This window comes from Bos mutus, chromosome 10 (assembly GCF_027580195.1).
Source record: "Bos mutus isolate GX-2022 chromosome 10, NWIPB_WYAK_1.1, whole genome shotgun sequence".
In the NCBI taxonomy this organism is placed as follows: Eukaryota; Metazoa; Chordata; class Mammalia; order Artiodactyla; family Bovidae; genus Bos; species Bos mutus.
This window is the reverse complement of record NC_091626.1, coordinates 43,619,985-43,759,254: the sequence shown is the minus strand read 5'-3', so window position 1 is coordinate 43,759,254 and position 139,270 is coordinate 43,619,985. Positions and strand designations below refer to the sequence as shown.

The 139,270-nt window shown below is 41.5% G+C and overlaps 3 protein-coding genes and 1 long non-coding RNA gene across 10 annotated transcripts; 1 reads left to right on the top strand and 3 right to left on the bottom strand.

The window, feature by feature from the left end:
- Positions 1–36,602: 36,602 nt before the first annotated feature.
- On the bottom strand, positions 36,603–40,361 carry C10H15orf48 (chromosome 10 C15orf48 homolog). Its single transcript, XM_005889379.3, has 5 exons — positions 40,212–40,361; positions 40,013–40,073; positions 39,773–39,858; positions 38,522–38,582; positions 36,603–36,971 (listed from the first exon to the last, which is right to left on the bottom strand). Exons 2-5 carry the CDS (start codon positions 40,046–40,048, stop codon positions 36,903–36,905), a joined length of 252 nt encoding a protein of 83 aa, XP_005889441.1. The 5' UTR covers positions 40,049–40,073; positions 40,212–40,361; the 3' UTR covers positions 36,603–36,902.
- Positions 40,362–49,158: 8,797 nt separating this feature from the next.
- Positions 49,159–69,570, bottom strand: AFG2B (AFG2 AAA ATPase homolog B). Of its 6 annotated transcripts, none has more exons than XM_070377845.1 (8): positions 68,395–69,569; positions 63,941–64,126; positions 59,126–59,284; positions 54,372–54,581; positions 53,317–53,509; positions 51,873–52,003; positions 51,011–51,136; positions 49,159–49,490 (listed from the first exon to the last, which is right to left on the bottom strand). In XM_070377845.1, exons 1-8 carry the CDS (start codon positions 69,487–69,489, stop codon positions 49,323–49,325), a joined length of 2,268 nt encoding a protein of 755 aa, XP_070233946.1. In that variant the 5' UTR covers positions 69,490–69,569; the 3' UTR covers positions 49,159–49,322. The 6 variants fall into 6 exon arrangements, 3 of the variants coding, with proteins under 3 accessions (XP_070233946.1, XP_005889442.2, XP_070233947.1); XM_005889380.3 differs by having other exon boundaries at positions 49,161–49,490; positions 51,873–52,007; positions 53,285–53,509; positions 68,395–69,568; XR_011465650.1 differs by lacking the exon at positions 49,159–49,490 and having other exon boundaries at positions 53,285–53,509; positions 68,395–69,570.
- Positions 69,571–69,783: 213 nt separating this feature from the next.
- LOC138989395 (uncharacterized) lies at positions 69,784–112,618 on the bottom strand. Of its 2 annotated transcripts, XR_011465647.1 has the most exons (4): positions 111,870–112,618; positions 90,562–90,717; positions 80,402–80,493; positions 69,784–70,263 (listed from the first exon to the last, which is right to left on the bottom strand). It is a non-coding gene; the product is annotated as an uncharacterized lncRNA (long non-coding RNA). The 2 variants fall into 2 exon arrangements; XR_011465648.1 differs by lacking the exon at positions 90,562–90,717.
- Positions 111,230–127,232, top strand: GATM (glycine amidinotransferase). Its single transcript, XM_005889381.3, has 9 exons — positions 111,230–111,392; positions 112,815–113,033; positions 118,565–118,760; positions 120,027–120,217; positions 121,329–121,466; positions 121,605–121,769; positions 122,978–123,041; positions 123,494–123,610; positions 126,190–127,232. Exons 1-9 carry the CDS (start codon positions 111,324–111,326, stop codon positions 126,300–126,302), a joined length of 1,272 nt encoding a protein of 423 aa, XP_005889443.2. The 5' UTR covers positions 111,230–111,323; the 3' UTR covers positions 126,303–127,232.
- The last annotated feature ends 12,038 nt before the right edge of the window (positions 127,233–139,270 follow it).

Sequence of the window (139,270 nt, the reverse complement as noted above, 5' to 3'; positions counted from 1 at the left end):
CTTGGAAGTTCCTGTGATTGGTTGGTCTGACAGCTAACTGAGTCACCAAAAGGTCTTCTCCTCCCTTTATCATTTTTCTTTTCTTTATCCCCCTTGGAGTCTGGGGCCAAAATATAGAGAAAGGGTAGCAAGATTTCAATTACCATGTTATACATAATGTTCAGCAGCAAAGCCATTTTCTACAGCACCATGATCACCAGCACCATTTAAGAATATTTTTCAGCATAAAGCTTATTCACCTGAATTTTTTAATTTTGCACATAAGTTATGACCAAAAAAAATGAATGAAATAAAAATATATACATGTTGAATACCTTCCATAGTTGGTGCCAACTGGGAGTTCGCAAACCAAAAGATAACATTTGATCTGCTAAGTGAATTGAAAATTGCTTATAAGGCTTTTAAAAGAGTATGTTCTTTAAAGTTTTTCAGGTACCCAGCTAGTAAAAGACAACTATTTTTGAAAATAATAATACAGTTTTAGATATATCAGTAAGCACTTACATGTTACATACTCTGTGACATACTCTTTGGTCTATTTCTATTTTTTTGATGTTTTATTTTGGGGGTTCATGTCATATATTAATCCTAATTTGGGGTACCGATCTTATAAACTTGTTTATGCTAAACTTTCAGCCTTACTTAATATATTAGAATAATATTTTGGGGTTATATTTCAGTTCCAACTATGATCTACTATAATTGCTATAAGCTGTGAAATAAATGAAGCATATATAAAAAGTATGAAGCCTATGACTAAATATCTCTTCAGGAATCATGGAGATAAGATGTTTAAACCTCCTAAAATTGTAAGGTTCAGTGAAGTATCACCAATGAGCTCATCATTTTCAAGCAGCATTCTGGTTTCAGGCTCTCATGTGACTTTTACAGGACATAAACTGTAAATTTGGCCTGTGCGTATTACCAAACATGAAGACGATACTTTGTAAGTTACCAAATAGCTTCCTTGTATCCTGTCCTGGACTTTTCAAAGACTTGTTCTGGTTTGACTTTTAAATTCCTATTGTCTATGTTTCACTTCCCAGTTTTTGCACATTGGTTTGTGGGTTGTGGTGGTGGTGGGTTTTTTTGTTTTGTTTTTTAATACTTTTGTTCATTTTAACAAAATGCTGAAAGTATGGAGAAGATGTGTATGGGTAGATTTTTCTCCAAAATATATTGAGGTATTTCTTGTTAAGAGTATAGGGGTTTTGTTGTTGTTGTTGTTTTTGAAAAAGAAAGAAAGTAGCTTTATTACTTTGCCAAGGAAAGGGGGAACACAGTAGGCTAGTTCCTCAACAACTGTGTTGCTGGGAATAGCTGGGATTTTTTTAAATAGGAAACTTTTACAGACCTCATGAAGCAAGGCTAGCCTTAGAGCAAGACTGTTCCCTTGACTTTCCTAGGACTGAGGAAAGTCAGTCTGTCTGCACCTTCGCCTGTCACCATTCCCCTATATCCTTTCCAGAAGAAACTTGCTAACAGCATAAAGGTAACAGGGATATATTTACCTCTGAACAGTGATTACATTGAATGTTTGGCCTTGAACTTCAAAACTGGGCTGAAGGTAAGAGTTTCCTGGACTTCCATTCACTAATCTATCATATTCAGCTGTGAAGGCTCCAAGGCAAATCCTAGTTCCAACAGGTTTTTTAATCAGTTACAGCTTGACCAAAGTTTCAGTATTTTCAGAACATAAGCATATTCCATCCTCTCTTTGCTTTTTTGTGTAAGAACATTTTCCAAAGCCCAGGTTATTATTTTTTTAATCCCTAAGACAAAGTATTACAGAATGTAGAGTGTTTTAATCATTGATATGTATTTTTGATCTTAGAAGCAGTCTTGAATTTAAGATTACATGGTACTGAAATCAGGACATCTCAAAAAGTTGGTTCTATTGGTTGGAAATTTTCTTTTTCTAGAATAGGTTGAGACTCCTTCCAGATACTGATTTTATAATCATTCAATTAAATATTGCTCTTTGAAGGCCACCTTCATACCACTGAACACGTTATGGAATAGAGCATGAAACTCCTATGTATTTTTAAAATTAAACAGGAAATTAAACTCTATTATGTTTTTGGAGAGCATGTTGGGTTATACTGTCACCCCTACAGATAGATCCCACTCCCACTAGAAGTGGCTTGAAAAACTGTAGGATGAAATCCATCCTTTGGGTAAAAACACAAAATCCTTCCAATTAGTGACTGCTTACTGCCATCCTACCTCCCCTACATCAGCCAAACTACAGTCAGCTCTTGGTTGATGGGGGAAGTAATGATTACTAACATGTACTGATCCATTACTGCCCTTCAGACACTGTACCATGCACTTTTTTATGTATTATTTAATCCTCATGATGGTCCTCTGAAGATAATTATAATCTTCATTTTGCAAGTGAAGAAACTGAGATCAGAAAAAATTAAGTGACTTGCCCAAAGTCCCATAGGTAGAGCAGTAATTCAGGAATAGAAATCACAGATGACTCCTGAATATAGTTATACACGTGTAGTACAAAAACATGTAAACATGTAATACAAAAGGGATGCAATATAAACTAATGCAGTTAAAATCACAACCAGGTTTTAGATAATAGGTGTATAAAGTAAGAGAAGTATAATAGTTTAGGGAACATTCAACCTTATATAATTACTTGCATGATTAGCAAGAAAGCAGCCAAAAGTTTACCATTTGTTAATTGAGTTCCTGTGTTCTGAGGTACCAGGATGGCACTGAATCGGGTCCCAGCACATCCCCTTCCCTGGCCCTTCCTCTCCTTATTCCTCAGCCCTCAAGGCCATGACTGGGAAGGGCTGGGATCCAGGCCACAGGCCTTGGACGCCTCCTGGCCTGCAGCCAGCCACTCCTTTTAAGGTCAGGACACTGCATTTCCCAGCCCAGAGTTGGTCTTGCTTGTGAGGCGGGAAGGGGAGGGAACTCCATGTTACAGTCAACATACCATGGCATCTATTGGTCACAGCAGCCCCCCCAAATCTTAATTCATGCATGGTTTGGGTGGGGGAGGAAGGGGTTAAATTAAGAAGGGGCTGTACCCACCAATTGGCCTTCACCAAGACGGGACAGAGACAAAGAAACAGCTCAGAAATGCTGCATAGAGAATGTGAACCCACAGGAAACAAAACAAAACACAAGCCTCTGGTAATTCATAGAAATTTTCAAGAAGAGAATGAACTTCCCACAAGTCATGGAATTATAAGCTAAAGTTGATCTCATCTTGCTTGGGAGTGGGTAAAATCTGGTTGTTATCCGAGTTAGTTACTGTTGCTGCTGCTGCTAAGTCGCTTCAGTGGTGTCTGACTCTGTGCAACCCCATAGACTCCCCCATCCCTGGGATAGTTACTAGGTAGCTCCAAACCAAACAGATGCTCTCATTGTGAGCTCGCACAGAGGCAAAGTCTCTCAAACGGTTTAGGTTACCATCCTGGTTCTCCAGAAGAATGGGGGAAAATCACTGAACTTCTGTGCCTCAGATTCCCCACCTGCAGAATGGGGATAATAAGTGTCTCTACTTAATGTGACTTTTACAAGAATTAAATGACCAACATAATCAAAGTCTTAAGAACACACAAAACTCGAATATCGGCTATCCTAACTACTGCAGGTTAATTTCTTCACAAATGCAGACTTAAAAAAAAAAGCTGAGCATTGCATCTTGCAAACCCAGAACAAGACAGACTTTCTTATCCTCTGCTCCTTTGTCTCCTTTATCTGGAAGACCTTTTCCTCAAGTTGTTTACCTCACAAAAATCAACTCATCCTTTAAGACTCCTCAGGCATTATCTCTTTCAAGAAGCTTTCCTTGCCTTCCCTATTAGGAGCCCCCTCTCTGGGCTTCTTTGGTGGCTCAGACAATAAAGAATTCGCTTGCAATACAAGAGACCTGGGTTTGATCTCTGGGTCAGGAAGATCCCCTGACAAAGGAAATGGCAACCCACTCCAGTATTCTTGCCTGGAGAATTCCATGGACAGAGGAGGCTGGCAGGCTACAGTCCATTCGATCGCACAAAGTCAGATATGACTGAGCAACTAACACACACACCTCTGTGCTCACCTCCCTCATTCTGTCGCCATCACCCTGGAAAGCCACCACTGTCTGATTACCCACAAGCCCCCTGGGTGAGACCTAGGTCTGCTCTTTCAATTTCCAGCATTAGAGACACCAGAGGGCTGCATAAATGTTCCCCCAGTTGGAAACTATACCATCATCAAATATCAATTTATACCCGGAAACTTTTTTAAGGCGCCCTAAAAATCCCCACCACCAATGTTTTAACCTCTTCTCTGTAATGTCACTGAAACCCACTCTTCTATAAAAATATTCCAGATCAGTTTTTGATACTTAGGATATGTGTAATTCTACTACAGCTATGCAAGTATTTATGGTTTTATCTTTTTAAGACTGCAACAGAAATTAGACACTTTTCTGAAACACCCAAGACAGTTATGCAATTAATTGCAACTAAACTGGTGCTCTTTGCATGCAAAGAGTTGATTCATTGGAAAAGACTCTGATGCTGGGAGGGATTGGGGGCAGAAGGAGAAGGGGACGACAGAGGATGAGATGGCTGGATGGCATCGCTGACTCAATGGACGTGAGTCTGAGTGAATTCCGGGAGTTGGTGATGGACAGGAAGGCCTGGCGTGCTGCGATTCATGGGGTTGCAAAGAGTCGGACACAACTAAGCAACTGAACTGAACTGAAACTGGGGCTAACAACCAGCAGTTTTTATCACTTTTATAGCCTGATAATCTCTCTTGGAGCCCAATGCAGTGGTAGAACTGAGCTGGTTCCTGTCAATTCTAGCCTTCTTGATGACTGTTTTTATAAAAGACTTTTAAAAAGATGAATAAAGTGATTATTTTCTGCATAGGGGAACAGCTCAGGCTACTTTCAGAGAATCGATGAATTTTAAATCAGTAATCTTGGTGTTAAAGCATGTAACCAAGTATACAAAGTACACTGGATTAAAAGGCAAAAGAACCAGTTCTGGTTCCAGCTTTTCCATTCATGTTTCATTTGACAAGTTACTCTGTTTTTCTATGCCTCAGTCTGGCCATCTGAATAATAATAATAGGGACCTCCCTGGCAGTTCAGTGTTTGGGACTCTGTGCTTCCACCCCCAGGGGCGCAGGTTTGGTCCCTGGTCTGAGAACTAAGACGCTACATGGTATGGCCAAAAACAATGATAATAATAATAATTGTTATTATTTTTAAAACACTGATTGAGTGCTTAGGACTGTATATACCAGGCCTTGCTCTAAAAGGTTCAAGTATTTATTTTTTCTTAATCCATTTCATGTAGAGACATGCTCATTTTCATTTGGGGTAGTTAACTGTTCTAAAAGCTTTTCAGGTTTTTGAGAATCCTACCAAACAAACCTATGAGTTATTATAATCGCATTTTTATGGGTGAGGAAGGTAAGGCAGGGAGAGGTTAAGAAACTTGCCTAAGGTTAGCTAGTAACCTTGAGCTGGGACTCAAATGCAGACGATCTGGCTCCAGTGTCCACTCTCTTACCCTTTATGATGTGATCAGCGCTGTGACTGGCCACACGGGTTACCAAGAGCAATGTTGTGTGGTGCTCTCAGAGGGTCAGGAGGGCTTGGGCTGACTGTCCTGGGCCACTGCAAGAACCCACCTACGTGGGTGGGATGGACACGGGAGAAGAGGGACCCAGCAGGACTGTGCCTGCTTCATCAGTGACTGTCCAACTGGATGGACAGGTTACCGTGACTCTGACCCCATGTCTCCCAGGACTGCCTGAGGCTCTCTAGCAGGTTTTGCAAATAAAGACCCCAAGGGGCTATGCTCTTCGTGCCTCTTCTCTCATACACTTTGTGGGTGAGACACTAAGGAGAGACAGCATGGTGCAGTGGAAAAGAGAGGGCTTCGATCCTGCCTGCAAGTCAGTTCAAATTCAGCTCTGTGAACTTAGGCCCAAAGTGGGGGCCTTAGTTCCTACAGAACAACTCAAGCCTATGTATCAGATTGGTACATGCAGCCCTTGAGGAGGAACCAGGACTCTGTTAAATTGCTGCACATTGTTTCTTGAAGGGCTTCTCAGGTGGCAAGTGGTAAAGAATCCACCTGCCAATGCAGGAGACATGGGTTGATCCCTGGGTCGGAAAGATCCCCTGGAGTAGGGAAATGGCAACCCACTCTAGTATTCTTGCCTGGAAAATTCCATGGACAGAGGAGCCTGATGGGCTACAGTCCATGGAGTCGCAAAGAATCTGGCACGACTGAATAAGCACACATATTGTTTTTTGACGGCTTTTCCTTTGTTTCTACATTCCCTCTCTTCCCTAATTAGGAAGTCCTTCAATCTGCCCTTTGAAACTCAAGAAGGTCTAGGAGGCTGAAGCCTTTTTCTACAAACAGTAAGGAGCTGGGTGGCATGGAGGAGACTATATCTGGGAGGGCTCCATAGGGTCCTGCTAGCTTTCAGTCTCCCCTTTTCTTTGAGACTCCTCAATCCTGAGGGGACAAATGTGGGACAAAAAAAGAGAATAAAGTTTTGGATGGAGAGGTTAATCATAAACTTGGCCAGGGTACTCAGTTTTAGGGGGACTCAGTTTCATATCATCTAGGAATATCATTTTAGTCATCTTTCATGCCAAATCAGAACTCTTTTGTCTAGCTGAGTTCTCACTGGATCTGCAAGTTTGGGGTTTAAGATTTTATTTTTTTTAGAGAAGTTTTAGGTTTATGGCAAAATTGAGAGGAAGGTAAGAGATTCCCCATTTATTTTCTGCCCCTACACAGGCAGAGTCTCCCCCACTGTCAACATCCCCTCACCTCAGAAAATAGCCTCTTACCAACTTTCATGCATTGGAGAAGGAAATGGCAACCCACTCCAGTGTTCTTGCCTGGAGAATCCCATGGACGGAGAAGCCTGGTAGGCTGCAGTCCACCGGGTCACACAGAGTCAGACACAACTGAAGCGACTTAGCAGCAGCAGCAGCAGCTTTGAAGGGACTACTTCAAAGAGTTAGGGGAAGAGCCAGTATATATGTGAATGTTTTGGCTGGGAAATACATGTATCCAGCATACATTGTGGTAAAAGATGACTGCTAATCACAAGGAACAAACATCTCCAGTTAATGATTTTCGTGCTTTTCTATGTATGCGAAGGTGCAAGAATATGGAATCATTGAGATTCTTCCTTAGATATGCATCTTAACTATCAGGGACTGGTGTGTCCAGAGTACAGAATGTGTCACCCTGTTTTTCCATCCTGACTGTCCCTCAGGGCGTTCCGTCAGCGAGTGATGACTTAACCCACATGACCAGATTGTGAGTGATGCTTTGTTCTTTCTGTTTGTTGTTGTTGTTCAGTCACTAAGTCATGTCTGACTCTCTGCGACCCCATGGACTGCAGCATGCCAGGCTTCTCTGTCCTTCACTATCTCCTGGAGTTTGCTCAAACTCATGTCCATTGAGTTACTGATTAACCTATATTCCTAATTTCCCTGGTGGTCCAGTGGTTAAGAATCTGCCTTCCAATGCAGAGGATGCGGGTTCCATCCCTGGTCCAGTAACTAAGATCCCACATGCTGCAGGGCAACCAGGCCTGTACATGCCACAACTAGAGAAGGCTACTCACTACATCAAAGAGCCTGCACACCAAAAAGGAAGACGCAGTGCAGCAAAAAAACAGAACAAAACAAAACAAAAATCCAACGACAATAAAAAAACACCTATATTGACACATCATTATCACCCAAAGTCCATACTTTAGGGTTCACTCTTGATGTACATTCTGTGGGTTTTGACAAATTTATAGTGGCACGTATTCACCATTAATCTGTGTTCCACCTATTCATCCTTCCTCTGACCCAACTCTAGACAAACACTGATTTTTTTTTTTTTTTACTGTCTCCATTGTTTTGATGTTTCCAGAATGTCATATGGTTGGAATCACATAGTACGTAACCTTTTCAAGTTGACTTCTTGGTGATATGCATTTAACTTTCCTCCATGTCTTCTTATGACTTGATAGCTCCTTTCTTTTTAGTTCTGAATAATGTGCCACTGTCTGGATGTACCACAGTTTATCCATTCACCTACTCAAGGACATCGTGATTGCTTCCAAGTTTTGACAGTTATGAATAAAACCGCTATAAACATCCAAGGGCAGGTTTTTTGTTTGAACATAGTTTTCAGCTCCTTTGGTTAGATTCTAAGGATTGTGATTTGCTGGATTATATGGTAAGAGTGAAAAGTATTAGTTGCTCAGTTGTGTTCAACTCTTTGGGACCCCATGGACTGTAGCCCACAAGGCTGTCCTGTCCATAGAATTCTCCAGGCAAGAATATTGGAATGGGTAGCCATTCCCTTCTCCAGGGGGTCTTCCTAACCCAGGGATCAAACCCAGTCTCCTGCATTATAGGCTGATTTTTTTGTTGTTGTTTTACCAAGAATAGATTGTAAGTTTTTACTGTTGACCAACCCATCCTGGGAACTCACCTCCTTCAGTCTGTGTGTATTCCCTCCTGGTTCTCCTTTCACTTCTCTGCTGTTTCCTCCAGCTTCCTTACTTTCTCCTTAAATATTCCTTATGTGCAAAGTGGCTTGCACATAGTAAGCACTCAGTAACTATCAATTTCCTGCTCTGACTCCAAATACTCCTGCTCCAGCCAGGGCCAGCCCTCCCGGTGGCTGAATGGGCTGAGGAGGCTCCAGAGACATTATACCCTCTGCTCTCAGGCTTCTTCTGAGAGATGCCCAGCTCTTGCTGGCAGATTCCTAGGGAAACTGCAGCTCAAGGGCACCATTTCATCTTAGCAACAATTAAAGGTGGGAAAAGTGAAAGTTCTTGTCCCTTTTAGGATACAGCTAGTTCCTTATTTTCATTGGAAAAGACCTGGTGCTGGGTAAGACTGAAGGCAGAAGAAGAAGAGGGCAACAGAGGATGACATGGTTGGATGGCATCACCGATTCCATGGACATGAACTTGGGCAAACTCCAGGAGATCGTGAGGGACAGGGAAGCCTGGTGTGCTGCAATCCATGAGGTCACAAAGAGTCGGACATGACTTGGTGACTGAATAACAATTCCTTCATTATCAACACACAGTTCAGAAATATGAACCAATGAAACAAACAACTCTGCCACAAATCCCCAAATTATGGAAAATGTATATTCAATGAATAGAAGACAACAAAACCACACAAAGAAGAATCACATTTAACAAATTCTGCTAAGGAATATGGATGAGTCTGTTAGGAAAAAATGAAAGCTGATTCATGTCTTTCACATTATGCTGCAAAAATTTCAGATCAGGATATTCTGTGGCATCATGTAAAAGATTAATGGGTGATATAAAAACTTTTTGCTCAAATGCATTAGAGAAAATTTGTCTACTGTGTACTTCACCTAGAAATACACAATATACATCTGACTCTTTGTTCACTAGTGCCTCATAGTTGGTGCTCAATATGTTCAATGAATAAACTACCATATTTATGATCTGATAAGTACTGTAATAAAGGAAGTTGTTTAGTTTTTGTCTAATTCATTGTTCTCCAATATTCTTTGACCATGGAACCCCTTCAGAAAATGCATTAACATTAAAAGAGATAAGAGGAAACTGATTTGGGAAACACTAATTAGAAGAAATACACATTTACCTTAATTTAGGAAGAAATATACATATGTTAGGTAGTCAGACATGAGCGGGTCCACGCCCTATCCTGAACTGGGTCATCTTTCTCTCCTCCACCTGGACTCTGGTGATGAGAACATGCCAAAGACCTTCTTTCTTGTGGCCAAGGACCCCTGCTAGGTATCTAGGCATATCATGACCAGGCAAGAAAAAACCACCAGCACACATTGGCACACAAGCACCAAGACCTAAAAGGTGACTCAAAGTAACCTGGGCTTCATTGCGCTGTATTTGTAATAAATTAGCACTGCAGTTTTGGACCGCCCTCCCCGCCCGCCCCCCACAGGTTTCCCCAGGAAAGCACCTGCACACTAGGAGAAAAGTTATATAACCTAAAGCTAACTAACTTGTCAGTCAAATGACACTGGGAGGCACCGCCACTCTTAACACGCCCAACCCTACCCCACACGGGGCTGCTTCTGGTTTCCAGACAGTGAACTCATTCTTTCTTGAGAGGGTACTTTCCCTTTTCCTTAAAATTCTTGCTACTCAAAATGTGGAAACAACATAACTGTCCATAAATAGATGAAAGAATAAAGCAAGTGTGGTATATACGTACAACAGACTGCCATTCAGCCTTTAAAAAGAAGAAAATTCTGCCGTACATGACAACATGGATGAACCTGAAGGCAATTATGCTAAGTGAAATAAGCCAGCCATAGAAAGACAAATACATGATGCCACCTATATCAACTATGGAAAATAGCCAAACCCATAGAAATAAACAGAATTGTGGCTTTCAGAAGTTGAGGAAAGGGGTAAATGGAGTGTTGATAATCAACAGTTGAAAAATTTCAGTTAGGCAAGATGGATAATCTGTAGAGATCTGCTGAACAATATTGTGCCTATGAATCATGATATTGTATTTTACACTTAAAATTTTATTAAGTGTTCTTAAGTTCTTATGTTAAATGTTAAGTGTTCTAACCATAATAAGTAATAAAAAAAAAAAAAAAAACCATCTTGCTGGCACCTTGATCTTGAACTACTGGCCTCCAAAATTCTGAGAAAATGAATTTGGTGTTTAAGTCAAACAAGTAAATAAACAAACAAACCTTTTGTTACTTAAAACTCCTCTATGTCCCTGAACTGAATCCTTTCCCTTGAGAAAACAATAATCAAGAAAACCACCATTCCTCTGGTGACATATATAGTATTACCATTAAAGTACTTTTTAAAAAAATAGATGAAAAAATGGAAAGGTATAACCACAGGGGCAGTCTAGTGTATTACAAAAGAAAATAATAAAAATTAAGATGGAAAAAAGTAACGATGAGAACTGGAGAAATTGTGATAATTGTGACAGATACAAATTTGCTAATAAAATATATAAATATCAAATACAGATCCATAGAGAAAACAAACTCCTAAATAGGCAGAAAAAACACTGACCAGCCAGTATGTGTAAGAGGGAATTAAGCATTTTAAAGGAAAATGTTTAGTTTCACTAATAACTAAGGAAATGTAAATTAGTCCACTTCCATACCATTTTGCCTATGTTAAATCCACAAACTCTTAAAACCCTGTTTTAGAAACACACACTTTGCAGCATTCTTGAGTTGCTATAGGTTAATACAGTCTTTCTGGAGGACAGTCTGACAGTTTATAAAACAAGACATTAAAATAGCCATACCCTTCGACCAAATTATTCTACTTGTGAAAATTTCCCCTATGGAAATACTTCAAGAGTCAAAAAAAAAACCAAAAACACCCAAACAAAATGTTTGCCTAGGGCAAGAATCTGAGAGAAGACAGAGAAGCAGACCCCCTAGTGGGAAGAATATGAATTACCTGGAACCTTTTTTGCAGCCAACACCTGTTCTCTCTTTTCCCGAGTTTCTGATAACTTCCTCCCACACTTTTGCCTATATTATCCTGGTTAGGAATTCCACTCTACCTTTCCACCTTTAACATTTTTATTTTTTAATTTTATAAATGAAGGGTTAAATTATTAACTTAGTTTAAAAGTGTTATTTTTTAAAGTGCTCAAATCAAAGATACATGATCACACTGTGAACACACCCATACAACCACCAGGTCAAGAAATAAAACATCATCAGCCCCAGCCCAGTCCTGACCTCTGCCTCCACCCTCCACACCATCATCCTGACATCCAACACTATAAAATGACTTGCCTCTTTGACTTATACAATCGTTACGACATAGTAGGCATTGTTTTATGTCCAATTTCTTTCAATATTACATTTGTAAAATTCACCTACGCTGTTGCTATGTGGCTGCACTTTGTTTGCTTTTGTTTGTTTTGCTGTTAGATATTCCACTGCATTAATATACTACAGTTTTTTTCTTTTTATCTAGCCTATTGTTTGTTTATGGACATTTGAATTGTTTCCACTTCTTGGCTATTACCAGTTATGCTGTTCAGTTCAGTTCAGTCGCTCAGTCATGTCCGACTCTTTGCAACTCCATGGATGGCAGCACACCAGTCTTCCCTGTCCATCACCAACTCCCAGAGCTTGCTCAAACTCATGTCCATTAAGTCAGTGATGTCATCCAACCATTTCATCCTCTGTCATCCCCTTCTCCCACCTCCAATCTTTCCCAGCATCAGGATCTTTTCAAATGAGTCAGTTCTTCACATCAGGTGGTCAAAGTATTGGAGTTTCAGCTTTAGCATCAGTCCTTCCAATGAATATTCAGGACTGATCTCCTTTAGAATGGACTGGTTAGATCTCCTTGCAGTCCAAGGGACTCTCAAGAGTCTTCTCCAACACCACAGTTCAAAAGCATCAATTCTTTGGTGCTCAGCTTTCTTTATAGTCCAACTCTCACATCTATACATGACTAGTGGAAAAACCATAGCTTTGACTAAACAGACCTTTGTTGGCAAAGTAATGTCTCTGCTTTTTAATATCCTGTCTAGGTTGGTCATAGCTTTTCTTCCAAGGAGCAAGCGTCTTTTAATTTCATGGCTGCAGTCACCAACTGCAGTGATTTTGGACATCCCCCAAAATAAAGTCTCTGTTTCCATTGTTTCCCCATCTATTTCCCATTAAGTGATGGGACCAGATGCCATGATCTTCGTTTTTGCATGTTGAGCTTTAAGCCAACTTTTTCACTCTCCTCTTTCACTTTCATCAAGAGGCTCTTTAGCTCTTCTTCACTTTCTGCCATAAGGGTGGTGTCATCTGTATATCTGAGGTTATTGATATTTCTCCCTGCAATCTTGATTCCAGCTTTGCTTCATTCATGCTGTTAAGAATGTGTATGCATCTTAGGGTACATGGGCATATATTTTTGTTGTATATACCAAAGAGTCAGGTTGCTATGTTACAGATTAAGCCATTTGTTCAACTTTTTTTTAGATAACACAGAACAACTCCCTGCAGCAGTGTATTTGAATACCCATAACCCCACATTTTTGCCAACTTGGCACTGACAGTCTTTTATTGTTAATTTTAACCATTCTGGAGGGTAAATGGTGACACTTAACTGTGGTTTCAATTTGCAGTTCCCTGTGGTTTTTCCAGTAGTAATGTATGGATGTGAGAGTTGGACTGTGAAGAAAGCTGAATGCCAAAGAATTGATGCTTTTGAACTGTGGTGTTGCAGAAGACTCTTGAGAGTCCCTTGGACTGCAAGGAGATCCAACCAGTCCATTCTAAGGGAGATAAGTCCTGGGTGTTCTTTGGAAGGAACGATGCTAAAGCTGAAACTCCAATACTTTGGCCACCTCATGCGAAGAGTTGACTCATTGGAAAAGTCTCTGATGCTGGGAGGGATTGGGGGCAGAAGGAGAAGGGGACGACAGAGGATGAGATGGCTGGATGGCATCACCGACTCGATGGACGTGAGTTTGAGTGAACTGCGGGAGTTGGTGATGGACAGGGAGGCCTGGAGTGCTGCAATTCATGGGGTCGCAAAGAGTCGCACACGACTGAGCGACTGAACCGAACTGAACCGAACTGATGCAACTTAAAGTCAAAGTCCTCCCCCTGGTGGATAAAATCTGAATTACTTGGAAGGTTGTTTTTTTGTTGTTTTTGTTGGTTTTTTGGTCTGAGGCCCTCCGTGTCACGTCTCTTCCTCCCCCAGGAGTCTCCAAGAATGAAAAGTCGACCATCTTTCATAAGTTCATCATGCATTGGATATCCTCTTTTATGAAGTATCCCTTTATGTCTCATGCATTTTTCTGAGCTCATTTTTCTATTGAGGTTTTTTATATTAACTTGTTATCTGAATATGTTGATGCACACTCACTTTCCATTTTAAGCTTTTAAATCAACTCATATTCAACACAACATTGTAAATCAACTGTACTTCACTTAAAAATCAACTCGTTTTCACCTACGCAAGAGGCTCAATGCAAGTTCAACTTTGTCATACTTAGGTGTATATTACCAGTAGATGGCGCCATAATCTTGCTCCTGTGCCTTTCCACTGGCTGTGCCTGAATTTCAGCTCAATTTCCGCAAATATTTCAAGTAAGCAATGTTAAACAATGAGAAATCAAAACTTTAAGCCATCATACAGCTAGATGGAATACAGCTAGAACTGCTTTTTTTTTTTTTTTTTTGGAGGGAGGGCGGAAAACAACACATTACTGTTTTTTGTCCCAAATAAAGGTATAAAAAGGTCTTTACCCCAAGGCAGGAAACACAGGTGAGGCTGTCCTGAGGTGGGCAAATCCATGGAAACACCCTCTTGGAGTAACCTGCAATCCAAAGAAAATGCGTAATTACCTCACCTAGCATTCAGACACTGTTTCACTATTTACAAAAGGCAAGTACACCCTGGTACAAGATCTGAAAGCAGAGAGAAACAGGGGTTTGGTCTCTGTTCCTGCCTCCCTCTGCCCTTCCTTCTGCCTCCACTCAGGGTGCAGCCTTCCCTGAGCTGCACCCCTACTTAGAGTTGGACAGACCTTTCCATCCTCCTGCCTCCTCCCCAGCCCCACTCCCCACTGAACAAAGGAATGAATGAATGTGTAAGTGACGAAGTCCTGGCCTTCCTGTGCTTAAATATCAGAGCACACAAACCCCACGCTCATAGGAAGACCCCATGAGAGAATGTGGAAATGCTCCAAATAGAGGTGCAGTTCTGAAAGTGAGCTTGAGGGGGCAGATGCGATGGGTTGGCTTGTGATGGGATGTGATTATGAGCGAGAAGACACCTTTAGTTATTAATACTTACGCAAAGCCATAAACCAGGGCCCAAGGCACATATAGGATGTGGTGACAAAGGGACCCCTTTTATCTAGCCTTCACAATGGTCATCAAGTCAGAGATTCAGCTATTTCCTGGAGTAGCCAAGACAAGCTTTCTACTATGTTAGGTCACCACCTCTGAGTCCCCAAGATCTAGTGCAAAGACTGGCACATTTAGAACAGGTCAAATTAGCTCACTGGTGCTTTTCATTCTCGATGTTCAGAAATGCCCACAGGTTGAGCTGCATGCCTGAAGTCATCTCCATCCCACATCCGTTCAGACCTAGCATGACCTGCTTTGCAGCCCACTGGTATAAACAGAAGCTTAGAAAGAGAGGCTTTGTCCTCTTCTGGTTTTTCATTGTGGGTAATTGGGCAAGCCTGCTTTCTGAGCAGTTATTTCACACTTTTTAGGGTAGAGGAAATTGCACCACTCAGACTTCCTCATTCTGGAGGCTACTCTGGTAGGTGTCCAGAGGCTGGGGCTTGGGTGGGCGCAGAGCCCACAGGCCCAGGCCAGAAAAGTCCATGTCTACAGGTGGGAGGAGTGCCCAGGGCCCAGCTTTGCTCCGCCTGGGCTGTGGAGGCTTGCTACCTGTCACCTGCCACCCACACAGCCTGGGCAGGGAGAGGCTGCAGGTGAGAACGCACTGTAGTTTGGGGCTTGGAGTCTCCACTTCTCCTCCTGGCCCATATGGCACCCAGTGCTTGGCTGAAGCCAGTCTGTACTGCTTGCAAGATCTAATTGTTAACTTTTAAGGAATTCTGCAAAGCTGTTGTTTTGGTTTTTGCAAAGCAATTGTTAAACAGCCATCATATTAACAATTATAAAATCTTATAAGACAATGTTATATTTTTAAAAAGCAACAAATACTCAAAACTTCCCATTTGACTACATTTTGTAATTATATTTGCTTTTGAGGCTGTCTACACCTGTTGTGTCTGCTTGCTAGAAACATTATGTGAGAGTGCATTGCTTCCCATCTGTCCCCAGTTCTGCATTCAGTAATATCTTGTTGGTAGCTTGAAATTGATGGTGATGGGAATATTTACACCATGGGAATCAAGAAATGCAACCAATCACGGCTTTCTGCCCCAAGTGCCACTTATTCGTCGACAGGTGCACCATTGCACCTGGCCCACATCTGGGGGACCTGGATGTGCAGTGGCTGGGAGGGCGGCCAGCCCTGTGTTTCCCCCCACTGCTGCCAGTGCTGGACCTTTGCTCAGGCAGATGAGGAGGGAAGAAAGGGGAGGACGTGGAGAAGAGCTGGGAAACACCCTTGGTTCCCCCCAGGACATTGCAGCAGGGAGCCTGGCTCACTAGGGAGGGGGCAGAACTATTTGGAAAAGCCAGGAGCACGAAAAAGGTGACAAGCAGAAATGAAATCAGTTGAGTGACTGAATGGAGGAAAGTATAATGTCCAGAAGGCAGGTCTTGTGAAGACAGAAGGCAATCACAGAATGTGGCACTGTGACCACAAAAGGAAGATGAGCCAAGAACACACAGAAGTTGAGGAGTTGGGCTTCACCAGAGGCTCTGCAGTGCCAGTTCCTGACAGGGCTGTTATGATGGGCTCATAATGAAGAGCCTGGAGGAAACAGAGGAAGTCACCAGCTCACAGTCCTGAGGCAGGAGCTCCTGGTGTTTCTCCATCCCGCCCTGACTCCCTGACTCACTCCTCCGCTCCTACTCAAAAGTTCTCCTCTCCAGGGAATTCCAGACACTTCCCCACATTCTGCCATACACTCACCCTGAAAGCTTCCTGAATCTTCTATTGCTGGAGACACCCCAGTCTTGAGCTGGATGTCCCATAGACACCCAAATGCCTCACCTAGTCCTCCAAACCTGCTGCTTCTCACCTCAGCCTCACATCTCAGACAGATTCCAAACCTGGAAGGCCTCATCAGTCCAGCAACTGTCACAGCTCTGAGGAGCCCGCTCTATCTCCCCACCCCCCTCCTCCTCCTCCATCCCACCTCTCAGAGCTCTGACACTGCTTCCCAAATGTAAATGACCTTTTCCTTCATGCTTCCCATGTTTTGAAAGTTGCCTATGACATCACATGCATTAAACATCACCACCTACCCTTAAAGTTGCATTTGCAACTTCCAATCAGAATTTCACCCATTAAACCCACAGAGCCTTTACCATGTGCCATGTGTGCTGGGCACAGGGATGTGAGGCGAACAGGCCTGGCCCTGGCCCTCCAGGGCTCATGGCCTACTGAGGGAGATCACACAAACAGATACTAAATCAAACAGTGCTCCTAGTTAAGGACAAAGTGTCTGCCACCTGGCTGGACTCTGTCTCCAGCCATTCCCCAGATCAAAGCCAAAAAGGGATACCTGGAACACAAAGCTGACCGAGTCATTCCCTTATTTAAAACTTTCATTGTTGTTCAGTATTTAAACCTTTAGTGGCTTCCTACTGCCCTAAGGATAACATTTACACTCCAGTTAGCTTGGCTTCCCAGCCCTTTCTGACCAAACCCACATTAACAGGAGAATTCTCATTTACTTGGTCAATTAACACCAATCTAACTGAATACTTACTGTATGCCAGTCATTGTACTGAAAACCAGGATCCTGAGGAACCATAAAATGTATACCATTTCCTCTCCTGGAGCTTGTAACCTACCAGGGCAGATACTGACAGATGCTTGTACAAATGATTATCAGTGTGATGAGTTCAGAAAAAGGAACATTTCCTCCTCAGTTCCCTGCTTGGCCACAACTCCTGGTGGTGCCCATCTGTTGGTCCTGCCTAGGTTGGCTCCTCTCCTGAGATGCCCTCTCTCCTTCATTGGCCAGATCTCTGTTAAGCCCCAGGTCTCAGGTCAAGGTTTCCTTCCAAGAGTCTTTCCTGAACCCTCCTTGTGGTCCTGTGGTGGCCCTCAGCCCTGTGAGGATGCTGAGTACAGGGCTGTCTCCCCCAGGCCCAACACAGAGCTCCTGAGAATGACAGCTAGGTCTTCTTGATCCACATCTGGGAACATGTGCATTTTTAATTTAAAAATTATTTACATCGATTTCACATATTTATGAAAGCTGGAGCTGACTGCTAATAAAGGAAACAGAAATTATTTTTAAAACAAGGATGCTTTTGCAGACCAGAGCTTTCAGGTAACTGAGTGAGTAAGGAGGGCCTAGAGGAGTTATCCCACATTGAAGGTCAGGAAGGGCTGCAGTGAGGAGATACTCCTCGTCCAAGGTAAGGAGCAGTAGCTGTGCTTTGCTGGAGGAGCCGTGAAGAGATACCCCATGCCCAAGGTAAGAGAAACCCAAGTAAGATGGTAGGTGTTGCAAGAGGGCATCAGAGGCAGACACACTGAAACCATACTCACAGAAAACTAGTCAATCTAATCACACTAGGACCACAGCCTTGTCTAACTCAATGAAACTAAGCCATGCCCGTGGGGCAACCCAAGGTGGGCAGGTCATGGTGGAGAGATCTGACAGAATGTGGTCCACTGGAAAAGGGAATGGCAAACCACTTCAGTATTCTTGCCTTGAGAACCCCATGAACAGAAAGAAAAGGCAAAATGATAGGATACTGAAAGAGGAACTCCCCAGGTCAGTAGGTGCCCAATATGCTCTGGAGATCAGTGGAGAAATACTCCAGAAAGAATGAAGGGATGGAGCCAAAGCAAAAAGAATACCCAGCTGTGGATGCGACTGGTGATAGAAGCAAGGTCTGATGCTGTAAAGAGCAGTATTGCATAGGAACCTGGAATGTCAGGTCCATGAATCAAGGCAAGTTGGAAGTGGTCAAACAAGAGATGGCAAGAGTGAATGTCGACATTCTAGGAATCAGTGAACTAAAATGGACTGGAATGGGTGAACTTAACTCAGATGACCATTATATCTACTAATGCGGGCAGGAATCCCTTAGAAGAAATGGAGTGGCCATCATGGTCAACAAAAGAGTCCGAAATGCAGTACTTGGATGCAATCTCAAAAACGACAGAATGATCTCTGTTAGTTTCCAAGGCAAACATTCAATATCACAGTAATCCAAGTCTATGCCCCAACCAGTAACGCTGAAGAAGCCAAAGTTGAACGGTTCTTTGAAGACCTACAAGATCTTTTAGAACTAACACCCAAAAAAGATGTCGTTTTCATTATAGGGGACTGGAATGCAAAAGTAGGAAGTCAAGAAACACCTGAAGTAACAGGCAAATTTGGCCTTGGAATACAGAATGAAGCAGGGCAAAGACTAATAGAGTTTTGCCGAGAAAATGCACTGGTCATAAAAAACACCCTCTTCCAACAACACAAGAGAAGACTCTATACATGGATATCACCAGATGGTCAACACTGAAATCAGATTGATTATATTCTTTGCACCCGAAGATGGAGAAGCTCTATACAGTCAGCAAAACAAGACCAGGAGCTGACTGTGGCTCAGATCATGAACTCCTTATTGCCAAATTCAGACTTAAATTGAAGAAAGTGGGGAAAACCACTAGACCATTCAGGTACGACCTAAATCAAATCCCTTATGACTATACAGTGGAAGTGAGAAACAGATTTAAGGGCCTAGATCTGATAGATAGGGTGCCTGATGAACTATGGACGGAGGTTCGTGACATTGTACAGGAGACAGAGATCAAGACCATCCCCAGAGAAAAGAAATGCAAAAAAGCAAAATGGCTGTCTGGGGACACCTTACAAATAGCTGTGAAAAGAAGAGAAGCGAAAAGCAAAGGAGAAAAGCAAAGATATAAGCATCTGAATGCAGAGTTCCAAAGAATAGCAAGAAGAGATAAGAAAGCCTTCCTCAGCCATCAATGCAAAGAAATAGAGGAAAACAACAGAATGGGAAAGACTAGAGATCTCTTTAAGAAAATTAGAGATACCAAGGGAACATTTCATGCAAAGATGGGCTTGATAAAGGACAGAAATGGTATGGACCTAATAGAAGCAAAAGATATCAAGAAGAGATGGCAAGAATACACAGAAGAACTGTACAAAAAAGATCTTCATGACCCAGATAATCACGATGGTGTGATCACTGACCTACAGCCAGACATCCTGGAATGTGAAGTCAAGTGGGCCTTAGAAAGCATCACTACGAACAAAGCTAGTGGAGGTGATGGCATTCCAGTGGAGCTATTCCAAATCCTGAAAGATGATGCTGTGAAAATGCTGCACTCAATAGGCCAGCAAATTTGGAAAACTCAGCAGTGGCCACAGGACTGGAAAAGGTCAGTTTTCATTCAATCCCAAAGAAAGGCAATGCCAAAGAATGCTCAAACTACCACACAATTGCACTCATCTCACAAGCTAGTAAAGTAATGCTCAAAATTCTCCAAGCCAGGCTTCAGCAATGTGAACCATGAACTTCCTGATGTTCAAGCTGGTTTTAGAAAAGGCAGAGGAACCAGAGATCAAATTGCCAACATCTGCTGGATCATGGAAAAAGCAAGAGAGTTCCAGAAACACATCTATTTCTGCTTTGTTGACTATGCCAAAGCCTTTGACTGTGTGGATCACAATCAACTGTGGAAAATTCTGAAAGAGATGGGAATACCAGACCACTTGATCTGCCTCTTGAGAAATTTGTATGCAGGTCAGGAAGCAACAGTTAGAACTGGACATGGAACAACAGACTGGTTCCAAATGGGAAAAGGAGTACGTCAAGGCTGCATATTGTCACCCTGCTTATTTAACTTATATGCAGAGTACATCATGAGAAACGCTGGACTGGAAGAAACACAAGCTGGAATCAAGATTGCCGGGAGAAATATCAATAACCTCAGATATGCAGATGACACCACCCTTATGGCAGAAAGTGAAGAGGAACTAAAAAGCCTCTTGATGAAAGAGGAGAGTGAAAGAGTTGGCTTAAAGCTCAACATTCAGAAAACAAAGATCATGGCATCCGGTCCCATCACTTCATGGGAAATAGATGGGGAAACAGTGGAAACAGTGTCAGACTTCATTTTTGTGGGCTCCAAAATCACTGCAGATGGTGTCTGCAGCCATGAAATTAAGATGCTTACTCCTTGGAAGAAAAGTTATGACCAACCTAGATAGCATATTCAAAAGCAGAGACATTACTTTGCCAACAAAGGTTTGTCTAGTCAAGGCTATGGTTTTTCCTGTGGTCATGTATGTATGTGAGAGTTGGACTGTGAAGAAGGCTGAGCACCGAAGAATTGATGCTTTTGAACTGTGGTGTTGGAGAAGACTCTTGAGAGTCCCTTGGACTGCAAAGAGATCCAACCAGTCCATTCTGAAGGAGATCAGCCCTGGCATTTCTTTGGAAGGAATGATGCTAAAGCTGAAACTCCAGTACTTTGGCCACCTCATGCGAAGAGCTGACTCATTGGAAAAGACTCTGATGCTGGGAGGGATTGGGGGCAGGAGGAGAAGGGGATGACAGAGGATGAGATGGCTGGATGGCATCGCTGACTCGATGGACGTGAGTCTGGGTGAACTCCGGGAGTTGGTGATGGACAGGGAGGCCTGGCGTGCTGCGATTCATGGGGTCTCAAAGAGTCGGACACGACTGAGCGACTAAACTGAACTGAAGGAGGGGTGGGCGGCGGAAGAGGTGGGGCTGCCTGATGGGAGTGGCTGGGGGATGACGAGCGCCGGCGGTCCGGCTGGCTCTCGGGGTGTCTCCATCCTTTCTGCGGGCTCTCCGCCCAGAGGCCCCTGCTGACTTCCTGCCGTCACCCACCACCCTGCCTGCGGGGGCCCGGTGTCTGCCCCTGGACTTAGCTCCTGTGGGCTCCTCATTGCCCCCGGGAGGCGGGGCGGGGAGAAGGACCCCGGGAAAGGAGGGTGAACCCCTAGGGACGGGAGCAGCTGACCCCTCCTGCGTCCCAGCGCTGTTCCCGGCGCAGCCCGGCCGAGCCGGCTGGTCTCTCATCTGCCGGGTCTGGAGGCGGACCTCCGCTCGCACCTCCGAGGTCCCGCGTCAGCCTGGGCCCGGCTACGGGCAGGTCCCGGAGCAACCGAGGTCCGGCACGGAGGCGAGCCTTGGAAAGCCTCCCGTCCCCCTAGAAGAGGCTTTGTCCTGCCGGGAAGTCCCCCACCTCCGGCAGCCTGTGCGGAGTCCCACGCTCCTCCCTTGGAATCGGGGTTGGGAGATGGCGTGGCCCGCCTCCTTCACTTCAAAGCCGAGGAAGCTGCTGTCCTGAGAGGGAATTCAGCGCCCACGGTACCACAGCCGGCGAAGTAATCGTGCTTTACAACAAAAAAGGCAGTTTCCTGGGCCTCCCTCCGCCCCGGGGCCCTTGGCTAACCCCTACCCCCAGCCCACCTGTTTAGGGTAGGCTGCCCCAGATTTTCCAGTTGGTTTGAACCCCAAAGTCAAGCGTCCAGTGAATGAAACTCAACGGAAAATATGGCCACCCCCGCCTGCACCTTCCTCCACACCCATCTCATTCATCTGCCCCTCTGACAGCAGGAAGCGGGGACAAAGCTTGACCCAACCTGACAGGCTCTCCCGGGCAGGGACCAGGAGGAAAGGCTGCTCAGTGACTCCGGGCAGGGCTCACCCGGGCGAGGAGTGGCTGCCTTAATGCCTTAAGGAAGGAAACCAAACACAGGCGTGCCCTGTTTGCCTTCCCGGCCCACAGACATGACGGGGGCCCTCTGTCCTTACAGGATAAAGCCCCAGCCTCTTCGCCCAGCCCCCAAGCCTTTCCCAGTTGGGCTTCAACCTGACTGCCCAGCCTCATCTCCCACCATGTGGACCCCATGCTCCTTCCTGCCTTGTCACACCACTCTCGAACATGGCGCGACACCCTCCAGGCCTCTCTGGCTTTGTCGGTGCCGTTCCCTCTGCCTCCAACACCCTTCTCTGCTTCTCCACCTGACAAGCTCCTTCCCATTGTTATGACCCACCTCAGCCAATGCAAGAGACTGGGAGTTCCATCCCTGGGTCAGGAGGATCCCCTGGAAGGGGAAATAGCAACCCACTCTCCTATTCTTGCTCGGAAATTGCCAGGGACAGAAGAGCCTGACGGACTACAGCCCATGGGGTCGTAAAGAGGCGACAGGACTGAGCAGGCACGTGCACGGGCACGTGCGCTCTCACGTGCGCACCGCGGAGCAACTCAGCCTCTGCGCTACCACTGAGTCTGCGCTCCGGAGCCCAAGAGCTGCTACTATTGAGCCCATGAGTTAGGACCCCTGAAGCCCAAGCACCTGGGGCTGGTGGCAGTGAGAAGCCCTTACACCACAACTGTGAGCTCCTGCTCGCAGCAACTAGAGAAAAACCCACACAGCAACCAAGACCCTGCACAGCCAAAACTAAATTAATAATAATAAAAAAAAAACCTTGAAAAAAAAACCCCTCAAAAGTCATCTCCCATTCTCTGTGTGAATACTTCCTTCCTCCTCTTCTCCTCCTCTACCTCCCCCTCCTCCTCACCCTCCTCTTGTTCCTCCTCCTGCACCTCGTCCTCGTCCTCTTGCCTGGGGTGCTTCTGTACTAACTTTATAGATGATAAAATGTGAGGTCATGAATCTGTGTCCCTGCCAGACTCAACTCCTCAGTGACAGCAATTGTGTCTTTATCTTCAAATACTTAGAGCCCAGCACATAGCGGAACTCAAAAAGGCTATAATTTGCTAAACAGAATCAGTATATGGACTCTGGATTTACTCCAGAGCTAAATTAGGAAACAAGTCTTAGCACTGCACAAGAATGACCTTCCAATTCCTTTATTTAACTCGTATTTATTGAGTATAGCGATGTGCAAAGCACAGTATAGACAAAGTATTGGGCACTCCAAGCTGGGCAGATGCAGGTTTCACATTTTTGAGGTACAGACAAGACAGAGTATGACTTATAAGGAAATAGGAGGGAGTGACCTGCGCTATTATAAGCAGATTGTCACATCTAATCCCACAAAGTAGACACTTACATTATTATTCTCATTTTAACAGATGAGGAGATTGAGGCTTCAAACTCGGAGAGAATTGTGAAGGCACAACTAATAAGTAGTGGGGGCAGGATGTGAACCTAGGCTGCCCCCAGGCCTCACACACCCAAACACAGAGATTTGGTTTAAGGGTTTTATTTTCCCAAGTAGTGACCCTCAACACCTTGTGCACACAGCAAACACCTGGAGGACTTAAAAAAGCGCAGGTAAACACTTTGGTCCCGCCCCAGAGATTCTGATGTACCTGGTCTTGGGTGCAGCCGGGGCTGAGAACTCCGGCTCTAGATGGGGGATTCTGGTGTCGGTGTGAAATGTGAGACCCGCCTGCAGCTGCGGTGCTCCCTGGTTGTGTCAGATTCCTGTCTGCGGAGACTCGGAGCTTTTCTGTCCTCTTGAGGGGCAGGGGGGCCAGTGTGGCCAGGGCTGGCGCTTCCTCCCTCACATTCTGTGTCTCACCAGCTATGACCTTCCTGTGGCCTTGGAGTTGCCAAAGACACCTTACTGGGGAAATTCCATGGCTTCCGTGTGAGGGGCCATGAGTTCTCCAGGATGCCAGCCAGCTTTCGGTATGAGTGAGCCAAGAGCCATGGGTCACAGTGAAGGTAGCTGATGTGAGCACCCTGGGTGGGCGGCTTGTGGGCGGCTGAACTGACACCAACAGAAGGGACTGGAAAAAAACACCACACACCTCACAGCTTCCCCAGAGGCAGGCTCTGTGGGACACAGGCAGCGAAGTGGAGAGAGGGCTCCTGACTCTACTGTCTGCCTGCTGTCCTCGGCAACTGCTGGACCCCAGGCATTAGCAGACCCTGAGGGACAGTAAGGATCTCCAGAACCAGTGGTGCCAAGAGCATGGCTGCAGCCAGCAAGGCTGGCTTTCCCCTTTTCAGGCCCAGGCAGTGACTCAGGGACAAGGATGGAGAGCAGACAGTGACCTCAGCTCCCTTGCCCACTGGGCAGCATGACCTTGCCCCAGAGAGCTGTCCAGAGCACAGAGAGCCTGGGGCCGATGGGAGGGAGGTTGGCAGTATGGCCCGTGTGTTTGGAGTGGGCAGGACCCTCCCCTCACTGGCCAGGTTCTTCACAGAAGTGTTGTGAGCATCATGTCATTGAATCCTCACCACAGCACTTGGGCCATTCTTTCCCAGCTTTTCAGATGCAGAGAGCTTGGGGCTCTCGGAACCTCGAGCACAGGTTGGTCTGTGTGTGGGGGTCCAGGGTGAGCAGACTTAATGGGCCATCCGTGAGATCTCCCCCATGTCCAACTTCCTATGCCTCTAATTCTAAATCTAGGTGGTTCATGGACTGTCTGACTATGCAAGGCTCCCACGTAGGATGGCGACATCTGTTTCTCTAACCGTGAGAGCTAGGATGTGCTCTCGATTACCCCCAACCATGACCAGGTATGAAACAGCTTCCTTCACAGGAAGAACAACAAGATAAGACACCAGAGCAGCCACAGCAGAGGGTGGGCCTTACCCCCAGCCTGTGCTTCTTTTCTTTTTTTTTCTTTTTTTGGCCCTGTGGCAAGTAGTATCTTTGTTCCCCAATCAGGGATTAAACTTGCACCCCCCACACTGGGAGTGTGGCATCTTAACCACTGGACCACCAGGGAAGTTCCACCTGTGCCCCTGTTATCTTTACCTTCATATAAGCCCTCTCACCGTATCACCTAGCACGGCACATGGCAGGTAGCAGATGCCCCTTAAGTGTTTTCTGGATGATTCAACCGTGATGAATCCTTTTGCAAAGACTCGTGCCATAATTGAACTTTGGCATACATTTAAGTATTCATTTATCCAACAAATAGATATGACGAGTGCCCATGACACACCAGGCTTACACCAGTGACTTAGTGATCCAATGACAAGTGGAAAATAGGTCCCCATGGCGCTCCAGATTTGTGGGGGAAGAAATGAGTTTCCCCAATGCACATAAAATGAGTCTGTGAAAAAGTTATTAAAGGAAAGGGTCACAGGACTGTGGAAGTGCGGGCAAGAGGATCTGCCTGGGCCTCAGCAAAGGCTCCTTTGAGGAAGAGGTCTGCACATGGATCCAGGCACCCAACAACCCGTCCATCATGGACCATGTTCTGAGCATACTGAACAAGGTGCCACCACCCGCTGACTGTGTGGGTCATTTCCCCAAAGGTCCTTCAGAGTAAGAGGAAACCCACATCTCCTGGCTCACCCAACAACACACTTAAGTTTTAGGTGTAAGTTTTCCAGTAAAGAGGAAAAAGAATTTTTTGTGTGTGCAAAGCAGCTGAAACTGAAACTGACCTCACCAAGGGCGCCCCAGTTTTGTTTTTGGTCAAGGGAATGAGCCAACTCTCCAGGAACCGCAGGGACACTCCCATATTGCCCAACACTGCAGGGCAATGCAACCTACCCCCAATCCCCTGTCTCTGCCAGCACCTTCCCCTCCTCAGCGCCAGCTCCTCCATAGTCAGAGGTCTGCAGGGAACCACCCCAGATGGAACCTTCCCCAGGGTCTGCTCAGGGCGAGGTCAAGGGCAGGCCTGAAGGAGTGACCCTCAGATCAATTGGACGAGACACTGACCAAACAGTCTACAATCAGGAGATGCAAGGTGACTGAGGCTCTGCCTCTGAACTGCCTGCACCCTTTCCAGGCCCTGAGCTCATAGCAATAATCCTAGTGACTCTGGACACGTGCAGCTGCCCACACCCCAGCCCCTTCCTCACTTTCTGCTCAGGTCCCCCCTCTCTCTCCTGATTGACTTCTTTCCATCCATACTCCTTCAATAACTTAGGGTGCAAGTGACACTATGATGTCCCTGACTTTCCTCCTGGCTGTCACTCTTGTCTCTTTAAGTTTCTGAGAGAGTCTGTCTGACACAATAAGCCATTTTCAAGCCAGGGCTTCACAGGACCACAGACATGGAGACAGAAAACCCTGCAGGTACTTCAAGATCTAATCTCAGCTCCTTCTCATCCTCTCTTCTTCCTGCTCATCAAACTGGTTTTCCTTTGGGATATACAGATGGCTACTATACCATCACAAAGTCTTCCAGATGCTGTGGCTTAGAACATAACCTCTGGGCTCAATTTCCCAAGGTTTGTCTGCCAAAGAAAAACCCTTTCTCTCCCAACTTGCCACAAATATGTGCCTACTGGCTTTGGGGCAGGCTATGGTGTCAGCTATGGATTTCGAAGCCTCTGTGTTTCTATTTATTTGTTCTAGACCAGAGCTTCTCAAACTTAAGCCATGCAGGACCCTGAAGAGGCTGTGTACTGAACCCAGAATCCTGGGCCTCCCTGCCAGAGACGTAGATTCAGGAGGTATGGGTGTGGACCCAGGTGATGAGGCTGTGCTGGGTCTTCACTGCAATGTGCAGGCTTCTCTAGTTGTGGTGTGCAGGCTCAGAAGTTGTGGCTGGGGGAGGAGGAAGGACTTACTTGCCCCACTGCCTGGGAAATCTCATGGACAGAGAAGCCTGGCAGGCTACAGTCCATGGGGTAGCAAAAGAGTCAGACACGACAGAGCATAGCGCATAGCATAGCGTAGCACATGTGGGATCTTAGTTCCTTTCATGCATATTTAGTCACTCAGTCGCGTCTGACTCTGGAACCCCATAGACTTTAGCCCACCGGGCTTCTCTATCCACAGGACTCTCCGAGAAAGAACACTGGAGAGGATTGCCACTTCTTCCTCCAGGAAACTGCCCTGACCCAGGGATTGAACCTGTGTCTCCTGTATTACAGGCAAATTCTTTAACCGCTGAGCCACCGGAAGAAGCTTAGTTCCCTGACCAGGGATCAAACCTGAGTCAGGGAATGCATCAGGGAATTGGTGAGGAAGGCAGATTCGTAACCACTTGACTACCAGGGAAGTTCCAGAGGAGGACTGTTTTTGCATCTCAGTCCTTACCCTGAGGCAAAAGGTGCTCTGACTGAACACTGGAGGGAAGAAGGGCAATGAGGAAATAGTGCAGATATAAGATATCTCAGTGAAGACATTTCTAAATATTAACCCATTGCACTGGCTTACCCTTGAGATGAATTCCATTTTGCAAAGCAATGTTCTGAGAAGTTAGGAAACCCACCCAGGTCACCCAGCTCTAGACTGGCAGAGCCTGGAGTCACATGCTGACCTGTCTGCTTGCTCCCTGCCCACTGTGCCCACCATGAAGCCAAATTCATGTCAGATTTGATTTTTACTGGTAGAATCACTGCCATCTGTCCTGACACAGGTGGTCAGTAGTGTCATCTCTGCAGAGAAACAAAGATGTCAAAAAGGCATCTGCATCTAACCCCACGGACACCTTCTAGACCCACCACTCCTCAGGTTAGGGTGCTGGGGTCAGTGTGACTGAGCAGGCAGCCTGGACTGGGGGAGGCATTAAAACCCCAAATACTTAGGTCCCACCTCAGAACCACTAAAGCAGAAGCTTTGCATTGGGAGCACAGCAATCCATGTTTTGGGCTTCCCAGTTGGCTCAGTGGTAAAGAACCAACCTGCCAATGCAGGAGACCCAGGTTCGATCTCTATGTCAGGAAGATACCCTGGAGAAGAAATAGTAACCCACTCCAGTGTTCATGGCAGGAGAATCCCCATGGACAGAGGAGCCTGGAAGGCTACAGTCCACGGGGTCGCAAAGCGTCAGATATGACTTATTGACTAAAACAACAGCAACAATCCACATTTTAACATGCTTTACACGAGAGTCTGGTGTTTGAGAACAGCTCAGGTTTGAAAACAGCTGTTTTTACTGAAAGTATGAGCCAGCTTCCTAGTGTGGTTTGGGAGGACTGGGTTTGGTGATATGGAAGGTTCCTTGCTCTCTGGGCAAGCTCTGACATACACCATAGAGGAGTTGGTGGAGAATACACTAATCCAGTTGTGAAGTCAACTGTGACTTCTCCTGCTCTGCCTGGTTACAGCCTTGTCCTGGAGAGGATTTATTTGCCGGGATAATCTAGTTGCTATAGTAACTCTTGTACTCTCCCTGGGCCCTTCCTCTGTGGGTGGTAATGTTTACATCATTTAGATATCAGGGCAACCCAGTGTCCGAACTCTGCTTCCGGGTCTATCCACACCGAGCCCAGGGAAGCCCGCTTGTTATCACTGCAGGGACAGCCTGAACTACACCCGGGCCTGGCCCAGGTGGTCTTGTTGGTGTGTTTCTTACAATCTGCAATAACTTCCAATTTTCTGTTTTCAGAAAAGAAAACAACCAAAATGTAATAGTATGTGGGGGCTGGGGGCCGACTACTACATACGATAGAAAAAGTTATGCCAACCTCTGTTATTTCTTGAGGTGAGACAGCAAGTAAATATAGAGCAGATTTTTTAAAAACATAATTCACATACCATAAAACTCACCCTTTTAAAGTGTACAGTTTGGTGGGTTTTAAAGTAAATTGTGCCACAAGAGAACTTTCTGGGGTGATAGAAATGTTAAATAGCTTGCTTTGCCTGATGGAGTTCCTTTGTGGCTCAGCTGGTAAAGAATCTGCCTGCAGTGTGGGAGACCTGGGTTCAATCCCTGGGTTGGGAAGATCCCCTGGAGAAGGGAAAGGCTACCCACTCTAATATTCTGGCCTGGAGAATTCCATGGACTATATAGTCCGGGGTTGCAGAGAGTGGGACATGACTGAGAGACTTTCACTTTCACTTGTTTTGCCTGATACTTCCATGGGTGCATATAATTTTCAAAACTCTTCTAACTGAACCATTATGTCCTGTTTATTTTATTCTGTCTAAACTATACTTCAATTTAAAAAGTAAACGGTGCGCTTTCCCAGTAAGTGGCCTGGAGGTGATCTCTGAAAATGGTTCATTATTCAATTGACCCAGAAAACCCCACAAAATTATGCAAACCAAGAAGTTCAAGTCTTTGTGCCCTGAAGGGTATGCACATCCGGAAAGCCTCAAAGTATCTAAAGGATGTCTAAATGTAAAAATAAATAAATGATGCTACTTTCAAAAATCTGAAACAAAATTTGAGAAATGTCCAGTGGTTGACTCAATGAACTTGTCCCCAAAATAACAAGCAGTCACATTTGCCTTGTGACATGAACCCATTCCTTGTTAATGTTGGTAAGGAAAATTGAGATAAACATAGGCATTATAAAATAATCAGGTTAACTTGCCTGAGGCAATGTAGCCTGAACAAACACCCAGGGAATAGAATGGTATCGACTTCATGATTACACACAGCTAAGTAAAGGAAAAATCACATGTATTACTTGGTGAAAATACAAAAAAGCAGAGTTTAATTTTTTAAATAGTATGCCCTCTCTCCAAATAAGCAATATTTTATTATATATGTATCATAAGTCACACCAGGTGAAAGAGCAATTTGTTTTTAGCATGTTAGCAAGAGTTATCAAATTGGGTTTTGGTTTTTTTCCTTAATTGTATTCTAATTTTCATTTTAAAGCTAAGTAGTAAGCACACAGGCAAATGATGTAGGAAAACACTTCCAAAACCAAAGCCTTAGTTTTTAGGGAGAAACTACATAAATACCTGAAAGTAACTTTCTAAGCATGGAGAAAAGATATTATAAGGAATAATTACCAGGAAAACTAACTAGATCCCTAGTGTTCTCTTACATACATATATTCAACTTCACCTCCCTTCCTTATTCATACAATTTTTTTGTTTGCCATTCTGCATGGCTTGTGGGATGTGGGATCTTAGTTCCTTAACCAGGGATTGAACCCAGGCTCTCTGCAGTAAAAGCATGGAGTGGAGGACTGCCAAGGAACTCCACATACCATCATTTTTGAACGTAAGAATATACGTCGTGTGTTTGTGGAATACAGTGATTACTAAAATATAAGTAGGTTGCTAGTGACACTTTTAACATTACCTACGTTGCTGTTGTTCAGTCTCTGAATTGTGTCTGACTCTTTGCAACCCTATGGACTGCAGCACACCAGGCTCCTCTGCCCTCCACTATCTCAGAATTTGCTCAAGTTCATGTCCATATATTATATATATATATAATTACTTTTGCTATTATGTATTTTCTAGATGTGCGCACACATGCAGAGGCTCTTATTTCTAGCTCGGTATCTGTGTAGGTAAGAGTAAAGGTGAGACGTGTTTATCTTTGGGTGTGTCTGTGCCCTGGCAAAGGTTTATAACTGGGGCGTTGTGAGCCAAAGGTGGACCAGTTACCAGAAGTCGACATGTGTGAATTTCAAACAGGCAATATTCTCACTCATGGAAGAATATAATTTTCAACACATTAAGAGCTTTCTCTTTTATAGTAATAATCATTCTTTAGAAAGCAAAAAGGACCATGATATGATGCTAGAGGTAAAGAATCTGCCTGCCAATGCAGGAGATACAGGAGACTCAGGTTCAATCCCTGGGTTGGGAAGATCCCCTGGAGAAGGGAATGGCAACACTCCAGTATTCTTGCCTGAACAATCTCATGAATAGAGGTGCCTGGTAGGCTGGTTGCAAAGAGTTGAACAAAACTGAGCGACTGAATACACACACACACACACACTCAGCAACTACTACATGTTAAGCACCAAATTAGGTATTTTTATCTCACGTAATCTTCACAACTAACCCAAGCAGGTACAGATTAACCCAAGTTCATAGACCAGGAATCTGAGTTACAAAACATAGGTAGAAAAGTGGCAGAGTGTTCTGATTTCAGAGCCTGTAGTTTCATTCTCCAAAGTCTCAACTAAAATGTGAGAAAATTTCCCCAAGAAAATAATGTTGAGTTAGTACATAATTAGACTTCACTCGTTTTTTAGTGATATGGACTTTAACCTTTTTATTCAGAAAGCTTAATTCCATATTTTCTTTTTATGTAAGAGAGAATTATGGGTGTCTGCTTAAGGCTCAAGGCCATTAGCTGAAGGACTCTGGGCTTTGGTTTAATTGCAAACTGGAACCAATGAGGGAAGAGTATTCCTTCTTCTTTGGGCTCCATGATGTATCCCCTGATTCTCCTTCCCCATATTTCTCAGTCCTTGTGCGTATGTGCTCAGTCACTTCAGTCATGTCTCTGTGGCCCCATGGATTGTAGCCCACCAGGCTCCTCTGTCCACGGGATTCTCCAGGTAAGAATACTTGAGTGCTTTGCCATATTGAACCCAGGGATTGAACCCTCTTGTGTCTCCTGCATTGCAGACAGATTCTTTATCCACTGAGTCACCTGGGAACCCTCTCTCAGTCCTCACCAGGGACCAAATCCTCTTTCCAGCCCATGTCCTTCATGATGACACTCCTCTCTGTCTGTTCAGGCTTCATGAAAGAAAGTGAAAGTGAAGTCACTCAGTCGTGTCCCACTCTTGGCGACCCCATGGACTGTAGCCCACCAGGCTCCTCCATCTATGGAATTTTCTAGGCAAGAGTACTGGAGTGAGTTGCCATTTCCTTCTCCAGGGGATCTTCCCAACCCGGGAATCCCACATTGCAGGCAGACGCTTTACCGTCTGAGCCACCTATAACTGCCCTCTGTAGGCAGTTTCATCCACACCCTGGCTTTTATCATTCTTTGAACTGTCTCCAACACACATCTCTGCAGTTCTTGAGAAATAATTTACCTAGATAGCTTACTGGGCTCTCCAATGAACAATTCCAAAACCTAACTCATTCCTTATCTACCCCTCCCTTGAACATCCCATTTTATTTCCCTCCTTATGCTCGGTCTTGGCACCACCACCCACCCAGCTACTGGGGTGAGAAATCCGAGGGCGCTTTTGGACATCTCCCAGCCATGCCTAATAAGCCTTGAGGTCTTCCCCACTTCAATCCTGCTCAAGTACATCCGCCTTTCCCCATTCCCGCTGCCATTTCCTTAGTTAGTCATGACTCACCACCTGGACCCAGGACCACTGGCAGCAGCTGGTCTCTGGCCTCCAACCAAAGTTTCCTCCAGTGCACATCACAAACCTCTAGTTGGTAACAGTCAACATTCCCTTAAGTAAACTGTATGATGTCCATCCTCATCTCATATATATAATAAAAATCTTCGTCTAGTTTCTTTGTGCTTGCAGGATAATAGCATAATATCCTATCCCACCTTACACTCCAATATTAAATTTCATGTACTAAACTACTCAAGTTTCTAAAGATATGCTATGTGAACCCTCTGTGGCTTGGTAAATATGTGTCTCTACTTCAATTGCCTTTCTGAATTTTAATTACTGGTTTTTAAAGAAACTAGGTTTTCAGGGATCCTTGTTCTTCGGGAAGGTTTCCTTTGTACCATGTGCTCGTTTCTACCCTTGCTTTACTGTCATCACATTGCTTGCATTTGTTCTTAAGTGTGTCTCCTTTTCCTGCCAGATCCTTGAGGTCAGCACAACACCCACCAGACAGTGAAGGCCCAATAACTGTGCAACTTCTTAAATATTTAGATCCCTTGAAAATGTCATTATGATGTCTCAAACTTTTAAATTTCAAAGCCCACAATCCAAGAGAATCTCATCCAGATCAAACTCTAGGAAAAGAAGTTCTATAAGCTCCTTGGGAGTCACCTCCATGACCACATAGCTGTCAGGTGTTCAGTACAACAGCCTAACAACCGAATGCAACAAGTGAAGCTTGGATAGGACTCTGAACTAAAAAATACAGTTATGGCCCTGGTGCTGGGAGGGATTGGGGGCGGGAGGGGAGAGGGGTGGCGGAGGACGGGATGGTTGGATGGCATCGCCAACTCGGTGGCCATGGGTTTGGGTAAACTCCAGGAGTTGGTGATGGACGGGGAGGCCTGGTATGCTGCGGTTCATGGGGTTGCAGAGAGTTGGACACGACTGAGCAACTGAACTGAACTGCATATATTAATTTTATGTACACAGTGTACCAATATATTCTCTCATGACTTGATAATTTTGTTATGATTAGAAAGGACTTCACTCTAAGAAAATAATGAAGGAAAGATTCATTTTTTTTCTTCTAAAAAAAAAAGACATTAAAATTAGAGGAAATGGAAATGGGTCATATGTTAGGTGATAGTATTGAATTAATGTTAATTTTCTTCGGTTCAGTTCAGTTCAGTCGCTCAGTTGTGTCTGACTCCTTGCGACCCCATGAACTGCAGCATGCCAGGCCTCCCTGTCCATCACCAACGCCCAGAGTTTACCCAAACTCATGTCCATCGAGTTGGTAATGCCATCCAACCATCTCATCCTCTGTCGTCCCCTTCTCCTCCTGCCCCCAATCCCTCCCAGCATCAGAGTCTTTTCCAATGAGTCAACTCTTCACATGAGGTGGCCAAAGTATTGGAGTTTCAGCTTCAGCATCAGTCCTTCCAAAGAACACCCAGGACTGATCTGCTTTAGGATGGACTGGTTGGATCTCCTTGCAGTCCAAGGGACACTCAAGAGTCTTCTCCAATACCACAGTTCAAAAGCATCAATTCTTCGGCACTCAGCTTTCTTCACAGTCCAACTCTCACATCCATACATGACCACTGGAAAAACCATAGCCTTGACTAGATGGACCTTTGTTGGCAAAGTAATGTCTCTGCTTTTGAATATGCTAAGTTGGTCATAACTTTCCTTCCAAGGAGTAAGTGTCTTTTAATTTCATGGCTACAGTCACGATCTGTAGTGATTTTGGAGCCCAGAAAAATAAAGTCTGACACTGTTTTCACTGTTTTCCCATCTATTTCCCATGAAGTGATGGGACCAGATGCCGTGACCTTAATTTTCTGAATGTTGAGCTTTAAGCCAACTTTTTCACTCTCTTCTTTCACTTTCATCAAGAGGCTTTTTAGTTCCTCTTCACTTTCTGCCATAAGGGTGGTGTCATCTGCATATCTGAGGTTATTGATATTTCTCCCGGCAATCTTGATTCCAGCTTGCACTTCTTCCAGCCCAGCGTTTCTCATGATGTAGGACTGATAATAGTGTAACAATGGCTAGAATATCCTTATTCTTAGGCATAAATAGCTTTACCTTGTAACTTAGTTTCAGAGTTCATTTTAAAAGAGCACAGTATGCAGAAAGATAGAGCAAATGTGGGAAAATGTCAACTGATAAAAAGTGTGTGTTCTTTGTACTAGTTTTTCAACTTCTCTGCATATTTGAAATTTTTTCAAAATAAAACATTTGGGGAAAATGCTGAGAATACTATCAAAAATAAAATCAAAAAATCTTTTGAAATGTACATTTCAATATTGCTGTTGGCCTTTTCCCCTCCCAAACCCACTGCATGGTACTTTCCACCACCTTGTTCATCTTGTAAAGCCACTGCATTTCAATCAGACTTGTGTTTTAAAGTTGAAAGGCACAGTCCCCCCTCCCAAACACTACTATTTGCTCTAATTGGCCAACCATCACAAGGGTGTTCGTTTTTATTTGCCTCTACAGTGCCACAATGCTCTTCAGAAGCTAAAGCAAATAAAATTATACTTCATAATTGGTACATGTAATTCCTTGAGATCAACAATCAGAGATTTTTATCTGGGAAAATTTGAGGTAATAAGGAAGTAGCAGAAGTTGCAAAAGTAGTCTTGCTTTAATCCTTTCAGAATTGCCAAGTATCTAGTAAGATCTAGCTAATTTTTATTGCCCTGAAGGTGGTTAGAATTTAGCCCTTCTCTTAAATTTCTATTACGTTCAGATGGAAATTAAGAAAAAGGGACTTATGATTTTTATGAGTCAATGAACCTGGGTATATACCCAAGAGAAATGAAAATATATGGCTACACAAAATCTTGCACATGGCTGTTCACAGCAGCATTCTTTGTAACAGCCAAAAGGTAGGAACAACCCAAATGTCTGTCAGCTGATGGATAAGCAAAATGTGGTATATCTACACAATGGAATATCAACCATAAAAAGGACCAAAGTACTGATTCATGGTACAACACAGAGGGATCCTGAAAACATTATGCTGTTAAGAGTTAAGCACCAAGGTCACATAAGGCGTGATCCTATTTATCTGAAGTGCAAAGAATAGGCAAATCCATAGGGACAAAGATTAGTGTTTGCCTGAGGTTGGGGACAGAGGGATCAGAAGTAGGTTCTTTTGGGGTGATGAAGATGTTCTGGAATTAGGTGCTGGAAATGTAAAACTTCATGAATTTACTAAAAAACCACCAAATTGTGAACTTTAAATACCATGCTCTGTGAATTATATCTCAATTTTTTTTAAAAGTTAATGAAAAGCTATTTTCTATTTGGTCTCTTTTTCAGGAACAGTCAAGGGGGAGCGCCAAGGGGCATGCTGGATTTGACTGCATCTTTGATCTCCCTGGACCAGTGACCAGAGTGAAGAGAAGCCCCAAACTTGTGGGGTGTCCTCCATCCTCCCCTCCCCACATGAGCACCACTGTCAGCCTTGACATTTGGAGGGCCAGTCTCACATACACCACATTCCCACCACCGCCAGAATCCCAGTACTTCCTCCAAGACGAATCCCAAAATCTCATACTCCATCTCGTCTTCACTTTCTTCATTGTACTTGCCAACTTTTAGTCCTCTCCCTCCAAAATTTGGTTTTGTTCATTGATTTATCTCGGCTGCACAAAACAGTGCGTGGCTAACAGCAGATATTCAACAGATCTCTGGTGAATGAATGAATTTGGAAAAATTATACAGAAATTTGCATGAGGTGTTATTTTTAAAAGATGAAGCTCCATGAAGGTACCCAGTGGCCTAGTGGTTAGGATTCAGAGCTTTCACTGGAGGCCCAGGATCAATCCCTGGTGGGAGAATGATCCCACATGACGTGTGGCATGACCAAAAAAATAAGTTAAAAAAAAGAAGAAGAAGATCTTTTAAAAATTAAAAATAAATAAAATTTAAAAGTGAATCTCCATGCTTCAAAATGTGTTTATCTCCCATAAAAAAAATCTTTCCCCTCCATTTAAATATGTACCTGATCTTTAAGAAATCTTGCACAAATTGTATTTTATTATAGACAATCAAATTTAACAAATCTTTATAGGCAAAAACATTTAGGCATTATAAACACAAAAATTTCAATACACAAAACAACACAGAATCTTATTTTGGGACTATGTGGTTATGCTGTGCTACCTTTATAATTCCTTATCCAGAGTCCAAAAACGTAGGCAGGCCCTAAAAATGTAGCAGAAGCATTTCCGCACACTGGTATCCATAATCTAGCCTGTGCAGAAGTGTTTCCACTAGATTCATAGAGTACTCTTTGGAAGAAAAAGGCGAGGACTGGTCACCTGGTTGCCCTTCGGACCTTCTGCAACTCTTCAATGGGCTTCCATTCTTGGTTGATTGTTACAAGCTTTAAAAAGTAAATAAAACAAAATTAAAATGTTTTGTTAGGATCTGTCCATCCTCAGGTCCCCTTTTCAGATCTGTACATAGTTCCCTCTGGAAAAAGTATCACCATAACATTTGCAGCCAAAGAATCACCTCTTCCCATCTCTAATTAAAACAGTAACATGTACTGGTTCTATCCCTCTAAATAAAGTCTTTGGGTTCCTGAGTGTTACAGGATTAGCGAGAAAGATTATATACATATACCCCATTTTCACTTAACAGGTTCTAGATTTTTTTATTTCCTATGATTTTATGTGGACTATAAAGTTCAAAAAGTGTATCTGTTCCATGTGAGTGGCTATATAATGTTCCTAGCACAGAGCTAGGCACTTAAAATTTCCTCACTATATTTACTCAACAAAGGTACAAATGATCCAAGTTACATAATAAGGGGAAAGACGGAGAGCTGAGGACAAGTCTTGACTTCTAAAGAACTCACATTCAGAGATTCTCATTTATTCGCACAGGTTTTCTATTCCCCCAGGAACAGGGAGATGTAGGTAACTTTAAAGATCCTAGACGCCCTTCTCTAAGTCAAGCTGTGTCATTAGAATGCTTTGTTTAAACACAAACACACACACACGTAACTTTTTGGAGACAATTTTAAGTCGTGTTCATTCCAACAGACTACATGTTTACTTCCAAAATATTTAAAATGTAAAAAAGTCTTTTCAATATTCTTAAAAATCTACTCATTTGGATGAGTGGATATTAGCTAATTTTGCTTACAGAGAATGCCACTGCTGTTTTTAGGAGTTCCTGTTACTTATCACAATAGACCTTATATTAACTTTTGATAAACAGTGGATAAAATGAGATTATGCATAAACAGACTCATAGATTTCAAAAACAAAATTATGGTTACCAAAGGGTAAAGAGGGGGAAAGGGCTAAACAGAAGTCTGGGACTGACATATATACACTTCTTTATATAAAATAGATAAACAACAAGGACCTATGTATGGCACGGGAAGTTCTACTCAGTATTCTGTAATAACCTATATGGGAAAAGAATTGGAAAAAGAATGGATATATGTATGTATGTGGATATATGTATTTATATAACTGAATTACTTTGCTGTACACCTGAAACTATTGTAATAGAACATTGGAAATCAACTATGCTCCAACATAAAATAAAAATTAAGTTAAAAAAGGAGATGATGTATCACAATAATGATAAAAGTTAATTATCTGAGTACTTACTATGGGCCAGACACCATGCTAAAGGGCTTTGTCTATTTTATCTTCTTTAAGCCTCTAATCTCTGAGGCAGGGCCTAATATTACTGTGCCCATTTTATAGATTCTGAGAACCTCAGAGAGACCAAGTTGTCTAAAATCACCTGTGAATAACAGAGCAAGGATGTGAACTAGATCTCCACAATCCTACAGCACTCTCTTTTAACACTACACTAAAAGGCACCCTAAACATGAAAGGTATTACATCTGTTCTGCAGACAAAGGTGCTAAGGTTTGGGCTAAGTATAAATCACATTTTAATGTAGCAATACCTTTGTAGGTACAGTAGGATCCACAGTTTCCCAAGGTTCTGGATTTCTTTTTCGATCAAGGCTAAAAGAAAAAGAAAGCTGATTAAACATTAAAGTGCATTTAAACCAACTCTGATATTGAGTTTATACTACTCTAGGGACAGACTCAGAGTGCATACTCAGGCATTCATTGCTAACTGAAATTGATGGAACAGTTCTTTAAAAAGCTTCACAGTTTGGCTCACACATTAAGGATCAATTCCTCTGCAGGGTAAAAGGTCTGTAGTGCCTTTATGGGGCTAGACTGGAAAATGTTTTCATAAGCTGAGAGCAATCAGAGCAGAAGTGCCAGGCTAAGAGCAAGCAAATTAAGCTCTTGCCCCAGTTTCTGGGAGGGGCAGAAGGGCTCAGCTTGAACCCTGTAGGTGGTAAACTGCCAGAACCTCCCATTACTGCCTGTGGAGCTCTGCACCGGGCCAAGACGAGTTTCAGTTTTTCTGTTCCTTATATTCCAGGACGGAGAACGCAATGGCACCCCACCCCAGTACTCTTGTCTGGAAAATCTCATGGACGGAGGAGCCTGGGAGGCTGCAGTCCATGGGGTCGCTTAGAGTAGGTGACTGAGCGACTTCACTTTCACTTTTCATTTTCATGCATTGGAGAAGGCAATGGCAACCCACTCCAGTGTTCTTGCCTGGAGAATCCTAGGGACCAGGGAGCCTGGTGGGCTGCCATCTATGGGGTGGCACAGAGTCAGACACGACTCAAGTGACTTAGCAGCAGCAGCAGTATATTCCAGGATACATGGTATTTTACCTTATATCCAGGGCTGAAATTAGGTTTATTGTAGACAACTGCATCAGTCAACTTTACCACATTAGGAAAGACCTTTCTAGTAAACTGACATTTTAAAATGTCATTAAAATGATGATTTAAGATTGATAATACATATCCCAAAAGACTATCCAAGAACTTTACATTTCAAAATGTATGTTTTAAAAAAAACAACTTTATTTTGCTGCAGGAGAAGAGGAGGATGAAAGGTTGAAATGGATGAAAGGATATTTAGATACAAGAAACAAACTTATTCCATCAATATCATCATTTAATAGCCTTCTGAAACCTGGATGCTTTCTGGCCCTGACTCCCAATTCACAATCGACATTCTTATTCTCTGGGAAAAACCAGGAAACTGATACCATGCATTTCATAAACTGAAGGTCAACCTAACACTACTAAAAACGTTTCAATAAATGATGAATGCTTACTTACATCACATCGGATTTTCGAAGGGAATACACAGCGAATGATGAAGCTCCAACCGCTGCCACGGTCATGAAAAACACCAAAGGAATAAGCTAACAGAGAATAAAATATTCTGATGTTTCAATGCGAAACACTTGAAATAGAATAGCTCTATATCATTTTATATTTTCTCCAAATCGGCACCATCTGTTCATTTTTAAAAGTTAATCTTTTTAGTCACAATTTTCAATTGCTTTAAAAACTTACTTCCTTCTTTTTCACCAGGAGTTGGAAAAAGCCCATGATGACTTAAGAGTAGAATCCAAATCTATAGTGGGGAAAAAATCCAAGATATTGATCAAAACTCAGGTATTAGGACTCAACCTGGTAGGCGCCAAACCGGCTAACGTATCCCAAAGCCAGCCTCGAGCCAGATGATCAGCGCCTTCAACCGAGGGAGGCTCACCTGGGGGATCCAGAGGGACCTCACGAGCGGACGATGCCAACGCCCAGAACCGAATCCTGACCTCAACCCCAGCGGCTTATATACCAACCCCGCCCGCTCCGGAAGGCCGGCCGGAGCGTTCTGATCACGCGGGACGCGCGGGGGCCGTGCGGGGCTTGACTTGCTTTCCCTGCCGGGTGCCCGGCAACTGGGCGCCCCCTGCAGGACTCCGTGTCCTCAGTCGCCGAGCAACCGGACGCGAGCGCCCCCTGCCGCCCGCCACGGTTCTCAACCTCCGCTCGGAGCGAGCCGAGGCTGACCGTTAGCGCCCCTGCAACTGAGAACCAGGAGAGCTCGGATAGCCAAAACTGGTGAAAAGCAGCCCCTCTAAAAGGAGATCTGGAAAAGGAGCCGCAGAAACGGGGGTCCCATGGGAGGCTCCTTGGTGCAGGCAAGTAAATTAGAATTAATCCAAGTCACATTAAAAGCTCCAAAAATGGGATGTGGCACACATGTAAACTGTAAAGTTCCTTTCAGAATAATTCCTCATTGTCTTGATTTTTTAACCATTAAAAAAAAAAAATCAGGATGTGAGGGAGAAGAAACAAAAAGAATCAACTGGAGAGATTTCCAAGAGAAGATTTCTTAGACGACCCTGGAGGCTGGCTTTGTCTTGTCCGGTTTTAACTCACCCCTAAGCTAGCAGACAAGCCTTGCACGGAACATGCAGGCGGCTGCAGAATCACGGGAATAATAATTAAATCATAATCTGTGTGCCAGACGCTGTACAAGAATCTTTTCGACATTTTCGCAAGTTTTTTAGGCTCAGAGATGCTCTAGTCATATAGCCAGTAAGTGGTGGAGATGCAATCAGAGCCCAGTTCTGTCTGACAATATCACTGTTGTTTCTGCACCCCACTCTTAGCAACTGAAATTAAGACAAGAGTGCAAGCTCAGTTATTTAAAAAGTTATTTTAAAAAAATTATTTTAAAACTGTTTGAAGTTCAAGCTATATATAAGTTAATGTAAAATCAAAAACAGTGTTCTGTGAAGGGCCAGATCCAGCTCTGTTACCTGGTTTTAGTTCTAGTCATGGACTTTGCATTCAAACTGACCTGAGTTCAGGTCAGTTGGCCACCCCTGCCACACTTTATTAGCTGACTGACTTCAAGGAAACTGCTTAGGCTTTATGGCTCTTATAAAATGGGGACAAACCTAGCTCAGCAGGGAATTGGAAAAAATGGTAGACTGTATGCCAAGAATATAGCATTCTGTTTTGCCTGAGGTAGGCGTTCAATCAATAGTAATTGTTATTTGCAAATAATTGTTTTATATATGGCAGAACATAAATATAACTTCTAACCCAGTTACTACCACCTAATTCTTCCTGTGTAATCCAAGTTGTAACTGGAGATGTGTGTTGATTACTTCAAAGAAAATTAAAACTTTTTTGTAGTTTGTATTCACAACAAACTATGGAAAATTCTTAAAGAGATGGGAATACCAGACCACCTGACCTGCCTCCTGAGAAATCTGCATGCATGTCAAGAAGCAAGTTAGAACTGGACATGCAACAACAGACTGGTTCCAAATCAGGAAAGGAGTACATCAAGGCTGTATATAGTCACCCTGCCTACTTAACTGACACAGTACATCAAGCAAAATGCCAGGCTGGATGAAGCACAAGTGGGAATCAAGATTGCCAGCAGAAATATCAATAACCTCAGATATGCAGATGACACCACCCCTATGGCAGAAAGTAAAGAACTAAAGAGCCTCTTGATGAAAGTGAAAGAGGACAGTAAAAAAGTTGGCTTAAAACTCAACATTCAGAAAAAGAAGCTCATGCCAGCCATCCAGTCCCATCACTTCATGGCAAATAGATGGGGAAACAATTGAAACAGTGAGACTTTCTTTTTTTTTTTTTTTTTTTTGGTTCCAAAATCATTGCAGCTGGTGACTGCAGCCATGAAATTAAAAGACACTTGCTCCTTGGAAGTAAAGCTATGACCAACCTAGACAGCACATTAAAAAGCAGAGACACTGCTTTACCAACAAAGGTCCATCTAGTCAAAGCTATGGTTTTTCCAGTAGTAACGTATGGATCTGAGAGTTGGACTATGAAGAAAGCTGGACGCTAAAAATTGATGCTTTTGAACTGTGGTGTTGGAGAAGACTCTTGAGAGTTCCTTGGACTGCAAGGAGATCCAACCAGTCCATCTGAAAAGAAATCAGTCCTGAATATTAATTGGAAGGACTGACGCCGGAGCTGAAACTCTAGTACTCTGGCCATCTGATGAGAATAACTGACTCCTTTGAAAAGACCCTGATGCTAGGAAAGATTGAAGGCAGGAGGAGAAGGGGACGACAGAGGATGAGATGGTTGGATGGCCTCACTGACTTGATGGACATGAGTTTGAACAAGCTCCAGGAATTGGTGATGAACAGGGAAGCCTGGTGTGCTGCAGTCCATGGGGTCACAAAGAGTCAGACACAACTAAGTGACTGAACTGAACAATTTGTATTGAACAGAATCAAAGAAGCCTTTTAATGCTCCTTCTTCAGAATTTCTAAAGCTTGTCAGAAGGTTCTAAGAAAAGTCTCATTATAATTAAAGATAAATTGTTTATAGGATGAAAGGAGGAGAAAAAGGAAATCCTATAGGAATCCATCATGACCCACAAGTTAAAATTAAAATGTGTAGCCCTTGGGAATTCCCTGGTGGCTCAGAGATTAAGACTCTGAGATTCCACTGCTGGGAACCTGGGTTTGATCCTTGGTTGGGGAACTAGGATCCCACAAGCTAAATTAAACTCAGAGCCCTGCTTTGCCAAAGTCGTTGCTTTTCAAAATGCAGTTTTGTGTAATAGTAGCCTAGGCACTATTCTGGGAATGGGGCATGGTAAATCACATTTCTTCCAATTTACTTTCCATGGGTAAGTAATTTCCATGTAATTCTTACGTGATTTGGTGCCAAAGACAGGTGATTAATTCTAAGGGGCTCTGAAAAATCTTACCAAAGGTGAGGATATTTATTTGAATATAAACAAACCAACTGTAAAAAGACAGTTTGGGAGCAATTAGAGAAACTTAAATACAGACCAGAGATGAAATATTAAAGGAGTATTGTTGATTTTCTCAGGTGTGATAATGGTATTATGGGCTTTTTTTAAAAGCACATTTTTAAAGAGATTAAGAAATATGATGTATGGGATTTACTGTAAAATACTTCAGTTAGAAAACAAATGAAGCAAATTTAGCAAAATACTATTTAATCTAGCTTATAGATATGTGGGAGTTTGTCATATTACTAAATGTTTGGAAATGTTTAGATTAAAATGTTTTAAAAATGTATAAATTGTATATAGTATTAAAAAATAAAATTCAACAGAGTCAATTTTAAGACCTAATTGACTTTATTCAATAGTTGATGAACTAGAAAGGTGTTCCAAGGGGTAGTACAAACAGAAAGCTTTTATAAAGACAGAAAGGTGGGGCAAGAAGGTATTAGCTGTAACCCAGACTTGCAGGGGCATGAAACCACAGCTACTTGGTTCCCACTCTAGGAATCTAACTTAGATTTTAGTCAGCCCAGCTTGGGCTTTGTAAGAAAAATCAAATATTTTTTCATTGAACATCTTCATTATTCCTTCATGCCCATCCTTCAGTGGCTGACTGTTACCAGGGTTAGCAAATACGGATTTGCTAAATTTCATACGGTCTGTTGTTGCTCAGTTGCACCGTCGTGTCCGACTCTGCAACTCCATGGACTACAGCAGGCCAGGCTTCCCTGTTCTTCACCATCTCCAGGAGGTTGCTCAAACTCATGTCTGCTGAGTCAATGAAGCCATCCAACTATCTCATCCTTTTTTGCCCCCTTCTCCTCTGCCCTCAATCTTTCCCAGCACCAAGGTCTCTTCTAATGAGTCGGCTCTCTGAATCAGGTGGCCACAAGATTGGAGTTTTAGCTTCAGTATCAGTCCTTCCAATGAATATTCAGGATTTCCTTTAGGATTGACTGGTTTGATCTCCTTACTGTCCAAGGGACTCTCAAGTGTCTTCTCCAGCACCACAACTCAAAAGCATCAGTTCTTTGGTGCTCAGCCTTCTTTATGGTCCAACTCTCACATCCGTACATATTGTTTAATGCTGTAATGTGGCTCAGAAAGGAGTTTGAGTTTAATGTAATGCCGTTCAAGAAATAGAGGGGAAAAATAGAATGGGAAAGACTAGAGATCTCTTCAAGAAAATTAGATACCAAGGGAACATTTCATGCAAAGCAATAAAGGACAGAAATGGTATGGACCTAAAAGAAGCAGAAGATATTAAGAAGAGGTGGCAAGAAAACACAGAGGAACTATACAAAAAAGATGTTTACAACCCAGACAATCACCATAGTGTGATCCCTCACCTAGAGCCAGACATCCTGGAATGCGAAGTGGGCCTTAGGAAGCATCACTAAAAACAAAGCTAGTGGATGTGATGGAATTCCAGTTGAACTCTATTTCAAGTCCTAAAAGATGATGCTGTGAAAATGCTGCACTCAAATATGCCAGCAAATTTGGAAACTCAGCAGTGGCCACAGGACTGGGAAAGGTCAGTTTTCATTTCAATCCCAAAGAAAGGCAATGCCAAAGAATGCTTAAACTACTGCACAGTTGCACTCATCTCACACACTAGTAAAGTAATGCTCACATTCTCCAAGCCAGGCTTCAACAGTCCATGAACTGTGAAATTCCAAATGTTCAAGCTGGATTTTGAAAAGGTAGAGGAACCAGAGATCAAATTGCCAACATGCCGTTGGATCATTGAAAAAGCAAGAGAGTTCCATAAAAACTTCTGCTTTATTGACTATGCCAAAGACTGTGACTATGTGGACCACAACAAACTCTATAAAATTCTTAAAGAGATGGGAATACCAGACCACCTGACCTGCCTCTTGAGAAATCTGTATGCAGGTCAGGAATCAACAGTTAGAACTGGACATGGAACAACAGACTGGTTCCAAATAGGGAAAGGAATATGTCAAGGCTGTATATTGTCACTGTGCTTATTTAACTTATATGCAGAATACATCATGAGAAACGCTGGGCTGGATGAAGCACAGCTGGAATAAAGATTGCTAGGAGAAATATCAATAACCTCAGATATGCAGATGACACCACCCTTATGGCAGAAAGTGAAGAGGAACTCAAAAGCCTCTTGATGAAAGTGAAAGAGAGTGAAAAAGTTGGCTTAAAGCTCAACATTCAGAAAACTAAGATCATGGCATCTGGTCCCATCACTACATGGCAAATAGGTGGGGAAATGGTGGAAACAGACTTTATTTTGGGGGGCTCCAAAATCACTGCAGATGGTGAATGTAGCCATGAAATTAAAAGACACTTGCTTCTTGGAAGAAAAGTTATGACCAACCTCAGTTCAGTTGCTCAGTCGTGGCCGACTCTTTGCGACCCCATGAACCACAGCACGCCAGGCCTCCTGTCCATCACCAACTCCCGGAGTTCACCCAGACTCACGTCCATCGAGTCAGTGATGCCATCCAGCCATCTCATCCTCTGTCGTCCCCTTCTCCTCCTGCCCCCAATCCCTCCCAGCATCAGTCTTTTCCAGTGAGTCAACTCTTCGCATGAGGTGGCCAAAGTACTGGAGTTTCAGCTTTAGCATCATTCCTTCCAAAGAAATCCCAGGGATGATCTCCTTCAGAATGGACTGGTTGGATCTTCTTGCAGTCCAAGGGACTCTCAAGAGTCTTCTGCAACACCACAGTTCAAAAGCATCAATTCTTCGGTGCTCAGCCTTCTTTACAGTCCAACTCTCACATCCATACGTGACCACAGGAAAAACCATAGCCTTGGCTAGATGGACCTTTGCTGGCAAAGTAATGTCTCTGCTTTTGAATATGCTATCTAGACATTACTTTGCCAACAAAGGTCCGTCTAGTCAAGGCTATGGTTTTTGCAAGAGTCATGTATGGATATGAGAGTTGGAATATAAAGAAAGCTGCCGAAGAATTGATGCTTTTGAACTGTGGTGTTGGAGAAGACTCTTGAGAGTCCCTTGGACTGCAAGGAGATCCAACCAGTCCATCCTAAAGGAAATCAGTCCTGAATATTCATTGGAAGGACTGATGCTGAAGCTGAAACTCCAATACTTTGGCCAACTGATGCAAAGAACTGGTTCATTAGAAAAGACCCTGATGCTGGGAAAGATTGAAGGCAGGAGAAAGGGATGATAGAGGATGAGATGGTTGGATGGTATCACCGACTCAATGGACATGAGTTTGAGTAAATTCCAGGATTTGACCTTGGACAGGGAAGCCTGGCCTGCTGAAGTCCATGGGGTTGCAAAGAGTCAGACACGACTGAGTGACTGAACTAAACTGTTCACACTTCCCAGGTACTTAGAAGCATAAGTGTTTTCTCACCAATTAAGAACACAGCTTTTGGAAGTTTCCCAGAGCAAACCTTCAATCACACTGAAACTGAGTCAAAGAACACCTTAATCTGACTTCATCATTTACATCAGTGAGAGAAGAAACATGGATTTTGTCTTCAAGAATTTTGAAGCTTCCAGAAATTCTCTTGAGAAGTTATAAAAAGACAATTTCAAAGCAAAACTCAAGCTTCTAACCAAAGTGTGTGTACCAAATTTCTAGGCTGACCACTGGAAACTTCCTCTAGGAAAAAACAAAAAGGGCCCGCAGCTAGAAGAGGTAAGGGGTTCAGGCTAGAGTGCCTTAGACCTAGAGATGGCAAAGGCCTAATAGCTGCCTTGTCCTATAAAATCAACAACTGACACAACATGAACGAAAATAATTAGAATTCTAATAAAGTTTCTAGGTATTTTCCCTACTACTCTAAAGCATGTCACTTTGTTAGAATAATTATAATTTTTTAAGTAATCTACTTTATCTATCCTAATATAGCAAAACAATGACATCAACATGTAATCAATGACAAATTAATAAATCACTTAACAGTTTTTTTCATGCTGAGTCTGAATTCTAGTGTACATTTTTACTTATGGAGCATTTTGATTTGGATGTTAAATTTTCATCAGAAACCTTTGACCTTCATTTTGTTGTTCAGTTGTTAAGTCATGTCCGACTCTTTGCGACCCCATGGACTGCAGCACGCCAGGCTTCCCTGTCCCTGTCCTTCCCTGTCCTCCCTATCTCCCAGTTTGCTCAAACTCATGTCCATTGAGTCAGTGATGCCATCCAACCATCTCATCCTCTGTCGCCCCCTTCTCCTCCTGCCTTCAATCTTTTCCAGCATCAGGACCTCTTCCAATGAGTCAGCTCTTTGCATCAGGTGGCCAAAGTATTGGAGCTTCAGCATCAGTCCTCCCAATGAATATTCAGTGTTGATTTCCTTTAGGACTGGTTTGATATTCTTGTATTTAAATTTTATAAAATTTATGGTTAAGAAAGTCAATTCATGTACTCAAGTTATTCCAAAGATACTTAAATGTTTCCCAATAACTGGATTGAGTGTGTGGTGTTTAGTTGCTAAGTCGTTTCTGACTCTTTTGTGACTGCCCCCACCCGCCACTGGACTGTAGCCCTACAGGCTCATCTGTCCATGGGATTCTCCAGGCAAGAATACTAGAGTGGGTTGCCATTTCCTCCTCCATGAATTACATTTTATACCTATAAATAAGATAGGCCTTTTTCTTAATTGCTCAATTGCTTAGTAATAATCAATTGTAATTATAGTAATAATCAAAAGTAATTGCTCCTTAATTGCTTAGTAATAATCCTGGCTCCAGTCAGAAATAGGAAACTTTTCCAACAACTGCTTCACATTTATGACTTTGTATAGTTCATGCACCATGCTCTGACTGTACATACACTTCTTTTGAAGTTCATCTGGTGCTTAATTCGCTGCATGATTTGTCTGAGGTCCCTGCTCCCAGCTGCCCTCTCCATGCCATGTCTGGCTCCTTCACTCACACTCTTCTCTGTATGACACCTTGTGGGTGAAGACGCAGTAAGATACTTAGCAGATATTGTCAGGTGAGAAAAAAACAAGAGCTACATAGTACCATGCCTTTTGGTTTTAAAAAGTCCCTTACACATCTGTATGTGTATAAGGGACTAGAAAGTTAAATACCCAAGTGTCTTCTTCACGTTTATCTGTATTCTCTAGCATTATTACCTTTTTAATAAAGGAAAATAAAAGCTTACATATAATCTAGCTCCTTAAAAAATACTCAGAATTACAAAAGGAAAACTAACAGCTGTACTGTGGAGATGGGGACGATATCAGAAACAAGTGATCAAAACTGACATCACCAATAATGTGCAGATGTCACGTGCCTCCAGCTGTGATCTGAGGACGTGACAGCAGGTATACTGCTGCACGACACGAATCCACCGTGACGCCCGGCAGACAGACACACAGCAGTACTGACGGTTCCACACAGTAGTCTGTACTCTCCGAAAGTGTCAAGGGTGCTCAGAAGGCTGAGGGGCTATTTCAGATTAAGAGGCAGAGAGCCTAAAGAGACACAACAACTAAGTGGAATGTGTGATCCTAGACTACATCTTCTAATGGAAAAACAATCACTACTGGAACAACGGATGACATTCATTAATCAGTAGATTAAAATGTTATCGATGTTAAATTTCTTGAATGAGATAACTGCATTGTAGTCATATAAGAAAATAACCTCATTTATACGAGATGTACAGTGGAGTATTAAAAGGATAAAGATGTGTGATGTGTAAAATCTACTTCTAAATAGTTCATAAAAAATACTGTGGAGGGGAGGAGAAAGAGGGAGAGAGAGGAGACAAGTGTGGCAAAATGGTAAAAACTGATGAATCTGGAGGAACTTCCAGTGGCCCAGTGGTTAAGAATCCGAGCTCCCCAGGTTCAATTCCTGGTCAGGGAACTAGATTCCACACGCCACAACTAAGACCCGGCACAGCCAAAAAAAAAAAAATGGTGAATCTGAGTTAAAAGTATATGAGTGCCTTATTCTTTTAACTTTTCTGTATGAAATCTTAGCCTATCAGGCACAAGTTTTTTTATTTATAGGAAATAATACACACAAAGTAAGTTGCAAATTACAGTGCATATTCACATTTCAATTAAGCCTTGAGCAGGTATGTAAAATAATTTTTAAATATCTTCTAAGATAGAAAATTCTTTTTTCTGAAATAAGTTTTTATATAAAGTCAAATCCTTATGACTTAAGGACGGTTTTACAGTCTTAAGTGATTCTAGAAAGTGCTCTTGTTTCACTGTGGTCACTTCCAGTCCATTTTCTTGCAAAGCCAGCAAGGCGGCCTATAAAAGACAAACAATAGGAAATAATAAATATGCTTCACTGTTATTTTATGATATACAGTAATACTTTAAAATCTGAACATAAAAATCTCAGTCTCACTTCACAGAATTTCAATATTCGTGGCAATAAAAACATTAAGCTAAAAAGTTAAAGTGATTAAGTCTTCTCAGTGGACCATCTTTCCTTCTACATTACATTCTAGCCTTAAATGCGGGGGCGGGGGGGTGTCAGGGGGGTGGAGCAGAGTGCAGAACCACTATATTGGAGTATAGATGAGATCAACTATACTCCAATAAAAAAAAAAAAATGATGAGTGACTGTATTCCTGATCTCAGAGTAGGAGTTTTTAAACAGGACACAGCACTGATCATAAAGAAACAGAAAATGAACAAACCACTGTTATACACAGGCTTCCCTGGTGGCTCAAACGATAAAAAATCTGCCTGCAGTGCAGGAGACCAGGGTTCACTCCCTGGGTCAGGAAAATCCCCTGGAGAAAAGAATAACCCACTCCAGTATTCTTGCCTAGAGAATTCCATGGACAGAGGAGCCTGGCGGGCTACAGTCTATGGGATCGTAAAGAGTTGGACATGACTGAACAATTAACACTTTCACTGTTACACACAAAAGCAAGAAAGAACTTCACAGACATAATCTTGAGTTAAAGAAGCAGACAGAAAAGCATACCATATGGTTCCATTAATATAAAGTGCAAAAGCAGCAAAAGTCATCTTCCCAGTGCTAGAAATCAGGACAGTGGTTCTTTTGTAATAGAGGGACGGGGAAGCTTGGTGGGCTGCCGTCTATGGGGTCGCACAGAGTCAGACACAACTGAAGCAACTCAGCAGCAGCAGCAGCAGGAAGGCCCACGGAAAGCTTCTAGCATGCTGATGACATTCTTCCTTGACCCAAGTGGTAGTTATACAAGTGTGTTCACTGTATGTTAATTCAGTGGGCAGTATCCTCTCATTTTCACAAGTTTTTGCTAAGGAAAAACCTACAGTGGCTGACCTTTTTTCTGCCCTCAAGATAAAGTTTAAATGCCTTAGAGTGCCTTACCAGGGACCTGTGTGAGCCGGCCACTGGCCACCCCTTCAGTAATGTCATCCCCTCACCTCCGATCATCTGCACGTTTTATTCCCTGTGCCTCAAACACTCCCCTTCTCTCCCACAGACTGGCTAACTCCCTAATCATCCTTCCACTTGCAATGTACACACACCTTCTCTCAGAAAGCCTTCTCTTATTTTCAAGTTTGAATTGTATTCTTCCTAGCACCCTAAACTTCCCTGACTCACTACATTTTTAAATTCAGTATCACCTCTCGGCACCACCCCCTGCCGCATCAACCTGTAAGCCCTGAAGAGAAGGCAAGGAACCAGAGCGGCTTGTTTCACCTCCCATGGTGCCTCCCTTTCAGTAAATACTGCCAAGTGAATGAAGAGCTGAATAAACCAAGTGAATGAAGATCTGAATAAATGCAGAAATGTGTACATTTTCTTCACTAATTCATTAACTTACTTCTTTGCAGAGGTTTCCAAGATCAGCTCCAGAGAAAAAACAGGTTTCTGCTGCTACCTTTTCTAAGGAAACATCAGGCCCCATTGGCGTGTTTTTTGTACAGACTTTCAGAATAGAAAGCCTTCCCTGGAACAAAATAAAACATAATATGTTTAGAAGCTTAATGTTTGACATAATGTTATATTAAAACATATAGAATTTTCTATATTACAGAGAAAGTATATATATTTAAGAATTAAAAATAAGAATCACTTTTTCTCAAGAGGTAAGAAAGTAAATGTGACATCAAGATAAATTTTAATATTTTTAAAAAGTAAAATAGATTAAAAAAATGTTTTCATCCCTTCAAAATCTGATAAATAAAAAATGCATTTTCTGTGTCTTTCACCACTCACTGCCAGTGGCTCTGGATGAGAAGGACAAAGGGTTTACTGATCCTTTGGCTGTATATATATACATTATATAATCTCTGTAAGCTCAGATTTCTCCACTGTAAAATAAGGATGCTCACCCAGATAATCACCAAAACTCTTTAACGCTTTAGGATTCTTCCATTCTAGCTGCAAAATAATTTTGAGGGGACTCCATAAACTCAGTATTTTGAGTCTTCCACAAAGCTGAAATTACTACCATTTTTTAGGCTTATGTTTCTCTGAAAACAGGGCCAGAGTATCCAGCAAAAGCAGATGAAAATGATAATTTATGATGAGCCATTAGATAAGAAAAACACAGAATCCAATATAGGACACACACCATGTACACTTACATCCAGTCAGGAACTCAACTCTGCCGTCTTCTTAGAGCTCAGACACTGATGTGTTATTAGGAATGCTCACACAGAGTAAATGTGCACAGTGATTACCTTTTCATCTGGAGGAGGAATATAAATAATCTTATCTAGTCTTCCAGGCCGTAACAAGGCATCATCTAACACATCAGGTCTATTTGTTGCTGCAACAACGATGACATTGCTATTGAAAATTTCTTGAAACTCTAGCTGAGGGAATATATACAACACAAAGTAACATCAATAAGTTGTTAATTAGTAAATGTATTTTTTTTTTAATTACAAATCAGCAGGTCTGTTTGTTTTTAAATAGGAGAATACTGTTCTCTTCAGACTAGAATGCTTACATTTCCTATCCAGACCACCTTCTCAATATCAAGGCACCCTAGAAACAAATTATTAATCAAAGAGCTATACAACATGCACACGGTGAAGGGAGTGATCAACCCCAGTGGGGCATCTCTCACTGTGAGAACTGATGAAAAAAAGCTCTACACCACAGCAGAGAACATCTATCTGCTGACCTGAATGCATCTGAGCCCCAGCGAGTGATTACAACTTAAATGCATGACTTGAAAAGACAGAAGCATCTGACTAGCACATAGTATACCTATGAAAAGTCTTGGCTCTCATGTTCTTGAGGAGGGAGATTTATTTTACCTCTTTTTTTGTTTTTTTCTTTACAGAGGCAAAAATATGACAACTAATATAAGTTGCGTGTATATAAATCCAGGATGAAGATTTTAAAAAAATATATCTAAGAGCTGCTACAGCAAGGCCTAACACATGCTAAGCATTCAGAATTGTTGAACTTAATTTTCAGATCAGTTTTCCAGTAATGTGATCCCTCAAAGCAATGAGTTCCCTGTATCTGCAAGTATTTTAGCAGACTGGGTAAACACCTGTCAGAGGCTATAGAAGGAATTCCTGCTTTATGAGAACTGATTAGAACACCTCATGGGTCCCTTCAAATTCTAGTGGCATATCTTCCTAAGGAGCTATAAGACTCTCTTTCTATGGAACAATTTAAGAAATAGGAAATAAGAAACACCAAGAAGAAACAAAAGCTTTGGAAGGAAAAGGATTTCCAAAGGTCACTTTAACTGCATTAGAACCAAGGAAACCTCAACAAAACTGGAAGTTTTTAATTACTGATTATTGGAAATAATAGTCTGTTTTGTTTCATTTCACATAAAACACTACTTTATGAGGATACAGAAATAAGAAACTCCCCTCTCCACTAGCAATATGCAGTTACATTTCTAATCTTAGGAAAAAATTCACATTCACACATATCTAAGATACTTTATTATAAAATTTGCCTCATCTTCCCAGCTAAATCACAATTTTACCAGCTCTGTAAAAATCCTAATAGTCAAACTGAAATTATATAAATGTATGAGATGAATCCAGCATAGGAAAAGACAGTATAGATGCAGTCTGTTTATTGTTGGCCTGGATTTTGGTGTATCCTGGCTAATAAATACCTCTTCATTTTTTTCCAGCTGCTTGCATTTACCATGTTGATCTGATTTACTTCCTCTTCTCTCTATAGTCTTCAATCCAACACCATCTAATTCATTTAGGAGAACAGAAAGAACACGATCTTGAACATTACATTCTGTTCTGCTGATTGATCGAGAGCCCAAGATTGAATCAATCTCATCCAAAAACACAATTGCTGGTGTATTTGCTCTTGCTTGTCGAAATACCTTTTGTTCAAAAGTGGAAATATTAAAAGGCTATACATCATGCCTTATTCATATGAATGAATGCTTTCTGCATTACTATTTATAATTTTTAAAATATAAAAAGAAAGATTCTAAATGTCTAAGAACTGGGGAATGAACAAATAAAGAACAGTATTATACAGGGGTTAAAAATCTTATTTTCAAAAAACATTTAATATTACTGAATTTTAAAAGTGGTAACACTAAGCTAAATCACAATAAAGATATATATGTATGTATATGTATATATATGTGAATGGATATATATATGGTGGTTTGGTGGTTTAGTCACTCAGTCGTGTCCGACTCTTGTGACCCCATGGACTGTAGCCTGCCAGGCTCCTTTGTCCATGGGATTCTCCAAGCAAGAATACTGGAGTGGGTTGCCATTTCCTTCTCCAGGGGGATCTACCCGACCCAGGAACTGAACCCAGGTCTCCTGCATTGCAGGTAGATTCTTTACCAACTGAGCTATGAAGGAAGCCCGGATATATATATATATAAAAAGATGAGTGGATAGTACATAAATATAATGAGTGGATAGGTATATATACATATATCTATAATGAGTGGATATACATATATAATATCCACTCACTCCCCTGCCTAAGGAAACAAAACGACAAAGAAAATTCACCGAAATGTTAACAGTAAGTAGAGAGACTATGGAGGATTTCCTATTTATACTTTTCTAAATTTTCTAAGTTTTCTATACACAAACAGGTATAACATTCTTAACAGGAAATATAGCCAGTTACATTTAAAAAATAAGGTTTATCCTTAAGGCATGAAACAAAAATTCAAAAGTAAACTTAACTACATGAGGGAAAATAAACCAACCAACCTGAGACAAGATTTTCTCTGAATCTCCAACAAAAGGCGAGAAGAGATCAGCTCCGCTCACTGAAACGAAAGAGCAACAACAGCTGGTGGCCAGGGCCCTCACCAGCGTGGTTTTGGCGCACCCAGGGGGCCCATATAGGAGAACTCCCTTTGGTTGTGTCAGGCCCATCCTAACAAATTCCCGAGGGAATTTCAGAGGCCATTCAATGCTCTAAAAGAACACAAAAAGAGACAGGACACAAAAGGAGACAGTTGTTTTAGTAAAATGTGAAAAAAAAAATTCAATACATTCATTCAACAATCTTCAGCTACCTGCTATGAGCTGGATATAGGGTCCAATCTCCACACAGCAGCCAGTGAGCTTATGACATAAGTGAGGTCACATCACTTCCTGCTTAAAATCTTTCAATGACTTCTTGTCAGAATTACAATATTCAAATCCAAATTCCTAACTATCACTGCTTACAAGGCCTAACATAACCCCCCACAGTTTGTTCCCATCTCAGGGCCTTTACTTGCTAGTCTCTCTGCTTGAACACTCCTTTGCGATCTTTATATGCTATTCTGCATCACTCAGATCTCCACTCTACAGTCATTTCCTTGGACAGGTCTTCCCTAACCACTGTAGTTAAAACAGACCTTCCTCTTCCTAGGAACTCTATGCTACTATCCATTTTTTATTTTTGGAGCACTAACTCATTTGCTATCTGAAATTACTGTATTCCCATGTTGAGTTTGTCATTCTGCTCTTGCCGGAATGTAGGCAAAGTTCACCTCTAAATCCCCATCACCTAGAATGACACCTTCACAAAGTAGGCACTCATTAAATGTTAGCTGAATTATAAACAAATCCTCAATACCTCTGAGGTAGATGGTTTTGTTATCATCATAATTTCAGAGATGCAGAAACTCAGGCTTAAAAAGTGAAGTAACTTGCCCAGGCCTTATTACCTTATTATGAGTGAGGTAGCAGAACTAAGACTAATCCCAGACAGTGTAGGTCAAGAGCATGAGTTCTTAACTACTGATACATTGCCTCTACAAAAAAAGACAGACAAGATCCCCGTACTAGAAACTCCTATTGTAATTGGGGAGACAGGCTTAAAAACTACCAACGAGGCCAGAGTAGGGCATTCCGTGGACAAGGAACAAATATATACAGAGACACATCAAACCATCCAGTTCATCTCCCAGTGGTAAGCAGAACAGAGTGGAGGACGTGGGAGGCAAGGAGTGATGGAGCTGAAATGGAAGTAGGAGTCAGATCACACTGGGCCTTCATAGTTTTAGTCAACAATGAGGAAGCAGTATGGAGAATGAACTAGAAGGAAATGAAACCAGAGGGAAGGAAACTACTTAGCAGTGGTCAATGAGTGCAATGACTCAGACTACAAAAATAATAAGGCTGGATGTGTCACAGGCAGCAGAGATCATGTGGTTGGGATGGACTTGAAACATACAGTGTAAGTGCACTATATGCAGGGGGGAAGTCCAGAGGGAAAGGTACATGACATGCAACATGACATCCATTTAGAAGACAGGTCTCTGACTTAGGGGATGGGGCAACTGGCTGTCTTCACTGCGAGAGGGAATCCAGCTGTAGAGATGGAATTGGTAAGCTGAACTCTGGACATGCCATGCTGAATCCGAGATCCCTGGAAGTTATTTAGTAGGCAGGGAGTTAAGTAGTTTTGATGATCAAAGAACTATCTGCACTGGATATAAAGATTTCTGAGTTAGCTGCTTTCAGGAGACAGCTGAAGCCTGGGACACGCTTCAGGAGATGAGAGATGAAGGACTCACTTAGAAAATGCAAAAAGAGGACTCTTGGGAGCTTGGAGAATTAACATTTAAAGTAAGGGAGAGGAGTGCTCAAAAAGGTAGGAAAGCCTAACATCTCAGAGCTAAAGGAAGACGGTGTGTCTCACAGGAAAGTATGGCTATTTTGTGAAGATTAAATGAGAGCATATAAAAAAATTAGAGCATATTTAAATGTGCTTTAAGAAAATAAGAGATATCAAGGGAACATTTCATGTAAGGATGTGCACGATAAGGGATAGAAATGGTTAAGGACCTAACAGAAGCAGAAGAGATGAAGAGGTGGCAAGAATACACAGAAGAACTGTACAAAAAAGTCTTAATGAGCCAGATAACCAGGATGGTGTGGTCATTCATCTAGAGCTGGACATCCTGGAGTATGAAGTCAAGTGGGCCTTACGAAGCATTACTATGAACAAAGCTAGTGGTAGTGACGGAATTCCAGCTGAGCTATTTCAAGCCCTAAAAGATGATGCTGTTAAAATGCTGCACTCAATATGTCAGCAAATTTGGAAGACTCAGCAGTGGCCACAAGACTGGAAAAGGTCAATTTTCATTCCAATCCCAAAGAAGGGTAATGCCAAAGAACGTTCAAATTATCATACAATTGTATCATTTCACATACTTACAAGGTTATGCTCAAAATCCTAGACTTCAGCTGGCTGAAGTGAACTGAAAACTAAATGTACAAACTTGATTTCAAAGAGGCAGAAGAAATCAGAGATCAAATTGCTAACAGTTGTTGGATCATGGAGAAACCAAAGGAATTCCAGAAGAACATTTACTTCTGCTTCATTGACTATGCTAAAGCCGTTGATTGTGTGGATCACAACAAACTGTGGAAAATTCTGAAAGAGATGGGAATATCAGACCACCTAACCTGCCTCCTGAGAAATCTGTATGCAGGTCAAGAAGCAACAGTTATAACTGGACATGAAAAAACTGGTTCAAAATTGGGAAAGGTGTACAAGACTATATATTGTCACTGTGTTTATTTAACTTCTATGCAGAGTACATCATGTGAAATGCCGGGCTGGATGAAACCCAAGATGGAATCGAGACCACTGGGAGAGGGATATCCCTGACGTTCAGTGGTTAAGACTCCACACTCCCGAGGCAGGGGCCCTAGGTTCAATCCATGGTCAGGGAACTAGATCCCACATGCCACAATGAAGATGGAAGGTCCTGTATGATGCAACTAAGACCCAACACAGTCAAATACATACATACATACATACATATATATATACACACACACACACACATATATATATACATACACACATATAAAAATGTATAAAGATTACTGGGAGAAATATCAACAATCTCAGATATGCAGATGATACCACTCTAAAGGCAGAAAGTGAAGAGGAACTAAAGAGCCTCTTGACGAGGGTGAAAGAGGAGAGTGAAAAAGCTGGTTTAGAACTCAACATTCAAAAAACTAAGATCATGGCATCTGGCCCTATCACTTCATGGCAAAGAGGAAGGGAAAAGGTGGAAACAGTGGCAGATTTTGTTTTCTTGGGCTTCCAAAATCACTGTGGACAATGACTGTGGCCATGACTTAAAAGACGCTTGCTCCTGGAAAGGAAAGCTAAGACAAACCTAGATATCTATTAAAAAGCAGAGATATCTCTCAGCCGACAAATGTCTGTATAGTCAAAGCCGTGGTTTTTCCCAACAGTTGTGTACAGATTTGAGAGTTGGACCATAAAGAAAGCTGAGTGTCAAAAAACGGGTGCTTTCAAATTGTGGTGCTGGAGAAGACTCTTCAGAGTCCCTTGGACTGGAAGAAGATCAAACCAGTCAATCCTAAAGGAAATCAACCCTGAATATTCACTGGAAGGACTGTTGCTGAAGCCAAAGCTCCAAGACTTTGGCCACCTGATGCAAACAACCAACTCACTAGAAGACCCTGATGCTGGGAAAGAGGGCGGGCAGGAGGAGAAGGGGGTAACAGAGGATGAGGTGGTTAGAGAGAAATATCGACTCAATGGACATGAATTTGAACAAACTCTAGGGGATGGTGGAGGACACAGGAGCCTGGTGTGCTTCAATCTGTGGGGTCACAAAGAGTCAGACATGACTTAGTGACTTAGCAACAACAACAAAATGTGCCTATCCATGGATACAAGGATTCCAGGGTTCACTGTAGATACAGCTCCTAGTTAAGATAAATAAATAATAATGGATACTTAGAAATTAGTCTTGTGTGTGCTCAATTTGAGAAACCTACTTTCTTATGGCAGGATCACCCAAAGGGGAATTGGAAAAATTAATTTCCGGAACTGCAGTGCAGGTAAGAAAATCAGGTGAGCTGTGACCCTCCACAGCCACTGTGAGAATCAGTATCAAGTAACTACTCAGGCCAAAGTGACTGTTAATTATAAATTTGTGTTTTTACCAGTCTCGGGGTAAATTCAGGCCTATGAATGAAGAATTTGTACTTATACAGTCTATGATCTAAGAATCAGTTTTACATGTTTAAATGTTAAAAAAAAAAAAAAAGACTATTCTGTGGTGTGAAAATTATGACTTCTGTGTCTATAAATAAAATCTCATCAGAACACAAATACTCATTACATATGACTGCTTTTGTGCTGTGATAGCAGAGTCGAATGACTGCAACAGAGATCATAAAACCTAAATTATTTACTCTCTGGTCCTCCACAGAAAGAGTTTACTGATCCTTCATCTAAATTAGAAACTCTTTAGAGCAAAAACTAAACAAAAAGGTGAAGAAAGAAAGTATGAAAAATGGCATTTGATGTCTGCAGAGTCCAGTTAAACAAGGATGGAAAAGCGATCATTAGACCCGGATGTTAGGTTCACATCAGTGAAGGCAGCCATGTTTCAGTGCCACTTGTTTACAGCACAAATGCATTACACTTAGACCGTCCTACTCTACTGGCTTAAGCAGAGTCTCTATCTCACCTGCTTTAATTTCAGTTTTACATCTTCAAGGCCACCAATTTGCTCCCAGCCAACAGGTTTGATGTCTGTCACTCCAATGACACTTCGAAATGATGAGGGTCGGATCTTTTTAAAAGCTTCAAGGAAGTCTGTTTCATCAATCGTCGGATTGTCCTGGTTCTGAAGTAATCCACCCCAAAAAGCAAAATCAAACCAAAAATCAGGCGGGCCTTTTTTGTGGCACACAAACATGATTACTTTTTTATTGTGATCCTCATTTGAATTTATACATCTATTTTTTTGTCACTATAAAGAAATTTATAATACATGGTATGAAAAAACTAAATGTCTCCCCAACTCCCACCAATATTCATCCCCAGAGAAAGTCAACAGTCTCCTGTATATTCTTCCAGTATGTTTATGACATATGTATATCCTTTCAAAGAGAGACACAAATGGGACCATACCGTACACATTAATTTGTACTTTTTCATCTCTCAGGAATCTTTTCATGTCCAAGAATACAATAATACCTCATTCTTTCTGACAACTGCATAATATTGCATGAGTATTTTAATGACACCCTTCTGTTGAACAGAGGTTTTCCAGTCTTTTGGTACTAAACACAAAGCTGCAACTGAATGTCTTTGTACACATGTTCAAGTATTTTATATAAGACTTTCCTCAAAATAGAATTACTGTGCTTAAGAGTATGCACACTTACAATTTTCATAGCTACTATTAAAATGTGCTCCAAGCTGTATCAATAATATGAAGCTGTTTTCCCCACACCTCTCTAACACTGGACATGACCAGACCTTAAATGTCTGCCATTGTGACAGAGGACATGGTGTTTACTATTTCGTTAATTAAGTTTCTTCAATCAAGAGTGAGGTAAAAGGAATAATGGAATTAGAAAATAAATTTTGCAACCATTACAGTAATGGCTATTTGAGGCAAGAATCATCAGTGGATGCCAATCTAGGGGAGAGAAAGTCTGACGGGGAACAGGATGGCTGCATTGTCTTAGAGGGTCTCCTCACAGATTTCTTATTAGTTGCAAGGGGAAAAATAACAACTCCAAAGCAGATAAACTGGACCAACGCTTGACTAGTTGATCGCACCAGTCACCCACGAGAGGCACCCCCAGTGAGGAGTAGGTGGTCACACTATGTCTCCACAAATGACATCCTAAGGAGGACACACTAACATTTAATGCAGTGTTCCTATTGGGCTTGCATAACCTGAACGTAACTAGGAGGAAACAGATACACCCAAACTGAGAGATGCTCTATAACATCACTGACTTTAAATCTTTAAAAATGTCAATGTCAAAATGTCGCACACACACCAAGAAAGTGCTATGGAAACGTTCAAAATTAAAGAAAACCAAAAACTAGACATAATATATTATCCTGGACTAAATTCTACACTGAAGGAAAAGGGTGCTACAAAACGAAACAGCCAGCAAAATCAGAATAGGGACTGTAGATCTGACAACATTTTGATCACTGTTAAATTTCCTGAATATAATGAGATTATACATACTCGTTCATAGGAAATGGACACTAAAATATTAAGAGACAACAGGTTAAGATGCATGCAACCCATTTTCAAATGATTCAGAAAAAAAAAAGAATGCGTATATGTACACAGTTGACCCTTGAACATCATGGAGGTTAATCTGCATTTAAGCAGAGGAAGCCCAACAAATCTGTTGTTCCCCACATCCGTGGGTTCAGCCAGTCCTGGACCGTGCACTACTTGCAGGACTTACTATCAAAAAATATCTACGTATAAGTGAACTAGAGCAGTTCAAACCCATGTTGCTCAAAAATCAACTGTATATATACAGAGAGACAAAGAGATGAGAGAAAACAAAGGAGGATAAAGCTAATATGGCAAAATGTTAAAAACTTGTCAGTTTGGATAAAGGAATTAGCAGGAGTTCTCTACCTTCAACTCTCCTTGAAGTTTTGTTTAATTTTTAAAATTTTTTCCCTCAAGTTTTAATTATTTCAAAATAAGTTTTTAAAAGAGAAAGAATCAAAAAAGACTAATCTTTAAAGAAAGTTGAGGATTTTTCATGTTTATTAGTCATTTGTAATCCTTTCACTGTCAACTACCAGTTTATCAGTTCATATTTTACTACACATTTTCTCTTAGATTGGTCTTATTGCTTTGTAAGACTTCTTTCTATACCAAGGAAATTGGTGTTTTGTCAGGAGCTGGCAGTATTTTTCCCAGTCTGTCTCGTGTCCTTGCCTTTGTTTATAGTATTGTTTGTTTTGCTTTTGAACTTGTCATCTTTTTTAAAAATAGTATTGTTTTGCCATTCTAAAATGCTCAAATCAGTAAATTATCTTCTTTTTGGCTATTAAAAATTCATATTTCTATTTGTAATATCTGTATTATATTTAAGTATTTAACCTTACATCAAATTCTGAATATTTAGTTGTCCCAAAATTCCCATTTTCAATAACAAACTATTTTATCCCATTTATGTAAGATTAAATAAGTGAATATGTATATACAGAGCTATTCTTAACAGTGTTCCTAAAAATGCTAATAATTATAATCTCTGGGAGATGAGCTTTCAGACAATTTTTATCTTGTTTAATTTCTCACAAATAATGTTATTAAATAATTTTTTAAAATAGCATCTTTTTTTTTTTTACTAGCTAACAGTATCAGATATTGGGTAAATGAATACTAACACACTTTAGGTGAACACCAACTAACATTTGAAAATCCCATTTACACTTCCAGATCATTAGTGTGTATATATTACTCACTTGATTTTCATAACCCTTTCAGGCAGATAAAATCCTTTCCCTTCCATGTGTATATGTTTATGTGTTAAACTGTACTTCCAATGCTTTAATAGACATACTTGACAAAAAGCTGAACAAACTCTAATGTGTCCTCATCTACCCTGTAATAGAGGCAGCAACAGCTCCTCAGCTGCCTGGAGATGGAGAAAGAAATAGATGGAACCAGTACCTGCCCAGATGCCTCCATCCATTCTTCCTTTTTGCCTTTCTTTTTTCCACTTCCCCTGGTTGTTTATGAACTCAGCCATCACCTGTGCTAACTATGGCTGGGCAGGCCCTCCTGAAGTAGCAGTGGGCTCCACCCTAGGACAACTGCAGCTGGCTGGACCACCTAAGCCAAGGTGCTTTAGGTCAAACCTGGAACTTCAAAGCAGAGGGAATTCTAAATGTAAACCTCTGTTTCCACATCCTGTACTCTTGTCCTCCCTTCAAGAGGCATATATTCTCACATCTTCACACATGGGCCTTGTCATTAAATCTTTAAGCACTTCTGGTTCTAAACCCCAAAGATGAGGACTTAAAGTTCATGTAATTCCTTCCCTACCTTCAGTGTAAGAGTAAAAATAAAGGAAAAGAAGATGAGGAAGGATATAAATTAATTAGGTAAAAATGTTTTCAAAATCTAGGATAAATCATCCTTTTATGGTTTAAAAAAAAACAAAAAAACCTCAAAATTAGGAGTAAGATCAAAGGACAATTTTAAGTGTTACAACAGAACCCCTAGCACAATGAAATTAATTTTTTTCTGGAGGAGTTTAGGGACTCAGGATGACTTATTACATACAAAGTGAACAGATTTTCCAATCTATAGTGTTGAAAACTACTATATTTAAGTTAATATCCCAACTATTTTTTCAAAAGGCACTCATGAATTAAGGATTTAAATGTCAAAGATGAATTTAAGTAAAATTCCAGGCACTTAATCTTCTCCAGAGTAAGAAAAGGTTCTTTTCCCTACAAGATGCGTATTGATAACAAAGGGAAAAACAGTATCTTAACAATAGGGAATCTCAGAGATAACCACCTTATCTAAGATATCAAATCAGTAACAGGACAAAGATATATCATTTCTACCTAACAGACACAATGAGAAGAACACAGTATCATTTCTGGAATATTTCTGCCAAAAATGCAAAACCTGAATCAAATCATGAGAAAATATCAGTCAAACCTACACTGAGGAATATCCTACAGAACAACTGAACTGTACTCTTAAAAATAATTAAAGTCATAAAAGAAAGACTGAAGAAGTTTCTAGATTAAAGATTAAGAAACCATGACAACTAATAAATGCAATGTGTAATCCTGGATCAAAAAATATTTTTTTTTCTTTTAAAATTTTTGCTACAAAGGAAATTAATGGGACAAATGGTAAGGTTTGGATAAGGTCTATATAGATTAAGTAAAAGTTGGTATTAATTTCTTCATCTTGATTATTGTTTGTACTATTGGTTAGTCTGATTTTAGGAAATAAACACTCAACTTTTCAAAGCTATGTGGGCATTTTGGCTGCATTTGAGAGTATAAGTATATATACATAAACATTCATACACATGAAGAGAGTATGATAAAGCAAAGGGGGTAAAATGTTACATTTGAAGAATCTGGGCGAAGAAAATGCAAAAATTCTTTGTCCTATTTTTGCAACTTTTCTCTAAGTCTGAAGTAGATTCAAAATAAAACGAAAATTTTAAAGACACATGTTTGATTCTTCTGGGGTCACAGTGTCTTTCTCCTTATTGCACTGGGCTTTAACACTAAAGAGTTAGTATGGGAGAACGGGAACATGCCCTCGGCCGACCTAGAGAAGTCAGCTCTCTGTCCCCACTTTCAGTCATACACTATTTATATATGGAATTCAGATGTAAAAATACATATAAGAAACAGATGTCCAAGGTGTCAAAAGTTTCAAGAAAAGGTACTTACCACTTTTTTAAGTCCCCAAATTAACTTGTTACATTAATAAAAGGGTTAACATAAGTCATAAACCAATATTTCTTACCTTCTCACTATGAAGCAGAGCCTGCATGGCAGCCTCCCTACAGAGTGCAGTCAGGTCTGCGCCAACATAGCCAACTGTCATTTCTGCAAGGAGGTTCAAATCAACTTGACCAGAGATAGGCATCTTTGAAGTAATCACTTGTAGAATTGCCTTTCTTTGTCTAAGAGTGGGAGTTCCAATGACAACCTATGTGCAAAGCAAGAAAAGAAAACATTTACAGCTTAAAAATATTTTTTTATCCTCACAAATATGTATAATAATTTAGCGAACAAATATGGAACTATTACTAGGTACTCTTAAGTATGTATCTTAGATTCTGAATATGAGAAAATCCTTATTTTCAAGAGTGAAAAAGCTGGCTTGAAACTCAACATTCAAAAAACTAAGATTATGGCATCCGCCCCATCACTTCATGGCAGAAAGAAGGGGAAAAAGTGGAAACGGTGACAGATTTTATTTTCTTGGGCTCCAAAATCACTGTGGACAGTGAATGCAGCCACAAAATTAAAGGACGCTTGCTCCTTGGAAAGAAAGCTATGACAAAAATCTAAATGGCAAATGAGAAAGCAGAGATATCACTTTGCCAACAAAGGTCCATATAGTCAAAGCTATATACAGTCAGCAAAAACAAGACTGGGAGCTGACTGTGGCTCAGATCATGAACTCCTTATTGCCAAATTCAGACTTAAATTGAAGAAAGTAGGGAAAACCACTAGACCATTCAGGCATGACCTAAATCAAATCCCTTATGCTTATACAGTGGAAGTGAGAAATAGATTCAAGGGACTAGATCTGACAGGCACTAGACATAGTGCCTGAAGAACTATGGACTGAGGTTTGTGACACTGTACAGGAGACAGGGATCAAGACCATCCCCATGGAAAAGAAATGCAAAAAAGCAAAATGGCTGTCTGGGGAGGCCTTACAAATAGCTGTGAAAAGAAGAGAAGCGAAAAGCAAAGGAGAAAAGGAAAGATATAAGCATCTGAATGCAGAGTTCCAAAGAATATCAAGGAGAGATAAGAAAGCCTTCCTCAGTGATCAATGCAAAGAAATAGAGGAAAACAACAGAATGAGAAAGACTAGAGATCTCTTCAAGAAAATTAGAGATACCAAGGGAACATTTCATGCAAAGATGGGCTTGATAAAGGACAGAAATGGCATGGACCTAACAGACGCAGAAGATATTAAGAAGAGGTGGCAAGAATACACAGAAGAACTGTACAAAAAAGATCTTCATGACCCAGATAATCACGATGGTATGATCACTTACCTAGAGCCAGACATCCTGGAATGTGAAGTCAAGTGGGCCTTAGAAAGCATCACTACGAACAAAGCTAGTGGGGTGATGGCATTCCAGTTGAGCTATTTCAAATCCTGAAAGATGATGCTATGAAAGTGCTGCACTCAATATGCCAGCAAATTTGGAAAACTCAGCAGTGGCCACAGGACTGGAAAAGGTCAGTTTTCATTCCAATCCCAAAGAAAGGCAATGCCAAAGAATGCTCAAACTACCACACAATTGCACTCATCTCACATGCTAGTAAAGTAATGCTCAAAATTCTCCAAGCCAGGCATCAGCAATATGTGAACCGTGAACTTCCTGATGTTCAAGCTGGTTTTAGAAAAGGCAGAGGAACCAGAGATCAAATTGCCAACATCCGCTGGATCATGGAAAAAACAAGAGAGTTTCAGAAAAACATCTATTTCTGCTTTATTGACTACGCCAAAACCTTTGACTGTGTGGATCACAATAAACTGTGGAAAATTCTGAAAGAGATGGGAATACCAGACCACCTGACCTGCCTCTTGAGAAACCTATATGCAGGTCAGGAAGCAACAGTTAGAACTGGACATGGAACAACAGACTGGTTCCAGATAGGAAAAGGAGTACGTCAAGGCTGTATATTGTCCCCCTGCTTATTTAACTTATATGCAGAGTACATCATGAGAAACGCTGGGCTGGAAGAAGCACAGGCTGGAATCCAGATTGCCGGGAGAAATATCAATAACCTCAGATATGCAGATGGCACCACCTTTGTGGCAGAAAGTGAAGAGGAACTAAAAAGCCTCTTGATGAAAGTGAAAGAGGAGAGTGAAAAAGTTGGCTTAAAGCTCAACATTCAGAAAATGAAGATCATGGCATCTGGTCCCATCACTTCATGGGGAATAGATGGGGAAACAATGGAAACAGTGTCAGACTTTACTTTTTTGGGCTCCAAAATCACTGCAGATGGTGACTGCAGCCATGAAATTGAAAGACGCTTACTCCTTGGAAGGAAAGTTATGACCAACCTAGATAACATATTCAAAAGCAGAGATATTACTTTGCCAACAAAGGTCCATCTAGTCAAGGCTATGGTTTTTCCAGTAGTCACGTATGGATGTGAGAGTTGGACTGTGAAGAAGGCTGAGCACCGAAGAATTGATGCTTTTGAACTGTGGTGTTGCAGAAGACTCTTGAGAGTCCCTTGAACTGCAAGGAGATCCAACCAGTCCATTCTGAAGGAGATCAGCCCTGGGTGTTCTTTGGAAGGAATGACGCTAAAGCTGAAACTCCAACACTTCGGCCACCTCATGTGAAGAGTTGACTCATTGGAAAAGACTCTGATGCTGGGAGGGACTGGGGGCAGGAGGAGAAGGGGACAACAGAGGATGAGATGGCTGGATGGCATCACTGACTCGATGGACGTGAGTTTGAGTGAACCCCTGGAGTTGGGGATGGACAGGGAGGCCTGCTGTGCTGCAATTCATGGAGTCACAAAGAGTCAGACACGGCTGAGCGACTGAACTGAACTGAACTGATGGTTTTCCAGTAGTCATGTACAGAAGTGAGAGTTGGACCATATAAAGAAGGCTGAGTGCCTAAGAAATGATGCTTTCGAACTGTGATGCTGAAGAAGACCCTTGAGAGTCAGTCCCCTGGACTTCAAGGAGATCAAACCAGTCAATTCTAAATGAAATCAACCCTGAATATTCACTGGAAGGACTGATGCTGACGCTGAAGCCCCAATAATTTGGCCACCTGATAAAAAGAGCTGACTCATTAGAAAAGAACCTGCTGCTGGGAAAGACTGGAGGCAAAAAGAGAAGGGAGTAAGAGAGGATGAGATGATTACTTAGCATCACTGACATGCTGCTGCTGCTGCTAAGTCGCTTCAGTTGTATCCAACTCTGTGCGACCCCATAGACGGCAGCCCACCAGGCTCCCCTGTCCCTGGGATTCTCCAGGCGAGAACATCGGAGTGGGTTGCCATTACCTTCTCCAATGCATGAAAGTGAAAAGTCAAAGTGAAGTCGCTCAGTCGTGTCCTACTCTTAGCTACCTCGTGGACTGCAGCCTACCAGGCTCCTCTGTCCATGGGATTTTCCAGGCAAGAGTACTGGAGTAGAGTGCCATTGCCTTCTCCGATCACTGACATGAGTTTAAGCAAATTCCAGAAGATAGTGAAGGATAGGGTAGCCTGGTGTGCTGCAGTCCATGCAGTCACAAAGAGTCAGACATGACTTAGTGACTGAACAACAGCAACAACTTCAGGAAGTTTTTATTTTGTTATTTTTGAGAACCTTATCACATTCTGCTGCTACTGCTGCTGCTAAGTCGCTTCAGTCGTGTCCGACTCTGTGGGACCCCATAGACGGCAGCCTACCAGGCTCTCCTGTCCCTGGGATTCTCCAGGCAAGAACACTGGAGTGGGTTATCACATTCTAGGTCCAGTAAACCAGAAAGTCTATGTCCCTGCCCTTATGGAGCTTATTCAGCAGACAGGTATTAGATGGTGTGAAGAAGAAATCCACTCAAGTTCTAAACAGATTATGCTAAAGTCTGCAATTATCAGCTGTCTCTTTATAATCCTACCACAAAGTTCAAACATCACAACCACCATTCAAACTAACAGAAATCAAGAATCAATTTAGGCCTGAAGTTTATAAAATAATACTTGAATATTTGAATATTTTGAATATTCAATCTTCCTGGCAACTAAGAGAGCAACTGTGGTACAGGATGCTGGCATTCAGACAAGGAATGCATAAATCTAGATAGAAGAGTTAACGTCTGCTTTGCTTTAGTTCTTCCCTGCCTTCTTTCTTATTTCAACACATTTGTTTCTTGAGGCTATCCTTCTACTTTAGATTCTCATTCCAAATCCTAAGAGTTTAATAGCTTGTAGTAGTCCTTAAAAACTAACGCTACTGATAACAGTATTCATTCTCAGGGCCTGCACAACAATCCCAAACGGCCCCCTGGCTTCTCAGAGCAATTTGACTCTGGGAGGGAAAGGGTCCTGGCTCGCAAATCATTTGTAAAGCAGAGAACGGGTTCTCTAAATAAAAGCCCCACTCCAGTCTCCTTGACTTCCAAAGCTAAGTGGGAAACGCCTCGGGGCAGCCAACCAGGGCCAGATGAGGCCGGGTTCAGGGGCAATGAGCTAACTGGCTGAGCCTTTATTTACCTCTCGGTCGAACCTCCCAGGTCTGCGCAGCGCTGGGTCTAGAGCATCCGGCCGGTTGGTGGATCCCACAACCACCACCTCGCGGTCCTCACCGATGCCGTCCAGCAGCGTCAACACCTGGGCCACCACGCGGCTCTCGGGGGCTTGGTGTGGGCCGCCCCGCCGGGGACACAGGGCGTCCACCTCGTCCAGGAAGAGGAGGGTGGGACGGCGGCTGGCCAGCTCCCGGGCGCGCTTGAAGATCCGCCGCACATTTTCCTCCGTCTCCCCGGGCCGGGCGCCCTGCAGCGCTGGGGCGCTCACCGCCAGCAGCTCCGCGCCCGTCTCCCGGGCCACTGCCCGCACTAGCTGGGTCTTGCCCACTCCCGGGGGGCCGGCCAAGAGCACCCCGCGTGGCACTTCTAGCCCCAGCGAGGCCAAGGCGCGGGGGTAGCGGAGCGGCAGGCGGAGGAGCTCCCGCAGCGAGTCGGCCGCCTCCGAAAGGCCCCCCAGGGGCACCTCGGGCTGCGGCTCCTCCTCCGACGGAGGCACCTCGCTCAGACTGATGTGGGTGCGAGGGGTGACCAACCCAGCAGGATTCGGGCTGGGCGCCCCGCTAACGATGTGCAGGGCGGCCACTGGACCCGGAGCGCCTGGAGGAGCGGCCACCACGTGGCCCTGAGAGACTGGACGGTTCCTCAGCAGCTCCTGCACCGCCTCCAGCACCGCGGCTGGACTCGGGGCACCGGACGCGCCCGCTTGCTCCCTCAACTCCGGCCACACCGCGAGGCTCCGAAGGGGCGGGCAGGGCACTAAGCGGAGTCGGTTCAGGTTAATAATCCCCCCAGACCCCGGCGCCCCCACTGCCGACCCCGGGCTCGTGCACTGCGGGTCCAGCTGCACAAAGCCGTCCGCTCCATCCCGCCGCGGCCAGGCGGTGCACAGGCAGGAGCCACCGTCAGGCAGCGAGATCTTCACCGCCGAGCCCAGGTGGGCGCCTAAGGCGCGGAGGGCGGTAGGGCCCAGACGACAGCGCTGGGTGCCCCGATCCCTAGTATCTACGGGTAGCAGCTTTAAGGGAGGTCCTTCCGGAAAGGAACCCGAGTCCGGAGCCATTTCTCACGAAAGACGCAAAACCCAGGAAAATCGGGTAGGAATTCCACCGGGCCGGAAAGACCTGCACACCGTGGCCGGAAGCAGGTGATGCGCATGCGCCAGGGAAGCCGCTGATGTGAGTCTCCTAATAGGTGGAAAGGACCAATAGGAAGTTAGACTGTTAGACAATGATGAGACCGTCAAGATAGTTTGGCACGGTGTTGGGTTTGGTAAAATCTTGTGGCCCTTTTTATAGCTTTGCAGACACTATGACGAACTTCTAGAGTCCATAGTCACTTACTGACCTCTGCTGTCTGTTTCCAGCTCCTAGGTTGGAACAACCTAAAAGGAACCAGGAAATTATACTGAGAGGAGATCCTTAGATGGGGAAATCACCAATTAAACCCTGTTTTCTTCTTTCTCTTAATCCTAGTGCTTTCTATTCTCTTTGAAGAACAAAGACTGTAAATTCAGACTTCTCAAGAAAGCTTTGTAATTTCTAAAATTTTTATTGGAGTACAGTTGCTTTATAATGTTTCTACTGTACAGCAAAGTGAATCATATATCCTCTTTTTTGGATTTCCTTCCCACTTAGGTCACCACAGAGCATTTAGTAGAGTTCCCGATACAGTACGGTCTCATTAGTTATCTATTTTATACATAACATGAATAGTGTATATATGTCAATCCCAATCTCCCAATTCCTGCCACAACCCTTCCCTCTTGGTATCCACACAGCTGTTCTCAACGTCTCTGTCTTTACTCTTGCTTTGTCTGAGGAGACCATACAAATACCTGTGAAAAGAAGAGAAGCAAAAAGAAAAGGAGGAAAGGAAAGATCAGATCAGATCAATCACTCAGTCGTGTCCGACTCTTTGCGACCCCATGAATCGCAGCACGCCAGGCCTCCCTGTCCATCACCAACTCCCAGAGTTCACCCAGATTCACGTGCATCGAGTCAGTGATGCCATCCAGCCATCTCATCCTCTGTCATCCCCTTCTCCTCCTGCCCCCAATCCCTCTCAGCATCAGAGTCTTTTCCAATGAGTCAACTCTTCGCATGAGGTGGCCAAAGTACTGGAGTTTCAGCTTTAGCATCATTCCTTCCAAAGAAATCCCAGGGCTGATCTCCTTCAGAATGGACTGGTTGGATCTCCTTGCAGTCCAAGGGACTCTCAAGAGTCTTCTGCAACACCACAGTTCAAAAGCATCAATTCTTCGGCGCTCAGCCTTCTTCACAGTCCAACTCTCACATCCATACATGACCACAATAAAAACCATAGCCTTGACTAGACGAACCTTTGTTGGCAAAGTAATGTCTCTGCTTTTGAATATGCTATCTAGGTTGGTCATAACTTTCCTTCTAAGGAGTAAGCGTCTTTTAATTTCAGTAATTTTGGAGCCCAGAAAAACAAAGTCTGACACTGTTTCCACTGTTTCCCCATCTATTTCCCATGAAGTGATGGGACTGGATGCCATGATCTTTGTTTTCTGAATGTTGAGCTTTAAGCCAACTTTTTCACTCTCCACTTTCACCTTCATCAAGAGGCTTTTTAGTTCCTCTTCACTTTCTGCCATAAGGGTGGTGTCATCTGCATATCTGAGGTTATTGATATTTCTCCCGGCAATCTTGATTACAGCCTGTGCTTCATCCAGCCCAGAGTTTCTCATGATGTACTCTGCATATAGGTTAAATAAACAGGGTGACAATATACAGACTTGACATACTCCTTTTCCTATTTGGAACCAGTCTGTTGTTCCATGTCCAGTTCTAACTGTTGATTCCTGACCTGCATACAAATTTCTCAAGAGGCAGGTCAGGTGGTCTGGTATTCCCATCTCTTTCAGAATTTTCCACAGTTTATTGTGATCCACACAGTCAAAGGCTTTGGCATAGTCAATAAAGCAGAAATAGATGTTTTTCTGGAACTCTCTTGCTTTTTCCATGATCCAGCAGATGTTAGCAATTTGATCTCTGGTTCCTCTGCCTTTTCTAAAACCAGCTTGAACATCTGGAAGTTCACGGTTCACATATTGCTGAAGCCTGGCTTAGAGAATTTTGAGCATTACTTTACTAGCATGTGAGATGAGTGCAATTGTGTGGTAGTTTGAGCATTCTTTGGCATTGCCTTTCTTTGGGATTGGAATGAAAACTGACCTTTGCCAGCCCTGTGGCCACTGCTGAGTTTTCCAAATTTTCTGGCATATTGAGTGCAGCACTTTCACAGCATCATCTTTCAGGATTTGAAATAGCTTAACTGGAATTCTATCACCTCCACTAGCTTTGTTCGTAGTGATGCTTTCTAAGGCCCACTTGACTTCACATTCCAGGATGTCTGGCTCTAGGTCAGTGATCACACCATCGTGATTATCTGGGTCGTGAAGATCTTTTTTGTACAGTTTTTCTGTGTATTCTTGCCATCTCTTCTTAATATCTTCTGCATCTGTTAGGTCCAAACCATTTCTGTCCTTTATCGAGCCCATCTTTGCATGAAATGTTCCTTTGGTATCTCTGATTTTCTTGAGAGATCTCTAGTCTTTCCCATTCTGTTGTTTTCCTCTGTTTCTTTGCATTGATGTCTGAGGAAGGCTTTCTTATCTCTTCTTGTTATTCTTTGGAACTCTGCATTCAGATGTTTATATCTTTGCTTTTCTCCTTTGCTTTTCGCTTCTCTTCTTTTCACAGCTATTTGTAAGGCCTCCTCAGACAGCCATTTTGCTTTTCGTGAATTTCTTTTCCCTGGGGATGGTCTTGATCCCTGTCTCCTGTACAATGTCACGAACCTCATTCCATAGCTCATCAGCACTCTATCTATCATATCTAGGCCCTTAAATCTATTTCTCACTTCCACTATATAAGCATAAGGGATTTGATTCAGGTCATACCTGAATGGTCTAGTGGTTTTCCCTACTTTCTTCAATTTAAGTCTGAATTTGGCAATGAGTTCATGGTCTGAGCCACAGTCAGCTTCTGGTCTTGTTTTGGCTGACTGTATAGAGCTTCTCCATCTTTGGCTGCAAAGAATATAATCAATCTGATTTCGGTGTTGACCATCTGGTGATGTCCATGTTTAGAGTCTTCTCTTGTGTTGTTGGAAGAGGGTGTTTTTATGACCAGTGCATTTTCTCGGCAAAACTCTATTAGTCTTTGCCCTGCTTCATTCTGTATTCCAAGGCCAAATTTGCCTGTTACTTCAGGTGTTTCTTGACTTCCTACTTTTGCATTCCAGTCACCTATAATGAAAAGGACATCTTTTTTTTGGGTGTTAGTTCTAAAAGGTCTTGTAGGTCTTCATAGAACCGTTCAACTTCAGCTTCTTCAGTGTTACTGGTTGGGGCATAGACTTGGATTACTGTGATATTGAATGGTTTGCCTTGGAAACTAACAGAGATCATTCTGTCGTTTTTGAGATTGCATCCAAGTACTGCATTTCGGACTCTTTTGTTGACCATGATGGCCACTCCATTTCTTCTGAGGGATTCCTGCCCGCAGTAGTAGATATAATGGTCATCTGAGTTAAGTTCACCCATTCCAGTCCATTTCAGTTCGCTGATTCCTATAATGTCGACATTCACTCTTGCCATCTCTTGTTTGACCACTTCCAACTTGCCTTGATTCATGGACCTGACATTCCAGGTTCCTATGCAATATTGCTCTTTACATCATCGGACCTTGTTTCTATCACCAGTCACATCCACAGCTGGCTATTCTTTTTCCTTTGGCTCCATCCCTTCATTCTTTCAGAGTTATTTCTCCACTGATCTCCAGTATACCCATTTAAGTGCAGAGTTCCAAAGAAGACCAAGGAGAGATAAGAAATCCTTCCTCAGTGATCAGTGCAAAAAAATAGAAGAAAATAATAGAATAGGAAAGACTAGAGATCTCTTCAAGAAAATTAAAGATACCAAGGGAACATTTCATGCAAAGATGGGCTCGATAAAGGACAGAAATGGTATGGACCTAACAGAAGCAGAAGATATTAAGAAGAGGTAGCAAGAATACACAGAAAAACTGTACAAAAAAGATCTTCACAACCCAGATAATCATGATGGTCTGATCATTCACCCAGAGCCAGACATCCTGGAATGTAAAGTCAAGTGGGCCTTAGGAAGTACCACTATGAACAAAGCTAGTGGAGGTGATGGAATTCCAGTTGAGCTATTTCAAATCCTAAAAGATGATGCTATGAAAGTGCTGCACTCTATATGCCAGCAAATTTGGAAAACTCAGCAGTGGCCACAGGACTGGAAAAGGTCAGTTTTCATTCCAATCCTAAAGAAAGGCAATGCAAAAGAATGCTCAAACTACTGCACAATTGCACTCATCTCACACGCTAGTAAAGTAATGCTCAAAATTCTCCAAACCAGGCTTCAATAGTATGTGAACCATGAACTAGTTGTTCAAGCTGATTTAGAAAAGGCAGAGGAACCAGAGATCAAATTACCAGATCAAATTGACAGATCCTAGAAAAAGCAAGAGAGTTCCAGAAAAACATCTATTTCTGCCTTATTGACTATGCCAAAGTCGTTGACTGTGTGGATCACAATAAACTGTGGAAAATTCTGAAAGAGATGGGAATACCAGACCACCTGATCTGCCTCTTGAGAAAACTGTATGCAGGTCAGGAAGCAACAGTTCGAACTGGACATGGAACAACAGACTGGTTCCAAATAGGAAAAGGAGTATGTCAAGGCTGTATAGTGTCACCCTGCTTATTTAACTTCTATGCAGAATACATCATGAGAAATGCTGGGCTGGAAGAAGCACAAGCTGGAATCAAGATTGCTGGGAGAAATATCAATAACCTCAGATATGCAGATGACACCACCCTTATGGCAGAAAGTGAAGAGGAACTAAAAAGCCTCTTGATGAAAGTGAAAGAGGAGAGTGAAAAAGTTGGCTTAAAGCTCAACATTCAGAAAACGAAGATCATGGCATCCAGCCCCATCACTTCATGGCAAATAGATGGAGAAACAGTGGAAACAGTGGCAGACTTTATTTTGGGGGGGCTCCAAAATTACCGCAGATGGTGACTGCAGCCATGAAATTAAAAGACACTTGCTCCTTGGGAGAAATGTTATGGCCAATCTAGACAATATATTAAAAAGCAGAGACATTACTTTGCCAACAAAGGTCCATCTTGTCAAGGCTATGGTTTTTCTAGTAGTCATGTATGGATGTGAGAGTTGGACTATAAAGAAAGCTGAGCACTAAAGAATTGATGCTTTTGAACTATGGTGTTGTAGAAGACCCTTGGGAGAAAAGTTATGACCAACTGAGGTAGCATATTAAAAAGCAGAGACGTTACTTTGCCAACAAATGTCCACCTAGTCAAGGCTATGGTTTTTCTAGTAGTCATGTATGGATGTGAGAATTAGACTAAAGAAAGCTGAGCGTAGAAAAATTGATGCTTTTGAACTATGGTGTTGGAGAAGAATTTTGAACTATGGTGTTGGACTGCAAGGAGATCAAACCAGTAAATCCTAAAGGAAATCAGTCCTGAATATTCATTGTAAGGACTGATGCTGAAGCTGAAACTCCAATACTTTGGCCACCTGATTGGAAGAGCTGACTCATTTGAAAAGACCCTGATGTTAGGAAAGATTGAAGGTGGGAGGAGAAGGGGACAACAAAGGATGAGATGGTTGGATGGCATCACTGACTCAATGGACATGAGTTTGAGTAAACTCTGGGAGTTGGCGATGGACAGGGAGGCCTGGTGTGCTGCAGTCCATGGGGTCGCAAAGCGTCAGACACAACTGAGCAACTGACCTGAACTGATACCATGTTTCTAGATTCCACATATATGAGTTAATAATGATATTCACTTTTCTGTGACTTTCTTCACTCTGTGAGACAGTCTCTAAATCCATCCACATTTCTACAAATGGCCCAATTTCATTTATTTTTATGACCAGGGAATATCCCATTGTATATATGTACCACACCTTCTTTATCCACTTCTCTATTGATGAACATTTAGGTTGCTTCTGTGTCGACTACTGTAAACAGTTCTGCATTGAACATTGGGGTGCATGTGTCTTTTTGAATTATGGTTTTCTCTGGGTATACACCCAGAATTGGAATTGCTGGGTTATACCTATTTTTAGTTTTTGAAGGAACCTCCATACTATTCTCCATAGGGACTATATCAATTTACAGTCCCACCAACAGAGTATGAGGGTTCCGTTTTCTCCACACCCTCTCCAGAATTTATTGTTTGTGGATTTTTTGATGATAGCCATTCTGATCAGTGTGAGGTCATACCTCATTGTAGTTTTGACTTGCATTTCTCTAGTAATTAGTAATGTTGAGCATCTTTTCATGTATTTGTTGACCATCTCTGTGTCTCCTTTGACAAGTATATATTCAGGTCTTTTGCCCATTTTTTTATTGGATTTTTTTACGTTGAGCTATATGAGCTGTTTGTATGTTTTAGAAATTAATCCTTTGTCAGTTGCTTCATTTGCTATTATTTTATCCCATTCTGAGGGCTGTTTCTTTGTCAGATTTATGGTTTCCTTTGCTGTGCAAAAGCTTTTAAGTTTAATTATGTCCTATTTGTTTATTTTTGCTTTCATTCTCATTACTCTAGGAGGTCAGTCAAAAAAGATTTTGCTGTAATTTATGTCAAAGAGTGTTCTGCCTATGTTTTCATCTAAGAATTTTATAGTGTCTGGTCTTACATGTAGGTTTTTAATCCATTCTGAGTTTATTTTTGTATATGGTGTTAGGGAATGTTCTAATTTCATTTTTTTACATGTAGCTGTCCAGTTTTCCCAGCACCACTTATTGAAGAGGCTGTCTTTTCTCCATTGTATATTCTTGCTGCCTTTGTCATAAATTAGGTGTCCATTGGCGCATGGATTCATCTCTGGGCTTTCTATCCTGAAGAACAGCTTTGTATTTTCTGAAATAAAAAGCCATTGTATTTTGAAGCAACATGGATGAACTTAGGCAAATATATGATATCATTTACATGTGGAATCTTAAAAAAGGATAAAAATGAACTTATTTACAAAACAGAAATAGACTTGCAGACATAGCAAATTTATGGTTACCAAAGGCGAAAGGGATGGGAGAAGATAACCTAGGAGATTGGGATTAACATAATATGCACACTACTACACTACTATATACAAAATAGATAACTAACAAGAACCTGCTGAATACCACAGGGAACTCTGCTCAATATTCTGTAATAACCTATATGGGGAAAATCTGAAAAAAGAAATGGATATACGTACATATGTGACTCATTCACTTCACTGTGCACCTAAACGTAACACAACATTGTAAGTCGACTGTATTCAATACATATTTTTTTAAGCCAGTGTTTTTACCTCTGAAAGTGTGAACAAATGCCCAGTAATTTATTCAATCATGATAGCTGTACCTCACAGAGGTTCCCTTATTCTGGTTCCAAAAAGCTTTGGAAATCCAAAAAAGGGAAAGAAGACTTAATGAGGACATGATAACACTCTTAAGTATGTAAAGGGCTGTCATATTAAAGAGTTGGCAGATTTATGTGTATCTATAATGCAGAACTGGCAGGAAGGGAAACACAGAAGTCTTCCTCCTCATGCGGTCGTGTAGAAGAAGTAGGAGACTTTTTAAAGACATAGCCAAAGGGCATAACCAAAGCCAATGCAGGGAAACAAAGTTATATCACTCTTAGAATTTTCTGAATTTGGTTTAATACAGATGTAGAGGCTGCAAAATTAGGAATATGGTATGAAAGAAACTATGTATTTCTTTGGGTTAGTCTAAAGGTTGACTTTATACAAGGCCAAGCTAGACCTGTACAAGGCCAAGGACCCTGTAGGATCCACATACCTAGAAAATATCCACTTCTCTTTATCCCTAAAAAGTTGAGTTCTCACCTTAGTTTGCAAACAAAAGCATACAGGAACCCTGTTCCTTGACCTTCAGCTCTTACCCACACATCAGAAGAACTAAAACTGGCTTTTCCAGTTAGCCTGTGATATCCACTGTGTTCCTTTTTAGATCAGACCCTTTGCAACCCTATTATTCCCACTACCTCAATAGTTGAAATTATACCATTCAACAAAATAGTTTTTTTGTGTGTGTGAGAAACCATTTTAGTAAGAGTTGTGTGGTTCTTTTGCTTATTTGCTTTTATTGATTTATTCGGCTGCACTGGCCTCAGTTGCAGCACTCAGTGAAGATCTCCAGTCTTCACTGTGGCGGGCAGGACACTTAGCTGCAGCAGGCGAGTTCTTAGTTGTGGCATGCCGGATCTACTTTCCTGACCAGGGATGGAGATGGAACCCGGGTCCCTTGCATTGGGAGTGTGGAGTCTTGGCCACTGGACCACCAGGGAATTCCCTGCTTATTTGCTGTTAATATGATCCCAAATTTGGTGGATTCTATCAACTGAAGCGTACCAATTACAGCACCAATGTTGAACCACTAGAGGGAGTCTAGAACCAAAGAGGCCCCAAGATTTGAGTTTGACGTGTTCTCAACTGTGGCTTCTAGGTTTTCCCAAGATTCGCACCCAGGTGTATGAAACAGTCTGTCGTCTATATAGTTACTTATTTTCACATAATTTCCACATGGCTCAGGCCATGTCGATTCATTTTCTATACTGTTCACATTATCCTTGGTACTGAATACTTAATTTGTCCGTTAAAATGAAGGTCACTGTTTCCTTCCCACATCCCCAAATGTGTGGGAGTGATTATGAATGCTTAGGCATTTTTTTCTTTGGGAAACTCCTTTCCATGTTTATCTGCTACTCCAAGACCTTCAAACTTTTTTGACTTCAAACAGAAGCAATATGTTTCATTGCCATGAAAACAGTGATCTGCTTTGGTGCCATTGGGATGGATTCTAGGCAAACATACTACCTCCAGACAGAATTCATCAATTCTTCTTTTGGCTTTCCTCAACATGTAACCTGAACCCCGTTTAGTACATGGCTTCATTATGCCTTGAATGAGCTAGTTGTTTTCCTATCTGTCTTCCCTCTACTCCCTTCTTAAAAGTTATTCTAAGAGTTGACACTGTGTGTTATCTTTAATCTTTCATTCTATCTTTTCCCAACAGGGCCTAACTAGTTGCTTTGTGATCTTTAGCAATCCATTTAATCTTTCTGAGCCTGATTCTTGTAATCTATAAAATGGACTATTGTGAGGATTAAGTGAGATACTATTATTTTTGAAATTGAAGTATAGTTGACTTACAATAGTTTTGGTGTACAACATAGTGACCCAATATTTTTATAGGTTATACTGCATAAGATACTATGATATTAATTATAGTGATTATTGAGTACCTTATAAGGATATTATGATAATATAAAAATTTTTCTTTGAAAAGTAGAAAGCTCTACTGGTATGTAATATAAGACTCTACTGAACAGTGATAGTTATATTTAGAGAATGCCAGGCACAGTTCTAAGTGCTTTACATGTACGATCTCATTTAATCACCTCAATGACGTTGGAAGGTTGGAATTACTATTTCTAATTTACAGATGAAGGAACTGAGGCACAGAAAGGCCAGGTAACTTCCCCAAGGTCATACAGTTTGCAAGTGGCAGAGCTAGGATTCGAAACTAGGTGGTCTGGCTGGCTCCAGAATTCCCACGCTGAACCACTACATTATGTTATGCTACAATCAAATTTCGGTTGACCAACTAGGTTCACTAGTTACTTAATAGTTATGTGATCTTAGGCTAAGCTTAAAATTCTAAACCTGATTTTCATCATTTCATAAAGTGGATAAAAGTAATTCCTATCCCATAGATTTATTTACTCAACAAATATCTATTAAACTCCTACTGTTTGCTACATGCTGGGCATACTGCAATATCATGTGGGTTATATTCACATAAAACACCTGGCATATTGCCAGGCACACAGAAAGTGGTCAATGTTAATTATTGTCTTAATTTATAATAAGCCAATAACTTCTATGACACATTTCCTGTTACTCAGCCAGAGATTATGTTCTATCGTCACCATATAGACCATTTCTATGGGTCTTCCCTAACTCTATGTGAAATATTTTTGTGGCACTGTTTCATAGGGTATTGCTTTGCTATCATAGCAAAAACAAACAACATAAGATGCAGCAATACAAGTACCTCCCAGAGTTAAGCAAAGAAAATGCTTTAAATGGCTACTTTCTGATACAAAATTAAGGCCGGTGAAGTGAAGTGAATTAAGGCCGGTGAAGTGACGTGAAAGTCACAAAGTGAAAGTCGATCAGCCATGTAGTGAAGTGAAGTGAAAGTTGCTCAGTCGTGTCCGACTCTTTGAGACCCCATGGACTGACATGGAATTCTCCAGGCAAGAATACTGGAGTGGGTAGCCTTTCCCTTCTCCAGGGGATCTTCACAACCCAGGGATTGAACCCAGGTCTCCTGCATTTCAGGCAGATTCTTTACCAGCTGAGCCACAAGGAAGTGCAAGTCTGGGTGAAGCATGCAAAATATGCTTACTATTATTACCAACAAACATGACGTACAGGTGGTAGATGTGAAGCTATGAGGATGATCAAACATAATGCTTTCAAGAAATGTACAATAAGGTCATCTTGGGAAAGAAAACAACCCCACATTACATCTCCGGTGCATATAAAGAGCCCAGCAACACTTCTGAGCGTCCAGATAGGAGACGGCCTGCTGAGCTCTGCTGTGCTCTCTGGCACTGTGCTCATGCACTCTAATGCACTGTCCTGGGCTTGCCTTATGCGCATTCTGTGGGAGTCAGCGGTATTTGCTAGATTGGGTAAGAGATTTTACCTCCCTAGATTGCTGATAATCAAATGAGGTATCTATGAAATCACTTTGAAATATTACCCACCACATGCAGAGAGTGAAGAGTTATATACAAGAGTATTGTAGTCACATCCAGAGAATAATCAATGTAGGAAGTAGACATGGCAAGTACTACTATCTTACCCATTTCTGAACTTGCTCTCAGCATCTTTTTCTTAGTGTGACCACGCTTGCCTTCCTGTCTTGACTAGTTCTCCCTCTTCCCATCTCAGTTCCTATTAATAACAGTAACAACAGAGAACATGTAATGAGTAGTGTTTTAAGTGCTTTACAAGTATTATTTAATCATCCTAACAACTCTATGAGTTATGTACTAGTATTATTCCTATCACATTCAAAAAAGCTGACATCTGGAGGGTTTAAGCAACTTTACAAAGTCATGCCGCCAGCAAGTAGTAGAGTCAGACTTCAGATCTGAATATACAGCTCTGCAGCCCATGTTCTCACTGCTATGCTGACTGCATCTCATCCTGCCATAGTGCCTGCCACTGTTTCAGATATACATTTACCAAGCTAAATTTTTTCAGGCAGCAGTCAGCACTTTTGTTCTTTACCTTTTCAGTCAGTGATGCTAGTCATTTTTCCATCTAAAATCAACTCCGGGGTCTTCCCTGGCAGTCCAGTGGTCTTCGTGTTTCCACTGCAGGGGGAATGGGGTCAAACTCTAGTCAGGGAACTAAAATCCCAAATGCCAGGTGGTATGGCCAAAATTTTTTAAATAAATAAATAAAATCAACTTTAATATGGTATTTGTTACCTGGTACGATGAATTCAGAGTTTTACCAACTTGTAATAACCCATGATATAAACTTTGATTTTTAGTCATTATCTGGGGGAAAGGAGAGTTTAGCAATAACTCTGTATAATATTAACTAAATTAGCGGCTTAGCTAGCTGACAACCACAAACATATCTACTCAAAAAATGAGGTCAAATCTCAGCTATTTTTTCCTCTGATATTTATTTGACATAACATTCAATTTCTACTTGCTCAAGGGTTAAGCACAAGTTGGCAGAATCATCTTTATTAATGACACTATAAACAGGGATAAGTATTGTTTTCAAATGTATGCAAAACATCTTTCTGAGATATGGGAATGGAGTGGTGAAAAACGAGGGCTTGAAATAAATCCTGAGGTCATCTAGTTTATACAGTTAGGCCTAGAGAAGCTAAGTGACTTGCCCAAGTGGTAAACGTTATCCAAATGGTTACTGGTTGAGCAGGGGCTAGAATTCAGGTCTCCAGATCCATCTGCGATGTTTTCCCCTCAGTACTGCATTTCTGACCAGAACTATTTCCGAGAGCCTGCTGTAATGCATGTGATGATGTGAAAGCTTTCTCACAGTCAAGAAACTCTTCATGGACTTCTCTGGTGATATGAGAATCTGCCCGCCAATGCAGGGGACACAAGTTTGATCCCTGATCAGGGAAGACTCCACATGCCACGGAGCAACTAAAACGGTGCTCCACAATTACCGAGCCCACACACTGCAATTGCTGAAACCCATGTGCCTAGAGCCCATGCTTCGCAACCAGATGCCACAGCAAAGAGAAGCCCCCACTTGCTGCAACTAGAGAAAAGCCCGTGCACAGCAATGAAGACCCAGCACAATCAAAAATAAAATAAATAAATTTAAAAAGGAAAGAAATCCTTCATTAGTTTCCCTAATAAAGACATTTCATTCAGGAATCATAATTTCATTGCACAGTCATCCCTCTGTATCCCCAGGTTCTGCATCTGTGGATTCAACCATGATCAAAAATATTTAGAAAAAAATTACAGAAAGTTTCAGAAAGTGAAACTTGAATTTTGTGCACTCTGGTATCTATTTACATGGTTTGTAAAGCTAATTTTTATTGGAGTATAATTGCTTTGCAATGTTGTGTTAGTTTCTGTTGTGCAGAAAAATGAGTCAGTTATACATATACATATACATATACGCACTCTTATGTTTCCTTCCCATTGAGGTCACCACATAGCACTGAGGAGAGTTCCCTGTACCATACAGTAGGTTCTCATTAGTTATCTATTTTATAAATAGTAGTGTATATATGTTCGGAGAAGGCAATGGCACCCCACTCCAGTACTCTTGCCTGGAAAAATCCCATGGATGGAGGAGCCTGGTAGGCTGCAGTCCATGGGGTCGCTAAGAGTTGGATACGACTGAGCAACTTCACTTTCACTTTCACTTTTCACTTTCATGCACTGGAGAAGGAAATGGCAACCCACTCTAGTGTTCTTGCCTGGAGAATCCCAGGGACGGGGGAGCCTGGTGGGCTGCCGTCTATGGGGTCCCACAGAGTCAGACATGGCTGAAGCAACTTAGCAGCAGCAGCAGATTCTATTCTACACATGTACTGCATCTTCTTTCTCCATTCCTCTGTCATTGGACGTTTAGGTTGCTTCCATGTCCTCAGTTCAGTTCAGTCGCTCAGTCATGTCCCACTCTTTCTGACCCCATGAACCGCAGCATGCCAGGCCTCCCTGTCCATCACCAACTCCTGGAGTCTACCCAAACTCATGTCCATTGAGTCACTGATGCCATCCAGCCATCTCATCCTCTATCTTCCTCTTCTCCTGCCTTCAATCTTTCCCAGCATCAGGGTCTTTTCAAATGAGTCAGGTCTTCACATCAGGTGGCCAAAGTATTAGAGTTTCAGCTTCAACATCAATCCTTCCAATGAGCACCCAGGACTGATCTCCTTTAGGATGAACTGGTTGGATCTCCTTGCAGTCCAAGGGACTCTCAAGAGTCTTCTCCAACACCACAGTTAAAAGCATCAATTCTTCAGCACTCAGCTTTCTTTATAGTCCAGCTCTCACATCCATACATGACTACTGGAAAAACCAAAGCCTTGCCTAGACGGACCTTTGTTGACAAAGTAATGTCTCTGCTTTTTAATATGCTGTCTAGGTTGGTCATAACTTTCATTCCAAGGAGTAAGCATCTTTTAATTTCATGGCTGCAGTCACCATCTGCAGTGATTTTGGAGCCCACAAAAATAAAGTCTCTCACTGTTTCCACTGTTACCCCATCTATTTGCAATGAAGTGATGGGACCGGATGCCATGATCTTCGTTTTCTGAATGTTGAGCTTTAAGCCAACTTTTTCACTCTCCTCTTTCACTTTCATCAAGAGGCTCTTTAGTTTTTCTTCACTTTCTGCCATAAGGGTGGTGTCATCTGCATATCTGGGGTTATTGATATTTCTCCCAGTGATCTTGATTCCAGCTTGTGCTTCTTCCAGCCCAGCGTTTCTCATGATGTACTCTGCATAGAAGTTAAATAAGCAGGGTGACAATATACAGCCTAACGTACTCCTTTTCCTATTTGGAACCAGTCTGCTGTTTCATGTCCAGTTCTAACTGTTGCTTCCTGACCTGCATACAGGTTTCTCAAGAGGCAGGTAAGGTGGTCTGGTATTCCCATCTCTTTCAGAATTTTCCACAGTTTATTGTGATCCACACAGTTAAAGGTTTTGGCATAGTCAGTAAAGCAGAAATAGATGTTTTTCTGGAACTCTCTTGCTTTTTCCGTGATCCAGCAGATGTTGGCAATTTGATCTCTGGTTCTTCTGCTTTTCTAAAACCAGCTTGAATACCTGGAAATTCACGGTTCACGTATTGCTGAAGCGTGGCTTGGAGAATTTTGAGCATTACTTTATTAGCATCCTGGGCTATTGTAAAAAGTGCTGCAATGACATTTAGGGTGCGTGCATCTTTTCAAATTTCGGTTTTCTCAGGATATATGCCTAGGAGTGGAATTGTTGGGTCTTATGGTAGCTCTATTTTTGTTTTTTTTTTAAGGAACTCCCATACTGTTCTCCATAATGGCTGTACCAAGTTACATTCCCACCAAATGAAGGAGGGTATTTACATAGCTTTAACATTTACAGCTACACACAAAGCATATACATTGTAGTAAGTATTATAAGTAATCTAGAGACGTTTGAAAGTATACTGGAGGATGTGTATCATTTTATATAATGGACTTGAGCAGCCATGGATTCGGTATCCATAGGAGTCCTGGAGCCAACCCTCTTTGGATAGTGAGGAATGATTTTAGATTTAAATAAATAGATTCCATATGTCATATTAGCTTAACTTGAAAACAGCTAGGGGTTTGGCTGTGGGGGCTTGGATCTTGAAGGACAAACCAACCTTTGTTTGTAAGAGAATAATAGAAGCAATCATATAAAATGCACATTGAAAGTGAAAGAAAGTGAAGTCACTCAGTCGTGTCCGACTCTTTGCGATCCCATGGACTGTAGCCTACCAGGCTCCTCGGTCCATGAAATTATCCAGGCAAGAATACTGGAGTGGGTTGCCATTTCCTTCTCCCAGGGATCTTCCCAACCCAGGGATCAAGCCTGGGTCTCCAGCACTGCAGGCAGACATTTTACCGTCTGAGCCAAAATGCACATTAGTGCCATCCTAAAATTCTCAAGTGTAATTTTAGGATAAGAAGTCTCAAGCTGTAGAAGTGGACCTCTCTCCACAAAACTGATCTTTATGTAACATTAGCTTATTATTTTTTCATGTGGCCTAAGTACTTCTTTTCAACATCAAAGGAACCACAGAGACCAGAAAATATTTGTCTCTAAAGTATTAACACCTCTCTTAAGGAAGAGAATTCTCTTTCCTTCCTTTGGATTATTTTAGAAGAATGAGTGATTTATTTTTGTCACCTAGCTCCTTCTTTTTCTAAGCTCTGTCTGTACTTTATGAATGATCCATGTCTAGTCAAAGCTCTTTGCAGCTCTGCTCTGTGCCAGGAACTTCCTGGCCTCCTAAAGCCTTGTCAACAGCCAGACTGCACAGTCTGGTGAGCAGAGTTCCCTGGGTCCTTGCCACTCAAAGAGCGATCTATGGACCAGCAGCACCGGCACCACCTGGAAGGTTGTTAGACATGAAGAATCTCAGGCGTGAATCAGAGTCTGGCTTTTCAGCACCTCCCCGAGGGATTTGTATGAGCTGTCCTGCATGCTTTTGTGTGAACACCTGTTGCTTCCTTCCAGTCTAGAAGTAAGGCTGACACCGCTATACCCCAGCTGAAGGTAAAAACCTCAGGTTTAAAACAAGAAGTCTTTGGTTATTTGGGGACAAAGCAGCATCAATTTTGTCTGATAGTTGTTAAACTTGCATTGGAAAAAAACTTTAGAGGTCAAGTTTAACCATCATCATCACAGTGAATTTCAGTATAATGATCAATCTTTGTAACAACATTATATTTGTGTTCAGCATATTCTGTTCTAGAAGATAAAAGCATACATACATCTTGGAAAGACAGCCGGAAAAATGGGAGAAGTTTATATATTTAAAAAAAAAACCCTCTTATTGATTAAAGAAATGCATTTCAGTTATCTGGAAAGTTTACTGATGTGAATCCTCTCAGCCATGGTGAAAATGTTAGTCATTAAGTCACATCCAACTCTTTGCGACCCCATGGACTGTAGCCCACCAGACTCCTCTGTCCATGGGATTTCCCAGGCAAGCATACTGCAGTAGGTTGCCATTTCTTTCTCCAAAGGATCTTCCTGACCCAGGGATCAAACCTGGGTCTCCTGCATTGCAGGCAGATGCTTTGCCAGCTGAACCACTAGGGTAGCCATGGTGGTACCCCCCAAAAAAGGTGTTTACCACTTAAATTCATATTTTAACACCATATGCTTATTTTTTAATCTGTCCAAGCTTACTATCTTATACAATTATAATTTAGTTTAGCTTCCCACAAATTCAAGGAATTGCTATTATCTATTAAACCAAAGTCTCCACAAATAAAGGGAGGATAAGAGATGGATCATCAAAAAAGCAAGAGAGTTCCAGAAAAACATCTATTTCTGCTTTATTGACTATGCCAAAGCCTTTGACTGTGTGGATCACAATAAACTGGAAAATTCTGAAAGAGATGGGAATACCAGACCACCTGACCTGCCTCTTGAGAAACCTGTATGCAGGTCAGGAAGCAACAGTTAGAACTGGACATGAAACAACAAACTGGTTCCAAATAGGAAAAGGAGTACATCAAGGCTGTATATTGTCACCCTGCTTATTTAACTTCTATGCAGAGTACATCATGAGAAACGCTGGGCTGGAAGAAGCACAAGCTGGAATCAAGATTACCGGGAGAAATATCAGTAACCTCAGATATGCAGATGACACCACGCTTATGGCAGAAAGTGAAGAAGAATTAAAGAGCTTCTTGATGAAAGTGAAAGAGGACAGTGAAAGTTGGCTTAAAGCTCAACATTCAGAAAACTAAGATCATGGCATCTGGTCCCATCAGATCAGATCAGATCAGATCAGTCGCTCAGTCATGTCCGACTCTTTGCGACCCCATGAATCACAGCACGCCAGGCCTCCCTGTCCATCACCAACTCCCGGAGTTCACCCAGACTCACGTCCATCGGGTCAGTGATGCCATCAGCCATCTCATCCTCTGTCGTCCCCTTCTCCTCTTGCCCCCAATCCCTCCCAGCATCAGTCTTTTCCAATGAGTCAACTCTTCGCATGAGGTGGCCAAAGTACTGGAGTTTCAGCTTTAGCATCATTCCTGCCAAAGAAATCCCAGGGCTGATCTCCTTCAGAACGGACTGGTTGGATCTCCTTGCAGTCCAAGGGACTCTGAAGAGTCTTCTGCAACACCACAGTTCAAAAGCATCAATTCTTCGGCACTCAGCCTTCTTCACAGTCCAACTCTCACATCCATACATGACCACAGGAAAAACCATAACCTTGACTAGACAAACAAATAGATGCGATAACAGTGAAAACAGTGGCTGACTTTATTTTTCTGGGCTCCAAAATCACTGTGGATGGTGAATGCAGACATTAAATTAAAAGACGCTTGCTTCTTGGAAGGAAAGTTATGACCAACCTAGACAGCATATTAAATAGCAGAGACATTACTTTGTCAACAAAGGTCTGTCTAGTCAAGGCTATGGTTTTTCCAGTAGTCATGTATGGATGTGAGAGTTGGGACTATAAAGAAAGCTGAGCACTGAAGAATTGATGCTTTTGAACTGTGGTGTTGGAGAAGACTCTTGAGAGTCCCTTGGACTGCAAGGAGATCCAACCAGTCCATCCTAAAGGAGATCAGTCCTGGGTGTTCATTGGAGGGACTGATGTTGAAGCTGAAACTCCAATACTTTGGTCACCTGACGTGAAGACCTGACTCATTTGAAAAGACCCTGATGCTGGGAAAGATTGAGGGCAGGAGGAGAAGGTGACGACAGAGGATGAGATGGTTGGATGGCATCACCAACACAATGGACATGGGTTTGGGTGGATTCTGGGAGTTGGTGATGGACAGGGAGGCCTGGCGTGCTGCAGTTTATGGGGTCGCAAAGAGTCGGACACGACTGAGCGACTGAACTGAACTGAACTCAAGAGATAAATCTCCCTAACGAAAAGAATTCCAAATACTGTATGAACATAAAACCTTTCTTCCCTTCCAGGCCGGTCCTAGTGACTCACTTCCAAAGAACAGAGAATAGAAAGGAAAAATACTAACGTTACAGTGGAGAAACCTGGCAAATACCCTTCTTCACCAAATGATCATGGTTAGCCTCACCAGTGATAACATGGGAATATCATTCACCTGCTGATACAGTGTGATGAGAAGGGAACGTCACCTTTGTGGCGTGCTTCCAAAAACCCCATAACTCCAGTCTAATCATGAGGACAACATACGACCAATTCAGTTTGAGGGACAATCTACAAAATACTCAGCCAGTACTCCTCAGAGCTGTCATGGTAGCCATAAAAAAGCACAAAATGACGCCATTTTCAGCAACATGGATGAATCTACAGATTGTCATACTGAGTGAAGTCAGACAAAGACAAATCTCATATGATATCGCTTATATGTGGAACCAAAAAAAAAAAAAAAAGAATATAAATGAACTTACTTACAAAACAGAAATGTCTTACAGATATAGAAAACAAACAGAGTTTCCAGGGGAAAGAAGGGAGGGATAAATTGTCAGGACTGACATATATAAACTACTATATATAAAATAGGTAACTGGTAAGGACCAAGTGCATAGCACAGGCAACTCTGCTCAGTACCCTGTAATGGCATATATGGGAAAAGGATCTAAAAAAGAATGGACATACGTATAACTGATTCACTTTGCTGTACACCTGAAACCAACACAACACTGTAAATCAACTATACTCCAAAAAAATTAAAAGCAAACAAATTGTCATAGAGCAAAGACCCTTCTCTGTCACAGACCAGAGACGCTCAGAGAAGAGATGACAACTAACCATATGTGGTATCCCGGACGGGACCCTGGTATGGAAACAGGACATTGGTGGAAAAACCGGTGAAATCTGAATTAATTCTGGTGTTCCATTTATAGGGATGCACAGTTCCATTAATAGGAATGCACACAGTGTTAGTCTCTTTAGTTTTGAGAAATATACACGGATAATGTAAGATGACATTAGGTGAAGCTGACACTGGGCGACAGATTTATGAGGGCTCTGTACTACCTTGTAACTTTTCTATAAATCTAAAACTATAATGGAAAATAAAAATAAAATGTTCCACAAACTCATGAAAATAGTTTTAACACATTAAAGTAAGGTGTCTCTTGATCCATATCTTCCTCACGTTTAGAGGGCAGACTTAGGCCAAACAATGACCTATACTACCCACACTTAAAATACTTCTTGAGGCCTGTTAGCACCATTTTGTTAAACGTGGAAGTTAAAGGCTTACAGATTTGAATTCCCAGAATGTAAAATAAAAGTCCATTTTCCTAAAGCACATTTAACTCTCACAAAGAGAACTGCACTGAGGAATGGTCTCAGCAATGTTTTTTTTTAATTTATTTTTAATTGGAGGATAGGTGCTTTACAATGTCGTGTCAGTTTCTGCCATACCACAACGTGAATCAGCCGTAAGTATACAACTGCCCCCTCGCTTCTGAGCCTCCCTCCCTCCCCTGATCCCACTCCTCTAGGTCATCACAGAGCATGAGGTTGAGCTTTTGTGTTAGACAGCAACTTCCCACCAGCTATGTTTTACACATGGTAGTGTGCATGTTTCAGTTCAGCAATGTTCGATGAATTTGGATGGGTCACTAGGCTTTCCTGAGTTGTGGTTATCCCTTCAACAAAATGAGGTTCCCCCTCGGTTCTAAAATTCTATAAATATACCTCTCTCAACTGTGTTAAACATTGTTTAAAGTGTGGTATCAATTCTGAGGGGGGAAAATGAACATTTTGACAGGCAGTTAGTGCCACAGACGTTTATTAAGTGGCAATCTCTGCACTCAGTACAAGAGTTCTAGCCCTTGCCCTCCAGAAGTCTTGGTCCAGTGATAGAGAGGTATCTGTAAACAAGCGGTTACGGGCATGTAACAAGTGCTGTAAAAGAGGCGTTAACAAGGTGCGATGGTACTCAGGGTGGAACTGCTTCACTCTGCCTGTGGAGGTTAGAGAAGGCTTTGGACCTGAGAAACAAGATCACCATGACATATTACAAGTTAACCTAACCAGAGTCAGTGACGAACCTGTCCTATAGTATTACACATTTTTTTTAATTGGCTGTGTATGATAATTTGAGATTACTGGACTTTTCCTGCTGTAAATGGACTCTTAAGTCAGAAATGTGGCTGTTGCAGAGCTGGGCCAGAAAAGCACATTGTCTCCTGTTGCAGACTCGCCTCTCTGCGGAATGTTGATATGCATGAAATCTGTCCCCTGGGGTGACTTAATTGCTGTCACACGAACAATATAACTTTCCAGAAAAGGCCATGTGTTGGCTGCATATCCTGTCATTTCCAAATCAGGCCTCATTAAACATTCATACCTCTCAGATCATTTCATTTCCATCTTATGGCTGAACATTTGTGGCTCAGGCCTTGCAGTCCTCAGTCTTAGTATAGAGTTTTGCTTTTAAATTCTGAACAGCATGGTGGAAATGGAAATGTAGGAGTCCTAAGCCAAATATTAAAAAGTGGCTCCTACACTGACACTAAGCTTGAAAATTCTGAAAAATTCTGTGTAGGCAGGCCTTTCTTCAGTGAGAACATGTCACAGCTGGGGGCATGTTTTGCCACTTGAGTGATCCTGAGGTGGGTGGGGTAAGTGCTTTCTCCCGGGATGTGGCCCAAGTCAACCTGAGAGACGGGTTGAGAAACCTGGCAAATGTTACGTCTCCATCTCCCAAGACCTAGTTAGAGAAATGCCTTTCGCTGGGAGTGATAATTTGGGAAAATTCCTCACCAACAACAAGTGAGACAGACAGGAATGGAGTGGCAAGCACAGACCTGCGAGAGCTGGGCAAAGAGCATGGCAGACGGAAGCACCTTCCCACACTAATCTCTTCATTCTGCTGGATCCCCACGTGTGTGGACATGAGAGGAGCCAGGTGGCTGTGGGAGGCGTTCTCCCAGAGCAGTGTTTCCAGTTTTCCTGGTGCAGAGCTGTGAGAGAAAACATCTGTGACAATGAGAGAGTTCTTTATAGCACAACACAGGACACTTTGCATCAAAGAAAAAAATACTGACATTTATTTTTTTCTGATTATAAGTGTAAGAATGATTCATAGAGAAAACTGAAGAAGTTACTGAACATTGGAAAGAAGAACAAAAATAACACCCATTATATATCTCTATACAAGGATAATAACTATTATTAACAATTTAGTGAATTTCTCCTCACACTAGTCAGAATACTACTACTACTACTACTACTAAGTCACTTCAGTCGTGTCCGACTCTGTGCAATCCCATAGACGGCAGCCCACCAGCCTCCCCCGTCCCTGGGATTCTCCAGGCAAGAACACTGGAGTGGGTTGCCATTTCCTTCTCCAATGCATGAAAGTGAAAAGTGAAAGGGAAGTCGCTCAGTCGTATCCGACTTTTCAAGACCCCATGGACTGCAGCCTACCAGGCTCCTCTGCCCATGGGATTTTCCAGGCAAGAGTACTGGAGTAGGGTGCCACTGTCTTCTCCACTAGTCAGAATGGCCATCACCAAAAATCAACAAATAATATATGCTGGAGAGGGTGTGGAGAAAAGGCAACCCTTTTGCCCTGTTGGTGGGAATGTAAATTGATACAGTTACTATGGAAGACAGTAGGAAATTCCTTAAAAAAAAGACAACTAGGAATAAAACTACCATGATGACCCAACAATCCCACTACTAGGCATATACCCTGAGGAGGCCATAATTTAAAATGACACATGTACACCAGTGTTCATTGCAACACTATTTACAATAGCTAGGATATAGAAGCAACCTAGATGTTACCAACAGATGAATGGATAAACAGCTGTGGTACATATGTAAAATAGGATATCACTCAGCCATAAAACGGAACACATTTGAGTCAGTGCTAATGAGGTGGATGAACCTAGAGCTTTTTATACAGAGTTAAGTAAGTCAGAAATAGAAACACCTTATACTAATGTATATATATGGAATCTAAAAAGATGTTACCGATGAACCTTTATACAGAGCAGCAATGGAGATGCAGACATAGAAAACAGACTTATGGACACGGGGAAGGGTGGAAGGAGTTGTTCAGTCGCTCAGTAGTGCCCTGTTTAAAACCCTCCAATAACTTCCCACTGCATTTAATTAGAATAAAGTTCAAAAACTTGCCATAACCTAAAGGCTTTGCATGATTTGTCTCCTACCTACCTCTTTCCTATCTCAGGCAATTTTATCCCTCACCCACATTGGTTTCTCAGTTCCTAAAACACAAAAGATCTTTTCAAACTTAGGACTTTGGCACTTAAAATATTCCTTTGTCATGAGAGCTGTCTATGTATGGTTCCTTATCAGCTGCTGTCGGGTACAGTTCCTTATCAGCTCATTTCAGTTCAGTTGCTCAGTCATGTCTGATGCTTTGTGACCCCATGGACTGCAGCATGCCAGGCTTCCCTGTCCATCACCAACTCCTGGAGCTTGCTCCAACTCATGTCCATTGAGTCGCTGATGCCATCCATCTCATCCTCTGTCATCCCCTTCTCCTCCTGCCTTAAATCTTTCCCAGAATTAGGGTCTTTTCAAATGAGTCAGTTCTTAGCATCAGATGGCCAGAGTACTGGAGTTTGAGCTTCAGCATCAGTCCTTCCAATGAATATTCAGGACTGATTTCCTTTAGGATGGACTGGTTGAATCTCCTTGCAGTCTAAGGGACTCTCAAGAGTCTTCTCCAACACCACAGTTCAAAAGCATCAATTCTTTGGTGCTCAGCTTTCTTTATACTGCAACTCTCAGATCCATACATTACTACTGGAAAAACCATAGCTTTGACTAGACGGACCTTTGTCAGCAAACTAATGTCTCTGCTTTTTAATACGCTGTCTAGGTTGGTCATAGTTTTTCTTCCAAGGAGCAAGCATCTTTTAATTTCATGGCTGCAGTCACCATCTGCAGTGATTTTGGAGACCAAGAAGATAACGTCTGTCACTGTTTCCATTATTTCCCCATCCACTTGCCATGAAGTGATGGGACTAGATGCCATGATCTTCGTTTTTTGAATGTTGAGTTTTAAGCCATCTTTTTTACTCTCCTCTTTCACCTTCATCAAGAGGCTCTTTAGTTCTTTGCTTTCTGCCATAAGGGTGGTGTCAACGGCATATCTGAGATTATTAATATTTCTCCCAGCAATCTTGGTTCCAGCCTGTGCTTCATTTCCATGATGTACTCTGTGTAGATCCATGATGCCCAGCATTTCGCATGATGTACTCTGTGTAGAAGTTAAATAAGCAGGGTGACCTTATACAGCCTTGATGTACTCCTTTCCCGACATGGAACCAGTCCACTGTTCCAGGTTTGGTTCTAATTGTTGCTTCTTCACCAGCATACAGATTTCTCAGGAGGCAGGTAAGATGGTCTGATATTTCCATCTCTTGAAGAATTTTCCATAGTTTGTTGTGATCCACACAGTCAAAGGCTTTAGTATATTCAATGAAGCAGAAGTAGATGTTTTTCTGGAATTCTCTTGCTTTTTCTATGATTCAACGCATGTTGGCAATTTGATCTCTGGTTCCTCTGCCTTTTCTAAAACCAGCTTGAACATCTGGAAGTTCTCGGTTCATGTATCATTAAGGCCTAGGTTAGAGAATTTTGAGCATTACATTGCTAGCATGTGAGATGAGTGCAATTGTGCAGTAGTTTGAGCATTCTTTGGCATTGCCTTTCTTTAGGATTGGAATGAAAACTGACCTTTTCCAGTCCTGTGGCCACTGCTGAGTTTTCCAAATTTGCTGGCATATTGAATGCAGCACTTTCACAGCATCATGTTTCAGGATTTGAAATAGTTCAACTGGAATTCCATCGCCTCCACTAGCTTTGTTTGTAGTGATCCTTCCTAAGGCCCACTTGACATCATATTCCAGGATATCTGGCTCTAGGTGAGTGATCACACTATCGTGGTTTTCTGGGTCATGAAGATCTTTTTTGTATAGTTCTTTTGTGTATTCTGGCCACCTCTTCTCAATATCTTCTGTTAGGTCCATACAATTTCTGTCCTTTATTGTGCCCATCTTTGCATGAAATGTTTCATTGGTATCTCTAATTTTCTTGGAGAGATCTCTAGTCTTTGCCATTCTATTGTTTTCCTCTATTTCTTTGTATTGTTCGTTGAGGAAGGCTTTCTTATTTCTCCCTACTACTCTTTAGAACTCTGCATTCAGATGGGTGTATCTTTCCTTTTCTCCTTTGCCTTTAGCATCTCTTCTTTTCTCAGCTATTTGTAAGGCCTCTTCAGACAACCATTTGTCTTTTTTGCATATTTTTTCCTTGGGGATGGTTTTGATCACCGCCTCCTGTACAATGTTATGATCCTCCATCCATAGTTCTTTATGCACTCTCTCTATCAGATCTAATCCCTTCAATCTCCTCACCACTTCCACTAGAAAGGAAAGGGTTGGACAAATGGAGACAGTAGCATGGAAACATATATATTAACATATGTAAAACTCATAGCCAGTGGGAATTTGTTGTATGACTTAGGGAACTCAAACAGGGCTCAGTGACAACCTAGAGGGGTGGGATGGAGTGAGAAGTGGGAAGGAGGCTCAAAAGGAAGAGGACATATGTACACCTATGGCTGATTCATGTTGATATATGGCAGAAACGAACGCAATATCGTAATTACCCTTCAACTAAAAATAAATTGAGAAAAAAATGTTAGTGAATTCTTTCCAGAATTTTATATGCATAGGTATTCATCACAGTTGAGGAATACTACATGTATAATTTCATAGTCTGTTCTTTTTTTTTTTTACTATCATGACACAGAATTGCCTTAGATTATTCAAACTCTGTAGATGTCCTTTTCATTATAGGGGACTGGAGTGCAAAAGTAGGAAGTCAAGAGATACTGGGAATAACAGGCAAATTTGACCTTGAAGTACAAAACAAAGCAGGTCAAAGGCTAACAGAGTTTTGCCAAGAGAACACAGTGGTCATAGCAAACACCGTCTTCCAACAACACAAGAGAAGACCCTACACATGGACATCACAGATGGTCAATACCGAAATCAGGTTGATTATATTCTTTGCAGCCAATGATGGAGAAGCTTTATACAGTCAGCAGAAACAAGACTAGGAGCTGACTGTGGCTCAGATCATGAACTCCTTATTGTCAAATTCAGACTTAAATTGAAAAAAGGAGGGAAAACCTCTAGACCATTCAGGTATGACCTAAATCAAATACCTTACAATTATACAGTGGAAGTGAGAAATAGATTTAAGGGATTAGATCTGATAGAGTGCCTGAAGAACTATGGACAGAGGCTCGTGACATTGTACAAGAGGCAGTGATCAAGGCCATTCCCAAGAAAAAGAAATGCAAAAAGGCAAAATGATTGTCCAAGGAGGCCTTACAAATAGTTGAGGAAAGAAGAGAAGTAAAAAGGAAAGATATACGCATTTGAATACAGAGTTCCAAAGAATATCAAGGAGAGATAAGAAAGCCTTCCTCAGTGATCAGTGCAAAGAAATAGAGGAAAATAATAGAATGGGAAAGACTGGAGATCTCTTCAAGAAAATTAGAGATACCAAGGGAACATTTCATGCAAAGATGGGCACAATAAAGGACAGAAATTGTATGAACCTAACAGAAGATATTAAGAAGAGGTGGCAAGAATACACAGAAGAGCTATACAAAAAAGATCGTCATGACCCAGAAAACCACGATGGTGTGATCACTCATCTAGAGCCAGATATCCTGGAATGTGACGTCAAGTGGGCCTTAGGAAGAATCACTACAAACAAAGCTAGTGGAGGCGATGGAATTCCAGTTGAGCTATTTCAAATCCTAATAGATGATTGTGAAAGTGCTACACTCAATACGCCAGCAAATTTGGAAAACTCAGCAGTGGCCACAGGACTGGAAAAGGTCAGTTTTCATTCCAATCCTAAAGAAAAGCAATGCCAAAGAATGTTCAAACTACCGCACAATTGCAATCATCTCACACGCTAGCAAAGTAATGCTCAAAATTCTCCAAGCCAGGCTTCAATAGTATGTGAACCGTGAACTTCCAGATGTTCAAGCTGGATTTAGAAATGGCAGAGGAACCAGAGATCAAATTGCCAACATGCGTTGGCTCATCGAAAAAGCAAGAGAATTCCAGATAAACATCCACTTCTGCTTCATTGACTACGCCAAAGCCTTTGACTGTGTGGATCACAACAAACTGTGAAAAATTCTTCAAGAGATAGAAATACCAGACCACCTTACCTGCCTCCTGAGAAATCTGTATGCAGGTCAGGAAGCAACAGTTAGAACTGGACATGGAACAACAGACTGGTTCCAAATAGGGAAAGGAGTACATCAAGGCTATATAAGGTCACCCTGCTTATTAAACTTCTATGCAGAGTATACCATGTGAAATGCTGGGCTGGAACCAAGATTTCTGGGAGAAATATCAATATCCCCAGATATGCAGATGACACCACCCTTATGGCAGAAAGTGAGGAGGAACTAAAGAGCCTCTTGATGAAAGTGAAAGAGGAGAGTGAAAAAATTGGCTTAAAACTCAACATTCAGAAAACTAAAATCAAGGGGTCTAGTTCCATCACTTCATGGCAAATAGATGGGGAAACAATGGAAATAGTGAGAGACTTTATTTTCTTGGGCTCCAAAATCACTGCAGATGGTGACTGCAGCCATGAAATTAAAAGATGCTTGCTCCTTGGAATAAAAGCTATGACCAACCTAGACAGCATATTAAAAAGCAGAGACATTACTTCGCCAACAAAGGTCTGTCTAGTCAAAGCTATGGTTTTTCCAATAGTCATGTATGGATGTGAGTTGGACTATAAAGAAAGCTGAGCACTGAAGAATTGATGCTTTTGAAATGTGGTGTTGGAGAAGACTCTTGAGAGTCCCTTAGACTGCAAGGAGATCCAACCAGTCCATCCAAAAGGAAATCAGTCCTGAATACTTATTGGAAGGACTAATGTTGAAGCTGAAACTCCAGTACTCTGGCCATCTGATGCTAAGAACTGACTCATTTGAAAAGATCCTGATGCTGGGAAAGATTGAAGGCGGGAGGAGAAGGGGACGACAGAGGATGAGATGGTGGGATGGCATCACCGACTCGATGGACATGAGTTTTGAGTAAGCTCCAGGAGTTGGTGATGGACAGGGAAGCCTGGCATGCTGCAGTCCATGGGTTCGCAACGAGTCAGAGATGACTGAGTGACTGATCTGCACTGAACTGAAACTTTCAATAGTGGCTGTATGTTTTGTTTAAATTATTTATTTATTTAAGGCTGCATTCAGCTTTGTTGGTACATTTGGGGTTTCTCTTGTTGGGACAAGTAGGGTTACTTTCTAGTTGCAGTGCAAGAGTTTCTCATTGTGGTTGCTTCTCTTATTGTGGAGCACGGGCTCTAGGGCTTCAGTAGTTGTGACGCATGGGTTTAGTTGCCCCATGTCATGTGGAATCTTCCCGGAACAGGGATCAACCTGTGTCCCCTTCACTGGCAGGTGGATTCTTAACCAAGGGACCACCAGGAAAGCCCGTGGCTGTATGTTTTATCCTAGGATGAAATTGATTTGTTCTAAATCCTAAATTTATTCATTCATTTAAGAAATGTTCATTAAAATTTTTATTTATTCACTTAGAAGCTCAATGCTTAATGCATTTTTATTTCTTTAACTATTCTCCAGTTGTTATTCACGCAATTCATTCCTTATTTCTTAGCATTTTTAAAGACTTAGGCCTGAGATGAAAATAGGGAGTCAGATTTAAGAAGAGGGTTGAAAAAGTACTGGAGAGGAATTTAGGCTGAATGAATGAGCTGATGGAGAGGGCCCAGTGAAAGCTTCCCTCCCACCACTGAGGCATCCCAGGGTATTTTATGCAAACCCAGGAATTATTCATAGGCAAAGAAATCTTTGTGGCATGGTATTATGTAAGATAATGGTGGTGATTCAGTAACTTCTCCACCATTTCTGGAATTGACCAAATGCCTTCCTCATTCTTGGGTTCTGATAATACACGGCCTACCCCTGGCCAACACCTGCAGAGCTAGTGGCTGTTGGGTTAGGAAAGGGAAGTGCCAACTTATGGGGAAATGTGAGGCACAGCTCTTTCAGCAGGGTGAATGGAGCCATTTTGCCTGCATGCTCAATCACTCAGTCATGTCCTCGCTTTCCAACCCCATGGATGAAGCCTGCAGGCTCCTCTGTCTGTAGGATTTTTCAGGCAAGAATACTGGAATGGGTTGCCATTTCCTACTCCAGGGGATCTTCCCAACCAAAGGATCAAACCTGTGTCTTCTGCAACTCATGCTTTGGCAGGCAGTTTCTTTACCATAGTGCTACCTGGGTAGCCCAGAGCCATTTTAGCCCCAGCTAAAAGTCTTAAGGTTTGACTCAAGTAGGGATGAATATGTAGTCTATTTTCAGAACCATCCCCATGGGATGAACCCTTCTGGTGCATCTATCCCCTTTCCGGTGTTCTCTTCTTTGACTACAGTGCAGGAGCAACAGATATGCCTACTCTAAAATGCCTTCTCTTGCCGCTGGAACATTCTCAGTAAAGCGTCTAAGCCATGCCTGAGCTTGGTGAGAGTGCTCATACTGTGTTCTTGTTTTTCTCTGTCTTCAGGATTCAGCTGTAGGTGATGTGTAGAAGCTCAGTTTGTCAAAGACTCTATTACACAAATGTATTTGGTAGTTCAAATGATAAAAAATCTGCCTGCAATGCAGGAGACACAGGTTAGATCCCTGGGTCAAGAAGATCCCCTGGAGGAGGGCGTGGCAACCCACTCCAGTATTCTTGCCTGGAGAATTGCATGGACAGAGGACCCTGGCGGGCTACAGTCCATGGGGTCACAAAGAGTCGGAGAGGACTGAGCAACTAACACTTAACTGCCACACAATCTTTATAGATAGAGTGTTACCCTAAGAAGGACAATTATCTGATAAATAACTCCCAGATGAAACACTCGGAGATATCCTGAAAGATAAATAGAAGCATGTGACATCATAGAAGCTTACAGATTTAATACTGAAAGTAGCTGGAGTTCATATATACCTTGTGTTGCAATAGATATTTCCCTGAGAATCTGGAGAAAATCAAGAATTATAGAAGGTAAGAGCACAGGCTTTGAAGTCTGTGTCTGGGTTTGAACTTGGCTCTCAGTTTCTTGGCAGCTGTTTGACTCTGGGCAATTTATTTAACCTAAAGGCTTGATTTCTTCATCTACATGAGATATGAGATTATTTTAAGAATACCTCCTCATAGATGAGTGAATGAGATAACATATATGAAGCTCTTATCTGGCACATATAAGCACTCAGTAAATAGTAACTGTTATTAAGTAGAGTGGAAGTGATTTTAAAATTAATTTGGTCAACATATATTAATTGAGCACTCTCAGAGGCAGGGCCTTATACTTTATCTCTCACATGAACTGGGTTTTTTGATATGGGGTCATTTATATTAAAATGATAACTTTACATTTTTCAAAACAGTAGATTTGTTACTGCTACTGCTACTGCTAAGTCACTTCAGTCGTGTCCAACTCTGTGTGACCCCATAGACGGCAGTCCACCAGGCTCCCCCGTCCCTGGGATTCTCCAGGCAAGAACACTGGAGTGGTTTGCCATTTCCTTCTCCAATGCATGAAAGTGAAAAGTGAAAGTAAAGTCGCTCAGTCTTGTCTGACCCTCAGTGACCCCATGGATTGCGGCCTACTAGGCTCCTCCATCCATGGGATTTTCCAGGCAGGTCCAGATTTGTTACATTATCCACTAACTCTTAAGCAAGTCTCAAAGGCTCCTCCAAAAAAATAGAAAAACTGTGAGCCCACTGTTTAATTCTTTAAGCGAACAGTATTTACTACTTATTTATCTACTCTAAAGAGAAATTTCCACATGGAAGCAACCTAACTGTCCATCAACAGAGGAATGGATAAAGAAGATGTGGTACATATAAATAATGGAATATTACTCAGCCAGAAAAAGGAATGAAATAATGCCATTTGCAGAGATGTGGATAGACCTACAGACTGTCATACAGAGTGAAGTAAGTCAGAAAGAGAAAAACCAACATCATATAGTATTGTTTATAAGTGAAATCTAGAAAAACAGTACAGATGAACTTATTTGCAAAGCAGAAACAGAGACACAGATGTAGAGAACAAACTTACGGACACCACTTGGGAAAGAGGTGGTTGGGTGAACTGAGAGATTGAGGTTGACATACACACACTACTATATATAAAACAGATAACTAATAAGAACCTAGTGTATACAGCACGGGGAACTCTACTCAATGCTTTGTGGTGATCTAAACGGGAAGGAAATCTAAAAAAGAGGGGATATATGTATAAAAACCATAGCCTTGACTAGACGGACCTTTGTTGGCAAAGTAATGTCTCTGCTTTTTAATATGCTGGTCTAGGTTGGTCATAACTTTCCTTCCAAGCAGTAAGAGTCTTTTAATTTCATAGCTGAAGTCACTATCCCCAGTGATTTTGGCGCCCCCAAAAATAAAGTCAGCCACTATTTCCACTGTTTTCCCATCTATTTGCCATGAAGTGATGGGACCGGATGCCATGATTTTAGTTTTCTGAATGTTGAGCTTTAAGCCAACTTTTCACTCTCCTCTTTCACCTTCATCAAGAGGCTCTTTAGTTCTTCTTCACTTTCTGCCATAAGGGTGGTATCATGTGCATATCTGAGGTTATTGATATTTCTCCCAGCAATCTTGATTCCAGCTTGTGCTTCATGCAGGCTATGGTTTTTCCACTGGTCATGTATGGATGTGAGAGTTGGTCTATAAAGAAAGCTGAGTGCTGAAGAATTGAGGCTTTTGAACTGTGGTGTTGGAGAAGACTCTTGAGAGTCCCTTGAACTGCAAGGAGATCCAACCAGTCCATCCTAAAGGAGATCAGTCCTGGGTGTTCATTGGAAGGACTGATGTTGAGGCTGAAACTCCAATACGCTGGCTACTTAATGTGAAGAACTGACTCATTTAAAAAGACCCTGGTGCTGGGAAAGATTGAGGGCAGGTGGAGAAGGGGATGACAGAATTTGAGATGGTTGGATGGCATCAGTGACTCAATGGACATGAGTTTGGGTAGACTCCAGGAGCTGGTGATGGACAGGGAGGCCTGGAGTGCTGTAGTCCATGGGGTCACAAAGACATGGACACGACTGAGCAACTAAACTGAACTGAACTGATGTGTACATATAACTGATTTACTTTGCTATACATCAGAAACTAACACAACATTGTAAATCAACTATACTCCAATAAAAATGAAAAAAGGAGGAATTTCCTCTCAATCACTTAGTTTTGAGGTTAATTTTTGCTACTTTTTAAAGATAAAAGTGTGTTTTTAACCCCAGAGTCCTATGCCACATATTTAAAGATGTATTCCCTTTGTATTAATGTTTTTAAGCAACTATTAATTTGGCCTCACTTGAAAGAATGCTATTAGTTCCTATAAAGAGGCATCAGTTCCTTTCTAAATAAAGGTATTTTAATTTTTATCTGTCCTAAGACTGAAGTAATCCAAAGAAGATGTACAAATGGCTAATACACACATAGAAAGATCATCAACATTATTAGCCATTGGGGTAATGTAAAATTAAAACCACAGTGAGATAACATGTCATACCTACTAGGATGGATATGACTAAAAAGTATGGATTTACAAGCGTTGATGAGGATGTGAAGAAACTGGAATCCTCATATGTTGCTGGTGTGCTGTGCTTAGTCTCTCAGTCATGTCTGGCTCTTTGTGACTCCATGGACTGTAGCCCACCAGGCTCCTCTATCCATGGGGATTCTCCAGGCAATAATACTGGAGTGAGTTGCCATGCCCTCCTCCAGGGGATATTCCCAACCCAGGGATGGAACCCAGGTCTACTGCATTGTAGGTAGATTCTTTACTCTCTGAGCCACCAGGGAAGCCCATACATTGCTCATGAGAATATAAAACTCATGCAGCCACTTTGGAAAACTGTTTCCCAGTTCCTCGGAGTGTTAAACGTGGAGTTAACATGATTCCACTCATAGATATACATCCAAAATCAATGAAAACATGCACTGACACAAAAACTTGTACATAAATGTTCGTAACAGCATTATTCATAAAAGCCAAAAATGAAAATAATATAAACGTCCATCAACTGATGAACAGGTAAGTAAAATGTGGTACATCAATGTATATAATGGAATATTCTTTGGCCTTAAAAAGGAATGAAATACTGATACATGCTACAATATGGATTAATCTTAAAAACACTATGCTACCCATGCACCTATGGGCATCTTATCTTTTACAAAGGAGGCAAGAATATACAATAAAGAAAAGACAGATTTTTCAGTAAGTGGTGCTGGGAAAAAATTGACAGCTATACGCAAAAGAATGAAACTAGAACACTTCCTAACATCATACCCAAAAATAAAACTCAGAATGGATTAAAGACAAATGTAAGGCCAGAAACTATAAAGCTTTTAGAGGAAAACATAGGCAGTACACTCTTTGACATAAATGACAGCAAGATCCTCTTTGATCCAACTCGTAGAGTAAAAATAAACAAAGGGGAACTAATTAAACTTAAAAGCTTTTGCACAGCAAAGGAAACAATAAACAAGATTAAAAGACAACCCTCAGAATGGGAGAAAATAATTGCAAAGGAAAGAACTGACAGAGGATTAATCTCCAAAGTTTATAAGCAGCTCATATAGCTCAATATCAGAAAAACAAACAACCCAGTCAAAAAGTGGGCAGAAGACCTAAAGAGACACCTCTCCAAAGAATATATTTGGATGTCTAATAAACACATGCAAAGATGCTTAACATTGCTCATTATTAGAGAAATGCAAATCAAAACTACAATGAGGTATCACCTCACGTCAGTCAGCATGGCCATCATCAAAAACTTTACAAACAGTAAATGCTGGAGAGGATGTGGAGAAAAGGGAACCTTTGTGCACTGCTGGTGGGAATGCAAATTGATACAGCCACTATGGAGGACAGAATGGAGATTCCTTTGAAAACTAGGAATTAAACCACCATATGACCCAGCAACCCCATTACTTGGGCATATACCCTGAGACAATCATAATTAAAAAAGACAACATGTACCCTAATATTCATAGCAGCATTATTTATAATAACTAGGACATGGAAGCAACCTAAATGTCTATTGGGCTCCAATTAAAAAAATAAAGAAAAAACTGTTAATCAAAACAAGCCAGACACAGAAGACCACATATTGTATGGTTCCATTTATACAAAATGCCCAAAATAGATTAATGAATAGATAAAAAGTAGACTAGTGGTTGCCAGGGGCTGGGAGGAGGTAGAAGGGCAGTGTTTGCTAATGGGTACAGGATTTCTTTTGGGCATGATGAAAATGTACCGGAATTAGTGATGATAGGTGGACAACTCTGCATACACTAAAAACTGCTGACAGGTACTCTTTAATAGAGTTAACTTTATGCTTTGTGAATTATATCTCAATAAGGCTGCTATTTAAAAATAAAAGACTGGGCTGGAACAGATGTAGTTGTTTTTCTGTTAACAAAAATTGCCTGCCATATACTCATGTACCAAGACATTATTACATATTATCATTATGACCTCTGCCTTTTAGTTTAAGTTTACTTAGGACTTGAAAGAGGAGAATAGTGTTTTACTATTTTTAAATTCCAGAGGGTATCAAAAGACTGAAGTGAAAGAAACTAGAAGATTCCTTGAAGCAGGTTCTACATGTTTCCTCCTCAATTTCTTAAAGCCAGGTCAGTCTGAATGCTGATTTAAGCTGAGATTATTTTAAATCCTGAAGAAAGCTGGGTTTAACTTAATTGGAGCTACTGTTTTGCACTTGCCATCTGATGAAACAATCCACCACATTGAGAAATGCTGGGCAGTATTGACCCATGCTGTTGACAACTAATAAACATCCTAAAAAGACCTGTAAGAGGACAGGAAAGAGGCTGCTTTCATTAAATTTTGCAACTCATTGGATATGGAGGCCTAGAGAATTTCAAGCTGAAATGACCAGACTATGAAGAAGTCATTGACAAGAGTTAGGAAGAAGGGCTGGGGTGCGTTCCATGGAAGACACACTGAGTGTGAGGTACTGACAAAATACTGTATATAAGCTTAGCAATTTTAGAGCCAGCAGGGAACATATTGATTATCTAGTGACCAGTTCCTTTATTTTCTTTTTTTTTTCTTTCAGTTCCTTTATTTTCAATGAGAAATCTCAGGCTGAGTGAGGAGGAGTGTCTTGCCCAAAGTATGACTGAAAATTGATATCAGAGCTCCTAGGCTAATATTCTGAGCTCCAAATATTCGAAAATGTAGATCAGACACCTCGGAGACAAAGTGGTGCTACATGGAAAGAACGACTTGAAATCATCTGAATAGTGGGGATAGCTGACGTTATGTGACAGGATTTCTAGAGACATAAAGGATGTGGAAATCAATGACTGCAAGACAATATCAAAGAGTGAGGTCCAGTTATTCAAGCCTGGGCTTCCAGAGCAGCACCTCCTTCCTTGAACAATCAATGAAGGGCCTACGTTTCATCAGGTAGTGTGCTTGGGATACCCAGGAGGCTCAGTGGTAAAGAATCTGCCTGCCAATGCAGGAGACGCAGGTTCAATCCCTGGGTCAGGAAATTCCCTGGAGAAGGAGATGACAACCCACTCCAGTACTGTTGCTTGGGAAATCCCATGGACAAAGCAGCCTAGTGGGCTACAGTCTACGGGGTCACAGAGAGTCAGACACAACTTAGCAACTAAACAACAACAAGTGCTTGGGATACAGTGGCAGATCAAACAGGCTCCCTGCCCTTCGGGAGCTAACAGGCCAACAGCCCAAACAGATGAGCAGGCAGTTCCAGTGCCGTGTGACAGACACTGTGAGGTCAGAGAACATGGTGTTGTCAGAGCAAGTCAGACCCACAGCACCTCAGATCCAGAAAATGAATTTCACCAGTTTACCCAGAATTAACTAGGCAAGCAGGCAGGCAGGCAGGAAACAGAGAACATTAAGAACATACTTTCAGAGCAAGTACTGAGCTACACCTACCAAACTCACCAGAGATTGAAGGATAAGCTGAAATAATGAGTTAATGCTTGATAATGAAGTTTTTATCTTTCCAGCCCTGTCTTTCACTTTGTCCTCATCTTGCAGGATAACCCCTTCCCCATGCCAAAGTTCCCAAGAATGAGAAGGTTACTTGGTAAACTCAAAGTCTGAAAGAAGTAAAATTTTTAAATTCCAGAGGTAAAATTTTTAAATTAAGATAAAATTCCATTTTATCTTAAATGATAAAAGAAATATTCTTAAAGAATAACTTCAAAACCCATTAAGTTATTCCTGTCTTCAGTGGATATCAACCTTTCCAGGGACCAGAATATTCTGACTCTATCCTCAGTTAGAGCTGGATGAATAGACTCTGACAGATTGTACACTCTGGCTTCCTTTGTAAAAAATTCCATTTTGACAATCATACCTCTATAAATGCAGCCCTAGCCCTTTAAATGAAGATCCCCTGGAGAAGGAAATGGCAACCCACTCCAGTATTCTTGCCTGGAGAATCCCATGAACAGAGGAGCCTGGTGGGCTACAGTCCACGGGTCGCAAAGAGTCGGACACGACTGAGCAACTTCACTTTCATATGTTCAAAATGTAGAAGTACAATAGGGTAGAGAGTGAAAAAATCTCCCTCTTGCCTTGTCCTCCAGTCACCAAGGCCCCTGCCCCAGGGTAAATTTATGTTATCCATGTCTTGTGTGCCCTTCCAGGGATATTTTATTAATTCAGTCCAAATGGGACTTCTTAAAAATTGCATCTTTCTTTAAATTACATTCCAGTCATGATAATATATTTTAGTCACCTGTTTGAAATTAAGTAATCTCACTTTTTTTCTGATCTAATTTGAGAGATATCCTGTCTCTTATAAACTAAAGATACAAATGTCTCAGCGTGGGTAACTTCCACCGATCACCAACCTCACGTGTGTGTGTGTGTGCGTGTGTGTGTTAGGGGTTCACAGAATATCTGTATCTCTAAGTTTTAGGAATACATTATGCTTGCTTCCTATGCATAGATTCTGATAGTGAAATAATGAATTCTTACAATAAGCTCTTGTGTTACTTATTTTCTTGACCCAATGACTATGCAAGCTTTTTAATTTAATCTCAGGACACATTTCAAAAACTCCTTACTTTGTTGGTTGGAACCAGGTAGAGGTGGGCATATCCCCAAAGCAACAGTAATGAGAGAGAAACTGAAAGAATCATTTGCCATACTTCTGATGTATTTTGTATTCTCTCCCCTCTTACCTGCCCCCACTCAGCCACATTACCATAAATTATGCCTTTAGATTAATTTACAGGAGTATATTACTATTAGACATGAATATGTATAACCATATTATGCATATTCATAATATTATTCTTATTCATAATTTAAAGAAAGATAAGAAACTTCCATAAGCCTCTTATCTTTCTCCATCAGAGGGCACACAGACTGAAAACCACATTCACAGAAAACTAACCAATCTGATCACATGGACCACAGCTTTGTCTAACTCAGTGAAACAATGAGCCATGCCGTGTAGGGCCACCCAAGACGGAGGGGTCATAGTGCAGAGTTCTGACAAAATGTGGTCCACTGGAGAAGGGAATGGCAAATCACTTCAGTATTCTTGCCTTGAGAACCCCATGAACAATATGAAAAGACAAAAAGATAGGACACTGAAAGATGAACTCCCCCGATCAGTAGGTGCCCAATATGCTACTTGATATCAGTGGAGAAATAACTCCAGAAAGAATGAAGACATGGAGCCAAAGCAAAACCAACAACTAGTTGTGGATGTTACTATTTCCAAATTCAGATTTAAATTGAAGAAAGTGGGAAAAACCACTAGACCATACTGTGGAAGTGAGAAATAGATTTAAGGGACAAGATCTGATAGACAGAGTGCCTGATGAACTATGGACAGACATTCGTGACATTGTACAGGAGACAGGGATTAAGATCATCCCCAGGAAAAAGAAATGCAAAAAAGCAAAATGGTTGTCTGAGGAGGTCTTACAAATAGCTGTGAAAAGAAGAGAAGTGAAAAGCAAAGGCGAAAAGGAAAGATATATGCATTTGAATGCAGAGTTCCAAAGAATAGCAAGGAGAGATAAGAAAGCCTTCCTCAGCGATCAATGCAAAGAAATAGAGGAAAACAATAGAATAGGAAAGACTAGAGATCTCTTTAAGAAGGTTAGAGATACCAAGGGAATATTTCATGCAAAGATGGGCTCAATAAAGGACAGAAATGGTACGGATCTAACAGAAGCAGAAGATATTAAGAAGAGGTAGCAAGAATACACAAAAGAACTATACAAAAAATATCTTCATGACCCAGACAATCAAGATGATGTGATCACTCACCTAGAGCCCAACATCCTGGTATGTGAAGTGGGCCTTAGGGAGCATCACTAAAAACAAAGCCTGTGGAGGTGATGGAATTCCAGTTGAACTCTATTTCAAGTACTAAAAGATGCTGCTGTGAAAGTGCTGCACTCAATATGCCAGCAAATTTGGAAAACTCAGCAGTGGCCACAGGACTGGAAAAGGTCAGTTTTCATTCCAATCCCAAAGAAAGGCAATGTTAAAGAATGCTCAAACTACCACACAACTGCACTCATTCTCACATGCTAGCAAAGTAATGCTCAAAATTCTTCAAGCAAGACTTCAATAGTACGTGAACCAAGAACTTCCAGATGTTCAAGCTGGATTTAGAAAAGGCAGAGGGACCAGAGATCAAATTGCTAACATCCGCTGGATCATCGAAAAAGCAAGAGAGTTTCAGAAAAACATCTATTTCTGCTTTATTGACTATGCCAAAGCCTTTGACCGTGTGGATCACAATAAACTGTGGAAAATTCTTCAAGAGATGGGAATACCAGACCACCTGACCTGCCTCTTGAGAAATTTGTATGCAGGTCAGGAAGTAACAGTTAGAACTGGACATGGAACAACAGACTGGTTGCAAATAGGAAAAGGAGTACGTCAAGGCTGTGTATTGTCACCCTGCTTATTTAACTTCTATGCAGAGTACATCATGAGAAATGCTGGGCTGGAAGAAGCACAAGCTGGAATCAAGATTGCCAGGAGAAATATCAATAACCTCCGATATCCACCCTTATGGCAGAAAGTGAAGAACTAAAGAGCCTCCTGATGAAAGTGAAAGTGGAGAGTGAAAAAGCTGGCTTAAAACTCAACATTCAGAAAAGTAAGATCATGGCATCTGGTCCCATCACTTCATGGCAAATACATGGGGAAACAGTGGGAACAGTGACAGACTTCATTTTGGGGGGCTCCAAAATCACTGCTGATGGTGATTGCAGCCATGAAATTAAAAGATGTTTGCTCCTTGGAAGACAAGTTATGACCAACCTAGACAGCATATTAAAAAGCAGAGACGTTACTTTGTCAACAAAGGTCCGTCTAGTCAAAGCTATGGTTTTTCCAGTAGTCACATATGGATGTGAGAGTTGGACTATAAAGAAAGCTGAATGCCAAAGAATTGATGCCTTTGAACTGTGGTGTTGGAGAAGACTCTTGATAGTCTCTTGGACTGTAAGGATATCCAACTAGTCTACCCTAAAGGAAATCATTCCTGAATATTCATTGGAAGGACCGATGCTGAAACTGAAACTCCAATACTTTGGCCATCAGCTCTGATGAGAAGAACCGACTTATTTTTGAAAAGACCCTGATGCTGGGAAAGATTGAAGGTGGAAGGAGAAGGGGACGACAGAGGATGAGATTGTTATACGGCATCACCAACTCAATGGACATGAGTTTGAGTAAACTCTGGGAGTCGCTGATGAATAGGGAAGCCTGGCCTGCTTCAGTCCATGGGGTTGCAAAGAGTCGGACGCTACTGAGCGACTGAACTGATGCATAACCGTTAGCTACGAGACCACCAAGATTCTTGACATGTACTGGTTCAGTTAAAAGTTATTCGTATCACATCAACCTATTACCAATGAGAGATAAAAAGGCATTTTCATTTCTATGGAAAAAGCAGCAACCAAAGACCAAGGCAATAGGTATTATACCACCATCAATACTGTGGAGAATTGGCTCAGTAGTACACAAACAAACCAGTTTGGAAGACTTGTGCTTCTAACTGATGAGGTCAATTTGAAAATTGCTACAGAAACTTTTTCAAAGCAAAATAATAATAATAAATTAATAAACAGGAAAGAAAGGGTGAGAAAGTGCTTTGTTTTTACAGCAGTACAACTAGTTTGGGGGACGCGATCCATACACCTTGTACAACTTTCTCTAGTTTCCAGGAGATAAGGGGATGTTCTATGACTATAATAAGAGGTTTTTTTTTTTTTTGCAAATCTTAAAACACCCTGGCCTTATTATATCCAGACATTCTCAGTTCTTACCTCTACAAAATTAAAATGGTGTCTTTAATGAGGGACATGTGGATGTCCTCAGATCTCAGACAAAAATGGAACTGAGTAATGTCCCCAGCAGCTCAGATGGTAAAGAATCTGCCTGCAATGCAGGAGACCATCCTGGGTCAGGAAGATCCCACAGAGAAGGGCATGGCAACCCACTCCAGTATTATTGCCTGGAGAATTCCATGGACAGAGGAGCCTGACAGGCTACAGTCTATGGCGTTGCAAAAGAGTCAGACATGACTGAGCAACTCACACACATACACCCAGTGTCACTATCACTTGTATAGACTTCCTGTCCCCTTACATCCCTTTGTTGAGGAGCAACAACACATCTCTGGCCACACTAAGTACACTGAGAGAATTAGACCTTAGACGTGGCAGCATTTGATCGTAGCGAGAAGGCATTTTGTAAACTTTGAGAAATGTTGAGATTTCCAAAACCCTTTACTAGAAAGGTGAAAGAATTTGATCCCAGGTCACAAAGCAAGTGAGTAGCAAACCTAAGACAGGAATCTAGGTTTACTGGCTCCTTTCACCCGATTCGGAGAAGGCAATGGCACCCCACTCCAGTACTCTTGCTTGGAAAACCCCATGGACCGAGGAGCCTGTTAGGCTGCAATCCATGGAGTCGCTAAGAGTCGGACACGATTGAGCGACTTCACTTTCACTTTTCACTTTCATGCATTGGAGAAGGAAATGGCAGCCCATTCCAGCGTTCTTGCCTGGAGAATCCCAGGGACGGGAGAGCCTGGTGGGCTGCCGTCAATAGGGTCACACAGAGTTGGAAACGACTGAAGTGACTTAGCATTCACCCGATTATCACATTCCGAGGCCTCCTTAGTGTTAGAGTTGCTGAAATACTACCTCGCATTCATATAGCTCTTAGTGCTACATTAAATTCTATGTTACAGTCTCTCCTTTTGGCCCAGTTGTGTGCTGGAGACAATAAATGCAATTGTTCACCCTTTGAGGATAAGAAGATTGCAACTCAAGAAGACACAAAGTAGTCTATGACAGAGTCAAGACCAGAACCCAGTTTTCCCAACTCCCTCTCCCTGGCTGTTTCCACAATGCTATCCTGCTTGTCTTAGAGCCTTCTGTCAGTGAAGTGGAAAACAAGTGTGAGACACCAGAATTTAAAAGAGAGCTCATTAAAAAAAAAAAAAAATTACATTATTTTGTAGGTACTGACATGAAATACTCAAATCTCTGTGTCTCTCCTGTCCTTATAGCAATTTAAACGTTAAAGCGAGTTCTCCAGTTCTACACAAATCCACAGCAATTAAAATCTCGCGCTCTTAGGGTTGCTGCTTTCATAACAAAGGTACCCTTATCAAATTGAAACAAAAATTTAAATACATAAAATCGAAGGGAAAAGGAAAAAACTCTGCGGTCCTCCCTTGTTTCTGGCCCACATTTATCTCTGTTCTCCTGAGTTTCACAAGCCAGGGGCACACGGCCAATGACTATTGGAAAGGCACGTATTCCGAAGAACACCCAACCGGCTAGTGGGTGGACAGCGCAGCACCCCAGGAGAGGATGACTGGAGTTCCAGACCTAGTCCCCTCTAATCTGCATCCCGGTGTTGTTCTAAGAAGCTCCCAAATCTTGAGGTGGTTTCGTTCACTGCAAAATGGGGGGACTTGGTCAGCCTGTGCACCGAGATGAACTTAAATTTGAGGCTGTACTCATTCTTTGCATATTTAAATCCATAAATGTGAATTTAAAATTATATATATATATATCATTACATAACCTCCTCAGAAGTAGCGTCTCCCTCTCCGTCGTTCGGGGGGCCCCGACAGGCCACTGCACAAGTCAGTGGGCGGATCAACAGGCTAACAAAAGGTCAGTTCGAAGGTCTCGCCGACTCGCCCCCGCGCCCCCGCGCCCCCGCTGTCCGCGCAGTTCCTAACTCTGGCGGCCCCGCCACCTGCTCCCGGCAGCCAATGGGGCGCACGGGGGGCGGCCGGGGCGGGGCGAGGCTACAAAAGGCCGTGCGCCAGGACACCCCGCCGCGGGCGCGCTCTCAGAAGGCTCGGGCGGAGGCAGCCGAGTTCCGGACACGGTCGGCGTGAGGACCAGGCGGGCGCGGGGCGATGCTGCGGGTGCGGTGTCTGCGCGGCGGGAGCCGCGGTGCCGAAGCGCTGCACTACATCGGGTCTCGGGTGCGTGCGCCGCCGCCTCGTCCGGCGGCCGCGTGCTCTCCCCCTCTCCTTCCCTCGATGTCCCCCGCCAGCTTTGCCCGACCGTGTCCTTTCTGGGTCCCCTCGGAAGCTCCGCTTCAAGAGCCTCCGCCGCCTGCCGGGAGCTCGGCGGTGTCCCTGGGGAAGGGGGCGTGCGTTGGGGCCACACCCGGTGGACACAGCTGCTGTCTGAGCAGGGGGCGCCGCCCTCCCCAACCGGATGGGGGTGGGGTGAAAAGCAACACCTCTGAGTGAAAGGGTGGGCTCGGGGGTGGGGGCGCCGGGGGTAGGCAGAGAGCTCGGCAGGGGTGCAGAGCGGACTGACGGGAGAAGGGGCGGGGTGGGGCTCGGGGACAGAGGGGGGAGCGAGCAGGCCCGTTCCAAGTCCTGCGACGCGAGAGGAGTCGGAGCGAGTTCGATCTTCACCCAGATTTCTGGCGGGTCCTGCCCTCTGCTTACCTGATATGCAGGCACGCGCCTGCAGACCCTCCCTAGCTCCTGGGGCTGGAATAGTCGGGCTGTTTGGCTTCCCCCTGCAACTGGCTTCAGAACAGCTGTCACTCCCTCTTGTTTTGGTCTCCAACCTGGCTCCCCTTCTGTCTCCTTCCAAAGACTTTTAACAAAGATTTGGGGGCGGAGGGAGGGCGAGGTTTGTCCTGCGTTTAAGGGACTCTCCCTCCTCTAGAAGTTATAGGCTCTACATTTTCAAAAGGCTTTTCTGAAGTTCTTAGATTTCCTTTCCAGTCGTTTAAATTTGTACCTGGGTTAGTTAATCCTTATCTTGGCTAGGGTACTATGGACCATCTGCAAAATGCAGCCCGTGGCACTTGGTCACTCTCTCATAATTGCAGTGCCAAAGAATGTGAAGTGTATGTCAGTGAGGAGAAATTTGTGGCTTGAAACTGATTATTCTAAAAGATAAAGTCCTTTACAAATGTTTCTATATTTTCATTTGAGGAGGTGGGGAAACTTTAATATTAGTAACCTTTGATCTGGAGGCTCCCTCCCCCAGCTGGACTTGGCAGGGAGGTTGCTTTCCCTGGCTTTCTGGGAAGAAGGGTGACCCATCACCCACAGAATAAGTGCTTAAAGCTTGATTGCAGAAAACTATTCTGAGATATAAATTAGGGTGTATGGTCTTTAGGGACAAAATATTCTGAGGAGTTTTAAAGAGTTATTCCAACTAAAAAAAAAATAGGTTTAAAGGTACATGTATAAATAAACAAGAAAGTACAATCTCCTGTAACCCCACTACCCACCAATAGGCTAACATCTCAGTTTACATTCTCTGCAAAGATTTTAAATGCCTGACTGTGTTAGCCTGGGTTTTCATCCCACTTCTGCTTCTCCCTCCCACAAGTACTGTACAGGACCACACAATAATCTCTGCTTTGTTCTTGGAAGCTTGGAAGAACTGTAACGGGATGGGTGCAGCGAACTTTCCAGAGCACCCAGGCAGCTACGGCTTCCTCCCGGAATTCCTGTGCAGCTGATGACAAGGCCACTGATCCTCTGCCCAAGGACTGCCCTGTCTCCTCTTTCAACGAATGGGACCCCTTAGAGGAAGTGATCGTGGGCAGAGCAGAAAATGCCTGTGTTCCACCGTTCACTGTGGAGGTGAAGGTAAAGCAAGGGTTTCCCATGTCTGTGTGGGTTCACTGTCTGCCGTCTGGCTTCTGCCCCCACTCCTCTGGAAATGCATTCTCTCTAGCTTACTCAGGACCACCCAAATCCAGTGACTGATGTTACCTTACTTGGCATCTCTGCAGTATTTGACATCATTTACTCCAGGGATTACTCCCTCCCTTCAGGTTCTGTGAGACCTTTTCTGAGCGTGGGGGAGTGGATATTAGTTTTTTCACTGTTTCTCACATCACCTTCTTTTACTGTCTATAATGTTGGGGTTGAACCGAATTTCACTTATAGCTGTTCTCACAGTTTCATTCCACACGTTCACTCTGGTCCAGATCTCTCTCCTAAATTCTGTCCATATAAACACGCTAAATTTCTTATTGGATGTTGCCACCAGACCTGAAATGTGGCATATGTGAGTTCAGCTACCAGCCACTCTGCGAAACTGGGGCCTTCTTCATTCCTTTCTTTCAGCTTTTAGCATTCCTATTTATTCAAGCTAAACATCAAAGAATCATCTTTTAGTTCTCCTTCAGTCACATCCTGCACATCCATTCTCCAAGATCTAACAAGACTTTTGTCAAAATGAACCTTAGCTCCATCTCTCTGCTACTACCTTAGGTCAGGATCTCATCTGCTGCCTGAACTGTTGCACTTAACTCCTAACTGTATTGTGTGTGTGTTAGTCAGTCAGTCGTGTCCAACTCTTTGTGACCCCATGGATTGTAGCCCACCAAGCTCCTTTGTCCATGTCATTTTCCAGCAAGGATGCTGGGGTGGGTTGCCATTTCCTTCTCCAGGGAATCTTCCCAATCCAGGGACTGAACCCGGGTCTCCCACATTGTAGGCAGATTCTTTACCATCTGAGCCACCAGGGAAGTTAACTCCTAACTGGTCTCCCTTACTTGCTGTACTATCTAAACCACCTCCAGCTTCTGTCAGAGTGATTTTTTAAAACCAGAATTCAGTGTTGTTACTCATCTGCTTCTGTCAGTCCTCTATTTTGCCAGCCTCTCGCCTCTTAGTAATTTCCCCCAGTTTTCAGCAGACTTTCTAAGATAACCATATAAACAACCAAACTAGACTATTCACTGTTCCCCAAACAAGCCTCAGGCCTTTGCTTCCACACAGAACTCTCCCACATACCTTCCTGCACTCCTTTTGTCTGCAGTTTAAACCTCCTCCTCTTCCTTCCTAGTTCCCATGGCACCTCCCACGAAGCCTTCCAAGATTTCCCTGGCAACAAGTAATATCTTCTCTTTTAAAAACTCATAGTGCTCTTTATTTGTAATATTTTTATGACCAGAGCCTCTGTGGGCTGGTGTTCTCATTATATACGGCATAACAGTTCCATCCACACTGCAGGCACAGTCTAGGCTTCCATTAATAATAGGTTATGAATATATCTTCGGTACACTTAAATTCCTCCTGAATGTTAACATATTATTTGTAAGGTGGGTTGAGGAATTAAACAGAAATCATCATCATCAGATATGTTGCCTATCTTGTATCAGGGCTTCAGAGTTACTAGAACAAAAAAACTTCCTTTCCGTCTGGAGAGAGGATATTTATGATGTTTATGTTTAGCAACTGAAATTGTTACTGTGTATCTTATGGTAACTAACTGACAAGGCAGTTGAATTCAAGTGTCAGGAGAGGAAAGGGAAAAATGGTGACCAAGTGCTGGACAATTAGGAAGTCTTCCTAAAGGAAGAAAATAATTCTTGAGTTAGACCTTGAAGAGAAGGCTTCTGATTGTTCTGAAACTACCTTTGGTTCTGATATGTGAAATTTGATGAACAGACGAATTTATGTACCATCCACATGTTTTAAAAAGGGGCATGATCTTTTAAAAGTCTTTTCTTAGAAGGACTTCTCATCACCTAACCATTTTAATTGTGTTGGTCACGCAATTGTGTCCGACTCTTTGCGACCCCATGGACTGTAGCCCGCCAGGCTCCTCTGTCCATGGAATTCTCCAGGCAAGAATACTGAAGTGGACTGGATGAAATTAAATGTCAAATTCAGGTGTAGTTTATCCTTCTATTTGTCTTTAGAATGATTGACTTTTATATCATGTGATCTTATGGGATTGGACTTCTAAGACATTATTTTGAGTTCTTTGTTATTTGATTTATGACCTTATATTTTGGAATTTCATGGGCTTTTGGAAGGTGTGCTAGGCTAAAGTCAGGAGACCAGGACTGAATTAGTTATCTGATAAAAGCTTATTAGCTAATCTCAATGAATCAGCTGTTTGACCTTGTGATCTTGATTCCACAAATTTCTGGGCCTCACTAAAATGAAGATATTAAATGGTTTGCTATCCATCCAGTGAGATTAAATACGAAGGTAAAGGGTTAGATGTGAATTATTTTTAAAGGAAAAAACTACAGCTCATTATAGTTGTATGGATGCAGTTTGCCAAGTCCATTGAGGATGTAATAATTGTAAATAGTAGTAGCATTAGCAGTACTGATTTCATTCATTTCTCTGGTTATTTCTGCTTTATGCCACATATGAAACTAGGTATTGAGAGAGAAGAAATTAAATCTAAGACTAGAAGGCAACATCTTACCTTCTAGTTGGAGGAAAATGACAGCTATATAAAGCAGTTTGGGACCAGTAAAATATAAAATAATGTAGTAAACTATAGGTAGTTATAGCATAAGATATGCTGGAAGGTATAAGTGCTAGAGAAATGTTATGGGAATGAGGAAGATAGTCATCAGGAAGCACAAGTTTTGAAAGCTGTATGGCTTTTTATTCTGCAAAACATAGTGAATACTTTCGATCAAATATGTGTTTTTTGCTTTTGCTTTTTTTTTAAATAATGCCCTTGATGAAAGGACTAAATTTTAAAAATATAAAGTCGATCAAGGTTAATGTCATGTAAGTTTGCAGCTGGATAAATAATAAGTTAATATTGAGATTTCCTAACCTTCCAAAGACAGTGTTTAAAATTTATTTGGCAAATACCTCTGAAGGATTTTAGGCTCTGAATGACTATCCAGTTTCTAGGAATACAGCCACATCTCTGCAACAGATTATTAAAAAATCACATGCTAAGCATTTATTATAGTGTTTTTTTTAAATCTTGCAGACACTTAGTAAATGATTGCTAACTCATTTATCAGGGTTCTAAAGGAAGTGTAAATAATTTCCAACTGTCTCTTGGAAAATGTAGTCTGTCCTGATCATTTAGACTTTGTCCAACCTTTAGCCAGAGTTTGAGCTACACAAGAGAATTCACACTTGTTCAAATAACTTTTTTTCTCCCAGGAAAGTTTACTTTACTTTATCAAGCAAGCTCCACTCTGCACAAATAGTCACATGGGCTACTCTGGAATGTGTCCCGTGAGACAACACGGCCGCGCCTCTGCTGTTACCCAGTGTGAAACTTTCAAAGGCTTCTTGTCCCCTGGTGGACTGTAAGAGATGTGCCTGGCATGAGAAGGAGGAAGCAGTGAATGGATGAGTAGTACCAGGATGTGTCTGAGAGGAAAATAAAGAGCCATTATTATCCTTTCCTCTGCTTGCCACTGCAGGACTTCCTAGGAGTAGAAAACAGTAGAGTGCTCTTAATTTGTTTTTGTTTTTTTTTTTAAAGAGTGGATTGATCTTAAAAAGTACTCACATTTTTAATTTTGATAACATTGTTTATGGGCCAGAATTTGAGCTTATTGTTTGCTCAAAATGAAAGCAACTAAGTGATCCTTTAGACAGGGCTTGACAAGCTTTTTCTGTACAGGGCTAGATAATTGTTTCAGGCTTTGTACACATAGGTCTCTGTCACATCACTCTCAACTCTGCCACGGTGGTGCAAACCCACCACAGACAATGTGGAAATGAATGTGTGTGTGTCTGTGCTCCATAAAACTTTATCGACAAAAAACAGGCAGCAGTCCGGGTTTGGCCCATGGACTTGAGTTTGCCAGCCCCTGTTTTTCAGCTTCACTGGCTTCTCCCTGTTTGCTGAAGACCTGTTTTTCAGATTTTTAGTCCATCTCCAGTAGGCTCAGCTCCAGCCTAATTGATGTGAACCTAGATGTTGAACTGACAAGAGGCAGGTCTGCTTCCATATGTTTGATATTTATCAGGCTGAGATGAAAGTGGAAGTAGAGACATAAAATCTGGAAAAGATTTGGTCTTTGACATTAAAGAGCTAGACATCTAGACAGTCTTATCTCATTACCCAATTTCTCCTTCTTTATGGCACTTAACCACTGTCTGAAATTGTCTGATTGGTGATGGAAACCTTATAGGACATGATTAGGACTCATAGTTGTCTGGTTAATCAGTAATACAAAGAAACATTTTAAAAACACCAGCTTACATTTTTTTTTAAAACTTAAGACATACAAATGTACATTGATTTGCCAATCTTTTGATGAAGGTCCAAGGCTTTTTCTTAGCATTTGGATCTTCTGAGTGGAATTCTGCTTTTTCTGTCTTGATAAATTATATCCATATGTATCCCCTACATTCCCCAACATATTTCTTTAATTTGACTGAGAAGTTGGCACAGGCAAAACAATCTGAACGCAAAAGCCTTCAGAGTTTTATACTTTTGAAAACCAACATTTTACAGTTGTTACCTACCCTAATTCAATAGTAATTTTTGGCAATTGATTGAGCATTTTTAAAACATTCAACTTCTTTCCATTCAGTTGTCTTTTAATATGCATATATAGCCCTTAGACACTTCCTAAATGTTAAGCTTTTTTTTTTTTCAGCTACTTAAAAATTTGTGAATTTGCGTATCAGATCACTTCTTTTTATGGTGAAAGACCTGAAGCAATAGGAGAGCTTGGATGGATTGGGGAGAGAAGCACTGTGGTGGGGAGAGACATGTTGGCAGGGAAGGACAGGAAACACTAAAAGCAGCCTTGTATCGCTGCACAGTTTTGCCAAGTAGTGATTCTGTTGAATGAGAAAATAATCACGAATGGATTTTTAAGAGAAAAACAAAGCATATTTGAGAGCATGTCCCTAACCTTTAAGGGAGCAGTGTCCTATTTTTCTACAGTGTCCTATTTTTCTGAAGTGCTGTTTTTTAGACAAAATTCTGGGATGCATGGACAGCCCACGGTTTTATCTTCTGTAAGTGTGCTTTTATTCTCTTTATCTCTTCTGTTTGTTCTCTTACTTGACTTCATTGCAACTGTCCATTGGGAGCACCGTGTCCTGTTTTTTTTATGTAGCACGTGAACACTGGCCCAGGAGCACTCCAAGCCCCTGTGAGGGCAGACATGCTGTGCGTGGTAAGGCATGAGATCTCAGGCAGAAGGAAGAAAAGCTCTCAAAACATCAAGAGAATTTAGAGATCTTCGTTCAACAAATATTGATTATCTCCCCAGAGAGTCAGTCAAGTGTGCTTGTTTCTGGGGATGAACACTAGACCAGATGTAGTCTCAGTCTTAGTTCTTTTAAGTTATACAAATTACTGTTCACAACCTATGAACCTATTTTGAGTTGTATTTTTTTCCTGTTAAGTTTCATTTACTTTCTTCTGGTTCTAGGCCAACACATATGACAAGCACTGGCCTTTTTACCAAAAGTATGGGGGCAGTTATTTTCCCAAAGATCATTTGCAAAAGGCTGTTGCTGAAATTGAAGAAATGTGCAATATTTTAAAAATGGAAGGAGTGACAGTGAGGAGGCCTGACCCCATTGACTGGTCACTGAAGTATAAAACTCCTGATTTTGAGTCTACGGGTAAGTCATGTTGATTATTTAAACTGCTAATGTTTAAAGTTTTTCATTTTTCTCAACATGTAAGGGGAAAGCTCTGATTATTTCTCAGAGATTCCTTTGTTTTAATAATCTTTCGAAACTTTAAGGATTATTTAGGGACAGTTTAATTCTTTTTGGTAAGATTGAGATGTACACATTCTCAACTCCATTGTAAATCTAGAGTCTCCTTAAAAGAAGCAGAAGTTTTTTCTAAACCTCCTGAGCATTTCCTTTCATAAGAACAGTGGATTCCATTTTAATTTTCCTCAAGAACAGAAATTAAAAGGGGAACAGAACATGGTGGGAATACTTTCACTACAAATTAGTGGATCCCCACACACCTCTAGTTTACTGCTTACCACTGCATGTACATCAGCAGCAGGAGACCAATCCTAGAAGTGCCTTGAATGCAAGAAAAAAAAAATCGTGAGCAAAGAACATGAAAAACATGTGAATGAGTTTAAAATTAAAATGTAAAAATTTGTTTAAAGTGGGGGGGACAGAAACATTCCCATCTTATTTTTAACTGACATTCTTGCAAGATTGTTCTTGTCTGTAAGTTCAGTGTTCTAATTTACAGTTGTAAAAGTGATCCTTGGCCCAGTTTTCATCTTGTAGTACTGATATTCCCTGAAAAACACTGTTGCTGCTGCTACTGCTAAGTCGCTTCAGTCGTGTCCGATTCTGTGCGACCCCATAGACAGCAGCCCACCAGGCTCCCCCGTCCCTGGGATTCTCCAGGCAAGAACACTGGAGTGGGTTGCCATTGCCTTCTCCAATGCATGAAAGTGAAAAATGAAAGTGAAGTCTTTTCAGTCATGTCAGATTCTTAGCAACCTCGTGGACTGCAGCCTACCAGGTTCCTCTGTCCATGGGATTTTCTAGGCAAGAGTACTGGAGTGGGGTGCCATTGCCTTCTCCGAAAAACACTGTTAGGAGTTAACAAAAGGTGAAAACTGGTGGTTTGATACCTCTTCAAACAAGAGGTGCTTTTTTTTTTCCTCTTTTTTTCTTCCTTTCTTCTTTTTTTGGCTTCATCATCCCCATACAGAATTCATATTAACATTATCTAGCATGTATCATTTAATATTTTTCATGTGCATGTAATTATATATATTATACACATATAAGTTTTCTGTAATTTTTATTTATTTATTTTTTACCAAAGAAAAGGATCATATTATATAGACTCTTCTGTCTTGGAAATCAGCATCACTGAGGTTGCTCTGGAATTTTCTGGCTTCACAGGTTTATATGGTGCGATGCCTCGAGACATCCTGATAGTTGTGGGAAATGAGATTATCGAGGCTCCCATGGCCTGGCGCGCTCGCTTCTTTGAGTACCGTGCATACAGAACAATTATCAAAGACTACTTCCGCCGTGGGGCCAAGTGGACAACGGCTCCTAAGCCCACAATGGCTGATGAGCTTTATGACCAAGTAAGTCCTCAATTGTAGGAAAGCTTATTAGTAACTTTTCTAAATAATCCACAGAGACTGAGAGATTCTCTGTTACCTTTTATTTATTATGTATTTCGGAAACTGAGATCACCTACTTTTCAATAAATGATTGTCTTATGATGAAAAGAAGAGTAAATGATACTGTGATCATAGCTAGCACTTACTGTTGTTAACCATGTGCCAGATCTTGAGCTCAGCACTTTATTTACCTCTTCAGTCCTGTTTATCTTTCACAACCCTATGAGGGAATATATTCATTCCATTACAGGGAAGAATACTTGCCTAAAGACACGTACCTATTCATTGGTGGAGACAGAAGAGTCACTAGGCTGAACTTCATCCTCATCTAGAAAAAGAACTTGGTCTGTAGGCCATATTTACAGTAAAAGGAAGCATATATGTCCCTTATTAGATCACTTACTATTTGATCACGTACGCAAAGAATCAAAAAGTCAAAATTTCTTTAAACCTTCTATGAGTTTAAAGACAGAAGTAAGTGGGACTTGCCTGGTGGTCCAGTGGTTAAGACTCCATGCTTCCAATTCAGGGGGTGCAGGTTCATTCCCTAGTCAGAGAACTAAGATCCCACATGCTGCATGGAGTAGCCAAAAAAGTAAAAAAAAAAAAAGAAGTAAGTAATGAATGTGTTACCCAATATACACACCCAATCAGATTTAGTTGGGGATGCATGGCAATTCATTTTATGATAAGAGTTAGGCTCAGGGCCAAATTCCTTTTCTAAAAGAACAGAATGGCTTCATCCTGTTGATTTTCAATACTGTGGATAGCTTCATAAGTCAACGTATGGGTTATGGAATATTTTCATCTGTATTCCTCTGTATCACTTGCTTCTAAGTATTGAATATCAGAAACTTGTCTCGACTAGTTTTTAAATTTCTTTCTTGTTAGTTTTGTTTATTTTGGTTTGCTTAGCATAGGCCTGCATCTTCCCAGGCATGTTTTAGTCTAGAACAGGGTAGTAATATTGGGGGAAATGGTGACATTGAACTAATTCCTTAATGATAAAGGCCCTATGAATCATTTCCTCATGAACCAATGCATTGTGTGTGTCCATTCTTGTTCCAATTAGGATTACCCCATCCATTCTGTAGAAGACAGACACAAATTGGCTGCTCAGGGAAAGTTTGTGACAACTGAGTTTGAGCCATGCTTTGATGCTGCTGATTTCATTCGAGCTGGAAGAGATATCTTCGTACAAAGAAGCCAGGTTGACAAAGGCTGCCTTGGAAATTTCTCGCTTTACTATTATATTTTAAATTTCCAAATTAAAATATTTTCACCCTGTTTTTACTTATCTAAACACAGAACCAAGTTTTTACAGGCTTATGTCTCTCTCTATTTTCAGGTTACAAACTACATGGGCATTGAATGGATGCGTAAGCATCTGGCTCCAGACTACAGAGTGCACATTGTTTCCTTTAAAGACCCCAATCCAATGCACATTGACGCCACCTTCAATATCATTGGGCCTGGTCTTGTGCTTTCCAACCCTGACCGACCATGTCACCAGGTAGGGGAGTTCTTAGGACTCTGGAAAACGAATAGAGTCTGGCAACTGAAGGAATTGCCACTTTTATTTTAAGCACTTCCATGATTCCTAATGGTTCTAAATGACAGTCAGCAATGCTCAATAGTATTATGATCAAACACTGGATTGCTTATGTTACATTTACTACAGAATGTCCAACACAGAAATATACATTTGTAATTGTGATAATTAGACTTTAACTTTGGCTGCTTGCTGCTGTCAGAGCCTCAATTTTGGCATTTGTGTGTGTTTTATTGAACAGAGTAGTATTAACTCATAACTTGCAGGTGAGGTTCCTCAGCAGCTGAATTGCAAACAAGATGATCTCTGCATGTCTGGGGTCACACCACTGGGTAGTGGGTGTCTTCTTCCCTCTCCAGTGGGGACCCTTTCAGCCCCCCACCTCCACCCTGCAGGGAGAAATGGAGCTGCTGCTCCTGCAGCCTCCTACCTCTGCCCACTACCCTCTACTTCCAGTTGGGCGGTGAGTGATTTTGTGCTATTTTTGGGTTGCAGTACACCATTGTGAAATTAACTATTTTACCATATCACTGTTCATTTCCATTCCATATGTTTAGACCCAATGACAACAATTACCTATTCATTTCATTTTATGTAAATTATATACAGTAAATATTTTAAGACATTATTTATTGACATACTAAGTGGGTACGTGATCCTAGGGATGGTTGGGTTGTAATAGGTCACTAAGAACAGTTGCGGTTCTTTGGGAGTATACTCCTAACATCTGTTTTTATACCATGATCACAGATGCAAGGTGACAGACTGTGAAGTGGATGGACTCTGGGTTTGACATAGTCATATTCTGTGTTCTTATAAATAGGAAATATTTTCATTTTAATGAGAATTTCTCAAAGAAAGAGTCTTTGGTTTTTTCAAATCTCTGAAACCTGTGAAAAGCACAAGAACATTTTTTAAAGCTTTTAACTTTTCTCTTACTTTTTTAACTTTAATCTGGCAATCTGAGGATTTTGTGTACATTTTAACTAAGATTCAGAAAAAATCATCCAAGTGTTTTGAAATTTTAATTTTTTAATTTTGACATTTGAGAAAACAGAGTCTCAAAAAGAACTGTTAATCATAAGGACTACTGGAGGTCAAGAATAAGAATAGTATCTATTAAAGATTTAAATCTCTTTGGGTTTGGGGGGTTTTTTTTGGTCTTGCAGATTGATCTTTTCAAGAAAGCAGGATGGACCATAGTTACTCCTCCAACACCAATCATCCCAGATGGTATGTTTACTTTTGTGTACTCATAGCCTACAATGATTACTTCAGTGGCCAAGCATCTTCCACCTATAGACAGCAGCCCACATATTAGCAATTTAGAATGTTTTCCCAGTAAGGAATAAATTGGTGATTGGGGCTACAGGTACTAGAACAAAGCTAGACTTGTGTTCACAGCCTCTCCTTCCATAGAAAATGAAATTGAAAATACAGGAAAAATCAGTATAAAGCAACATCACAGAAAGCAAGAAACGACTTTTTAAAGACAACATTTGAAATTCAAATGTGTGTTGATTCTTAACTTTTACAGACAGCCTTAGAATTAAAATAAAACTTCACAGGGAAACTGAAATACTGGAAGAATTGAGCTGTCACTTGAATATTCTTCCCTTTCGAACCTTCTTTGCTTTAACCAAGAATGGCAGCAGACATGATTTAACAGTTGTTGCTATTTTTAGATCACCCACTCTGGATGTCCTCCAAATGGCTTTCCATGAATGTCTTAATGCTAGATGAAAAGCGCGTTATGGTGGATGCCAACGAGGTCCCAATTCAGAAGATGTTTGAAAAGCTGGGTATGTACAATAAATGAAACACATTGCCATGTTTGAAAATATTAAATGATAAGAAGTGACATGATAGGTCTGATGTGTGATTTAGTTAATTAAATTTCTATTCTTTTTAGAAGTACCACGTTATTATTTCATAAATGGACAGTATATTTGTTTCCAACAGTCACAATCTCAAAAGGTTGGAAATGCATCCCGGGCTCCTTAGATACCCCTTGGCAATAATATATCAATCTTCTATGACTTATCTAACCTCCTGGTGCCCAAGGGTGGAGAATTACCCCTTTGCAGATGAGCACATAGATGGTTTGTCTCTTTCCCAAGTAAGAAATTGTTGGACTTTGCTGGTGGCTCAATGGCAAAGAATCCACCTGCCAGTGCAGGAGACATGGGTTCAATCCCTGATCCAGAAAGATCCCACTTGCCACGGAGCAACTAAGCCTGTGCAATACAACCACTGAGCCTTGCTCTAGAGCCCGGGAGCTGCAACTACCGAGGCCAGCACACTCTAGGGCCCATGCTCTGCAACAGGAGGAAACCCCCCAGTGAGCAGCCTGAGCATCGCAACTAGAGAGTAACCCCCATTCACCATATCCACGGCAGGCAAAAAAATTATTTTAAAAAACAAATTGTCGGGATCCTTTAAAAGTAATTTAATTGTCATTACATATTTTAAAGGACATATAAGGATACAAATACAGAAGTAACTTAGATAAGCAATGTGAACAAACAAATGAAATAAAGAGTGTCAGTAAATCATTTCAGCTTTGAACTAAAAAAGCAGGACTAGTTATTACTTGGGTGGGCGTTTGGTTTTCCTGGTATTCAAAATTTAGACCAGTTATTCTATACTGAGAAAGTGTTGAAAGAATTTTCATATGGCTGTTATCAGGGTGCAGAAGTGTGTGTGTTTATCACTCTGTATCATTCTATTTGACATATTACATATTTAACATTAACACATATTTGTTAAATAAAGCCAGGCAGTACACTTGTTGAAATCAAGTCATGTTTTATGTGTTATATTTCAGGTATGCTACTCAGAAGAGATTGTTTGCCTCTTTGAAACATCTCTCTTTAAAGAAGTATCAGTCAAAAAGGATTAGCCTATTAGTTTTAGATTGAACCCAACCTAATTATTTCACCCCTAATGCTATGCCACTTTTCTCCTCTGGCTTTTAATTGCTTGGGTTACGTTTCCTTATCCATTAAGATTTTATAGTTTCGCAACTTAAAATATTATAAAGTACCAAATATTTGATTTATAACTTTAAAAAATTTTATTATTTGTTTGACATGCTGGGTCTTTGTTGCTACACAGGCTTTTTTCTAGTTGCAGTGAGCAGGGGCTGTTCTCCAGTTGCAGTGCGCTGGCTTCTCATTGTGGTGGCTTGTCGTTGCAGAGCACAGGCTGTAGGGCGCACGGGCTTCAGTAGTTGCGGCTCCTGGGCTCTAGAGCACCGGTTCAATAGTTGTGGCCCACAGGCTTAGTTGCTTCACGGCAAGTGGGATCTTCCCAGACCAGGGATCAAACCCATATCTCCTTCATTGGCAGGCAGATTCATTACCACTGAGCCATCAGGGAAGCCATATAGTTTTATTTTTAATAAAATCTTTTTTAACATCGGGAACTTGTTAAAGCAAATTGAATTCTCTCCAATTTAGGGCTCATACGGCTAGCCATCTGACTGATAGGTATGTCTTTCTATCAGGAAACATATGCTTGTGGTTAAAAGCCCTCTGCTTAACCCATGTCAAAACCCTATTTTTATTTTTCAAAGTCCTGCTCAGTCTAACTTTCTCAGAAAAGGCTTTCTGGATGACTCATGCTGCCTTTCTGACTATACCAATGGACCCTTTTTAGCAACTCTGTAGCTTAGCTTCCCTCTCAAAATAATGGGTTCCTGGAGAGAGAGGAGAATAGATTTTCTTTTTAAAATCCAGTTATGCCAAACACAAGAGATTCTTCCTAAATGCCATTGGTTGCTTGCACCATGTATATCATCACCATGTTAGTACAGATAGTGCCAGATTAAACTAATTGGCTGAAGCGCTTTGGCACCTGTATGGCCATACCACACAGATGAGCTCTGTTCCACTATTTCCTTGAGGTGGCCTGGTTGAGCTAATTGTGTCAGATAAATTCTGCTTATATGTGAGTAGGTAAAGTCAACTTTTGAAAGTGACTAAATTTTCCTTTTTTCTTAAATTGACATGGTAAAAATAGAAACAGTCTGACCCAGTAATTAAAGCATAATTCTAAAAGGACTTAACATTTTACTACTTGGATTGTTTTTGACCATTTGTCAGATATGTCTGCTTATGAAACCTGTTGACTTGTGAATAGTCAGTAGAACAAAATAGACTTCAGAGTCTCTGTTGACTTTCTGGTGAAGGTTTTATATTAGCAGTGGAATAGATTAGATGACATATAATTGGTGAAAATAAAAATCAAAGACTATCCTAGGTTGGGGTGGATTTAAGGGTTAGAACAGCAGGATTCCTATCCATTTTTAGGCTCACCTCTATCGGAGAATCTTCACACGAGTCCATCTAACCGTCCACGTCTCTCTCTTTCCATGCAGGTATCAGTACCATTAAGGTTAGCATTCGTAACGCCAATTCCCTGGGAGGAGGCTTCCACTGCTGGACCTGCGATGTCCGTCGCCGGGGCACCCTGCAGTCCTACTTTGACTGACCAGGCCTGCTGGGGCTTGGGGCTTTGCCTCAGATAAACCTAGGAAGCTTAGGGACAAGGTTCATTCTCCTGCTTTAAAAAGTGCATCAACTGTAGTGCTTTAAACAATCATATTTTTAACAGGGGTCTTAAGCCTGGGTTCTTTTTATTACTTTTCTCTGATAAAAGGAAAATAATTTGTGTTAGGTCTTACTCTCTACTCCTAAATTTTTTACTGTTTGGCTTCAAGCATAAAAATTTGGTGAATGTCTACCAAAACAAAAATTAGTCATTTGAGTAACGTGGCCACTAATACATTTAACCGTCTACCTCCGTTTTTAATTTTCTTTTCCATAAGGCAGCTTGAAATGTTGGTCCTAATCTTCACTTTTGTTTTTCCTTTTTGCTAAACTTGTGAATGTATGACTTCTTTTTTCTAAATGAAAGACTCAGAATGTATACAGATCTTAAGTAGAACCAGATAATTGTCTCTTTTTCTAATAAGGAATTCTGTTCATTTTTAATTTTTCATTTTAAAAAATAACCTAGACTATGCAAACATTTAAGTGAATTTTCCATGAATATTTTTAATCTTCTCATCTCAACATTGGTGATATTTGCTACTAAAAACCTTTTCATACAACTTACCTCATTTCAAGTGATTTATTCTTATCTCTTTTTTTTCTTCTCTGTTCAAAATTTTACAGAAATATTTAGTGCAATAGGATATAACGATAAGTTACAGTTCCTAAATTTTCATGTTCAGTATCTAATGGATACTTTGGTAATCTAAGATTTGTTTACAGATGTGCACATTATTTAAAGCACAGACTATAAAAGCATTAAAAAAAACAAAACTAATGGAGGTAAAACATATATGTCATGTGAAATAATTTTAATGTTGGATACTGTACATGTATTTTTATTCTAATAAACTTTTGTGTTACAGAATGGATTTTATCAGTCTAATTATTTTAAGCATAACTAAGTTATGGGAATTAGCTCTTGGAACAGAATTCTAATGCATTGGATTAATCAATACATTCATCCCCAGTAGATAAAAATTTAAACCTAACACTTGTATTTAGAAATGTTTAGCAGTCAGATTTCATTTATTGATTAATCCAATCATTCAACAATATCTGAATGTCTTCTGAATATAAGGGACTAGGCCCTGGAAGAGGATAAACTCTCCATTCTCAAGATGCTCAATATTTTGACCTATGAAAATTCTGTGGAGGTGGGGGCATGGGGAAGTATACTTTGAAAGGGCTTCCATCATGCCCTCGATTCCTGGTGTCTTTTTCCACACACCACAGAAATACCTGCCCATTCTACACTTGGACTGAATCCTGCTTTAGAAACCATACAATCTTATGGATTGGTGCACATTTAGGGTATGTAGTCCCAGGTGTAAATACTACTCAGCAATTCTATTAGACACCCCTCCACATTCTCCTCAGTGGCTATTACAAACTTTCACTTTACTCTCTTATCTGATCACATTGTTTCATCTTTCACCGAGGAAACAGAGGCCGTTGGCTTTTCTGCTGCAAGCCTCTATAGGTTTACCTGCGTTTGCATTCCCTGGTGAAATTCTTTTTTCTCCTTACCTGTACTAACTAAGCTTCTAAAGAGAAAAGTCGTGTCTTCCTCTCATCACTCAGCTTTACCTCTCAGCACTCAGCTTTACCTCTCAGCCCTCTACATAGAGACACTTCTCTCACTGCTGCAGAAAAAGAGGTGAACCTTCTGACCAGGTCTAATCCACACAACTGTCCTTAGATTAGAACCTTTCTGTCTTTTAGGAACTTGCTACATCAGTTATCATCATCTTATAACTCCAGGCTCTCTGCATGTGCTTGCGTGTGTGTGTTTTCTTGGCCAATAGTCATGTTCAAAATAATGTTCAAAACAAAAACTATTTCTCTGGCAACTATCAATGTTGTTTGGAGCTCAGCTTTCAGAAAGAATGATCTATTACTCTTTCCACTTTTTCACCTTTTATGTCCTCAATCTCTTGCTATCTGATTTCCACCTAATTACTTCAATGTACTTCTGAGAGCCCTGACCTCAGTGTCATTTCCAGGCAACACTATTCAGGCCTTACTGACCATTCCGTTCAGTGTCTCTCCTCTTCCAGGTTACCGAGACACCAATTTCTCCCATCTCTTCTTGTTGACATTTGAGCACCTCACTGGATTGTCTTCTTCCTCTGTTAAGGGTGGATGTTCACAGGGTCCTTGCCTGGGGCCTGTTCCTTTCTCCTGGGTCCTGCTAGGTTATCTCACCTGTGCACAGGCATTCCCCTCCATGTATCCATCAATAACTCCCAGGGTCTACAAGGGAGGGGAGATCCTAGGCCTGGACCTTCTAATCTAGGCCTGGTCCTGAGACCCAGGTACTGTTCCAACTGTCTGCAGACATTATCTGGAGGCGCAAAGGTATCACAGTCTCAACACAATATAACAACTGACTCAGTTGGCCAAGCCATCCTGGACTCTTCTCTTCCTCATCTCGTCTCTTCCAATGGCCTTTTGCATGGTTATTAAAGAAGACAATTATTTCAACAAAGATCAATGGAATGATTTAATAAAGTCAATTTAAAGTCCTTGAGCACTGCTTCTGCGTGTGCTCTCTTGCCGGAGTTGTGGAGGGGAACAGAAGCAGCCTGGTTTCCACCACACAGTTGCTCTCGGGCCTCTTTCCACCATCCACCACTCCCGCAACCCCGTGGCTTCTCTGGGCTCCGTAGCATGCAGCAGCCCCACAACGCGCTGCCGTAGATTCCTGGTTTTCAGATCATGTGTCGGCAACTGTGGGTTACCATTCTTCCTGGGGAACACCAAGCCTTGTGTGACTCACTGTCTCAGGGAAACAGCTAACTAAATTTAAATAAAAATACCTAATGTCGCTAGGGCAGGTCTAGTTCCTAGCAAAAAGCAAGGTATTCCTTTCAGGAATAGCCTTTTAAAAATAAAGTTCATGGATCTGACCACTATAGTGTGTTAACTAGTAACTACATAGGTATGTATGCATGCTTAGTTGCGTCCAACTCTTTGTGACCCCATGGCCTGTAGCCTGCCAGGCTCCTCTGTCCATGGAATTCTCCAGGCAAGAATACTGGAGTGGGTTGCCATGCCCTCCTCCAGAGGATCTTCCCAAACCTGGGAATGAACCCAAGTCTCCTACATGGTAGGCTGATTCTTTACTGCTGATCTGCTGGGGAAGTCCTCTGATGATATTGTTTTCTCAAAAATTGAGGATCAAGCTAAAGAGACCTTACTAAGGTCATAAAGGGCTTCCCCAGTGGCTCAGTGGTAAAGAATCCACCTGCCGTTCAAGAGCCACAGGAAGAAGACCCCCTGGAGGAGGGCATGGCAACCCACTCCAGTATTCCTGCCTGGAAAACCCCATGGACAGAGAAGCCTTGTGAACTACAGTCTGTGAGGTCACAAAAAGTTGGACATGACAGCAACTGAGCACGCATAATATCATCAATATAATGTATTAAAATGTTGTTCAGTTGTATTAGATCAGGGGTCCACCTGACCAGACTATGGCAATACATGTGAGAGTTCAAGTATCCTTGAGGTGGTACAGTAAGTGCATATTATGGACAATAAAACATGAATGCAAGTTGTTGCCCCCCATGCCTGGCAACTGATAATGGGAACAACACATATTCTGTGGGATTCTGTGGTGAACTGACTCACATTGGTCTCTGCTTCCTGTACCATGCTGTCTGGATTAGCCATCACTCCTCCATCAGCTGTCCTGACTCCCCAAAAATTTAGGGCAGCTGTCATCCACTGTTCTCTCTTTTTCCCTTCTCTTAGTCCTTTTGGGTTTTTACCTTGTTATTATATTACTATCATTTTAGGGCAGTTTCAGGGGAAAGTAAAGATAAGTATTTGTTTAATCCACTTTAGTACCTAATCATGTGCAGCCTTTAGACAGCTAATTCTAAATAGCATGATGAAGAAATTGAGGGAATTTCACCAAATCACACTATCTGGTTGCACACCAGGAATTAAAGTGGAAGTGAACCAGTCCTTGCACTGTCTACAGCTCAGCTTCAAATCATCTGAGTAGCCCAGAAAATCTCTAGCTTGGAACTGGGTTAAAGTGATTACTTGATTGCAGGCACTCCCAGGTACTTGGAAAAAAGCGATCAAAATTCTTCTTTGAGGCAACATAGTATTTATCTAGGCTTCAAATTGTTTCTAAAAATAAAATTTCATATACAAAATACCACATACAACCAAAGATAGACAGATGCATGACTAGACCCTGTCAGCAAAATATTCAACAGAAACATATCCACGGAGACTCCAGGTACCAGATTATCAAACAAGAGACGGTAAAGTATCCTGCCACTAGAAAGCTGCATACCCATTAGCAGTCATTCTCCATTTCTCTTCTAAGCCCTAGGCCACTACTAATCTACTTTCTGTCTCTACAGGTTTGTTTATTCTACCAATTTAATAAATGGAATCATACAAAATTTGGTCTTTTGTGATGGAATTCTTTCACTTAGCATTAGCAAAATGTTTTCAAGTTTCATCAACTTTGTGGCTCATGTCAGCACTTCATTCTTCTTTATGGCTCAACAAAATTCTGTTAGGTGGTTATTTCCCATTTTATTGGTCCATTCATCAGTTGGTGAATATGTATGTTATTTCCACTTTGGGGAAATTATGAAAAATGCTGCTATGAACATTTGTGTACAAATCTTCCTGTGGACCCAGAGTGGAATTGCTGGGTCATATGGTAACTCCATGTATGACGTACAAGACACACACACACAAAAATTACGTTAAAAAAAAACTGGTAAGGATAAAAATAAACTCACCAAATAATACACCAAATATATACACCAAAATACACCAAATCAGTGTATGATTTGTATGATTCATTTGTATAAGGGTTGGTATCACTGTATTATGGTTTTAAAAGAGTATGAAAAAGATCTAAAGGGAAAGTGGCTCCCACATGGAGACAGACTAAATTGATTAAGCACAGACTAGAAGGAAAGCTGAGAGAGTTACAAAATCAAAATTACTGAAGTTACGAAATCTTGACCAACTGGTAAACTTCCAATTTATTTAACAACTTCCAAAAAACCTCAATAGGAGTACAGTCTTGATTTTAAATAAGATAGTTTAGGAATCTAATAGAAAAGTAATGTAGGAAGCATGAACTCTGTTGGTTTTTTATCAAAAAATAGTGAACATATATGAATATTAATATCAGTTATTGAGAACCTACCATAAGCTAGGCATCAGTCTGGGTACAGAATATACTTTATCTCATCTGACCTTTCTAATGAACTTTAAGATAGGTATTAGTTTCCTTATTAAAAAAGAAAGAGGAAATAAAGGTTAAGTGGTCATGTTCAAACCTCTCCTATTTTAACAACAATAACAGCAAAATTTTCTCTTAAATTACATCATCCCCCAGCTACCTCTAATTTCCTTGTCCTCTTTCAGAGGGAAATTTCATCAAAGGATTGCTTAAATTTTTCATAGTCACTTTCTTACTATCCACTTATATCTGAAGTTTGCCCCCACATTGTCAGAAACTGCTTTCTCTGGGTTCAACACAGAACTGAGAGTTCCAGTGCCATTTGCTAGGTTTTCTCTTAAAAAACTCTTCCCTTTGCTCATCCTCTAGAGCAGGATTCAGCAAATTATGGCATGCAGGCCAAATCTGGGCTGCCACCTGTTATTAACATCCTGGGAGCTAAAAATGGCTTTGACATTCTTCAGTAGTTGAAAATTATCAAAAGAAGAAGAATATTTCACAACATGTGAAGGACTGCATGAAATTATCACTTCAGTCTCCATGAATAACATGTTATGGAATCCAGACATGCATGTTCCCCTCTGCGTTGTCTGTGGTTGCTCGTGTGCCCACAGTGGCAGAGTTGAGTAAGTTGGGACAGAGACTTTCCATGGCGCTATCATCACTGCTTCACACCGCCACTCAAGAGCTATGACTCACACTGACACAGTTAGAACTTGACAGTGTTTCAAGTGCTTTATGTATCACGCTATCTGTGACATTTTTTTTCTCACTACCAGTGCATACCCATCATGTCAAAAGAAGCAGAGTAGATTTCAAATGCCTCCAAGGCACAGTGGAATGTGCATTATTTTGATCAAATGAGATGGCAAAGCCTTGTGCTTATTATACAATGACATTATGGCTGTGCTGACATTACCAGTCTAAATATTAGTCACAATATTCCCAGCTCATTGGTGAGGACCAATCAGAAAAATTGGAAAATTTTAAAGGGAATATCTCATCACAGAAAAATTTCTTCACCAAAAAAAAAAAAAAAAAGTGGAAAAAAGGCTGCAATGAAAGCAAGTTTCCTACTGGCTTATTTGTTAGCCAAGCAAGGAAAGCCACTTACTCCTGGCAAGTTCACTTTTGGTGCAAAACGTTGCTACAGGAGTTGAAGACATTGGGAGCAACATCAATAATCAATTAAACATAAAGGCAATAAAATTGACAAACCATTAGCCAGACTCATCAAGAAACAAAGGGAGAAAAATCAAATCAACAAAATTAGAAACGAAAATGGAGAGATCACAACAGACAACACAGAAATACAAAGGATCATAAGAGACTACTATCAACAATTATATGCCAATAAAATGGACAACGTGGAAGAAATGGACAAATTCTTAGAAAAGTACAACTTTCCAAAACTGGACCAGGAAGAAATAGAAAATCTTAACAGACCCATCACAAACATGGAAATTGAAACTGTAATCAAAAATCTTCCAGCAAACAAAAGCCCCGGTCCAGACGGCTTCACAGCTGAATTCTACCAAAAATTTAGAGAAGAGCTAACACCTATCCTGCTCAAACTCTTCCAGAAAATTGCAGAGGAAGGTAAACTTCCAAACTCATTCTATGAGGCCACCATCACCCTAATACCAAAACCTGACAAAGATCCCACAAAAAAAAAACTACAGGCCAATATCACTGATGAACATAGATGCAAAAATCCTTAACAAAATTCTAGCAATCAGAATCCAACAACACATTAAAAAGATCATACACCATGACCAAGTGGGCTTTATCCCAGGGATGCAAGGATTCTTCAATATCCGCAAATCAATCAATGTAATACACCACATTAACAAATTGAAAAATAAAAACCATATGATTATCTCAATAGATGCAGAGAAAGCTTTGACAAAATTCAACATCCATTTATGATAAAAACTCTCCAGAAAGCAGGAATAGAAGGAACATACCTCAACATAATAAAAGCTATATATGACAAACCCACTGCAAACATTATCCTCAATGGTGAAAATTGAAAGCATTTCCTCTAAAGTCAGGAACAAGACAAGGGTGCCCACTTTCACCATTACTATTCAACATAGTTTTGGAAGTTTTGGCCACAGCAATCAGAGCAGAAAAAGAAATAAAAGGAATCAAATTGGAAAGAAGAAGTAAAACTCTCACTATTTGCAGATGACATGATCCTCTACATAGAAAACCCTAAAGACTCCACCAGAAAATTACTAGAAATAATCAATGACTACAGTAAAGTTGCAGGATATAAAATCAACACACAGAAATCCCTTGCATTCCTATACACTAATAATGAGAAAACAGAAAGAGAAATTAAGGAAACAATTCCATTCACCATTATAACGGAAAGAATAAAATACTTAGGAATATATCTGCCTAAAGAAACTAAAGACCTATATATAGAAAACTATAAAACACTGGTGAAAGAAATAAAAGAGGACACTAATAGATGGAGAAATATACCATGTTCATGGATTGGAAGAATCAATATAGTGAAAATGAGTATACTACCCAAAGCAATTTATAGATTCAACGCAATCCCTATCAAGCTACCAACAGTATTCTTCACAGAGCTAGAACAAATAATTTCACAATTTGTATGGAAATACAAAAAACCTCGAATAGCCAAAGCGATCTTGAGAAAGAAGAATGGAACTGGAGGAATCAACCTACCTGACTTCAGGCTCTACTACAAAGCCACAGTTATCAAGACAGTATGGTACTGGCACAAAGACAGAAATATTGATCAATGGAATAAAATAGAAAGCCCAGAGATAAATCCACGCATATGGACACCTTATCTTGACAAAGGAGGCAAGAATATACAATGGATTAAAGACAATCTCTTTAACAAGTGGTGCTGGGAAATCTGGTCAACCACTTGTAAAAAGAATGAAACTGGACCACTTTCTAACACCATACACAAAAATAAACTCAAAATGGATTAAAGATCTAAACGTAAGACCAGAAACTATAAAACTCCTAGAGGAGAACATAGGCAAAACACTCTCCGACATACATCACAGCAGGATCCTCTATGACCCACCTCCCAGAATATTGGAAATAAAAGCAAAAATAAACAAATGGGACCTAATTAACCTTTAAAGCTTCTGCACATCAAAGGAAACTATTAGCAAGGTGAAAAGACAGCCTTCAGAATGGGAGAAAATAATAGCAAATGAAGCAACCGACAAACAACTAATCTCAAAAATATACAAGCAACTCCTACAGCTCAACTCCAGAAAAATAAACGACCCAATCAAAAAATGGGCAAAGAACTAAATAGACATTTCTCCAAAAAGACATACAGATGGCTAACAAACACATGAAAAGATGCTCAACATCACTCATTATCAGAGAAATGCAAATCAAAACCATTATGAGGTACCATTTCACACCAGTCAGAATGGCTGCGATCCAAAAGTCTACAAATAATAAATGCTGGAGAGGGTGTGGAGAAAAGGGAACCCTCTTACACTGTTGGTGGGAATGCAAACTAGTACAGCCACTATGGAGAACAGTGTGGAGATTCCTTAAAAAACTGGAAATAGAACTGCCTTATGATCCAGCAACCCCACTGCTGGGCATACACACTGAGGAAACCAGAAGGGAAAGAGACACGTGTACCCCAATGTTCATCGCAGCACTGTTTATAATAGCCAAGACATGGAAGCAACCTAGATGCCCATCAGCAGACGAATGGATAAGAAAGCTGTGGTACATATACACAATGGAGTATTACTCAGCCATTAAAAAGAATACATTTGAATCAGTTCTAATGAGGTGGATGAAACTGGAGCCTATTATACAGAGTGAAGTAAGCCAGAAGGAAAAACATAAATACAGTATACTAACGCATATATATGGAATTTAGAAAGATGGTAACAATAACCCGTGTATGAGACAGCAAAAGAGACACTGATGTATAGAACAGTCTTATGGACTCTGTGGGAGAGGGAGAGGGTGGGAAGATTTGGGAGAATGGCAATGAAACATGTAAAATATCATGTAGGAAACGAGTTGCCAGTCCAGGTTCGATGCATGATGCTGGATGCTTGGGGCTGGTGCACTGGGACGGCCCAGAGGGATGGTATGGGGAGGGAGGAGGGAGGAGGGTTCGGGATGGGGAACACATGTATACCTGTGGCGGATTCATTTTGATATTTGGCAAAACTAATACAATTATGTAAAGTTTAAAAATAAAATTGGAAGAATTTAAAAAAAAAAAAAGAAAAAACAAACAAACAAAAAAAAAAACATAAAGGCAAACAATTTCGAGTGGTTTTCCTTGGCTCTTGATGGGTTACTGTTATGGCTACAGAGGTTACCGATACTGTTCAGTTGTTCTTTATTGGAGGGGTCAATACAGAGTTTTAAATGACTGAAGAATTGTATGACTATCCTGACTTGCCCTCGCATGAAGTGGCTCAATGATTTAGCAATGATAAAGTTTCTAACACAATTTTTTGAACTCAGATTGAGACTGAAAATTTTTGTGAAAGAGAATTGCCCTCACTTACTATCATTGGCACCAAAGAATTGATGCTTTTGAACTGTGGTGTTGGAGAAAACTCCTGAGAGTCCCTTGGACTGCAAGGAGATGCAACCAGTCCATCCTAAAGGAGATCAGTCCTGGGTGTTCTTTGGAAGGACTGATGTTGAAGCTGAAACTCCAATACTTTGGCCACCTCACGTGAAGAGTTGACTCATTAGAAAAGACCCTAATGCTGGGAAGGATTGGGGGCAGGAGGAGAAGGGGATGACAGAAGATGAGATGGCTGGATGGCATCACCGACTAGATGGACATGGGTTTGGGTGGACTCTGGGAGTTGGTGATGGACAGGGAGGCCTGGTATGCTGTGATTCATGGGGTCTCAAACAGTCAGACACTACTGAGCCACTGAACTGAACTATTATTGAATACAAAGTAGCTTTGGAAATGAGTTTTTGCTGCAGACTTGATTGTGTTTCTTAATAAAGTCAACCTAAAGTTACAAGGCAAAACAGTGCTAGGTGCAAAACTCATAGCATGGTAAAGTGGTTTTGATGATTACCAATTCTGTTTCAATCATATCATATCAATTTGCTTTATAAACAGATAAATTTTCTGAGCTCAAATTACATTTCCAGCAGTTTTTCAAACCTAAAGGCAAGTACAAAGGAAAATTTCCGTATTTCAAATTCATCTAACTGTGTAATTTAGGACTTTCTACCTAATCTTCAATTGAAAGTGATTTATCTGCTACATAATGACTATATTATGAGAATACATCATGAGAAACACTGGGCTGGAAGAAGCACAAGCTGGAATCAAGATTGTCAGGAGAAATATCAATAACCTCAGATATGCAGACGACACCACCCTTATAGCAGAAAGTGAAGAGGAACTAAAAAGCCTCTTGATGAAAGTGAAAGTGGAGAGTGAAAAAGTTGGCTTAAAGCTCAGCATTCAGAAAACGAAGATCATGGCATCTCATCCCATCTCTTCATGGCAAATAGATGGGGAAACAGTGGAAACAGTGTCAGACTTTATTTTTCTGGGCTCCAAAATCACTGCAGATGGTGACTGCAGCCATGAAATTAAAAGACGCGTACTCCTTGGAAGGAAAGTTATGACCAACCGAGATAGCATATTCAAAAGCAGAGACATTACTTTGCCAACAAAGGTCTGTCTAGTCAAGGCTATGGTTTTTCCAGTGGTCATGTATGGATGTGAGAGTTGGACTGTGAAGAAGGCTGAGCACCGAAGAATTGATGCTTTTGAACTGTGGTGTTGGAAAAGACTCTTGAGAGTCCCTTGGCCTGCAAGGAGATCCAACCAGTCCATTCTAAAGGAGATCAGTCCTGGGTGTTCTTTGGAAGGAATGATGCTAAAGCTGAAACTCCAGTACTTTGGCCACCTCATGCGAAGAGTTGACTCATTGGAAAAGACTCTGATGCTGGGAGGGATTGGGGGCAGGAGGAGAAGGGGACGACAGAGGATGAAATGGCTGGATGGCCTCACCAACTCGATGGACATGAGTTTGAGTGAACTCTGGAAGATGGTGATGGACAGGGAGGCCTGGCGTGCTGCAATTCATGGGGTCACAAAGAGTCAGACATGACTGAGCGACTGAACTGAACTGAACTGAACTAATGACATTCTTAACATCAGCTATCAAGAGAAGAGTCTAATAGTACTTTCTTCTAGGAACCCTCCTACACTGTTGATGGAAATGTAAATTGGTACAGTCACTATGGAGAACAGTATGGAGATTGCTTAAAAACAGAGCTACCATATGACCCGGCAATCCCACTCCTGGGCATATATCCAGAGAAAACATGACTTGAAAGGATACATGCACCCCATATATACATGCATACATGTTCACCACAGCACTGTTTACAATAGCCAAGATGTGGAAGCAACTTAAATGACCATTGACAGAGAAATGGATAAAGATATGAGATATATATCTATATATGTACACATATATGTATATATGTGTACATATATATGTGATGGAATATTACTCAACTATTAAAAAGAATGAAATAATACCATTTACAACAACATGGATGGACCTAGAAAGTGTCATACGGAGTGAAGTAAGTCAGAGAGGAAGAAATATCCTATGACATCCCTTATATGTGGAATCTAAAAAGGTTCATATCCACATGAACTTATTACAAAACAGAAAGAGATCCACAGACTTAGAAAATGAACTTATGGTTGTCAGGGAGAAGGGATAGTTAGGGAGTTTGGAAGGTCATGTACACACTGCTATATTCAAAATGGATAACCAACAAGGACCTATTGTATAGCACATGGAACTCTGTTCAATGTTATGTGCCAGCCTGGATGGCAGGAGGGTTTGGAGGAAAATGGATACATGTTTATGTATGGCTTCAGTGTTCAGTGTTCACCTGAAACTACCACATAGTTAATTGGCTATACCCCCAACACAAAATAAAAAGTTTAAAATTTGGGGAAAAAAAAACTTTCTTCTTGGTCATTTATTCATTACTGGAAAAAGTCATAACATTTTCTTCATTTTCTTTCCTTTGTCTTTTTTTTTTTCTGATTCCCTTTTCTTATTTATTTATTTTTAGCTGCACTGGGTCCTCTTTTCTGCATGCTAGCTTCCTCTAGTTTCAGCAAGCCAGGGATGCTCTTCGTTGCTGTGTGTGGGCTTCTCATCATGGTGGCTTCTCCTGTTGCAGAGCACAGGTTCTAGGCGAGCAGACTTCAGTAGTTGTGGCACATGAGCTCAGTGGTTGTAACTCAACTCCCAGGCTCCAGAGTTCATGCTCAGCAGTTGCGGCACCTGGGTTTAGTTGCCCCTACGGGTTCAAACCTGTGTCTCTTGCATTGGTAGGAGATTTCTCATCCACAGCCAACAGGGAAGTGAAGAGAAGTGAAGTGGCTCAGTCATGTCCGACTCTTTGCAACCCCATGGACTGTAGCCTACCAGGCTCCTCTGTCCATGGAATTTTCCAGGCCAGAATACTGGAGTGGGTTGCCATTTCCTTCTCTAGGGGATCTTCCCAACCCAGGGATCAAACCCCGGTCTCCTGCATTGCTGGCAGACACTTTACCATCTGAGCCACCAGGAAAGCCCTCTGATTCTTTTTATGCTGAAATTGATCCCTTTCTCATATTCTCCCAGGAA

Bases quoted from the DNA above. Each gene is read 5' to 3' on its own strand.
- C10H15orf48 (XM_005889379.3), bottom strand. From the start codon at position 40,048: ATGGGCTTTTTCCAACTCCTGGTGAAAAAGAAGGAA. The intron at 38,583-39,772 runs GTAAGTAAGCAT...TTTTTCTTTTAG, and splicing joins CTTCGAAAATCCGATGTGAT to CCTTGATCGAAAAAGAAATC. The intron at 36,972-38,521 runs GTATTGCTACAT...TACTTTTTAAAG, and splicing joins ATCCTACTGTACCTACAAAG to CTTGTAACAATCAACCAAGA.
- GATM (XM_005889381.3), top strand. From the start codon at position 111,324: ATGCTGCGGGTGCGGTGTCTGCGCGGCGGGAGCCGCGGTGCCGAAGCG. The intron at 121,467-121,604 runs GTTGACAAAGGC...CTCTATTTTCAG, and splicing joins TCTTCGTACAAAGAAGCCAG to GTTACAAACTACATGGGCAT. The intron at 121,770-122,977 runs GTAGGGGAGTTC...TTGGTCTTGCAG, and splicing joins CTGACCGACCATGTCACCAG to ATTGATCTTTTCAAGAAAGC.
- AFG2B (XM_005889380.3), bottom strand. From the start codon at position 69,489: ATGGCTCCGGACTCGGGTTCCTTTCCGGAAGGACCTCCCTTAAAGCTG. The intron at 54,582-59,125 runs GTGAGATAGAGA...GTGTTCTTTTAG, and splicing joins TAAAACTGAAATTAAAGCAG to AGCATTGAATGGCCTCTGAA. The intron at 52,008-53,284 runs GTATTTATTAGC...ATATTCCCTCAG, and splicing joins AGCTGGAAAAAAATGAAGAG to CTAGAGTTTCAAGAAATTTT.